Below are 137,238 nucleotides of genomic sequence, written 5' to 3' on the forward strand. Positions count from 1 at the left end.
TAGACATCTTCAGGTGCAGACATTTCTTTGGCCTGTGACAGAGAATTGAAAGCTTACAGGATAGTGGACCCTAATGTGGAATTTAGTATCTGGTTAAATATTTTAGTTTGATCCATCTTTCACAGGAAACTTGGACCCATTTGTTTGTATCAGTGGGGATAGAAATTAGACAAGTTGTCCATATCGGGTCGCAATTTGAGCTATAGGAGGGTTAAAGAGATGTGGAGCTACTTTAAATCCCTTGTTGGTTTCCTTTCAACCTAGTTTCCAGTTCTCTCTGGTATTCCCAAAGTCTAGTTTTAAGCTACTTCCGCATCACTTTCAGCCCGACCTGCCACAAGCCCACTTCGTAGGCACCCTTAAACTTCCTCCGAGTCTATTTTCATGTTACCCTCAATCTAAACCGATATTGGACCTACTTCAAGCGCAACTCCAAAGGTGTCAAACTTCTCGTTAAGAGTAACAGAAATTACAGCGGTACTTCCTCTAACTTGCTACTGGAAGCAGAACAATTTAATCCGTCATTTCCCTATTCTAAATGTCTTGTTTCTCGAGCTACACCCGTCCATAGATTCTCCCGTTTAATTCTATCAGCCTTCTATCAATCACATCGTATTCACGACGAACTGCGCCAAAACTGTCTCCGTCCAATTTCTAATCTAGCCTTCAAGAGAACCATCCCCCTTGTATACCTAATCTTCCACGATTCAAGCCCGAACCCCGCCCCTCGGCGAACTCTGCAAAAAGACGTCTCCCGACTCGGCGCAGCGTTCTTCGCCCCGGCTTCCCAGGTTCAATTCGTTTTTAATTATCCTCGAGGGGGAAGTCGTCCGTTGCGAGCGTCTTGCGCCTTAATTAATAGTTATACGGCCCGCTGTCGTTTAATAGCTGTTCTCCGACTCCGTCGTAAAGCACACGAACGAACCACCAGGGCCTGAACTTCTTGGTACCTTCTGGAGGGGAACGCTTCCACGATAATTATCGAGCCACCGTTAATCGCCCTTCAATTCTCCCCCCTCACGACCCTTGACTATTCTCTTCCAGGTCGGTGAAAATATCGCGCGGATAACCGCGGAAGACACGCGCACGGCGTCGGCCGTTTCGAAGAGTCGCGCGCGCGACCAGCAAGGCCGCGCCGTGTATTTTTAACTTGAGAACCTTCCGGCAACCCTGGCCGGGATCAATACCTCTGGCCACCCCGTCGTCGTGTACTACTACTGCTGTGAGTAGAAAGGGTGCACCGGTGGTTAACCTACATATCCAGCTCAAACCGTGCGCCCCCGGAAAAGCTCGCGACGCGAAACGATTACGTTTTTCTTTCAGCTACCGGGATCGAGAGGTATCAGGGGTGTTTCTTTATGGGTATTTATGAACGGATCCTCCGAATTGTTTTGTAATTTTACTTGGTCATCTGATAGTGATCGCGTGCTTGTCGCGAGTGGAATTGTTGTTTAGTTTTAATAGTTGAGATTCGAAGGGACAAGATTGCTTAGACTACTTTAACCCCTTAACGATTTTCTTGATGTCTGTAATATCTAGAAGTCACTTTATTTATATACTAGGTTGATCACGAAACGTGATCAGCTTGGATTATTCTACTAAGCAAAGGGAAATTTTTTTCGATCCTTCAGTGGACTTTACATTACTTCCACGACAGGTTGTTATTTATATAGAGTTATATATAACCCCCATTTTATATAATGTACTATGTATTATGCTGTACAGTATAAAACTATGTATATGAATAAATAGTTGTTCGGATAAATTTCAGCCACTCGAAGAAGAGACTTTATTAATTTTATGTCCTTATGCACATACTGCCTCTGAAAAAGATAATTTCAACGTTATATGAATTGCAGTTCGAAAAATCATGAGGGATAGTTCCAATTACTATATACATTGTAAATAGTTATTTATTGATTACGATATGTTGATAACAAGTAAGGTATCTTTAGTTCTTCATGATTCCATATACAGTAGATCCTCGATGAGTGTTCGAAGGCTTCTCGGGGCACTGAACATTAAATATTTCATAAGCTAATAGCCATATGCGGCTGAAATAAATATAACTCACTTGAGAATTCCAAGCTCTATCACTCTGCTAAACCTTATTAAAAAGTCAGCGTTACACCTGGAAACATCTCCTTCTCAGTGCCAAGGAGGTTTCAATAATAGATAAAAAATAATAGATTTATCGAGCATTTACTGAATGTACATTTTAAGACAGAAATCAAAGGTCTCTAAATATAGTAGAAAACATTTTGAAATGAATCCTTATTATTTTAATATTTATCAGTCTTCGTGGAAGTATTAGATATACCAATAAATAATGGTTGCAGTAAGGGTATAGTTGAATTTAAATTCAGAATACTTTTCCAGTTTCACGTTCAGTCAAACCGACATATGTGTGTATTATGTTGATGTCAAATAGCATATACTGTTAAAGTAGCATAAATATTTGATTTTTCCGAGCAAACACTGCAATTTATACAAAATAATAGATTAATTGTCGATATATCTAATACCATATACAATTCTTTTAATAAAGTAACTTGTTTTCAAATTAATACAATATTCTCTCGATCGACCCAACACCCAATAGGATCTTTATACCCTGTCCCAATCTCTCAGTAACTCCTGGATCTAATCCCACGCTGTAGAGATTTCCTCGATCCTCGAATTAGTATATTACCTACAATTTATTCCCGGGACGAGATAACAAGACTCGAAAAATATTTCTCCACGCTGGAACCACAGCCGCGGTGGTGCGAACGAGCCGCAGTCCGGCCGCAAAGGTAGCCCCGGCAGTCGCGTAATTGAAAAATACCCGTGACCGCGTTGTCTGCTGCAGTATTTGGTCGAGAAAAGGGTACGAAGCCGGGAGAGAGAAAACAGGGCGTAGAGAGAAAAAAAAAAGAACACCTTGAGCCGGTATGTCCTCTCGTATCCCGTTACAAAATGGCTGCTGGTCCAGTGAACTCCTCGGAAGCTCAGGCTCGTCTCGGTTTCCCCCTCGTACACCCTTCGTCTCTACCCTTTTCTCGGAAGATCACGGCGAAAAAGGGAGAAACAGGACGGAATTGAGTTCCGGGGAGCCGGTTATACCCAGGGTGCCTCGCTGTGGTCGCCTAGGAACCCTTGACTCGTGAAAAAGAATGGAGGAATCCTTGGACGGTGTGTTAGGGACACTGGGAGTGTCGAGATGAAGAAAGCTGGGGTTTCACGGAGCTAGGATACGAAGGAAAATGGGGAGAAGTGAAGTGGATGTGAAAAGAGAAAAAAAATCGAGAAAACAGCGGGGGGCGAGCAACGTAGCAAGGGGAAAAGTAAAGAAAAGCCTTTCCCTCTCGATGTCATTCGGGGGTTCAGGGAGCAACTTCCGCAGTCGCGACAAGATGCCTTCGTATAAAATGGCCACTCGCCCCACACCGCTACGGCCAATCTATTTTATTGCCGTTCGTTTCACGGTAATCGCGGTAGGCAGCTGAATATTCCTCTCTCGCAGTTACGAGCACTCGCGAAGACGCGTTTTTGAATTGTTCGAACGCTCAACAGAGCACCTTTGACGACGGTTTTCGAGAGTTTTATCCGCTTCATTGGCCGGAAACGAGGACTTCGCGAAAGTTAACCCGTAATGGCGGCTGATTCTGTTCCGATTATGGATTTCTTTGGAGACTCGACGTACGATTCTTTAGAACTTCGTACTCGGTAATTTAAAATCTTTTAACACTAGAACTACCGATGATAAACGTATACTATTTCTATCGGGTGGATAAAAATGAGAAATTTGTTAAAAATATAATTTCTTCACTTTCATATTGCAATAAACGTTGTGAAACATCTGAGAAAACGCATTGTCGTAAGATTTTAATCGCCGTTATAAGAATATACTGACCAGTCATTTTGACTGCTGTGGTAGTTCTAGCGTGAAAACCGATGGCAGAGTCACACGTGACCCGTATTAGACACTATACATACTGTATAAAACTTTCAGTCATTTACAAGAATTTTTCAAGAATTCTACAAAAGAATCATTTATATATACATTTTTGTTCATTCGTTAGATACATCCTCGTTCCTCAAAATATCGCAGCATACTAAATAAATTGCCCAATCATCTTTATATGAGGGTTAGTACCTTTAATTATGTACAGCGGCCATAAGGTAATTCCTCATAAAAAGATCAGAAAAAAATATAGAATAACATTTTTTTATTTAAGTCTTTGTTTACGAGAAAATAAAATTTTCAAAAAATTCTGGATACACGTGCAATTGAATAAGACTTGGCTAGTTCGTCTGTTCATTGCATTCCGTTTTTACTTACTACGATGACGAATACAGGCGTTTCAGATTTATGTTTAAAGTCGATTTTCTCGAAAACAAAATCTTAAATGAATAAATGTTATCCTATATTTTCGACTTATTCTTTCACGTAGAATCACTTTGTGCCCACTTGTACATAACTTATGGAGTTGTCCTGTATTATTTATACAGTTTTTTTTAAGTAAGATCTGAATTTAAGATCAATGTAACGCACATTTAAATATAGTTCAACTTTTATCAACCAATTTTCTGCAATAGTTCAAGAAAAGTCCCGAAATTTCGTGGCGACACTCACACGGGACACGCTGTATATTTTTCAAAATTTTCAATGCAGACTTTTGCAAACCTCAAATAAATTCTGAGAAAACTCGAAACTCGTTATACAGTTGACGATCGAATTATTACAGCCGCCATACAAAAAATATCTTCTTTGTATTCGCATAGAAAAAAAATCGCAGTACCAAGGTTTTTACACAGGATAATTCTTAATTAACAACTGCCCGCTAGAAATACACTAACGAAAATCGACAATGAACGTACATAATTATAAGAAATAAATACAGTTAAAATCGTAAGAACACGAATTTATGCAGGTGACTAAGAATTTGATCGCCCACTGTATACCGTAAAGTGTAAGTCTGCGTATAGATTCGACGCTACCAGGATTTGCGATCTATGCGGTGCATAATCGAGTTTCAAATTATCGGGGAAATAAAACGCGGGTACCCGAAGGTGCGGATAAGAGCTTCCTGTTGAAGAGTGCCGGAAGCCCGAGAAGGCATTATTATACCGTCGCGAATACGTCGAAAACGATTGGCTCCCGTTCGAGTTCTTCGGAAGGGCAACTACCGAAGGCGGAGCACCACTCCCCGAGTAACCAGAAGCGGCGTTCCGTTTCAATGCGGGATCGTGAAAGGAGCCGATAACACTGGCTCCGAATAAAAGTAAATGCTTTTCGAAGACACTCTACGGGCGTCTTTTAATGTGATTCCGCACTCTGTGAGAGAGAGAAGGAGAAAGTGAGAGCCTCTCCGAATAACGATAGGGCGTCTTTGTGTGCGTGATTCGCGGAATTTTTATTCTGACCACCTTTGTCGAACTATTTCTCTTTTCCATGGTAATGACGACGTAAAGTTTATTCAAAATAATAACAATAATAATACACTTGTTGGGTATATTGTAGTACATAATGGGCTGAAGTATGTCGACTAAGTTTATGCAAAATGATATTTGAAATGAGAGCAAGTTTTAAAATTTATTTCAAAAATACATATCGATATCAGTTTGTACTTATTTCTTCTTCCTTTATGTCGTGTTGAAACATTACCTGCCGGCTGCTGTTTAATAGGTTTAGTAGATCCAACGATTAACAGCCAAGAAACTATTATTGAATAGTTAATAATAGAAGAATGTAATAATTTCTTCTTTAACCCTAATCTAAGGGTAAATTAAGGGACTTCTTACCGATAAGCACTGAAACTTAAAAGTCTTAACTTAAAATTACTGCGATTGATGTATTGTTCTTTCTGCATAAGACGTTATTCCATTAATCATATGAAGGATGATTTTGATGTTGAAATGTACAGCGGTACCTATGGTCTAGATAGACCACTTGCTCAATTGGCCTCAAATGTGTTTTGGAACGAATTTCTGAAAGATATACTGGTCTTATGAAGTGCTAATATAAACAAGTATGGTTCAGTTAGTTTCTGTTGGCTGAAATACTATGTAAAGTGTCTGAAATCCTTTGTCAAAATTGTCCCATACTCCACCGTGCAAGGGTCAATTAGTAGGTTTGGTTAGTGGATTGAATCGTTCCATCGAAGAAATTTGACGTACTATTGATTACTCAAAACCGTGTTCACACTTCCGACCAAACAATATATAAGCAACTAATGCAACACAACTGAGCATAAATAACTTATATTCTTTTTATAAACGAACGGTTCATTCTATCGTTAACTGTGACTGGTAGTGTACATATATATGCATATAAACTCTCCAAAACTAGAAAACAAGTCTTCAAATACCGTCATCTAACCAGCAACGTCATCTTCTGTGTTACAGGTTCAGAGATCCGATCGTAAGTTAGCCTGACTCCCGAAAGTCCGAGCTGCTCTGACAGCCAGCTCCTCGGTGTCGCCCACTGGCCATATCCCCCGGACAATCGGGTGCTCGTGGCAAGACGGCCGATCGTGTGAGCGCCCTCGGTGATATTCCGCGGTTGCCACGACCAGCAACAGCCCGAAGATTCTCCCAGCAAAGGGCAAAATGCACATCGAGGTGCAGGTGGCGCTCAACTTCGTGATATCGTACCTCTATAACAAGCTACCTCGCAGACGGGTGAACATCTTCGGCGAGGAGCTCGAGAAGGCGCTCAAGGATAAATTCAAGGGTCACTGGTACCCGGATAAACCGGTGAAGGGATCGGCGTTCAGATGTCTGAAGACCGGCGATCCCGTGGACCCTGTGTTGGAGCGCGCGGCGAAAGAGAGCGGTGTCCCAATTCAGGACATCCTAGAGAACCTTCCGACTGAGCTGGCCGTTTGGGTGGATCCTGGTGAGGTGAGCTACCGGATCGGCGAGATGAACGCGGTGAAAATCCTCTATTCCGAGACCGGAGACCCTCACGACGAGAGCTCGGCGGATCGCGAGGTCACCAAGACCTTTAATCCGGAGGCTCAATGCTTCAGGCCAATAGAGGCCGTGGGCACGTCGCTTGGAGGGCTGAGCCTCAGTCCAAAGTCCACGTCGCCGTTCCCAAGCTCGTTGGGCAGCAACACCAGCAACGGATCCTCGAACAATCAGCAAAGCGGTCACGGTTCCGGCTCCTCGTCAGCGCCATCGCCGACGCCCATCACCAGCTCGTTCAAGGGCTCGCCGAGCCCCGTTCCGGCTTTCATCCCGCGCACCACAGCGCCGCTTACTTTCACCACCGCAACGTTCGCGCAAACCAAGTTCGGCAGCACCAAGCTGAAAACCAGCAGCAAACGAGCCAACAGGTTGGTAACTGATCGACCACGCGGCCTTGCTTTCGTTCGCGATTGCGCAAGGTAGAGTAGTCTGACTCTGGGGTATCGAGTGATCGGTGACGGACGGGTTCCCGGATGGTTGGATTAAAAAATCCGTCGACCGGTTAGGTGTTAGAGTGAATGGTAATGACGTGTTCAGCCGATCGGTTTCTAAATCCTGCATCTGTCTAGGGACGGAAACAATTTGTATATAGAGGTTCTGCTTCATCGTAACTGGACGAGACATGACCTAAATAAAAAGAAAAACAAAATTTTATAAATGTTGATTCGGAAGATGATCATGTTGCTTGTCATCAGTCGTTTCTAACCTCGACACCCAAAAGCAGACTGACGATACGTCCCGAATTACTTTGCTTCCAGAATGTCCCCAACCGAGTTCTCGAACTACATCAAGCAGCGTGCCATGCAGCAACAGATCCACCATCACCATCATCATCAGCAACAGCAACAGCAGCAACAACAGCAGCAACAGCAACAACAACAGGCGGCCACGGGTGGTTTGCCTGTGTCACCGAGCTCTCCGCGCAGCCGCAGCCTGTCACCGGGAAGCATAGTCGCGGGTGGCGGTCAACAGCACACGGATCCGAGCGCGTACTTCTTCCAGCACGGACCAGCCGCGTATCATCCTCAGTTCCCACATCGCAGCATCTTCGAGTCGTCTAGCCACGGTGGCTACCTGTCCGCCGATCTCTACACAGGGGCAAACTTCCCATCCTCTTATCTCGATCCGACGACGGTCGCCGGCCATCAGTTCTACGGAAGCAGCGTGAACGGCACTAGCAGCGCGGCCGGCAGCACCGGGAACACGCAGAGCGCCGCCAACTTGGGCCCTTTTGGTTCCACCGCAACGACCAGCAACGTGAACGCAGCGTCCGCTCAGCAACAGGACAAGACCGCGTTGGCCGACGGTCTGAACAACTTCGGCCTCGGCTCCGTGGCGTCATATCCGGCCAGCCAGTACCAGCATCTTCTCGTGGCCAACTAATACCCCGCGCGTATCGAAGCCGAGAGAGTCTCGCGGCTCAGAGTCGCGACTCGTCCTTGACGCTGCTGTTACTACCGCTTTGCCAGACAGGAGGGAGAGAAGAATCAGAGAGACGAGAACGCTTTTTCCAGTCTCTCCAGCGTGTCGAGACGTCGTCCAGAGACTAGTTTCCGTAACCCAAACCACTCCCCCGACATACCTGATCCGCTTGCACCATCCGATCCGACGGCTTCTCGAGCCCAGTGGAGCCGACTCTCCCGCTGTTCACTCTAGTTCCCCGATCTCCAGCCCAGACTCTGTCTCTCTCCAGAGGTATCCACAAAATCAACGCCACCAGTAGCACTATACCCACATCCCCCCCCCCACAAGGGTGGTCTCGTCGACTACTCGATTACACACTCAGTCGATCGTTTTTAATGATTCTCGCGAAGTCTGATCCGAAAAGGACTACACGCGAAAAGGATACACAGGGACGAGGAGCCGCCTTCGAGCTGAATTTATGGACATCGGTAGCAACGGATGAAGCTAGATAGGAGGGCGACGAAGATGCGAGCGGATTTGTGAGAAAGAGAATGAGTGAAAGATAAAGAGAGAAAGCGTGTGAAAGAGCGTGTACACGGATTCTATATACAGTTCTGTGCGCCTGTGTGCCGAAGCGTGAGTTCGCGCGGACGCGTTTACGGGATGGAGAAGTAGAACGAAGAGGAAAGGACAACTGAGACTCGAGCGAATTTTTGGGAGACCTCGCGGAACACGTGAACACAAGCGATCGACTAACGTACACAGCCCGCGTGTGTTATTAACGTTCATCACCGTGAAAAACTAACGATCACGGACCCGATTGCGATCGCGCCCGCCTCCGTGGTCACCCTAGAGATCAGCCACGATCAGGTCATTTATCGTTCTGGCACATGAGAAATCGAACGACGTGTCACCACACCTGGGGACAACGTTCAAACGCCAAGAGTACATACACGTGACAACCCACACACACACACACACACATATGTATACGCATACATACACAGCCCAGATCCACAACACGCAGAGACAACAAAACACCGTCGCACCCATCTACCTGGCGAAACACACACTATGATACCATATGTACACAGAGACAACCCCACCCCCCGGGGGATGGAGCACACATCGCTGGCCCCCGTGGGACAGGCTGGACACTTTCGGCGCACGACTTTCACCAACACGTACACAGATATTACCAACGTGTAATAATTTATTTTTTCACTGGTATAGTCGAAGAATTGATAATGAATATATCTGTAGAGCCTATGTATTATATTCAAGAATATGCACTCACTTCACGGGTTCTCGCGAAACGGTTCGGAACTACTTGTGATCGAAAGAGACGTTACGACGCGGCGACGACGGTGGCGTTAATTGGGTTGGGGGGAGGTGAGACGACGACTCGTTCCCTTCGGAACCAGGACCAGGACCAGCGGAGACAAAACGAGCACAGGTCTCTCTTGAGCGATCGCGCGAAAAAAAAAAGGGGGACGAGAATCGGTAACATCCCAGCGACACCCCCCCACCCCTCCCCCTTCATCACGAGGGGGATGATCTTCTATGCTCTTGTCGGATCGTGCCGCTGAAACACGCAGTTCCATGCCGTTCGGATAACTCGTCCTCGGTACGATTTTACATTTTATTTTTATAATAAATGCAGTAGAGCGTAGGGAAGGAAACGAGGTGGAGGAGCGTAGAGGGGAATGAGAATTGGCGGTGTGTTCGTAGGAAGAACGATAATGGCTGCGTTGCGACTCCTCTGAACGACCTGGACACTCCAGACCAACTTCAATCCGACAGAGATGGGCAGACTTTTTGCTTTAAATTGAGAGTAGTATATTTACGCGAGTACTGATAACTTTACACAATAATGTACGAGGACATATATTAAATGGCTGTCCAGTTCTTTCGATGGGAGCTAAAGAATGAAATCGAGACTTCATCAGACTCTATTAAACTTTCTATTTCGTTAGCATCTTCCGCGAGTCCATAAAATCTGCAGTTCGCATTAATCTTCAAAATTCTGGGCATCTTCAAAACGAAAGTTGTTTCACAAATGTCGAACTTGTTTAAACAATTTGAACGAGTCACTTTGATTACTGGAGGAGCATAGTAACTGAAAGTCTCCCGTTTGTTCGCCGTATAAATGAGAAACACAAGTAGTAACGATCTTTCTATTAATTTTGCCCGTCTCTTGGCTGTTCGAAGCGGATTTAAGATGGCGGATTCCAAACCCCAGCTCAAAGCTATCGGAGCAACATCCACACGGCTTGTCGAAGTTCCCGTAGTGTCAGCGAAACTTTCCTAATTTCGTGCTATCGAACCGGGCGAGCTTCAATTTCTCGCTGTCCCATCGATCCCCGAGGCTGCCCGTCCGAACTTCCGCGTCGTTTCTTCTAGACACGGTGATTTCCCGGATAGCTCCAACGTTCTTTGGGGGGTGGGGAGTGCGGGGATCATCGTCCGCGCGAGGAATCTGGAGCGTTCGAGGGAAATGTCCGAGTGTGACACGGTTCGCGCGAGGAGGAGCCCGCAATCAGTCTGCGTTCGCGAGATTAATTAGATGATTACGTTATTAATGACCGCCATTGCTTGCCTTGACGGATGGAACGCCGTGGCGTTCAACATCTCTAAATGATTGAAGTTGATCCGGTTTTGGGGATCTATGCGGGGAATGCTGAACGATTCTTTGATTTATATTAATTGTTTTATACGTCAAAAGACTTCGATACACGTGAAAAATTATGTTAGGTGATCTGAAAGAAACGATGCAAAAGTCAAATGTTCAATAGAAATTGGGAACTTGTATTGAAAATTTTAAATCGAATTCAACTTACAGAAGGCAAAAGGAGGGATTTTACAGAAAATTATTGTGATGAAAATCTATTTTATTTTCTATTCTTTTTCTTTGTTATTTTATTCGGTAACATAATAGTTTCGGTTTTTCAAATAATGTCCTGTTTCACAGGATTTTCAACCTCTTTCCAATGAATATTTCTTTTGTTCCTGCTGCAATCTATTACATTCTAGTGATTCGACACTAAATCTGCCAGAATGTTTTATTGCCCACCAACGGATGGTAAAAGTTACATAAAACTGTTCACGTAAGATGCAGACCGAAATCTGAACTTACATCAAAATGCTCCATCGAAATCATAAAAACCCACCAGAATCTCGTTTTCCAATGATCGTTCGAGCAACTCCCCGACATGCACCTCGAGTATATCACGGACGAATGATTTTCCCGAAACTTGAGCTAACTTTCCTAAAAAAATTCTCCTCGATTGATCGTAGAAATTTCACGAATCGAGGATCGATCGAATATCTGTCCGTCGAGGTGGAGGGAACAGAAAGGCTGCAATGGCGGCGGAGGTGCCGTGAGCCGCGGGCCGGGCACTAGGTGCTAAAAGTATTAAAAAGAAAAGGTGTTTATCTTGTCGTCGTGGGACAAAACGTACGGAATAGGCGCGGTCGTGGACCGGTCGACGAGCTCGCAGAATCCGAACCGGTGATTTCCGGCGGTGAACGCAAAACGACGATGGTTTTCCCTTGTGCGTCGATTCGCCAACTTGATCCGTCGCGTTCTCTCTCCTTTAGGACATACTTTCTAACCTTAGCGTGAATTTTTGTATCGTGTATAAGTGCGTAGCATAATTTTTAGGCGTGACCGTTAATCGTTCTTTCGTACGAATTTTTATATAGCCCGTTTTGTATACGATCGACACACAGCAGCCTCCTAAACTGCTGGCACTGCGATCGACGGACGGATCGCGGTCGAAAATGCGCGATGGATCGAGGCTGGTATCGACACGGTCCGGATCCCTGATTCGAGGATCGTTTAATATTTTTTTTTTTTTTTTTTTTTTTTTTCTTTTAGGGTGTCCTCCCGGTGTGTTCAAATCGATTCGGAGCTTCGCGTCATTGGGAAGCTTTCGGACACCCTCGACGAAAAATTCGGTTTGGCAAATGCGTCCCATCGGATCACGTAAGATCCATGTCGATGTATGGATCGGACACTATCGATTAGACAATTTATTAGGCGGGAAATTGAAGAAAGATCGCTCGAACGAGGCCGGTAGGTCAGCCAGTCGACAATGAAAAATGGTCTTCGGCCGCGCGAGGGGTGCTAAACAAGTTTTTAAACTGCGGAACTAATAAGGGTAGAAAGGGGGTAAAGAGATGGTCCGGTAGCAAAGACGAGAGGGGACGAGACAGGAGAAGCAGTACCCTTTAGTAATATCTAAACTTAATTGTAACTATTAACGATACGTACGACTGTGGTAGCTATGCTAGTACCTGCTATTGTTAAAGAAAGAGAGAGAAACAGAACGAGAGAAAAGGTCGATGAAGGGAATGATCGAAAGAAATCGCGACTTTCGCTTGGAAAATGACAGAATCGAAGTCCATCGGTTGGAGTTCCCAAAACCGTGGTTGGATCATTCGTTACACCGCTGTCGTTTTTCGTAAAATAAAAGGCGAATGATTCGATCGATTCTGTCGAGGAGAGACGACTAGTGGACACAGGTTAGGGGGTCGCGATCGCCTCCAGACGACGTGGACTCGACAACCGATTATTTTTCTAATCTTTGTAATCGAACGGGACGAGCTCGAAAATCACCATGAAATCGCTTCGATTCGACCGGGAAAAGATGATTTCTACGTGTGACGGTCTCGACGTCTCGGGGCGTCGCGACGAACGCGCGGGGAGCGGGACAGAGAGGGTTCGACAGGGGACGAGGAGGAGAAAGCGTTGCAATAAGTTGCGAATCAAATGGATCTCGCCTTGAGAGACGAGAGGCTCAGCGAAGAATCAAACACACGATGTATACTCTTATAGAAAAACTAAAAAAAAAAAAGAAAGGGAAAAGAAGAATGGAATAGAGCGAGATTTTTTAATCGACGCACGACGGCTGGAGACAAGAGTGGGAGGGGGAAGAACGAGTCGTGAAAAGAAAGAGAGGGGTTGAAGATGGAAAGAGGGGTTGAAGAGTGGAACGACGGGATATATGTATTGATAGAGCATACATTCAGATACACAAAACAAAAAACATATAGTATTATACGATTACAATACGATTGTAATGAAACACTTTGTAAGCGAGGAAACAAACCAAAAAAAAAAAAAGAATAAGAATTACGCATAGTTTTCCAATAATCTGTAATGGATGTATTCGTTAAAATGGGAGGTAATTGAAGGAAGGGAGGTTAAGGTTAAAACGAGAAACAATTGATCAGACACACGTACACGCTACACACGTCTACATACCATACACACACACAGAGAGAGAACACGCACAGATACAGGCACAGGTAATATACACAGTTAAGTTTCGAAGCGACCCCTCGGGTCGCACGCGACACACCAAGAAGACGTAAACGACAAAAGAACAAAAAAAAAAAATGATGATAAAGAATAAACGATAAGAAACAAATGATAAGTAAACGTGAAGTAACCAATGACGAAGTTAACGAACGGTAAATCTGTCTCTTTAAAGTATCATGTGTCTATAAACTATAGCGATCGATATTGTCTCTTTAACCGTAAATGGCGAAACAAGTAACCGTGGTAACGTAATAATGTCATAGCGATAACCGAACACTGCAATATTAGATATAATATATATTCATACATTTATAGAGGGGAGAGTTGGACAGGAAAGCAAAAACGAACCGGAAATGCGCACAGTCCGAAATAGGAGGAATGGAAACGAAAAAAAAAGAAATGAATAATAACGAAATCGAAAGAATATGCAAGCTGAACGCGACACAAGCGAAAGGAAAAACTCGAGGACTGGAAAAGCGACTGGTTGTTTCGAGTCCACTTTTCCTACGTTTATACAATCGGAACACAAGATCCTGGAAATGGGAAAACAAAAGATACACCGACAGCGGCGACGGCTGTGCGCATGCGTGTCACGAACGAAAGCGGGAACGATCTCCGGGTACACCATTCAAAGAGGAAGCCGTTTCACGATGAGAAAAAAAAGTCGATAATTAGCAAAGAAAATGCAAAACGAAACCGAAATAGAAGAGAACAATATTTATATGCGTTCTGTGTATCGGACACATACTTGAAACCACGTACACACTCACTCTCACACACACACACACACACACACACACACACAGACACATGTACACACACAGAAAACAAAACCTCTTAACACGCGCACACAACACAAAGAAAGACCCAAAAAAAAAACCTATCGATTATTCTACCAAGTAATGAATTAACAAGAGGATGATAATTAGATTTGTAACTAATTACATATATATTTTTCAATACTTTAACTACTTGCTGAATGTAAACTATATACATACAATTATATATTATATATATTATATATGTATATATATATTATATATATATATATATATATACACACACACACGTATCGCGTGGAGCTGTGGAACCTCGGTGACAGCGCGACGATATCTTCGGGTTCGGCTCGTCGATCTCTTCGGGTCCCCAGGAGGAGGGATAAAAGATCGCAGAACCGAGCGTGATATCCGATCCGGCTCGAAAATAACGCCACGACGCCTTCCGGGGACCGGAAGACGACGAATCGCATCAGAATCAAGCGGGGCGGGGGCGGGAGAGGGGCGGAGCTTCCGTGCTCCGCGCCACACCCACCCCCGCAACACCGAGGGGCAGCCGGCCCTACGGCGAGAGAGAAAGAAACCTTTTGTACCCCCCACCCAAGTCACACTCTCGGTGTCGAAAAATTGATAAAAAACCAAAACAAGCAAACTATGTTACTCGTGTGTAAGTGCATCCTAAATGTAAAACTGTTAAACAAAACGAAAAATGCCCCTTCTCCGAAGCCCCACCCCAGGCCCCAGTCTTCATCGTGTTTCGTACGTAGCAAAAGAGGGATTGCAAAACGAAAAAAACAAAAAAGAAGAAGAAAACAGCGGGCAGAGAAAAATGAGAAAGAGTGATTTACACGGCGATAGAGAATATATACATATATGTGTGTTTGTGTATGTGAGTGTATGCGCGCAAGAGATGTGTGTGTATGTGCGTGTACATGGATCATGGGCGGAGAAACGAAATTTCCGTGAGCAAGACCGCGTGAGTTCGATTTGTTGATTCGTAATGACGAGGGGGCGGGGCGGTGAGAAGACACCACCCTCCACTCCCTTTTCTACGTTCCCTGTTAATTCTGTTTGCTGACGATTTTCGCGCATCTACCTTACGTTCAACATACAGTGCGTCTTTTTACATTGTACGTGTACACTTGTTGTTGTTGTCTCGACAGTCTGTGAGAATGAAAGAGGGTACCATGGAGAGCGCAAGAGGGATGCGAGAAACGAGTGCGTGAGAGACAGAAGATGGTGCGTTGAACGCGTGCGAGAAAGAGAGACAAACAGCGAGACACTGTGCCGCGCCTATATATGTATGATCTGTATATAGGTCACAGTTTTTCATCGAGCACCGTTGTTTCCTGTAAATGCTTCTTCTTCTTCTCCATAATTTTTTTTTTTTTATCACTATTATTATTATTATTACCATTATTGTAATCGAGATGTATTTTCTGTTGGCTTTAGATTTTGTTCCTTTATTTTTGTACGAGAACCATTTTACCTAGGACGTGTGCGTATACACTATGAGCGTTTTTTTTTTTTTCTTATCGTCGATCCTGAGGTCTACGCATTGGATCTCGGGAACCCACGATTGGCGCGACAGACGCTGATCCTCATGAAACGGTGTATATTCGACGTCGGTGTGGTCAGCGTCTCGTCGCCTCGCCCCCTGAACCCCCGATTAGCCTTAAGGTGACCCTTTGAAATATTTTTTTTTCCTCTTCATATATATATATATATTTTTTTTTTGATAGTTTGTTATTGTTGTTTTTTTTTGTATGATATTTGATTATATACCAGCGTGCATCGCACCCCAAATAATATATACCGCTATATTATATATATATATACATATACATATATATATTTTTGTTAAATAATACAGTGGTTTGATAACAAACTACAGTGATTGTCCTGTTGTAAATGGATTTGTTTCTATCTCTTATGGTCCGCGAATGCGTAATCGAAAGAAAAAAAGAAATATACATATATATACAAATATATATGTATATATATAAAACCGAACAGAGAAGAAATAGATGACGTGCATATATACAAACTACGAATATATGTATAGACACTATACATACCTATAGAATTATCGATCATATGTATATATACATATATATATATATGTATATATATATGCATATAGATACACACACTGCTACATTATATTTTGTTTAACGAGCAGATAGACAAAACGAAAAACGAAGAGAACGAAGCGGCGGACGGTGATGTAACGAAAGTTGCGAGGGAAACAGTGTCGTGTTTCTCAGCGTTGGCTCGTCGATGACGATGAGAGTGAGTGGAGCAATTTCAAAAAAAAAAAAGGAGAAGTGAGTGAGGAAGAGAAAGAGAGAGAGAGTGAAGAAAAGGCATGAGAAGCGTTTCTTGAAATTTTTCGAGCGTCCGGGCCGTCCCCTCGACCCGAAAATATTAAACAAACGAGAGACGGGGAGAGAGAGAGAGAGAGAGAGAAAGGGAGAAAACAATCGAGATAAAATACCGATTACGGGGAACGAAGCAAACGAAGAAACAAACAAAAAATCGTGTGACAAAAAAAAATATGAAACTCGCGTGTAATATACTTATAATATCATTTTGTAAATTATTTTTTGTATTTTTATATATACATATATATATATATATACATATATATATAAAATATCGAAGCATACGAGACAAAGCGGAGGAACAGTGTTCGTGCGTACGAATCGAAAATGAGGCGATGGTGTCGTAAGTAAAGGGATGGATAGAAAACGCGCGAAAATTCGAATAAACGGAAATGGACGAGGATTTAGCGACGGAAAAAAAAACGTCTGACGAGACAGCGAAAAGATACGGAATGGGTGAAAAGAGCGTGCGTGAGGAAAGATTAAACGAAAAAGTAAAACGTGACGCATCGATGACACTGAACGATACTTAAATCGATCGTTGATTAATCGAAGAAGTGAGAAAATCGTCCTTTCGTTGATCGAGAGCGGCGCCAGAAAGATGCTGTTCAATCTTAGGAAAATTTAAACGTGCGTGTTCGTATGCGGCCCGTTCGTGAGGAATGCAAAATCCTATTACACGTATACAAACACACACACACACACGGACACACAAAATCCCACATACAAAGGACACGTATGTATGCATTGTGATTGATTCGCGACGCAGCAGCCCCCCCCCCCCTTCGGAAAAATGAATATGGATTTTTGTTCCCTATTATTTGTACCTTTGTATTTGTATTCTGCAGCTTGTCAGTGGCTTTGTTTATTATTACTATTACTACTACTACTATTATCATTAATACTATTATCTATTGCTATGAATTTTCAATACTTGTACCGACCTTGTTTTGTTTTTGTACCACTCTATATCTTTTCTTTTTCTCGTTTAGATTGTATTAACCGCGTTTCATCGAGCAGTCATGTTTTTTTCTTCTTTTTTTTTTTTAGAACACGTAGAACTCGCGATCCGCCTCCCAAAGAGAACCGACTGTGAGAAACAGCGGAAAAACCTCGCAAACAAAATCCGACCACGGGTTTAGTCGTATTTAACGGATCAGAACCAGCGTTTGTTGTTATTGTTTTAACCGATAGCCCCTTGGATCGGCGAATTCCCCGCGGGATATAGAGGACGTTGATGGCGTTCGGTCTTTCGTCGAGGGGGTGAACGTGTTTCGTGAGACCGTAAAAAACAGATCTTTTATAATTTTATAGAAAACGAAAGACAGAGTTGATTCTGAGCCGTCGAAGTTTCAGAATAATGAAAAAATATGTATATATATACATTGTATATATACAGTGGACTCTCGCTATATTGCCACTAAACATATTGCCACGCGAGACACTTCCCCTTCACACGTACTCTCGAGCACACAAACTCGCTCTCCCACCACGTTGCGTACGCCGGCGCACCAACACGATTCAGGTTGTACGCAGGCGCTAAGGTCAAGGCTATGACGATAGAACTTAGCATGGAGGGGGCTCTGAACTCATTGCCATTTTACTCCCCTACAGCCACGACCATGGCAATATAGTTAGAGTCCACTGTATATATATATATATATATGTATATATATACCATAGATCACAGGTTCTTTGTTGAGAGCATTGTTCATCGAACGGCGGTGTTTGATCGATAAAAACGCAAACCGGCGACTTTCCTTCCCACCGAGAAACCTTCTAAATCGGGGATCGTCACCTCCTCGACACACGGGAATCGATCGATCGAACGAACGTGCGCAAGATCGAGACCCAAAAACTGTTCGCCGTTCCCGTTGCGTTTCTCGCCTCCATTCTTGAGTCGTCGAATGGTTTTTTCTTAGCTGGCTGCGACGATCCGTCGAGAAGTTTCAAGAAAATTTCGTTTCACGCGTCTAATAAGAGCCGAGCGAATGGACACACCGGAGAGATGACACGAAGAGAATATCAGTTGACAGAGAGAACGAGAGAAAGAACGAAAGAGAGAGAGTGAACGCATGATGTTTCCTGCTTGCTTGGGTGAGTGTGCGTGCGCCAACACAACGGAGGGAACTTTTTCGTTTCACGTGAGGACGTTCTTTCTTATATATAAGTTTCTCATGCAAGTACGGTGGACGAGGGTGGCGCCGATCAATCACGCTTCCTGGATCGAATCCACGGGATCGATCGAACCTCCGTGGCTCTGGGCAGAGTCGAACACTTTGAACGAAATTTCTGCTGGGAAATGGATGATGTATAATCCCCGCGACGATTATCTAATTCGAGATAAGACATGGAATATCTGAAATGTTCGTATTTCCTTTCGTCCGTGTCAGATGGAAAATACCGGCAAGGATTCCAGCGCTGATCAGAGACGATCTCTAACGTCCTATCGCGTGAATATCGTAGAAAGATCGATTGTTTCATTCGAGGGATCGAAAAGAAATACGAGCAATGTTTCTGCCCGATCGATAGACAATTAAATTAATATGAAACGATTATGGTTCGAGGGTCGATATCACGATCGACGCTCCTCGACGATCGATCGGGAGGAGATCCAGAAAGCTGTCGGTGAGGTCAAGGGGAGGGCGCCTGGTATTAGTACACATTAGTTTCGTCGATAGGAGGCGCCCAATTAGTTGTTGGAATTCTGTAGTTTAGGCGATAATTCTCGATATAGTTCAATGTTGTCGAGTTTTTATTAGTTGAGCGAGCGAACGCGCACGATCGTCGTCGGGAACCGGAACTGGTCGTCTGTGCACGCGCCTGGAATAATCCACTTCCGTTCGTGGATTCTCCGCGCATGATCGAACGATCGACGAGCTTCGAATCGATATATAATACTTTTTGTTCTTTTCTTTAGACAATTTCAATATACACGAGCCTCGTCGAATGAAATGAAAATTAATCTTTGAACATTAAATTTAATCATTTAAATTCTATCGGAATGTTAAGAAGTGTTTACCTAGTTCCTCGATATAGATCGAATATTGTCACCGGGGAAAAACAAAGTATTCCTGAATACTCGAGGATCGATCGAAGTTGTAAAAAAAAAACGAATCCTGCCCTCTCGATACGGTCGATTTTCTGACCACGATATATTCTCGTCGAATTGGAAGAGTTGCTGTTCGAGGGTCAGCTTCGCTGGGCGTTTACCAAGCTACGCGAATTAAATTCCACCCCTGCGATGTATCGTCCCTTCTCGTTGATAAGTGCTCTTCGTACTTGAGCTTGCAAAACAAAAGAAACAAAAAAAAAATACGTCTACGTCGTTGCCAGAACAATTATCCAGTATACCAAACACGAATATAGATCGTCGCGAACGTTTCGTCGGGATATAAAAAAAGCAACTTTCATCCCCCTCCCTCCTCTAGATACAAATAAACGAAGATCCTGATATATACTGTACAAAACGTTCGCAACGAAGATCCCAGACGGAGCTACGTAATCGAGCGTGTGTATGCAGCAACTCTTTCTTCTTTTTTTTTTTTTTTTTTTTTTGGGGGGGGGGGGGGACTAATTCTCGCCGATCCGACTTCCGGTTTTCGTCGACACCCGGCGACTCGTCTCCGCGAATCGATATGTGGTTCAGTCGCGACCGATACCGAGAGTCACTAGGTTCCTGCACGGAGTGTCGGAACCGGATCGAGACACTCTACGAATTCTCGAACGATCCTGGACACTTTCGAGCGGGTACCTTGGCTTCCGGCACGCGACCGCCGATCCAGACCCGGAGGACCCGAGGAACTTCCGTTTCCATCCCTCTCCCGAAACCTCTGACCCCTCGATTTTAATAGTCATTGCTGAGGTGTCTACAGAACGTTTCGAGGTAACCAGGATGATCGAAGGGGATGGTTGTTACGGGTCACGGGCTGCCTGATCGGTAGGGGATGAAAGAGAGAGAGAGAGAGAGAGAGTAAGAGAGGCGCGTCTCTGTTGCACGATCGCTATCCACGACGTGTGAACGTTAGATGAAACCTTTATCTATATATTTGCCACGATATTCAATACGTGAACGAGTATATCTATTAAATAATATTGATATAAATACATAGAGACAGAGAGAGAACGTGTCAGGGAGAGTATGCGCGCGCGAACGATAGAGAGAGAGAGAGAGAGAGAAAGTATGGTAATATCATGAAATTATTATTCTTTGTTACTTCTTTATAATTAAAACAATAAAAAAGCTGCTGAATAAAAAGATGCGGAATGTTTGTTTATTTCATTTCGCGTGGAGAGACTTCCGGCCGATACGTTCGACGTACGGTCCTTGGATGTATCCTTCTGGTTCCCATAACTTTCGTGACGGTTGTTACTTGGCTGCTTACGAACGGAACGTATTTGAACCGATGACGACAACTAGTTATAAACGAAATAAATATTCATCGTTTGAAATATGTCCTTTTTAAAAGCAAGTAGGAGACTGGGACTGGTTGCATATAGGGGTAGGTTGATTAATTGTTAATAACTTTGGACCGACGTAAGCTCTACCACGGACAAAACCGTGTTGTAATCTTGGAAGTCGATTTTGTTTATATTAACAAAAAATATATCATCTGTAAATATATGTATAAATCGATCAGAAATAAGTTAAATAACGAAAGTCTAAAGGGATTTAAAAATATTTTGTCGGGATCATACAAAATTTCGAACTCTAACAATTGAGCACCCGGGCAGATTGTAACAAAAAAAAGTTTTCACCATTTTTTCTCGAGTGTTTTCTTCAATCAGAAAATAGTTCGCGTGACTTACTGCTCACATCTTTGGTCAATTCATTGAGTGTAAGTATGCGACAAAATCTTTGATACTTACAAGGGAAGGCACAGAAGTGTCCCCCTCCGATTTTGATGAAACTTCGTATGTCTGTTAAGCAGTCAAAAATAAGGGACACGTATTTTTTTGTATCGGCTGAGATGCGACTTTAAGGGGTGAAACCGCCCCTCGAAATTTCGACTCGAATGTACTATTTCGAAAACCAGAGGAGATACATGAAAACTTCTAATCGACGAGGTTTGCGGTTTTTTATGTAGAATAATATGATGCTAACAAATTTTCCAGAATATAATTTATTTATAAAAAAAAAATGTCGGATCGAAACTTCGAGGGGTGGTATCACCCCTTAAAGTCGCGTCTCAGCCTATAAAAAAAATACGTATCCCTTATTTTTTCGTGCCATCCCTTGTTAGACATCTAAGTTCATCTTAAACAAATCTAAACTTTTGTTACAATGTGCCCCAGCCCGAGGTAAAAAGTAACAACATGTGGGGTAAATTGTAACACGTCAGTTTATTTAGTTAAACACAAATATGAACACACATAAACATTTTCAAAAAATATAAAGGAAAATGCATATCATAATTAAACATTTCATATACATGGGTTAAACAATCATTGCTTATTTACTGCGACAGATACAGGGAATATTTCTGTCTGTGCAGCTTTCATTTCTTCTTTAGAAGTAGAACCTTTTCTTGCTCTTTTCCTGTATGTTCTCATCCTAAAACTAACTAATATTTCAGCAAATAGCAAGTTTGCTTTATCACCATTTAGAGTGAGGTAAGTAGTAACATGTTATATTTTGCCCCAAGCAATTTATTACAATTTACCCCGAGCTTGAATTTTTGCGTTTTGTCTCAGCAAATGAGAAACTAAACATCAAATTACTCAAATGCGTACACGTTATAATAAACCAATGTGTAATGATTCGTTTGCGACAAAGAAGCAAAAGCTCAAACGGTTTCTGATGGCGGTTAATTGAAATAAAAGTGCTAGGACAATATTTACTTACGTGCTCCAAATAATAAAAACCTAACCTGTAACTACAAAACAGACAGTTGATGATCGATTGTTGCAATGAAACCGGCTATATCAATATTTTTAAACCTTTGGCATTCTGCTGCGTTGCCAAAGTCGTTCAGAAAATTTTAATTATATTACAAATTATTATGCTTATTCTCGCAATCACCCGTTATATTTCTCTAGTTAGTTACTTTGTAATGTCTAGTGCTACAAGAATTTAATTATCATTTTGTAGAAGGTAGGTGATTCGATTTTGTCTACTGAAATTAACAGAAATGGGCACTGTGAAACGATCTGAAATTAGTCTAATTTTCTGAAAATTGAAATTTCTTCCGCTTCTGTGGTATCCGTAAAATCAGTCGCGCAATATTGATAACCATCACCGACAGATAGATAATAGACATCGCGCGGAAGTCGAGGTCGTTTATCTGTTTCCGTTTCATCGCGACTGCCTTGCATCGACGTATCGGATGTCGGGATTTTCAATGAAGTCCATGAACAAACGATTCCCCGGGATTCCGCGTTCCCGTCTAAGAATCTTTACGTAACGCGGACACGCGACTTTGAAATTGGAGAACGTAAGAAGCGAGAGTGCAGCCACGGCAGGCAACTCCTCCTCGATCGTCACCTCTATGGTTTCGCGTGTTTACTGCGTTATATAAAGCCGATTCCGTCGCAATTGAATTGCACCGCGACCGGTTCACCGACGCCCTCGAAGTTCAGTAGGATTTTAATCGCATGGTCTTGGATCTTCTTTTATCGATCTTTAATTAACTGCGACCAGATGCAGTTTAAATTCCATTCAGCTGTTCATTCTGTTTTATTAGAGTAACGGTACCGAATATAAGACATGTGTTTAATATGAGACCCCATAATACTGAATTGTTCGGTAAGTAATTTCGTTTTTTCTATGAAAATGAAAGACGATCCTTTTTGTAGGAAGAAATAGTACTATTCAGTTATACTATTCAGTACTATTCAGTATAGGTTGTCACAGAATGGTTGTAAGTCCTTGAAAGGGGCCATTCCTGGGGTGATTTGAAACGACTTTTTCCTTAGCGAAAAAATTCTTCGAAGCTTTGTTAACGAGATATTAAGGAAAAATTAAGGAAAAACCCCGACCGATCAGAACGCGAGTCTTTCGGCTGAGCTTCTATGGTGGCGTTGGCTACGCGCTGCGCTTATGCTACGAGAACTGAATACTATAGAACTGATAGTTTTTTGAAAAAGAACCCATTCCTTAAATTATATTTTATTATGTTTTCAATATACTGTTGCGTGGACGCGGCACCTCATCCCGTCCTTTAACATTATACAATACGTGCTACCTATCGGGTAACACGTAACGATACGTTCAGCGAAGTCAGTAGTGTATAGTTTCAATATTAATTTATCAACCGAAACAATTCACAGATTTCTGTGATTTGTTCTATGACGTTTTTAAGTTCTGGAATTAGTTCCAATTTTCGCCACCAAAGTGGTGAGGGCGCCATTAAATGTCCCATAAATTCCCAAATTTATCCGGCACTTTTCTGAATCCAAGATGACGGAAAAACGTGCACGTTTGTGGCGCCCTGTTGGGGGCCTAGAGACTCCCACAAACTTGCTGGTTTTGCCGCCATCTTGGATTCAGAAAAGTGCCGGAAAAATTTGAGAATTTATGGGACATTTAGTGGCGACCCCACCGCTTTGATGGCGTCTTTGAGAACTATCGAAGAAGTTCTGGAATTAGTTCCAATTTTCGCCACCAAAGTGGTGGGGGCGCCACTAAATGTCCACCACCATCATTTTGATGGTGTCTTTGAGAACTATCGAAGAAGTTCTGGAATTAGTTCCAATTTTCGCCACCAAAGTCGTGAGGGCGCCACTAAATGTCCCATAATTCCCACATTTTTCCGGCACTTTTCTGAATCTAAGATGGCGGAAAAACGATGGGGTCACAGAACCCTCGCAGAAGGTCCTGCACGTTTGTGGCGCCCTCGCCAATTGGTGGCGAAAATTGGAACTCATCCCAGAACTTCTTCCAAAACTTAAAAGTTTTAGAATTAATTATTTTGTTATTATATATTAATAACGCGACTGCCCGCCACATGCCCGTGCGGGCAACATGCCCGAGCGGGCTCGGTTGCCCATCACTGAAGTAAGTGTTGATCAAGCGTACCGTGAAACCCCACTTGCGACACACGCGCTTACGTATCCCACTTGGAAGCCACAGTTCTTGTCGAAGGACAAACCACCGACTCGCAGTTCACGGTGAAGATAACTGTAATTTTTGTATAAGTTAGTTTCCTTTCCCTTCACATTCCTTGGATAACAGAAATTTTGAATGCGTTGCTGGATCTTTTTGACGAACATATATACCAAACGGTAAGCATCGCGTAAACTTTAACAGTCAAACTTACGTAGTTGAATTACAATATTATCCGTATATCGATTGCAAAGGTAGGATTTAAGTTAATAAATTTATAAAAAATCCATTATTTCAATGACACAATAAAATATTTGAAGCAACTTACATATCTTGTATTCGTGCTGGTAGCAAGGGATGGTGAAAAGTTACTACAGTTACTCTACTGAACTAATCTACGATTACGAATTTTCGGTGACTATTAAAAAAAATTTCATATTCTATTTGTCTGACCACGTACACCCAATTCTACTTGCCTGACCACGTGAGGCGTTTATTTCACTTGTCGAAGCACTTATGGGATATAAATTTTTTTTTTACAACAAACAGTCTTGAATTTGGAGAATATATATATTACATATTTCGTCTGACGTCTCTAAAAGATGCATGTCAACAGCAATTATAACAAAGGTAACGTATAGTGACAACCCAGTCAGCCAAACTTGCAAAGCCAAATTTTGTCCAATGCGTTGGCAGCAACATATGCAGCAAATTGGCTTACGCAAATCTTGTTCCGGGTTTGCTCTCAATTTGACATAGGTCCTGTTGCAAGACTTCCTGGAATTTCCTTCACCATTTTGTAAGCTGGCGTTGCTTGCAAAACCCAAGTCAAATGCGGAAACAGATGGCTATGGTTTTTTAGGCAACTTTTGTCATTTAATGCTAGCAATTTCCTCGAAATTTATACACAATTGGTTATCAGGGAATGTGCAAACCTAAGTATGCGAGTCACAGCTAACGTTTATGTCGTAAATTATTTTATTCATGTAGAAGGTAAGAGGATCTTTGTTTTCGTTTCACTATCTTCCGTGCTACCTGATACCTGACTAGCTTCGACCTTTTGTGACAATAACCTTCTCCCCCAAAAGTAAGAATTAAGTGGAGAGGATTTACCCACACCCCGTCTTCTGATTTGCCAACTAGCGAAATACAGTAATGGGGTGTCAGTCGTTTGGTGGCCGTCGAACTGTTAACATGTGTTGGTAAGTCAAGAAGCACTGATGTAAGTACTCAACACCTCTAAACATTTAATCATTTCTAATCGTTGCTGACACTCTGATTTATTTTTTTATACTACGGTGATACACTTTAAACATTATTCGGTAGAAATTCATTCGATTTTTAAGAAATAGTTAATTTGATTTCGTAACTGTTCTCCAATAAGCGTCTACTGGTACACATATATTTAATTCTATTGTATATTAAACTACCATTTCATAATACTTCGATAATCAGTTAATTGTAATGCACCTGTGTTTGTTTTACAAAATTTGTAACAATTTTGTATTTTCTTGTTGGTACAAATCGCTAGATTAAAGTGAGCCAGAAATGATACGCCAGTTAACGGTCACTTGAAACGAAAATGTATGGAGCATTAGAGAAACGCAATTTATTTAATTTATTGCATAATTTAATAATGGCCAGTGACAGGATAAAATATTCTTTCGTTTCGATTTGAATAACTCAATATGACGTCGTTAGAAGGTAACAGAAAATTGGAAGCACTTGTATTTTATTTCATATTTCTGTCGAATTGATTAATATTTCTCATTTATAATTTAATTACTGATCCATTGTTATGGTACTATCAAAATTGCATTTCGATTATCACTTTCAATGCACATCTAAACACATAAGAAGAATACAAGAAGAATTTTATAAAATCTTCACAATTTCTATACTTCCAATATCTTGGATTGATGGTTAGGTACACCATGTGTGTAAGTAATTTTCAATACAATCACAAAACAATCGTTAAGTGTATTGGTATCCAAGCAGGTTGTTCTCTGTAGAAGATTAATTACTATTTAAGTACAGTGCGTACTCAAGTCATTAAAGTGTTTAAGTGTGATTACACATTTATAGTTAATTTTTCACACACATAATTTCGTTAAGACTTAAAGTCTGGAAAGGTCACATAAAGGTCACGTTCGGAAATGTGGTTGAATAATACAACTCATCTTTGCAAATCTTTCACGTAACAAAAACTTGTTCTTCCGTGTCACGCAAAATCGTGTGAAATTTTCTTTAGCAGACGTTACCTGTGATGTGATTAGGGCGGATCTCTACTCGCAGCAATCTCCACATGGTGAGACCTGGGTAATCGATACTATTTACTTTACAATTACAAACTGCATTGTACTTCATTTTTAACCTGCTGGAATCATGAAGAAAATAAATCTATGTTTATACATTATTCTCGAAAATTAATCTATAAAATTTCAAAACTGTATAAACAAACTCAGTCTATTAGTTATTAACAGTTGCACTGGAAATAACGAAAGTGAATTGGCTGTGACCGTTTTCATAAATTCCGTTGCAAAGTTCTAAGTAGGTTACTGCAATTATTCAGCATCGTATCAAACCAAATTTTTAGATATTATGTGCGTTCTTAATTTGAAAATTCAACATATTATTTATTCGTTGTATTTTTAAGGGTATAAGTCTTTGTGAAATATTAACATCTATAAAATCTGTGGTTCATACAGACATAAATTACACGATTAGTCTATCTTATAAAGGGTGTCTTAGCTAATTTGATCACCTCGAATAATAACTTAATATTGTAGTACACTTCATGAAAATTCGGCATCAAGGGTTACATCTTATAAGGTACGTGCCTTTTTTGTGGGTGGAGGCGTCAGAAATTTCAAGGTCATCTTGAATTTTTTAAACAGAATTACCTATTTTTTGTGCCATAGATCGATAGAGTATCAAATTCTGAGTAAAAATGTGTTTGCCTTCATACGTCCTAAACCTAATAGTTAATGAGATACTTATAAAATACTTTTTAATACGTACTTACTATCTGGAAGCTATAGGTGTTCGAACTGATACCCATCAACTTCAATACAGTGATTATTTTGTAAATATCTCGTTAACTATTAGGTTTAGGACGTATGAAGATAAATACATTTTTACTCCGAATTTAATACTCAATCGATCCATGGTACAAAAACTAGGTCATTCCGTTAAAAAAAATCAATGTGACCTTGAACTCTTTGAAATGCCTCCACCCACGAAAAAAGCACGTTCCTTATAAAATGTGCCCCTTGATGCCATTTAACTTCCACGCCTCAAAATGTTCATAAAATGTACCGTTTAGTCATTATTCGAAGTAATCAAGTTAGCTGAGATACCCTGTATTTCCTCTATGTTACTACATTTATACCATTTCCGAAGTTCAGTTGATCTAAAGAAATCCAGGAGTAGCAGTGTCCAATTAAAAATCCTCTGATGATTTATGAAAGTTTTTGATTTATTTGGCTCTGTACAGATTTGCTACAAATTTTTATTATTATTAATAATACCATCGTACATTTGTAATCATCGGTAGGGCTGTTACGCTTGTATGCGTCATTGTTCGACGTACTGCATTACCGGTACACGAATGAAAATATCGCTGTGAACGCAATGAGTTTCGGTGTACGCGGATCTAAACGTGTCCTCTTATTATCGTTACCGGGGGAGGGGGGGAAAGATTTATCTGTCCGTTATCGATATCAGGCAGAAAGAGACTTACGTTTACTTTTGCACCAGTGGAAATTCAAAGACCTGTTGAGCGAGTACGAGGTTCATAGTAGAAACCGGAAATGATCACTGTATTACGTTTCCGGCGATGGTGTTGAAAACACTCGGTTTCGATTAAGCTTTGGAATATTTGTCCTTAGAAGTCGCGATCCCGAAATGTTACCCTAATTTTTTAATGAACTTTAGCACGGTGACTGTGCTTCGAGTACTGAAGATAATAATGCCGACAGTTAATATTACAATTAAAAGTAGGAGACGTTAAAACTTTAAGGTTGGAAATATCTCCTCTGTATATTTAGTATTAATCGTCTAACCTCGTAATTAATGTCGTTAACTTGACTATTCGAAACTCTCTCGGTCATTGTGCGAAAGTTTATTAGAAATAGGAGTACGTCCTCGGGACCAACTTTCCTTGTTAGATAGATAGAATAGCTTCGCAATAATTTAGCACTTGATAGTTTGCTGCGGTAAGCACACGGGTCGACGAGTAATATACATTCATACAAACTTGCACGATACTCAAGCTTTTACAAACCGAACACACCTTCCTCCGTTCCGTCACGTTTACAAAATCCACGGATAAATACTGTGTCGTAGTTGGCGAAGTAGCTAGAGAATTCCTACCGTTCGAATCCTTATAACCTAACGAATTCATACCTCAAATTACTGACTATTATCTTAAAATCATGTAAATGTACACGTGTCGTTGCCGATGAATCGTACACTCAAATGCGAATCCGCCATCTTTCACCATCGTACACCACATTTTATACAAGATAAAACGTCGGCCTCGAACGCCAACGTTAATGAATAATTAAATATAAATTACCACTCGCCCGGTTCGAATCAATCGAACCATCTTCTCGTATTTAAAAGAAATATGCTAATTCGACCAGCCCACTAGTGGGCGGTTGGCCTATCCTTACACTGAGACGACGAAGACGAGACACCCCATTTTCGATTTTTTCTTTCTTTCACGAATTAACCGTTTCAGAAACACGAGGGATGAAACAGATCTCCTTAACATTCCTTGTCACTCGAACACATCAGATTATACAATAATCCTAATGATCTATACATATACCGACAGAGTGTTTGAGAAACTTTTCTGAATAATTTGTTAACACTTTTTGTAGATATCATTTAAATGAAAATATAATAAGTAAATGTGAAATTTATGCATTTATAGCGTATATCATTGTCTACAACTCGGGATAAAGCCCTTAGTGGAGTAAAAAAAATTTCTCTTTGATTCAAATTTCTGTAGAATAAACAAAAATATTATATTCGCATGAACATTCATAATTTAATTATAAGTAATGTCCTATATAAATAAGTGCGATTTTTTGGTTCAGAATAAGTTGAAAACAGATGTGGAGCCTGTTTACTTTTGAAACACTCTACGTAATTGTCCTTCTATAAGAAATACAGACAATGTGTTTATAGAATAACTTTTTAACATACCATTATTGTTTTGGTTGTCATCATAGAATGCATTGACAAAGTTTGTAAAAAGAGTTTCAAACTCTCTGTGTATGTAAGTGTATTTACACAGAATGAGTGGCACATTCCATTAATTATTTGCAAAAAAAAATCAGACAAAACATATAAATTGTTTTACTAACATAAATTAAAATGTATATTTATAAATTCAACATTCTAATGAAATCGTTTTTTCAAATCATAGTTCGTACTTTGTCTTGATACATAATTGCTAAGAATGTAACTAACTGTTTAATAGTTTTATTACATTACCAATGGTTTCCATTAAAATGATCAAATTCACATGACAAAAAAAAGGATCCATATTTGAAACACGTGCATAACAGAAAATCACATACTAATATGTTTTGAAATTAAAAAAGTTTCTATCTATGTATTATATGATTCTAGCTTATTTTCTTAAATCGTTATTTCTTCCCATTCTGTGTACACACATACACGTACATATTTTTATGTTATATGTATACATATATCTTATCAATATTCGTCATACCTCACCAACATCGATGCAAAATAAATCACAATCATTATCCTTTCTGCTTAAAATTGGCAACTGTGATCCTCACCGTAACAGTAGTATAACTCGCTATCATTAAGTTCCCTTCTCTAAACGCTAAAAAATATGAGTCCTCTCACTCGTTTGGTAATTACATTGTCCTTACTTCTAATAAACGGAGTATTTTGGTTTTCGACACTTTGCTGGTAAGAACCCTCGTTCTTCACGCATTGTCTGCGACAATGGAAGATCATTTGGAAACGTAGAAAAGACCGGAATAAACACCTGCCGTTACTCTCGTTGTGTCTACCTAGTCGAGCAAGCATACGAAAAACGTTTAAGGTACAAGTATTTTACAAAACTTATACACGAAGAGGAGAACAAAAATATTAGCTCTGCGATCTGACTAAATTCCGCATACAGTACGCATGTTCACATACAGAGTATATGTACAGAGCACTCGTTTTTAATCAAATATTAGGTGCATGCATATGAAATGTTGTTTTACTCCAGCCTGAATTATACTACAGTTGGAGAGCAAAAAAATAAATGAGATTTAATCCTTCATCTTTTCACATTCCACTATGGAGAAAGGAGAAACTCATTAAGTATATTTAAAGCTAATACAAATTGTACTTCAAGAAAAGTGAATCGTACAATAATGCAGAATTTCATACATTATACGTAACAATCACAATTTTTTTTGTCAACTGGAAGATATACTATATCTGTTGACTTATTTCGGTAATCTTTTCACAGTACATTCTTATTTTCTTTATGCATTTGATGTATATCTTTTATAAAGTTTTTCTAATAAAAAAAGCTACGAGAATTGTAGGAGTCATATAGAAATTGTTCTAGTATGATGTGTAAATTCTAGAAGTATGAAGCTTTATTCACGAAAACTACATTTTATATGCAGCAATCTAATAATTATTATACCTCCGGTCATATGATGTGAGTGGACGACAATAAATTTTTAGTCGCGAGCGTTATGGTTACGAATTTTTGTATTTTCCTTTAAGAATTACTACTGACTTATTTTCATGTTCTTGAATAATAAGAATAGTGTGAGTTTCATTATACACGTTATCTCTATATTTCAAATTACATTTTCCAAAGTTTATTAAGGGTACAGAATAAGTACACGGGAATACTAGTTAATATCAGATCTAATGACATTAAAGATATCTAAAATTGCATTCATTACAGAATTCTACTGGCATTAAATTAAAATTTTCTCATGAACAAAACAACGTTAAAGGCAAGAAAAAATTTATTCAAACAATTTATAATTGTAATTAGACATTAAAATTCCACTTAAACTATTCTATCTAATTAACAGTATTTAGAATATTAGAAATAACTTGTTTTGAAAAATGTAGAAATGCAATCAGTGCCAGTAAAATCAGTGAGTTTACTGTAAATTTAAAGTAAAAAGTCGTCCTTGTAATTATATGACCAGCAGGTAAACCATCAAGTGTCCAAACCAGAGGGTAAGATTCTCGTTCCGCTACACGGTATTAGCATTAGCATGGAATGTGCCGATCAGGAAACACTTCCGCTACAACCGACATCGAGTAATAATAGGAAGTCGACGCCATCTTTAATGTGCGTACCTTCTTCTAACCACCTGTCCTCTACTACTTTATCATCCTCTTTACCTTCGTTGAATTCCGCTTAAAAACCAGAGAATCGGAAAGACATGTAGTTACATATATTCCATAACATTTGTATGCTTTTATTTGCAACAGTGAAACGAATCCGAACTGCCTGTAACAAAGGAAATCTGTATACATGTGTACGTTCCTCAGATGACTCTAAACTCACAAAAACTTAAATGTTCACTATGCTTCGTAGACTTTCTCTTCTTATTTCACGTCTACCATTACTTCTCAATAGCGTATTTCTCAGTTAGACCCTAACGATTGCAATAAATAAAGTATTCCTGACTGACGAATTCCTAGAATCGTCCAGGAAATTCTAAACATTTCTTCGTACTTTTTCAGTTTACGTACATACTATCAAATTGAGCCTGTGGTTAACATAAAAATAACTTCCTCGATACACTTTATACAACAAAAATCATGTTTTTTTTTCTCGTTTAAATATTACTCTCCGTTACGAACAAACGAAAGTAACCCTGTTAAAGGCGACGAAACGGTGTACAACAAAATAATTGTTGTCCTGACAATTACGTTTATGCTTCTAATAATGGTACTACGTCTATGTAACTTTCTGTTACTTTTTCTCTGTACTAACCCAACTTAACGTAAACGTAAACCATCGAGTGTGAATTCGCTGGTTCTGATTCTACTTTCACGTCCGACAAGTCTTTCCCACTTGCTTCCAAACTTCCGACGAATTTCATGTGTCTTAAGCAATAAAGATTGCGATTACGTTGCCAATGAACGAAACGGAAAAGAAAAGAGAAGACAAGAAAAATTCGTCAGCCATTTGGTTTAGGTGGCGGTGGCGGTGGTAGTGGTAGTGGATGACAGCGAAGTTTGTCACGCGAGATTTGTTTCTTGTTCGCCCCATCCCTCGCTGTCGCACTCGCTTTCTGACGCTGAATCACTGTCGCTGAACTCAACGGCGACGCGTCGTGCCAATATGGACGCTACGTCGTTCAACGTATTCCCGCGTTCCACTTCCTTTTGCTCGATCTTCTCCACTTTGCGCAGTTTTATTCCTGAAAAATTATCACTCACAATTATTTTCTCGATAATTAATTTGATATGAAGCCAAACATGATACAGAATTTTTTAAATTATTACTGGTACTTTAAATAGTTTAAAATATGTATATGTATAGAAAATTCCAGTTTCGTACAATAAAAAAACTTAAATTTAACAGCTGAAAGATATGGTGTACATAAGTTTTTAGAAAATACATAATTCCCTTATTTTGCATTCCAATTCGTACTAACAAAATTTGATGTTTTAATATCCGAAAATGACAGAAGAATAATAATAATTATAATAATAGTAGCAGAAGAATAATAATTCAATTTTTAACTGCAAAAGAAGGATTCTAAAATATACTAAGATGCGCATATTGCCTATACACAATAAAATCTGTGCTTGTAAGAGAAAACAACATAAGTTGAGTTTGAAAAACCTCTGGGTTCGAAAACAAGTGACTTAAATCATTTTGCCTTACAATCACAGAGTTATCCCTGACTAAACAGACTGAAACGGTGGGGAGCTGCCGAACGGTAAACTTTATTAAACGAATTAGAGTATAATTACCGTCTCTAATTGCTTTAAGTAGATCGTTTCGTGGATCGACAAGGGGGATGTTCGGATTAACGGGCTTCCTCAATTGCCCGTCCACGTTATTCTTCAGAGGTTTCAGGGGTTTCAGCTTCGGCGGATTGGTCGCTATCATTCTAGCAATGTCGCCGTTGGTTAGGGGTAACGGTGGCGTCGGTCCATTAGTAACAGGTGGCGGTGGAGGCGGTGGAGGCGGCGGGGGCGGGATATTACAGGGCGGAGAAATAGGTCTGGGCGGTGTGGGATCCGGGGTTGGGGGTGGAGGCGGCAAATCTTGGGGCGCTGCTGGATCGGTTTCATCCGCTCCGATTTGCGTTGAATGATTTGGCGGAGTAGGCGTGGAGTGGTGACTTGGTAATGGACTGTTCGAACGACTTCCACTCCTGTTCAATAGGTGCGACGGTATAGAACCTAAAACACGTGAAAATGGGGGTAAGTCGGTGCCGGGAATGTAGCTTTAGTGTACTGACTGCCAAGCAACTTCTTAAAAGCTTCTTTAGGAACCACTTCAACCTTTTTCATATTTCATTCTGTCAAGAAGAAATTCAGAAATTTAGAGGTCCCTACTTGAAACAAAAAAGATAAGTTACAATCTATGGATGTTATTAGGCTTCAACTTTCAGATTTATAGAGTCTAATCGAATATACAGAAGGGAATCCTTGCACTCCTGTTTTAGTCGTAATGTATAATGAATAAATACAGATTCGAGTCAATTCTTTAATGTGAATTTGATTTTGTAAGGCATATTTTAATGGACTAGGGTATAATTTTCAAAGAATATATAATGTAGTAAAAAATGTTGAAACAACTCTAATCATTATCTGTGAATAAAGAAAGACTAAACAAAGAAATCGTGAGTAATAAAGCGTTATGAGACAGAATCTTGAAACTAATAACACTTTAAAATTTCTTCATTTTTTGCTGGCACTATATTTCTAACTCAATTCTTTAACATGGCAGTTAAATTCTTTAATATGGCAGTCAGTGTATTATAGAAATATAAAGGGTGGTTCAAAGAGAAACAAACGCTTAAAATCTCATTAATCAGTAGTCAAGCACAAAGATCAAAATGGAAAAAGATTTGTTAAGTTAAAATTGAATAAAAGGTGCATTAATTTCTTTTATGTATAACTTTTTCATTACGTTTTACACGCTTGAATGGCATAAGTACATAAAACCCATAGTCTAATCGAATTTAAAAAACAAAAAAACCTTCAGTCTCTTAGCCCTAATCATTTTTGTGTTCCAATTTATTTGAGTATAAAATCACTTACTAAGAAAAATTTTGTTTTAAATGAAATTTAGTTCTGTTCGAAACACCCTTTAGACGAAGTGACGTTTTAATATGTTAGAATACCATTCATAGGAGGTGGAGACATAGTTTCACCAGGTGGCGGAGGTGGTGGCGGAAGAGTATCCCTGCTGGTACTCATCGACCTTCCTCGAGTCGGTGTATTATTAGCAGAGGCTACGGTAGGGGTTGAATTGCTAGAAGTATTGCTTGGTGGAGCTGGTGGTGGTTGCGATGGCCGCGATCTACCGCTCCTACTTGGGGTGCTCTGGCCACCAGGACTCTGATACGTCTCGCTACCCGCTTGCCCTTGTCCGGGACCATAGTGTGAGCCGTACAGATTGTCTTCATAGCCCTGAGTTGCGTAATTTGCTGCCCTGTAATTAAAAAGTGTGCATTTCATTATTATTAGTATGGTTTTATTCGTTATGTACTAAACGCATTCATCTAGTTGGTAAACTTCTATTAAGTTCCTATGATCGTAAATTGGACTATAAATATATGATTTTTCAGGAACATCTCGTCGCTCTAGTTCTTAAATGTTTTATCTCCACTACGTCCTAAACTGAGAAAACTGAGTTTAAAGTTTACAAAGTTGATTATTACAGAAGCAGAAAAGTAGTGAAATAATCAAACACACTATAATATTACCTACAGAATATCTATTACGATATTCAACAAAATTGTATCTTACTATAAACATAAATTTTTAATTGTTGTTAGTATTTGGAGATACAACTATTAAAGGAAAAAACTTTCAAAGTTTCTGAGTTAGGACTTTAAAGAATATTTCTTGCTTTCTAGGTTGAATGTTCTTTATACTAAGGTGAACTTGAATTCTTCGGACAAATGAGACGCGCGTAAATTGATTAACTAAATATTTTTCAAAATAAAGTTAGAACAGTTAAGAACTCGGGCGATCATCTGTAGATGTTCATGATACATCATGAAGAGCAATCGACAGAAAAAAAAACTCTGAATATGATTTAGATTCATTTCTTAGTCATCTCAGTCTAGTTATTCGCTGATATTTTACAAACCTATAGTGATCGGAGGAAGGAGGGCTGTACAAATGTTGCTCCTCCGGCGGATAACTTCGTCTAAGTTCGATGCTGTTTGGCCTGGGCGGCCGTGGTTCGGTCATCACCATGCCCAGCAACGATTCGTCGGGTATGTTATGGGGTGCCCTGTATTGGACACCTTGCGTCGGCATAATGTACTCCCCATGCCCGACAGCCAATTGTCTTTGCCTTTCTCTCGTGTTATGTGGCTGCCTTATACGCTTCTTGTGCCTGCCGCCGCCTCCGCCGCCACCCTCGTTCCGAGGCCTATGCGGCTGTGACGTAAAAATAGCTTTTGTTAAATGTTTGTCTTACTTGATTGTCGCGGCAAGAGTGCAAGACAAGCTTAATTTCATCAGTCAAGCATGACTCGGTAGTTGATCCAATATGTTTTATGTATTCTGTATTGAATAGATGCAAGTAGCAAGAAATCTAGAGACTTTTAGGATAAGGCTTTCTGTATTTGCTTTTAAAGCTTTTGGATACCAGCCGTGTCCTTTTAGAAGAAGCATCCCAATGTTTCTCTTATACTGATTTTGTTGGGAAAATAATACAACAGAAAGATCAGTCATAATTGATGCAAGTACTAGTAGAGTATCGGTGAACCGTTTCAATCCTGATGTAGGTAGCCACAAGTAGTAGTGATGAGCAGTTCGAACAGTCCAAGCTATGTTTGATCTTTCAAGGCGTTCAAACGTGTTTAAACCAGGGACTTCTACCGAAACGTAAAATCTAAATCTTCTACCAAAACGTATTATACCGGTATTTTCGGTTGAACCTTCGCCCTATATAACCCTATATACGCCCTACCTTATAGAAACCAAAAAAATACCGGTATTTATTTCGGTTTTCGGTAATATATCGGTTTCAGTATAGCTTTGATGGCATAATACCGGTATCGAAATCATACCGGTTTAAGTCCCTGGTTTAAACACCTAACGAGGAAGTTGAACAGTCCAAGCCAAATCTGATATTTTCGTAGTATTGAAATCGAAAATCACGTTCGAACTTTGTGAACTGTTTGATAAATATTTCAAACGTCAAACTCTCAAGCCACTGCAAACTTATCAAAAAGTTCAAAATGTTTCGTCAAACTCATCGAAAATTCTAAATGCGACTTTGAACGTCACGCCAATATCAAACTCGACTTGGATTGTACAAACTACACGTATTTATAAAAAATCAAACATTTTTGGAACTGTTTGTTCTCGGACCAACCATTAGTTATAGTAATGGGGAACAGTTGGAATACTTCTAACACAGGAACACATCTTATACTCGAAAACTTCAACAGCAGGTATTGTGGATGCTTTGAATCCTTTCGCTGCTGAGTGTTTGGTAAATTGTATGCCACGTGTTGAATTGATAGTAAAACTCTGTAATAGAGACAGATCTGAGATGAAGTTTTCCACTAGCTGTCCACTTGTATTTGGAAAACAAACGTCGAGAACCTTTCTCTCACGTAAATATGTATATATGATTAGACTTAAAAAAGTAAAACTTCATATTACTGATATTTTATATTTGTAAAACTTTATATCATTGATATTTTATATTTTCATCGCTTTCTTAATGTTATGTATAGAAATTGCGATGAATCGATAGGTGAAATTAATCGAGGAAAATTTTAAATATGTATAATCTTACTGTATATTTTTTATTCGACGTATATTATAGCACAAAAGAGCGTTTCGATGTTTGTATAATTAATTTTTTAAATTTGTTCAGTAAATAAACGTGACTGGTTTGTCTATTTATTACACACTGTTTCTACTCGCGCTATGGTGTTATCTATTTTTCGCAATAACTTAAGGCAAACTGATAGATACACGATAGGGAAACTGATAACACATTTGTTAGTATTACAACATGCAGAAGTAACAGGTAATAGATTATGGCATTAGTCAGAGGCGGAGATAATTGCAGTTGTCGTGTAGAAAGTTTTAGACGTGATTTTTCGGAAACAAAGACGTAAAAAAATATTTTATATCGAATTTTCGTTTGATTTTAAACTTTTTTACTAAACAGAAAAATAAAAACTATTTGGTTGACGAAGACCAAAGAATTTGTTTATAATTTCTGAACGTGACAAAAACATACAATATGCAAGAGTTTCAATACCGTTTATCATTTGCATAAAATTTTAATGGTCGGTTGTTCTAAATAAAAATTTACTAAATAATCGAATTAGTTTAAATTGCAGAATTGTTATGGATAGAACAGAAATAAAATCTAGTTACATACGTTGAATCGTAATTTTATACCACAAATTAACTTATCGAACTTATAATAATTTTTATACAGACAAAACAGTCGTGTTAACATATCAATAACGAAAGAACGAATATTTTTCCATAAATTTTCATAATAGATTATTTTAAAATTTCACGAAGCACAGGATCAACTACCGAACATGAACGTTTGTAGGAAATAAAAACATTTCGAAACATTACACAAAGATAGAATATATTATGTAACTCCTCAAAAGATTCAGTGATAAAAAAAACCTTTGCAAGCACTTCGCAGAAGTTTTATTTCCCACGTATGAAACATGACAAATCAGAAACAAAATAATAATCTTGGAATGACTTAAGGTCACGATGTTCCGTTATCGATTGCAAGAGATGACTCGTGAGAATGATGAGATACTTCTATTGAGTACATCCAAAAGTTGCATGAATAGCACAGAACTGCATTACAAGTGATCGATAAAGTGATTATGTAGATAAAACTATTCAATTTAAAAAACGACTCGAGTACACAAGGATTCGAGTCAAGAACGATTTCTGTGTAGATCGAACATCGTATCAAATTTGTACTACACGCCAAATCAAGATGCAATAGTATTTTTAATTCAGATGAAAATCTGAAAACAAACATAAACCCACTACACCATTGCCTCTTTACAATCGTGAGTTGTCAACCTGTTTATAATCACATTGCTACCCCCACCATACTGCTTACCATTGATTATGTCCACTGTTCTCTATAATCGCGTTATTAATTCCGATCTATAAGATAAAGGTTTGGAAGGTTAATCTGAGTAAAAAATTTTACCTGACCATAAATCCATTTTAAATCCAACGTTTTACGATTTATTTCGCGAATGTGCTCGTAAACATTACTCTATTGTTAATTATTTGCCTCGAGAAAAAGGATATCTATATTCGTCGTAAGTGTACATTTACACTAATAATTAAATTGTGTTAACAGCACAATAATATTTTGAAATAACATTTTAAATTCACAGAATAATATTTTCAATTCAACCAAAACGAATAGGTATACATGTCTACTAAATTCACTGTGAAGTATTCACCAAGAACATAACTCAGATCTGTTGACAAGGGGTTAATAGTACCTACTTAAGTGCATTATACATAATACTTTTGACTTTTACTCTTATCATTGCAAAATCTCAGCATTCGTACCAACTACATCAATTATACACGCGTGTCGATCATGTAGGCTTGTAAAGGACTTAAAAGGTATTTCGTATCAAGCTTGTGACTACTATAATAGTATACATACTATACAGGTTGTAAGAAAAGTGTTGTAGGTCCCTGAAATGAGTCACTCGTCAGGTGATTTGGAACAAGTTTTCCTTAGCAAAAATGTTAACAAAGCCTCGGATAACATTTTAGCTAAGGAAAAACTTGTTCCAAATTACCTCACTAGTGACCCATTTCAGGAAGCCGCAACACTTTTGTCACACCCTGTATAGTAGTAATACTGCGGTAGTAATAATAATAGTATAACAGTTGACAGTATATATTGCTATAACTATATAAATATAGGATGTACACCCACGAACAAACTTGGCTTCCACTAGGGGAAAAAGTGGCATAAAAAAAAGTCTCCCACCACTTAATAAATTTATTACAAGTACTGAAATAAATGTTAAACCAAATGTTAATTTGGCATAAATTTCAGTAATTTCCAAAACTAAATGGTAGGAGGCCCTTCGCCTACCTCGCTTTTTCCCCTAGCGGACGCCGAGTTTGCTCGTCGATGTACATGATGTTTCGTACCCAGAATAATCTTCCAAATAATCTGTGAAATTTTTTGCTCGACTGTTCCGTATCACCCTGTATATCGATAAAAATGTCTGTCGGTGGTTTCAATGTAATCGATACAAGGTTCGGTCTACACAACGAGACTCTTCGCCAAGGACGAACATTGAAGAATGCGATGTGTCGTTGGCTAAATCCTAGGCGATTAACTACGATAAAAGTGTCAAGCGAGCATCTAGCGCAATCTCTATCTCAGCGGGAAAAAAGGGGGTTCTGTTAATGTAAAAAAACCACAAAGACGTGAGAGAGCTTGATTATGTATATGAGTGAGTGAGGCTGGCGATCGACAAGAATCATTAAAAAAAAAAAAAAACTGTGTGTGGTAAGGGTAATAAAAAAAAACTACAAAGATCCAAACCATCGACTTGCCTCTCTGAACGGTTCGGCATATTCAGACTCGGTCTATAACCAAGGGGACAGTTTCAATCGTTAGAATCGTGGCATATAAGTTTAGATGTAATTCAGAAAAAAAAAACCTTAAAAAAAAAGAATAATATTTCTTGTGTCGTGGCGTCGTGCACCTCGAGAAATGTACATACATACATATGTATAAAATATTTTATAGACGTACAAGAAAGAAAAAAAGGTACAAAAAATGTTGTTTAACTGTTTCGCGTGTATCAAAGAGCGCAATCGAGGTACACGTTTGGAAACAAGAAAGAAATTGTGTCACGTACCTTCTTTCCCCGATCGTGCAACTTCTTTTCAGTGTCCTTGAGCATCTCCTGACTCCACAAGTCGAAGAAGTAGTTCGGATCTGTGTAGAACTTCAGACCGTCCTTACCGTCCTCCCTGAAAATTAATACATGACGTGAATTTTTAACCTACTTAAAACATTCTGCACTCTTCTATTCAGTGAGAAAAATGGTACTTTGTTTTTCAATGGTTGAATAGTTAGAGATTAGTACGATATTATACATATGTATAGATATTAGACGATCAATAAATAAAGATTGCAGTCAAATAGAAATTTGTTTCTAAGGTTCGACAAAAAACAAAAAACTCAGTAAACTTTCTAGAAATTTAGCTGTAATGAGTTTCAGGCAATTTATATAATAAACGCATAAGATCTGCAGTCTAGAGATTAGTGTAGATAGTTCTGAGATTTATGGGTCGTTTGAATACCTCATGCAATGTAAGAAATTAAAAAATTCTAAATAAGTTTTTCCCTTTGGTAACGTGTAAACAGTGCAGATAACAGAGAAGTAACAGAACTGTAGCTTAAAAATGTCTATTACTAATCAAAATTCACATCTTTGTTAAATTATGCTCTATATTAATTAAGAACCAGAATTGGGAAAAATAAACGATAGTTACTAGGGACAGGGATAAGACAACAAAAAATTGTGAATATTTGAATAATTCTTTGAACAGTTGACTCATCTGAATTTCACAAATAACTTTCTTAATATTTCAATTCTTCAACAAAACTTCTCTATTTCTTGTTTCTAAAAATACTACAATTCCATTCAACTTAGCTGTACGCTGACGTATATGATAATCTCGAAACAAGCAGGAATTCTGCATGACAGAATAATTCCAGCGGAAAATCTATAAGCATAATATTTTTCAGGTACAAAATAACTACCTGTAAACATTAAGTTTGTCGAGAGGCGGTGGTGTGTCACATTGATGATAGGTCTCCAACATCGCCGTGGGCATCGTGTCTCTCGAGACAACTTGTTGGTCGAACACCACTGAACTCTTGAACGCCTTCCTCATGTGTATGTCTTGTAGCGAAACTGCAAACAAACACAGTTCAATGATTAGTTGAAAGTAAGATCACTTTCGATTTATTCGTTGGAAATGCTTAATTGTAAGATGTACAAACTCATTAACACGTTAAGTGCCGAGCTTATGACCTTTCTGAATACGCCACGTGATGCAGCCAACCATGACGACGCGATACTCGCTTAAAAATGTTTGAAAATTTTGCAAAAAATATTAGAAAGAAAATACTAAACGATTTTGGGTAAGAAAGTGCTAGAAATATGTCTACCACCTAAAATTTGAAAAACAAGGTATTATTTTTTATATTTCGTACTAATTAACATGATGAAATTATGAAGTAACAGTAACCGAGGTTAGAGTAACAGATACTACATAGTTCATAGGTCACTGGACACCTCATTGTTTGCAGGGAAATACACATTCTACGACAGGGGCAATTTGCTTAAGCTATCTAATTACTTTCTTTTATATTATACAAGTATTTTTCATGGTCAAATTTTGTACAATGAAATATATAGAATTATTTAAACTAATTAGACAATATCAATAACAATCAATAGCTGAATAATACTAAGTAATAACAATAATAATTGAAGAAGAATAACGATAATGAAAATATGCAATTGGTTGATTTTAATTTTACTGAGAAAATGATACATTAATTGAACAAGAAATTGCCAGGTTCAGTAATTCGATGGTTTCGACAGATCGGTCCACGATGTATTTTGAATCTTCTGAAGCATTAGTGTATTAACTTAGTTAAAAAAATGATGACAGTACACTTTTTCCCAAAAGCAAGACTAATACAAGAAACGATACCTAAAATCCGTATTTATTTAGAGGAGAAATGGTACAAGTGTTTTCTAATGGTAGTACCTACCAGTAGAGTTTTAATGCTTGAAAGCATACAGAGTTTTCTATTAAAGTTCAACTTTCTAGAGATGGCGTGCAAAATCACTAACGGTGATTTATCACAGTGATCGCCGAATCACGATCACGGTTGTGATTTAACTTCATTTTTATCTTGAGTGAATTTGCTCACTGTAATCGTAAATCCTTGATCTTTAAACATAAAACCGTATTCAATGCGATTTTACGATGAATTACATTACTATTTGTGTTTTTAAAAATCAGTAGAAAAAGCAAAAAATTCTAAAAGAATGATTTGCTAGGTGACATGTAGATTATAATTTATAATCATTAATTTATTCATTATTCTTCATTGTTTCTAATTATTCCTTCACTTTATACGATATAACTCAAATTGTTGTTTCGATGTTGTTAATATAAAATATACAGGTTATGTGTCGCGTGTAAAGAACTGTTATGTTTCTCCACTAATCAGAAACGATCACGAAAAATCCACCGTGATTGGGATCAGTTCCACCAGCAGTTCACGCCATCTCTAAACTTTACCCAAATTTTTCACAAATTAAAGATTTTGTTACTTGTACCACTTTTCGTCTGAGACCCTCTCAACTTGTACTACACGCTTCTTCAACAAACCTTCTTCAACATTGCTGTCGAGTTGAGTAACTTTTACAGCCAGCCGGTCTATCCTGGCCTGCAAGGAATTTGCTCTGTCGCTGAGACCATGAGCCTCCCTCGCGAGCTCACCGAACAGATCCTCAGCGTGCCTGGACAGACTGGACAGTTGCCTAATGGTGTTGGCCAATGTGCCATTGGTTACAGCCTCTAATTCCGATGGTAGCGGAAAGTCTTCGGGTATGGTACCACGTGCGACCAGCACCGGTTCCACCAATCGCTTTGGTAGCGGCATCTTCTTGTAAAAGTTTTCTAGGTTTCTTGGGTAGATCACTTACCAATCTCTCGAGATCTGTAACAGTAAACGTACACCATTCGTTAGTATTCATAAATGAGCATATCAACGCGTGAACTTTCATAAATGGCCTCGAATTTAATAATTGCATTAAATATTCATATGCTTGTTGTCAGTGTATGGTCTCTTATGAGAGACCATAGTCACTCACTCGAGCAGAATTATCAAGAAGTTTTGTCTTAGGACGGACGAAAATTATTTCTAGTAGTTATATAATGTTATTTACTTAATATTAGGTTCTTGCGTAATTAGGGTCGTCTTTAAATTACGGAATTTGAACGACTATAATTTATCTGGAAAGAAAAATCTTTAGTCGAAATAAGTTCCATCTAGATCTATGAGTTATAAGCGTATTGATCCCACGTTTAACAATTTGAAGATGGCTGAAATAAAATGTGCTAAGAAGCGAGATTTATTATGCAACAAGTCAATACATATATTATTTGTGTATGTGAGTGTAAAAACCGCGTTATATTGGGTCAAAGTACTAAAAAAAAAGTTTATTTCCAACTGGGCAGGTAGAAGACTGCAACGAATGACGACGACTGGTCCTCATGGGAACATACTGGCAAGATCCATGGTTCTTAACGGGATAAATATTCGATCCATCGAAAGATAATTCTTTTAAGAGGTTACATCAATGCAGAGAGATCAATAAAGAAATCAATAAAGATCACTGGAGACCAATAAACTGATACATGTACTCAATTTTTACGTATTCAATGAGTTTGAAGTTTTCAAAAATCTATGTTTATTAAATAAATGGTCGCCATTTTGTCAGTAAATGTAATATGAAAAACTGGAGATCGTCACGAATTATTATTTTTAATACAGTTTTAAAATTCTATGAACTACCACATATCTGTAATTCTGTAATATTTTTTACCAAAAGTCAAGAAAACACTAAATAATAAATGTATATACATTCTAGATGAAACAAACTGATTGAGTGTCCTTCCGTACACTTTTCGAAAATCATTGCTAAATTTGCGTACTCTTTTCAAATCTCTTCATAAATGTAACCCCGCTTGATCCATGTGCACATAATTCGTCACTATCTTTTCACTTCGTGATATGCTGATAAAACGAGATTAACTTTGTCGCTTCTGTGATGATTCAACCGAAATACTTGACAGTGTAAAATTCCGATTCGGAAGTTCTTAAACCACATCGACCACGATATTTTCGGCCGTAAGTTAAGTCCGAATTGTGAAAAATGGTTGATTCTTTCTGAATATTAGGTGGGTTAAATGCAATTAAGAGTTGAACATTTCCAATCGGTACAAATACTAATAATCACGTGACAGTATCGAGTAGGGATTAATTATGGATAATTCATTTGGCACAAATAAATGTATATACGCATACTGATACAAATTAAATGAAACAAGGCAATTAATCAGGTGCTCTGTAATATATTTTCTTTTATCGCCAACATTTATGGTTGTTTGAAACTTTTTACTGTGTGGAAACATAAAAAAATATGTGAAATCGATATACACGCATTAGATAATTATGTATAAATATTCATGAAAATTGTTTGCTTTGTAACTTTTACCGATAAGTGTAGTTTAAATACTAGACTGTGAATTTTTTGTAGAGTAAAGGACAGTAAAGTGAAAAATGTAAATAACATTCAAGTTGTCAAAATATAATCAAGTAAAATAAAATACCTGGTCTTTGTATAATTATGTTAATATACAAAGTTCAAAGACTTACGTGAATTAAATGTATTTAATAATTCGCCAAAGGATATATTTTAATACATAGCGTCGATCAAGTGATACTATTATTTCATTTTTACAACTATCTAAATATTAATTTTTTCATTAGAAATGTGAAAAAAAATATGTTTGGGGAGTTGGTTACGAATGAACCAACGAGACGTTTATTGTGCTGGATGAGTAATTGTTATTCCAGGAAATCGCTGTGGCTCCCTCTAGTCACAATCTATACTTTATCTTTATGAATCGTATGTCCGTAATTTATTACATATTCTTATTAATTACTTTATTCCACCAATTATTTCAAGGATATTTTATTCATCCATGATTTATTATCATTATGATTTATCACCTTTCAACGTATTATTTACAATGGAACAATTAAAAAGTTTGTACATATAAATTTTGATTAGATACGTAATCAAAAAACAGAACTAATATTATCGTCTACACTATAGACTCTTTATTATCAGAAAATTGAATAATACACACAATTAAAATGTACTGAAAATAATCAGACTAGATCTTCAGTACGTTATTTGTAACATAAAAGGTGCATTAAATTTACAAATTCTTTACAATCCTCTTTAACGGCAATTTATTACGCAGTTTGTGTGTAAATGCAAAAAATAACATGCACTTGGTGTTTCACGGCCTGTATATAATGTGTATTAGTGACCTAACTCTTCGTGTGGCACCTAATTATTCCACTGTCTTCGGTGCAACAATAATTCATTCTGCAAACTCAGACGTTACGTGTTTCCATGGTGCACGAGTTAAAATAAATGTGATGCTCGTAGCGTTAATTGCGTAACTACACCGCGCAAACGATGAAACGCGGATCTTATCAGCATTCTAGTCAACCGCACAATACATATCTAAAATACGACCAGTTCCTTGTTCTGTATGTTTCCGTGTATAATGGACTATAAAATGATGTTCGTACGATTACATTTACAATATTAGTATTTTTGTATTCTACCATTTATTGTTTTATATTTTGGGCCTAGAATTTCTTTACGATGATAGTACAACTTTATTCGTGTTTACTATATCTATATAGATAAATGAGAAATAATCTTCTATTTTTTATTACAACTTCTTGAAAATTACATTCTTCATGTAATTCCAATTCACTTTCTTGTGGGCTAATTTTAAAGAAAATAAAACTTGCATTGAATTTAATTAAAATTTATGTTGGTGTATTTTATTCAGTTGCTACTGTTAGAAATACATCAAATCCACGGTCTAGTTATTAACCTCTTCAGAAACGTTGACACACATATAAATGTTCAGTTTGTAGTTTGTCTTGTTATGGCTCAATAGTTCTTATACACCTGGTCATTCTTTTTCAATGATCATTCAACTACTAGCCTTCTCATTTTCTTTGTTTAATTGCCACAGATTTACCTCATGATTAGTCTGGTATCGATAAAACAGATTCTATACTTCCGCCTATTTTAACAACACTTTTCACAAAGTTATTTCATTTAACTTTTACACCGTCAACAGTCTCGTAATCTAGCAATATTTTTGAATACCTTACCATTCTAACAGACTATCCCAATGTTAGAAAATACAAATAATATCATTCCCCCATCTCTAAAAAAGATCATCCCTGAAGAGGTTAAACTATACACATACTCGTTTCCTCTCATAAAACGAACGTTAACGATCTATTTCCGTTTGTTTAATCATTCATTTGGAATGTCATACGGTAAATTTTCCTGTGAACCGCAACTTTTCGATCTGTACGTTGAAGCCGTTCACAACTCAATCCAATGGTACTACATACAACGTCCACGAAGAAGGAAAAGCGGAATTTGCGATAGCATGCAATCGTTCGTGTTCGAAGTAATCGAGCCAAAGAATTTTTCTAACTGGGCACAAGACGCGTCGGTTTCGTCGATGGTGTATATGTACCTTTCAATCTAAAGAACGAATTCTAACGAGTGCAATGACTGCTGCCCCGCCTTGACTCCTTTCCTTTCCTTACGCTGCCCCCTCCCCCTCCATTGCGATCCCATTGGCCCCGATTAAGTTGCCCCGGTTCTTGCCTCTTATCGTTCATTACGGCTCTCTCAGGGTCAATACGCGACGGTAATTAGCTGCGTAGGATTGGTCGCACGTGAAACGGTGCAGTCGTTGCACGGAAGACGAGGGAAATACAGAAGGGTGTCTCAGCTAACTTGATCACGTCAAATGATGACTTAACTGTACACTTTATGAAAATGTTGAGGCGTGGAACTTAAATGGCAGCAAGGGGCACATCTTATAAGGTACGTGATTTTTTTGTGGGTGGAGGCATTCAGAGATTTCAAGGTACCACAGATCCATGGAGAATCAAATTCTGAGTAAATATTTATGGACTTTCATACGTCCTAAATCTAATAGTTAACGAGATATTTACAAAATAATTTTTAATATGTACCTACTATCTGGAAGCTATAGGTGCTCGAACTGATGCTCCCCAACTTCAATACAGTGATTATTTTGTAAATATGTGTCCCGTTAACTATTAATAAAGGTCGTACAAAGAAAATTTTCTGTCCAATTTTGCGGTAACACTGCGAAGTAACGTTCTGTTTAATCTTCGATATTTTTGAATTCAGCTTCACTTAATTATCAACATTGTTTGTATAATCTTCAATGACCTTGAATTGATTTCTTGGTGGGATAATGTATGACGCTCTTGAGCCTTACTCACTCATACTAGATCATTGTCCCCACTCTCTTCCATAACTGAGGCCCCTGGCGTCGCTCACAGCATCGCTCGTGAGATACGAAGGCCGCTCTTGTTCGCGAAAGCCGAAGTTGGATGTGCGTGTTCTCCACTATGATTCATTTCCTTATGACCGAACAACAAATCAGCTACAACTCTCGGTATCTTTAGTGCCAGTAAACATAATTCACAAAGTATACAGGGTTATAATTGTGATAGGCCATGGACAGAGCCGTGCTTAATTTATAAATAACAAAGTTCTTATAATTTGGACTGCATGAAAACATGTAGAGGTTTAACCTATACCATAAAGGTCACCGATACCATAAATGTTTGTGAAAAAACCCGAGGATCAACTAATGTTACGACAATCACGATTTTTTAAATGTTCAGGAGGCTGATAGAAATACATGTTTAACCTCAAAATCAAAGAAAAACACAGTTCTTTTAACACGGAATTGGTTGAGAGCATTTCGATCTTTAGAATTGCTCCTCCGTAAAAAAAAGAAACATGTGACTTAGCATGTTCTTCCTCTGCGACCCTCGCGTACGTGTGTGTATTAGATTCCTTTTTTTTTTTTAATTTTTAGTACCAAAAGACTTGATCGACGCTCTACTTTTTATATATGAAAAATTTCTTTCATCATTTTTGTGGAGTTGATCACTTGGCAAACGAACGTAAAAGCTGGGATTTAAAGAACATTTCCAATTGTACATACAGGGTGAGTCAATGAGAAATGTTATCTAAAATAACTCGTTACTTGTTTGTTGTATCAAAAAACGTATTAAATGAATAATGTTGCATTCGAAGGGACCCGCCAGGTGGATGCAATTGATTTTTCTGTATCTTATATTTTTTGAGATATCACGGTGACCTTGAGTTTTTCAAGGTTAACGAATTTTTTGTTAGTGCCTATAATAAGGTCTAGGGGAAAAAGATTCATTGACCTTGAAAACACCCAAGGTTACCTTGAGATCTCAGAAAACATAAGATATGAAAAAGTCAAATTGCATCTTTTCGATGAGTCTCTGTAAATACAATATTTAAATGCATTTAAAACGTTTTTTTTTAATCAACCAACAGATAACGAGTTATTTTAGGGAATACACACTCGATTTACGCGGAGTGTTCGTTCCATTTAGTTTTTTTGTATATAATTATTTTTATATCTTATACTGTCCTTTTTCCTTGAGAATTTCTTTTTTCGTACGAGTAAACTCCATTTAGACGGTTTTTATCCGCATAAAGAAGAACCACATGGAGCGAACGCTCCGCATAAATCGAGGGACAGGTGTGGTTCTTTTTGATTCACCCTGTATATTGACAATAATTACGTACACAATATAATTACATGTTACAGAAAATTTCTCGCCCCATTAAGGAAGCACTCACTTCCGAAGCACATAAGCACGTCTGCCGAAATCAGTCAATATTAAAAGGATTAAATGGCCAGTGATGAGACCCGTGCGAGAGGTCCGCTAACTGAGAAAAGTAAGTTTGCCCTCGATACGGGCACAGTTTGAAATGTCTGACAGAGTCAATTATACGACCATGACCAGACGCCGGCTAGCGTCGACGTCAACCACGAGACGGGCGAAAACGACGTCGACTGCCAGGCGTGTGCATATCGCTACTGTGCCACAGACTTCTAATTAACAATTAGTAAACACTAGTCGGCCGATTTATCATCTATATACCGGATGTTGCACCTGCGAGGAAGATCGCGATGGAGCGTAAGCCTAAAAGTAATTTTTTTCATTAACACCAATGAGTAGATGATACACCACGATAATACTATATTTAATATGAGAATATGGACACTTGTACGGTTAAAGGGAAATAGTAAATCTTTAGTAGAAAATCCTGTCAGGAATTCACGTAATTTTCGTGTAATGTGTACTACCAGATATTATAAATGTACGGGAGTTTGGTTGTTAAATAGAAAATTCTTTCAGGATTTATTAGATATTATAAATGTGTAGGAATTTAACCTGAAGAACGTAATCAGTTTTTAATGCATACTATCGTGTAAATTTTTTCCAAACTGTACTATTTGCCGAAATTTTTCGGTTTATACATTTGATAAGTAGTTGAACATCATAAATTCGTAGATCCTCTGCAAGTTTTGAAATTATATTTTAATTGTGAGTAGAAAAGTTTATATACTCTCAGAATGGATAGTTTTTATTAGAGTTTATGATTTATAATGTGTACAGATATGTCACACAATTGTTATAATTAAGAAGAAAAAGATCTTTTCGTTACTGTGAAATTAACGTTCTTATAAACTACCTTACAAAAGGGATAATGGAACAGAAATGTATTTATAACATATTCAAAATTTTAAAGGATAAAAAGAAAGTAAATTATTTCATTGCAGTTTTTATTTTACTGCATTTAACTCATTAAAATTTCTTGCAAATGCTTACATTTATAGTTTACTACATAACAATGTATTGCTATCGTATGATGACATTTTAGGAATATAAAAATAGTAGCTATGTACTACTTTAAAGTAAATGTAAAGCAAAATAACATAATATATCATAAATATTCGTTTTTATTATAATTTCATAATCAAAACAAGATACATTCATTGTATGTACAAGTGTAGAAGATTCACTTGAGAACATTCTTGAGAATTGTTTAAAAATATTGTGTACGTATAATAATTTTATAATATGAGAATCATACCAAAATTTCAAATAGTAAAAGAACCTTCGAAATCGTGATTATTAAATGAAATTCCCCACTTTACTTTTAGTCTCAACGAATGAAAATACAGAAGTTCATATAATTTCTTTAAATTTTCTTCCACGTTCTGTTCTAAAAAATAAAGATTATGTATGCTCAAATTGTTATAAATAACACATCCACCGAACTCCCCGAGGCGTCTAATTACGGTACGTTCTACATCCCCGAAGTAATTTGCAATGAACAAAGTACTTTTAATTAGCGGCGCCGCGGGTAAACTCAGTTTTATTCGTTCCCTCGTTATAGCACCCCCGCCCTTTGTGTCACTTACAAACGTGTAACAGAATAAAAGGATCGTGTGGCACCTGTTAGGGTTGGTTCTTCACGTTTTTCGCTTTATGAGCCCTCTGTTTCCAGAAGTCGTTGCTTGGATACGTCGCACAACGGTTTATAATTACGAAAACGTTGGCAAAAACTTAAAATATTAAAATTTTAAAATTGGTGTTCTTTTGTTGTGGGTCAATAGCTGAATGTATACTTCGATTAGTTATAAAAATTATGATATAATTCATTCAAAATATTACATCTTACACTTCATGCCATGTTTTTATGATTCTCAATTCTTAATGTCTCCTGATTCCTGTCTCTTTTGCATGTTATTTGAATTATGGCGCCTCGCCATTTACAAAACTATTTTATATTATTTAATGAATATGTTATGGTTATGTAAGAAAGACAATAACTGTGGTGATAATAATAATTCACTTTATTGGATACGAAATGTCAGTTATGCTAATAATTGGTACATTTGGTTATGTAACATTTTTTCAATGAACATTATTAACAATGGCCATTGCATGTTAAGTTAGAGATTGTTGTGTACTTTTTACGAGACATTGTGTGTCCTAACAATAAAACTATTTGTGGTTAGGTTGAAGAATATTTCTACAGCGACTGTCGTTCAATTTATGAATGGATAAAGTAGATGGAAATACAAAATCTTGTACAAAAAGATTAGTACAACTCATCGTTCACTTTTGATTTATTGAAACAGTTGTCAGAGAAAGCACTCTCTTTTCTAAATTAGTCCACAAAAATGTGAATTTACATACAATTTTGCGATCAAATAGTAACAATTTAATTTTACTTTTGTATTGTGAGTCAATTTATGTTGTTTTTTGATGATCAGTTAACTGGTTGGTCAAAATATTATTCTTATATTTAATATAAGAACAGTTGTTACTTCTTTTGGTGTACCGCAATGATAAACATTATGTTTTGGAGCTTTTAATATATGGTCCTGTATAACCAATTTTACGTGACAATTAAAGTTCTCCAACACAGTTAAAATTAATGAATTTTATTTTTGAAAGTACAACTGATGGTTACGATATGTAGTTTAATCTCATTAGAAGTAAATATTAAATTTTTAACTAACTTCAACTTTAACGAATACATGGTAACAACTCTCTGACGGGTGGACAAATATTTATGTACACTCCAGTAACTCCAGCAGTGCACAGAAAGTGTCGCGTTTATGTGAATGGGGCGTCGAGAGTATCGTTACTTAGGGTTTATGAAACCATTCGATTAAAGTCGTGTCGACATGTGGGCTGACATTTACGTCGCACAATCGAGTATTATGGTCTCCGGGGAAGTAGAAAGTGTGTTGCGATGATTTCTTGTGATTGTGAGGTCTATCGTTCTCAGACTTAACACGGTTACCGATATCTCGAACAGAAACTTCAACATTTTAGACATCATATTCTATAGTGGCTTCGTATTTATGGAAAAAATTAATTTCATTTTCCAGTTTAACTTCAGATAAGAAGAATATTCAAAATTCTTGCCCTTCAATTCTTAATAACGTATTTCCCACCATGTTTTATCCTTGTTACGCGGATCGATGAGAAAGGTTATTCGTTTCTAAATGTACACGACACAACCGGTGTATTTTTCATTATCCCCGACGCCACGGAGCTCTTCCTTGTGCCTGCCAGCGTTGAATCAGTAAATCCCTACTTGGCGCCAAATGCGTGGGAGCGTGTAGAAAATGCAGATACTACGTATTGTAAGGTCGAAGGGGGCTAGGTGCATGGGTGACTCATATAATACTCGTATAATCTACCAGTTCGTTCCACTTGAATCGCTGCCCTATTGTGTTCTCCATTTTTAGCGTGACCGCTGGTACCGAACTTAGCAGCAAGAATGGGATTAAGGTTTATCGGAATATGCGAGTGCTGGTAAAATGGAAACGTTGAAGTTCAATTAAAATGGAGAAATTGAAATGATACAACACCAGAACTAACAAATACTAAATTACATTGTGTAATATATAATATGCTATAATTTAATATAAAATGTATAATAAATTGCAAGACAACGTAAATTTTGCTATAAAATACTTTCTGTACTTGTCTAATTTTGAAGTATAAACGAAGACTCTATGTTCGGTGATACTGGTGCAGTGTCATTAAAGTAGAAACAGTTTTACTACGTATAGTAAAAGGGTTCCGTTCATTCAGAGTCTATTGAATGGAAGTTTAACTCGATTCTCGGGATCGTCTTGCGCAAGATAAGCAACATTTAAAGGTCACTATTACAAGCTCACTCGAGCTACTACTCTTTACCATTACCTTCCGCATCAATTAGAATACCAGATTAAAGAGAAGTGCACTTTCTTTCTGTCGTATTTAGCAGCGTTTGCAAACAATCGTGTAGGCATGCCTACTACTAGGAGCAATTCAAGTATTATATTTCAAGATAATTTACAAAAAATAGATACTTATGTATATGTACCACTAAAACTGCCGGTTTTATCATCACTTTAGGCATAATACCTCAATATATACAACATATAAAAGATCATACATACGTACAGATCACCAACACGTGGAAAATATCGTTGAATTTAATTTTATTCAATCGACTAATTTTTGTAATTTTACGCTAGAAGTCTCATAAAAATACTTTCCTATTTAAAAAAACATACTTGCCATCTACACAGGATGAACCAGTAAGAATACGCTTGAATATTTCTGGGATTATGGGAGTGAAGGAAAAATGTTCAAATAAATATAGAAATAGCACATAAAGCAACAATTATTTTACAGATAAAGTTGATCACATGGTGTAAAAGTCATTTCTATTACAGTTAAGGGATGTAACTTTTATTGGATCATCCTACATATTTATTTCGTGGAAGAAAACTGTAAAATTCATTTAATTACGGTTTGTCACAAAGTTCGCAGTTGCGCAATATTACACAAGCTTTTACGAAACCGCGGTTGTTCGGATTAACAAAGAAAAAGAAAACATAACGGAAATACAAGATACCAACTTCGGAAGTCTGGCGTAACAGTTTGCGACTTACGAAAATGTTGTCAAACTGGTTTTCCGTTATTAAATCATTCGTTTTAGTTGCAACGGCACGCAAGATGAGTTTGCATGTACCCTATACGGAGACGATTTAATACAGGATCCCATTTTAACCGACACTTGAAATCCCTTGGAACCGATTCAATCTGGTTAAACGTATTTTTTTTTTCGCCGATGAACTCGTGTGAACAGACTGCGAGTAATCGTTTCATCGAATTGCACAGTCGCTCTGTTGCATTCACGTCACCGTGTACGCAACGTTATCACTGATATTAATGGAGTTGATAAGAGCGATTCCCCTCGATCCGAAACAAGTTCCAGAATCCTGTTACAGACAAATTCGAACGCAATCTGATTCAGTTAGTATAAATAGACTGTGGATTTTATGCATTTAGAATATTCACAATTAAATCTCAATAGAGTTCAATAAAGTATTCATTTTACTTGAAATCAAATCGACCCATTAACAGAGTAAACAATGTGTATTTCAGTTCTAGTTTCCATAAATTCGTCCACAAAATATTTTATTTGTGTCTAAATATAAAATTTGCATTATTCTTTTAGCAGCACGAGTAAGATATTTCTTCTTTTCCTTATAATATTGCTAACTTTGCGATCGATAATCAAGGAAGCTTTTATTTTATTTGTAACCATTGTTTAGTCCCTTGGTAGTTGAAATAAATTTTCTGTGGTTTGCATAAAATCGTCCACAACGATATGAATTTATTATTTAACTATTAAGTGTACCAGTAAGTGATCCACTGTTTCTTTTTAATAAACTAGTAACATGGTTTAAATTTAAAACGCCTTTTACCCCTTTCTGTTCCTAAAATGGCGGTAAATATCGAATAATTCAAAGAAACATCGCTGAAACAGCATAAGCTTGTGATTTACTCAAAAATAAGTATTGAATTTGAAAAATACAGTGCATTACTTATTGGTACACCTGGTATTAAATTTTAAAAGCGACACATTTACACGTGAATTACATGCTGAATAAAATATGCTGTAATAATTCTTGCCAAGTATAGCTGGTCGACATACGGCCAACCGGCAAGAATCATTCGAACACTATGAACAATAAACCACAGACGCTATTACAATTTAGTGAACGCGAATTAGCAAGTGGCGATGACTTGGTCGTCGGTTAATCGTGTCTACGCTCGGCTCGATTCATTCTGGCCGGCACATGTGACTATAAAAGCCGAACCTGCACATGCTGTCCATATGGTCATGCGACCCATGCACAAGAGAAATCCATACCATCGACGCAGGAATATCGTTTAACCACGACAAAATCCAACCATACATCTTATATGAGTATATAATTCAGGATAAGAAAATTGAGATTTTAAAAGACATTAAAATTTCCTGATATCTCTAAACAATTCATCGATTAATGCAGATTATGATTTTTTAATTTCATTTTATTAAACTTTCATTATGAGTAAGATTTTCTACGTTTATTTTTATTAGGTGTACCAATTAGGAATCCTCAATATCTAGTTAAATTCGATACTTTCTTCTAAGACATCTATGAAAACTTTAATAACATATACTTGTGCTAGTTCTTCGAAATTCTATACCATTTTTAAAGACGAAGAATCAGAGATGAATATCAACTGTTTAAAAAAACATGTTTCTAATATTTTCCAATATGTTACTCCTATGCAAAATTTCGTCAAAATAGATTATCAATTAAAATACATACATCGAAACATAATTACAACAGTAGAATAATTGACATTGAATACCATTTACATTTTATTCTCATTCGAATAAAACTTTTAATGTCGCCCCCTATGGAATAAAACTTTAATATAGATTCCCATTTAATTTCTTACTTTTATAATATTATCTATAACATTAAATTTGTATGAACATTCGCAAACTACCTATCAGTCCTGTAGTTTCAGAATATATTCCGACAGGATGCATTCCACTCTTTTACCGTTCACGATGGGTCGAAAATGACTCGATATCGAGTATAAATTAAAAGTTAAAATCACCATCGGTTGCATTGTGGATATTTCCCGTAGATCGTTGAAAATGTTAATAACGATGACCTATTAGAGAACCGTTTCTAATTGGTTCCCAGGTTCACAAAGGTTTCGCAAGGTGTTTGCTCAGTCGACTGTATCGTAGATCGACAAATGGCTGCAACGTTGCGACTCAATTGTTCCGAGGAAGAAGGTAACGCGACAGAGGCCTCAGGAATGTCACCACGGGGGAAACGTGGAATTCCAGGAGTGTGTTGCGCGCACGTGCACACCGTCCCACGTCGTAGATTCGATTCGAGGCACGCGTGTCGTCCGACTGATATTGCAAAATCGTTGCACGTCGACTCATTAGCATGAGCTCTTTGTTGGCTGCGACGCCGGTTAAACGGGCGCATCTTTCAGTGCTGAGACCGTATCGCCTCGATTACGACGCGCTGCTTAATTAGTACATTGTGAATAACAGAATTGGTTTTACATATCGTGACCTTAATAAGTAAACTTCGTAAATTCACTTTTGAGCTAATTTTGCATTTTAACGTCACTCTGAGCACTTAAAATGAATACGTTTTCCTAAATAGTTCCGCAACTGCTGTAAATTAAATAAAAATCAAAAAACTTATTTATTTTCTGTAATTTAATAAGTTCAATTAATTCTGAATTGTTTTATTTCTCTCCTGTAAAGTTCCGTCAAATGGAGTTACGAGTTTTACTTATTAAGGTCACGATATTGGTTTTAGCAAAAGAAATTTTACGCCTTCTTTCCTTACACACAGGTACAGTAATTCGGCTGTAATATAACTTGTAAAAAAAAAAAAGACTGAAGTGGACATGTACTAAATGAAAACAGTTGAAAAGCTGTTAATCCTTAACTGGTGGGATTGGATCTGAGAAACTCTATGAATATTTTCTTTTTATTCAAGAGTCACTTAAAGAGATGCTTGTTTATTTCGATGTTCTCTTACATTGAGAATGCAACTGAATCCATCTTAACGATCAGATCGATTCAATCTGGAAAACTGCTGTCAAGAAAAGAATTTCCCGCTATACCTAATAATATCAAAATAGAAATCATCAGTTCGTTGTGTTTCACAATTGCGTAGTCAGGCACCTGAAGGTACCCATTAAGGTCTGAGATAATATCATTATCAACAAAATAGGTCAGACGTTAGGTTGCGTGGCTTCAAAGTGAACATAAAATGGATTGAAATATTTTCGGGTGCAGTGGGGCTTCGTGTATCTATTCTTGTAGCTTGATTGAGAACAATTTTATTAACCCCTTAACTACAAATCGTCACAGGGATGAGTCTATTTCACTATCGTAACCTAGTGGAAAATTTCGAAAGCTCCAGCGTTTAAGTGTTTACAATTGACCTTCAAAGTAAGTGACACACTAGTTCCATAATAGTAACGAAAAATAACGTTTAGTTTGTTATTAATATTGCTGTGAAGTAAACCTACAGTTGTTGTCGGATTACTCGTGTCTCCGACGAGTCGTTTATACAGGGTGTCTCAATTAACTTGATAACTTCGAATAATGACTTAACGGTAAACTTTATGAAAATTTTGAGGTGTGGAACATAAATGGAATCAAGGGGCACATCTTATAAGGTACGTGCTTTTTCTGTGGGTGGAGGCATTTCAGAAATTTCAAGGTCACCTTGATTTTTTTTAACGGAATGACCTACTTTTTGTACCATACAACATATTTTGAGTAAAAATGTGTTGGCCTTCATACGTCCTAAACGTAATAGTTAACGAGATATTTATAAAATACTTTTTAATACGTACTTACTATCTGGAAGCTATAGGTGTTCGAACTGATACCCCTTAACTTCAATACAGTGATTATTTTGTAAATATCTCGTTAACTATTAGATTTAGGACGTATGAAGATAAATACATTTTTACTCCGAATTTAATACTCAATCGATCCATGGTACAAAAACTAGGTCATTCCGTTAAAAAAAATCAATGTGACCTTGAACTCTTTGAAATGCCTCCACCCACGAAAAAAGCACGTTCCTTATAAAATGTGCCCCTCGATGCCATTTAACTTCCACGCCTCAAAATTTTCATAAAGTGTACCGTTAAGTCATTATTCGAGGTGTTCAAGTTAGCTGAGACACCCTGTAGATAAGGGTTAAAATAGGCAAGAAATTCGAGAAATCTCTGGGTTAGGAACGCGGGAGAAGCTTCTAAAGATTTCATGTTTACGAGGAAATCTGATCACGGTAACGAGCCGAACGCCGTTTTGTCGGAACGGCTGGAACTCTCATGGAACATCGCGTCCCGGATTACCTGGCCAAGTAGCACGTATACGTAAGTTGGCACAGCACCACGACCTAAATTTCACGTTCGTTAAATATTTCATGTTGCAGTCGTGACCGACTGCGGAGGCAATAGCCGACGAAAAACAGATACACGCACACATGCCATCTTGGCGCGAACGTGCCGACGATTCCACCTTGTTGGCCGATAAAGGGAACCCAGTCCCGGTCCAGTGCTCGATAAAAGTCTATTTCTGACATTTACAGAAGCCACACTCGACGCGTGACTGATATCTACCAACATTTCGTCGGGTGTATTTATGAGATCGTACGGCAGGTACTGTCGATGTCGGAGTGAATTTGAGCCTGAGACTTTTGGAGTACCGAAACATAGATCATAACTGCAAAACCAGGAAAATTTAAACTGAATGGGATGATATTTCATTTTTGTATGAAGTACATCAGGAAAAGTCACGCTGTGTCCCCAATAAACACTTTTCGAACAGTTTTTTAACGTGCTGAGTAACCAAAGTTTTACTGTCCAGGTATTATTGTGGTAAAATGCATTCTTAAGATTATGCTGTCATCAACGTAAATATTTACGTGTTGTTATTTACACTCCACATTTACATCATTACTTTACTAATAATCGTATATACAAAATTGTAAATGCTACTGTCTCGATATAAAAAGATTTTTCGAATAATGATAATAAAGATTTTTCGAATTTCGAATAAAGGCACCGGTTACCAGTAACCAACGTGAAGCCAACAATAGATATTTTATACCGACTGTGTTCTGACTGGGCGCAGATTTTATGAATATACAGGGTGTTTTTAACAAGTGACAGCCACTTCAGTGGGAATTAGAAAAGGTAAGAACAATGGAAAAAGTTCATGTAACCGTTTTGACCTTGTTTTCGAATTGTAGCCATTTCTGTTTTCTAGTAATATATCAGTTTCGCCTATTTGCACCGTCCAGATCAATTTAACCAAAAATGGAAGTATAATTTTCAATTATACTCTTTTTTTACCTACAGAAATTTATAAATTAATTTGATATCAGCAATTAACGTTGATAAATTAAATGATTTTAAACGTGTGATAAAATAATAGAGTTCCCAAATTTGAAAAGAAGTGACTATCACAATTTCATAATTTTTTACTTTCGTTTTATTTCGACATGCAAAATCAGCCCTTCAAGTTTTGGACACCAGTAGTCGAACACCCTGTATAACAGTCTTGTGAGAATGTCAAAGGCCATAGATCAGACTGTAGATCCATTATTCTGATTATACGATGTCGTATTCTAGTCAATGTTATGAGTGGGTACCAGCGTTTTGACAGGATCATAATGCCATGAAAGAAAGTTTGTTATGACGTGTACCAGATGTGTCTCCGCGTCCCCAATTCGTAACCACGACAGTTCTATAACCGATGCCATTTATGCTTCGAAATTGTGTTCTGTCAAGCGTTAGTCACGCGATGCTCGAGAATCGTCCCTTCTTTTTTTACCCTCTGAAGACATAGATGTGCAACTGTATAATAGCTTTACTAAATTCCCTTACGAAAAGGAAATATATGAATCGTGAAAAGTGTAGAAAAAGTGCAAAATAAATTTTAAAAAAGTTGTAAATTACACTAGGTGATTTACACGATCTTGAATTCCAAATGTTTCTGTCGCTTTAAATGAAACAACAAATATTTTAATATATGTACAATGGAAAAAATATAATTAAATAGTCAAATGAAAACAAAACTAGGTATAAGTATGAATAATAATTTTTCAATAGGGTATAAAAGGAGAAAACAAAATTTTAGGTCGTTTGGACATCAACCAATTTTCAAATTCCATACACCAATGGAAGCCAAGAGGTACTTATGTAAGGGAAAGTGGGTTACGTTAAATTATCCAGTACAGGTGTTTATCTCGACATATTTATTTTAACCACGATTGTTGTACCTATTTATACCGTAACTTGCAATTGTAAGTATAAACTAATTAAACACGTTCTCATTAAGCGATCTTAAGTTAAAGTATTTTTTTCAAAATTTTAATCAGATGTATCTGATTCAATAGATCACCATTAATACCTGGAAATATGCTTATGATAATAAAAAAGAATTTCGTTTCAACTTCTTAAAAACGCGTCTTAAGATTAATTATTTTTAATTTCCTCTATTCTGTACATTAATTTGATTACACTATTTATACCAATACAAACAGTTCTTATTGATTAACATTTTCATTTCCAACAAAATTAGATTTATCGAGGCTATTTATATAAAAAGAGGATTCCAATAAAATTTCATTCTTCCATCGAGTATCCTGAGAAGTAAAAAATAAAATGGAAACATGAGACCATAGTTAAGTTGGTGGTACATGATATGTATTGGTTGAAATTTTCTTCTTTAATTTCTTTTCCTACAAATTTTGCATCCAACTGTTTCTTTAAATGTTTTTCTATTCGCCAATCGGTGTTTTAAATACCTCGTATAGTCTTTAAAAATGATTCCCGAAGGTATCAGATTCTATGCAATCATCGTAGGTGTTTGCGGTGTATTGCAAAATTTATTAATCGATGATGCAATTCAAGCGTGATCGCGTCGCCCGTGTCGATGAACTACGGTGCAGGTAACTCATCTCTCTACCGTATATTTAGGTCACTGATAAAGGAAGGATATGAATCGTTGGAGTTACTAACGACAGGTTGAATAAATTACACCGATAGGTACGCGTTAGCGGAGCAACGGGCGGATTGTTCCATCAAGTATTTATACCCGCGCGTTTCGCTTGCGTTGTCTGTCCGCGTGGAAAAACGACGCAAATCGTATGATTTAGAAGGTTCTTCGCGAACGCATTTTCATTTCTGATTAGCCAACTGTTTTCCAGCTTGTGCATCCGCACACTCGTTACATTCCATACAACAGGGAATCATTTTACGACGAACCGAGTAAAATCCAAAATAATTAATAATTATCATTATACATATGTAGTATATGTATAATGAATAATTAACAGACCGCGAACGTTTATGCAATTTTACATTTTTCCCCTCCTTAAGATGAGTATTGTGTCGAATGTATGCTGAATTAAATTGTATAATACATATATTGATGCCTACAATATACAAGGTGAGTCAGTAAGAACTGATATCTAAAATAACTGATTACTTATTGGTTGTATCAAAAAACGTTTGCAGGCAATTATATTGCATTTAAAGGGACTCATCAGGTGGATGCAATTTGTTCTTTTTATATCTTATATGCATTTTCTGAGATATGAAAGTAACTTTGAGGTTTTTCAAGGTTAATGCGTTTCTTTTAATGCTGCGTTGTAGCCGATGAACAGACGAATTCAACGACCTATAATAACAAGGGGGAAATTCATTGACCTTGAAAAAACTCAAGATTACCTTGATATCTCAGAAAATATAAGATATGAATAAATCAAATTGCAACATAATCTATTTAAAACGATTTTCGATACAACCACCAATAGGTTGCAAGTTATTTTAGATAATAGTTCTTGTTGACTCACCTTGTATAATACAATATTACAGAATATTGTACGATATAAAATGTGTAATAAATGAAAAGTCAACGTAAATTTCAACAAAAACACCTTAAAAAATTAAAAATCCGTCATTTTGACAGGTTTTGTTGTTATAGTGTTAAAGGTACTCCGCCTATTTCTGTTATACTCAATAGTCGGCTAATCAAATTTCGATACCATTATAAATAACGTTTTTTGAAATTTATTAGGATCGTACAAAGGCAACCCCCGTACAACACTGCATACCCATAACACTTTTTAAGAACCCAACCAGCGTGTTATATGGATTTACCTGTAATTACATGTTTAGAATCGTGTTTCGATAATTTATATTCAACTTGTACTATGAATTATGCATTTTTGATGTTCAGTTACAGAAGTGACTTCCTAATCTCTACACTGCAAGTTCATCATCCTGAATTCTTTTGCTTGCCGAAAGTGAAAGTCACTCGCTAAAACATCTGTACTCGGGTTACTGTACGGAGAAGACGTCTGAAGTGTACGGACGGACGCCCTTGAGAACACCCGGTTCTCATTAGCGGTTACTTACAATTACCGAATGAAAACTTCATTAAATTTAACGCTCAAGAAGCTCCTGACCTCTTCGTGTAACCAAGGATCCCCTTAATTTTCTATGGCCCTTCAGACACACGTACAAGTACCTTTCACAATTATTCGAACGATATGACTTTTGGAATTTATAAAAAGTTGTTAGAATAGTTATGTTTAGACTCAGGTATATATTTTGTGACCGTTAGCCGATGGTATGTATTATTTGGGGAACAGGGGCCCATCGTTTTTGTCAGCTGCTTGTCATAAATGCAGAATAAAACCATTCCATGTTTCCATAGGACCATGTCCCTACCGTGAGTCCTATAAGTATGAAACTAACCTTTTTTGTTAAGAAAGTTTCTGTAGTGTGTGTTCGTGGTGAAGGCTATTCGATCGGTGATATTGCAAATAAATTAAAAATATCGAGGAACAGTGTGTGAAATATCAGCAAGAAGGAAGAGACAGCCGGTAGTATAATGAATATGTTTTCCTGAACCAATCCAGGTGTTCGCATACTTTTGAAAGGTACTGTACATATTCTCTTTCATAAGTTTTAGAACACTTGTCACACGTGAAATAAATTTAAAAAGCATATTAGATCGTAACATATGAAATGATCGTTTGAAGTTTGATTAAATTCTTCACATAGATTGTATCAAGAAATATCTATATTTTTTTGCCTGCAGCATAGTTTATGTAAAATTGAATGTCGATCGATACTCTTTTGTTTCGTGTATCCCTTGCTTGAAATAGTGTTTGAAGTCCTTCAGCATTCTCTTTGCAAACTCTTTTAACAAAATTATAAAATATTTATTTTTATAAAATGAAACAAAGATCCCAAAAAAATGAATGGTTTGATTTAAAATATATACATACAAACACTGCATATTAAATTCTTAATTGAATAATATTAAATTAATAAGTGCGACCATATTATTGTACTTTTAATCCAGTGAAATTTTCAAACAAAACATGAAATAAAGCTCGGCTTCCATGTTTGAAAATTAATCTAATAATTTTACATATAATTTTATTTCGCTCATACGTCAATAGGTATGAAAACCATAAAATCTGTAATTCATTTACGAATCAAAATTAAGGAGAGAAACCTTCATTCCAGAATGTTAAGAAAGAAGCCTCTCGGTTGGTGAGTTTCCATAAGAACGAAAATAGGTCTATAGTCGTTATTGTTCACCCCCTCTGGCGAACGTTAAATTGGCAGAAATGTGTATTGGGGTGTAATGCGTCGGTTCTTTCGATAACAGAGCTCGCTACCCCTCGGTGTAATAAAAAGGGGGAGCGAATGACGTCATGCTAGTATTCACGACTGACACGAACGCGATTCCGTTCATCCACACCGTACCTACAAGAAAATCGTTCGAACGTGTTACCCCGGTCTCGTAAACAAAATTGTTTGTCAAGGATGATAAGCATTTTTTTCGACGTAGATACGTGGCAATTAAGTGATTACCGTTTATTAATCGACTAATTAAAGAGGGAATCTTGTACTACACGGCTGGGGAACACAGTAAGCAGGTAATCATGACATTTCATAGTTACGTAAAAAAAAAAAGATTATTAACTGTAGAACATTGTGCTGTTTGGACTGAAAATTTAATAACTTTTTTAGGCCATATTTATTTTCTACTTGTTTTCCTTATCACGAGATATGTTGTTCAATGTTATCGTTTTAGGGCGATTATTTAATATTAGATTATTTTATTTGAATTTTTAGTTTTTTTAAGTTTGATTAATTAAATGTTTGTTCAAACGATGTTCATACGATCGAGATTATATTAGGTATATTATCGAGTAATTCACTATTCCTTTTAAGAGATTAACATTTATAGTTTCGTAATCAGCGTGCTCTGTAGTTTGGTCAATCTTGAGCTCCGATAAATCGTTTTATAGATCATATCGTTAATTGTTCGTCAAGAAGAGTGGTCCATTGGATCATTTTCGTATTCAACGATCAAATTGATCGAAAAATCAAAAACAGATCATAATAAGAACCGTTTAATACTCTTTGGATTAAACAGTGGATTATTAATCACAGGACATTCCAGCTACAATTATTTTTCCCAAAATACAAGATACAATAGCATACAAACTGCAATTATTTATTCCTGTAATACAAAATAAACTGTGAATTCGTTAAATATTGTCGTTCTGAGAATTGAGAATACAAAACCAACCGTTTGGGGATACTAACAGAATAATCGATATCGTACAACCCTATAACCGGCTCTCCTTTTTTTTGTTAGACATTAAATTCTACCTTTGTCGAGCATGGATGTTGACATAATCGATATTCTATACACGTGCGCAGCGAGAAGGGGGAGTTTGGACAGCGGAAAGCATTTCTTAACCGTTTGGTAGTAAGCCCGCATGCAATATCGATCAAGCCGGTTGATAAATTGGACCAAGAACTGGGTGGTCGTGGCTTGGGCAGGCGTGAAGCGGTTTCCCTTCAGATCGTGAGTCACTGTGTGCCAACCAGAACTCGGTTTTATTGCTTGACATAACATCGAGTCGAGTTATCCATGCGCCTTACATTTCGTGACTACTTGCGCTAACTCCGTTATCCGTTCAATCTACGAAACAACGAAAATACGGGCCCTCTTGTTAGGCTGAATTCGGAAAAACACAACGTCATGCATAAATTGACACTAATGATCCATTATGGCCGAATCAGTAACCACAGACGTAGACAAAGGCAGGTAATTACTAAACTGCGGATTTTATACATTTACAGAACTCTGTAAAATATAATAAAAAACAAAACTTTCATCGGATCCAATGATTTTTCTATTTTAGTCTGAACCCAATAAGATACTTAAGAGGAAAAGTAAATTTCTACATTTGCTCCTATATTTATAAATTACTTTAGAAAATGTTATTCTGTATAAAAATCCACAGTCTATTATTTATAGCCTATATATTATGTGTATATAGGGCTCTGTAAAATTCGATAAAGGGAAAAAAAATTTCCTCAAATGCAACGAGTTTTCTATTTTCCTTTGAGCCCAATAAGATACTTAAAGGAACAAAGAAATTCCTACTTTTGTTTTTGTCTTTATGAACAACCTTTTAAAGTGTGATTTTGCATAAAGTCCGCAGTCTAATGATGACCATTTAAGTGAGACGAGGGACAGTTGTCAGTCAATAGTTGGGTTTAGCACACTGATGTTTTGTTCATTTTTTGTTTCTTTCAATTTATCTGAAATTCACATGTACCATTTCAAATATTGTAGATAATGTTAAGTTCTTGTGTATAAACTTTTACGATTTCTCTGATTGGTCTGTTTGACAATAAATTTTCTTTTCAAGGAGTTTTGAATTAGTTAAATATAGTATTCTCTCTGAATAAACACACTAATGGGGGATGGTGTCACGATTATAGGGAATAGTGGACACGATTTTGCGTTCATTTCATTGGTTGCCAGGTTTTGGTTTCTCTCACGCTTATCTCTATCTCTCTAGTTCGATGTCGTTAAGACTGAATTAAACTCCGCCTACTGTCAGCAAACATGATGATATTGTGGGGTTGATAATGTGATTATAAAGAAGTCAACAAAAGGAGATTAAAGAGAGGGAAGGCAGGTAGTTTGTTGGGACAGCTTTTTAAGTAATCTCTCAATGTTTTCTATAATTTCCTTCTTTACTTAAGGCACTCTTTTCTCGTTTACTTATATGATAAATCGATTTTTCGATTGAGTTCGAAACAACAGATTATTCGAATCACATCACACTTTATAATTTCATTTTTAATAAAGTAATTCTTTAAAAAATTATCAGTCGTGGCTTTAATAACTTGCACAGAGTTAAAGAAAAATAAAATTGTATGGCTATAGCTAATAAGTAAAAGTAGATAGCTTAGTAACTTGCGCAGAGCTAATGGAAAATAATAAAATTCTTTAACCCATAATTACAGCTGTCATCAATAAACTACAAAGAAGAAGCATTCCCGTATAGTATTATCAACAGTAAAAGTAACGGTAGTGATATAGACAATAACTCCAATAGTGTTGATAATGATAAGAAAACTATTTATTATTTACTATCCCTACTCAATATCTTCATTAGTTTCACTTATTAACCTATTTTTTGCGTTTGTACGGCCAGTTTCCTAAATATATTCCCGTAGTTAAATAGTTTATAAATACGTCGCGGATTTAGTAACTTGCGCAGTGCTAAAGGGAGATAACGAAATAAAAAAGATAGATGAAAGAATTATGTCTGCATGACTATTCATATTTTCTCGTATAAAGTCTTGTGACATAAATTATGAATAATAGTGCAACCTATTAATCATGCTATCATTCCATTATTCAAAGTGTTCTGTACGGTACCCTAAATTATCCGGAAACATTTCTAATTGTACCGAGCAGTATCGCTGTCACGAATTGATTTATGCACCGTTCATCGATAGCTCGGGGGGAACAAAGGGGCTGGAATGACAATAGGATAGTGAACATTCGGTCTCCCTGCTCGATATGCTCCGTTATTTAGGTTAACATCCATTTTACGCGCCCGACTGACTCAAGCTATCTACGTAGGCTGGGCCCATTAGTTAGGTCCATACACGAGACTCACTACGAGCAGCATTTCCCTAGCAAGACATTGAGTAGGTTAATTAAATATTCAGATGAGGATACGACAAACATTTTGTAACGGCCTCGGCAGGATAATACCCACGGTATAACGACGATCCGTTTAGCCAAAAAATTATAGCGTAAGGTTGTATCTGCAATTCAAATGAACTGCCTCTAAATGATTCTTAATTCCCTTTTAATTCGTACCTTGTTACACGTACATTCCCAGTGCAACAATTTCCTGTGTAGCTTCAGTGATAACAGATCGTTTTAACATGAAACATTAAACAAAATGGCTCCTTAGAAAGTGACTGGTATATACATATAGCACTTGTAATTAACTCCTATGGGCTGCTGTTAGAATTTAATAGCTGAGGCTATTGCTATATTCTTTCCAGTTATATGTAAATTTAATATATGAACTTGAAGATACACATCAAATTTTATGCATAATTCCCTGTTCAAACCTACATACAATGAACATTCTACTATGTGTCAAAACGACCCTGCATTCGTCTGCCGTGTCCGTGTCACACCATCAACCTCCCGAGGGTTAACGCTCTGATTGGTCGGGGTTTTTCACTAATACCTCGTTAACAAAGCCTCGAATAACATTTTCGGTAAAGAAAAACTTGTTTCAAATCACCTCACGAGTGGACCATTTCAGGGACCCACAACACTTTTGTTACACCCCGTATATGTACACCCACGAACAAACTCTGCTTCCGCTGGGGGAAAAAGTGGCGAAGGGGAAGGGCCTCCTACCGCTTAGACTTGGGAGTTACTAAAATGTATGCCAAATTAACATTCGGTTTAACATTCATTTCAGTACTTGAAATAAATTTACTAAGTGGTAGGAAACTTTTCTTCTACGCCACTTTTTCCCCTAGTGAAATGTATATGGATACGGGATGGGGTATATTGGGTTGCTGCATTTTCAAGATACGCCATCTTTGAGAATAAACCGCCTTCGCCGCCTACATAGATTAACGGTAACTAACGCTTTCCATTCACATGTATACCTATTCACGCGCATACGTTAAAACTATACATATTGTTTATGAACTGTACTAATTAATAAATCATCTATAATATGTGTACCACAAATTTATTTTTTCTTTAACATACTTATCTATACACATAGAATGTATACATATATTATATACTATCAATACTTATCTCAACTAAATTTCTGACTGATTTATCGTTCACGCCTGTTTACGCCTTATGTTCTTTATATGCAACAAATAAGTACATACTTTGTATTACTCTGCAAATTATACGAGGAAGCATACATGTGAATGGATAGCATTAGTTAACGCTAATCTATCTAGGCGGCGAAGGTGGTTTCTTCTCAAAGATGGCGTACCTTCAAAATGCAGCAACCCATGCTATGCTTAAAAGACTCAGCTGCGTAAGACACTCCATATATTGTACCAAACGGTCGCTTGTAAAGCGTTCCAAACATTCGGATGTGCTCTGAAGAGGGATCTACACGAGCGTGGCGACTGGTCAATCGAACGTAGGCAGAAAATTGACCGTGGCACGACGGACATTCGAGTGCTTAAGTACCCAGCTCTCGTACATAGGGTTCGGGCTCGACTCTCGACCCCTACGGGATCGCGCGCGGGGTCCGTCCACCTTTACCGTATAATCCCCGGCTTAAGCGGATCTACCACATTCGTGGACGTTTCCGGTTAGTCTCACGTAACGTAATATCGAGCGTACAACGCGAATGAACGTGGCGGTTCTCGCAGAAAATCCCCAGATAACACGGACGTGGTCAATGGGGTAGCTGCACTCTGTCCAAATCGACGCGGTTAATCGAGGGAATCGAATGTCACGAACCGGTTACAGGTCGGTTAACCTTGCCAGTCTCTCTTGGTGAACACCGAAAGAAACATGTACGACTACGGTCCACCGAGATAGTGCGGTTTAGGATCACGCTACCGTCCCCCGAGTAACACTATATGAAAAATCGTTTTGTTTTTTGTTTGGTTCCGAAATATTGTGCACGATCGATGGGACTTGTACCCTCACGAGCAAACTCGGAGTCTGTTAGAAGAAAAAGTGTCGTAAGGGTAGGGCTTTCTACTACTTGGTCTCGGAAGATACTGAAATTTAGGAAAAATTAATATTCGGTTTACCTTTATTTTAGTACTTCAAATAAATTTACCAAATGGTCGGAGGCCCTTCTCTTACGCCACTTTGTCCCCCCTAGCGGAAGCCGAGTATGCTCGTGAAGGTAGATACACTGACGTGCAAGCTCGGTTTCCGTTAGGGAAAACAGTAGCGTAGGAAAAGGGCTTCCTACCACTTGGTTTTGAAAGTTTCTGAAATTTATGCCAAATTAAAATTCATTTTAACATATATTTCAGTACTTGAATTAAATTTACCAAGTGGTAGGAGGCCTTTTCACATTTGTTTAAATTTGAGTTTTCGTTACACTTTTTTTTTTTCTATGAAATTTACATCAACCGAAAGCTTAATTAATAGAGTGTACATTCCCATCGATAAGAATTTTAAAATGTATAAAATGTTTAAAACTTCTGTGCTTAATTGTAAATAAGATATTTGTTGACACAGTAGCTGCTTAACACGTTCAACACCGAGCTCAGAGCCTGTAACAGGATACCCCTATCTGTGAATATGGGGCGTATGCCGAAATTCAGGGATGGACGAAATGTGACCGTGATTGATTACTACTTTCCGAGGCAGTTGAGTCGCCAGTGACGTCAGCGTCATGGGGGTTGAACGTGTTAAATTATATTTTAATTGCGTATGTTAATAACATATACGAATACTATTTCCGACTGCAACAAATGGCAGAAATTTCCAAAACTGGTATTTTAGTTTTAAGACTGCTTGGAAAAATAACATAAGTGAAAGTTTCAGCAATTATTAAGGATGTGAATTTGTTGTTATTACGAAGCATGATTAATTTAGTATTCTCTGATCTAGTTACCGGAAATAACACCATTTGCATACGATCTTTCTTTTTATTATTGTACTATATTTTTTTATATCATTCCCTATTTGAAATATAGTTACGAATTGTTTAAGATGTGAAATTCCTTAAAATATTGACAAAGCTGTTCACATTACTGCAAAACAACGAAAATGTAGAGGACTGGTAATCGTAACACGGTTCAGAATAAACATTGTTAAGATGAACTCGTACTGAGTTCGAAAATATCGAACGGATAAACAGTAAGTCAAGTATAATCGACCGGTTTCCCAGCAAAATAACATAAAAGTACAACCGACCTACGAGTATATTTAACTTGCTCGCTAAGCAAACACTCTGCCCCCCTTTCGATCTTGTCAGGTAACCTGTCGTCACTGAATCACTACTATCGTATTGCTCCAATAAAGGATGGATCGTTAAATTTACTAGAAACGATCGATAAATATACCTTTGGAAACAAAAGTTTCAAAATGATCTAGATCTATTGGAACAAATTTTTGAATAAAACATTCACCATTCAACGTAGAGCAACATTGTCGTCGTATCATTTTAATTTAACATGCTTTAAGAAAAATAATATTAAAAAGAATGCTCGTTTAAATAAAAAAAAAGGATTACAGCTGAGACAGGGAATTTAACTTTTACAATCCGATTTACTTACATGTGGATGAACAAACAAACTGGAAGTGCGGGGGAATAATTGTCAAGCAGTGTTATCTTACAGAATTATTACCATTGTAATAATAGTAGGTTATAGGTCAATTATGCTTATGCCTTTTAGACCTGAAATATTTCAGAATCGTATGCTTGAATAATAAAAGATCAATATACAATATGTATCAGGCAAAAGTAGAAAGTAAAATAAAATTCTGTTAAACTTTTCGTTTTTAAGCAAATTGATTCGAGAATGCACTGATACGCATACACTTCTACAGATTGTTTGACTACTGCAGTGATGTCAGACTCCTGTGGAGGGATTGCGAAGCAGGACACATCACGAATCACGAGTCGTGATTCACGACATATTTGTGTGTGAAGAAAATGATAGATACGTGCTCTCATTCACACAATTCACCCACCACTGCCATATGCCCGCATGCTGCACGGTGTTGCCCGCTAGTGAGTTTGGCGGGCGCTGAGTTGCCCATCACTGAACTACTGGTATCAAAACCATTAAGTAGTGATCCTAGATGCCAAAGTAAGAAAAAAATCAAAAAAGTTCAAGAACACCATGGTATACCATTTCACTCGGTTCTTCGATCATCACAGACTACTTCTACTTAATATCTCCAAAACGTTAACAGTGCTATCTTATTATTATGTTTTTACAATAATCTTTTAAAACTCCATCTACGATTCACCGGGACACCCTGTATATCCGTACAGTGGCGAATTGAATTCGTAACGAGACTTGTCTCTCCGCTCACATCTTCTCTGATCGCTTAAGCTTAGAGGAAGAAAGGGGGAAAAAAAGGAACTGGAATCGGGTGCTGGAGGCAGTCAGAAACGACGGGACTGGAAACTCGCGGACGCTTCAGTACGTCAAAGGGGACAAAAGTCCTGTCCCCTCCACACGGTACGATACCGTTGAAAGAGTTCAAAGGTAGACGAACAAAACCGGGGATGGAATCCGCGGACGTCGCGGCGACGCAAGGTATCGGGTAACGTTCGTCATGCTGAATGCGAAGACGTCGACCTCGTGGATACGTTGCCCGGGACTAGTCCTACGCATCAGGGACCACCGGCGACATGTACACGGACAGTATAACAAGTCCACGACAAATTTAATCTCGCGAGCAGCTGGCCGCCACACACACGGCTGGAAAATCACGCGAACTTGGCTGGAAACCATTTCTTGTTACTTTTATTTATTTCTGCTTTTAAGAGAACTATCTTTACTTCTTCTGCCCATTGCCTCTTTTAAAAGGATTGTCTATTCTTTTGACCTATTTCTTCTTTCAGAAGAATTATCTGTTTCGTCTATTTCTTCTTTTACAAGAATTAGCTATTTCTTCTTTGGAAAGTATTATCGGCTTCGTCTATTTCTGTTCTTAGATTTTATTTTCTCTAGAGGAATTATGTATTTCTTTTATCTGTTTCTTCTGTTACAGGAATCTTTTACCTGCTCCTTGTTTTAGAAGGATTATCTGTTTCTTCTATATATTTCTTGCTTGGAAAAATTATCTACTTCTTCTAGGTTCCCTTTTAGAAGAATTGTCTATATGCATAAGACTTCGCTTCCAAGAATTCAGTTTTTTAATAATAATAGTACGATGATACGTGTGTCTCATTGGAAAACATAGATGTGAATAGATAATGAGAACGTAATTAATTTATTTTCAAACCAACAGATAGAACCACTGATAAGGAAAATCAGTTTCCGTTGATTTCCAAACAGGTAAACAAAGTCATCTCGAAACATCTTATTTTTCATGTGTTTAATAATGAATTATTATCAGCAACCATGTTATTCGTTAATCGCAGATTTTCTATCTCGTTGTGGTCCAAAATATTCCGAGTCTTCTACTCAGGCTCTTGCACAACTAGATTTTAAAACTTAAATTGCCTAATATATTCGTAACATTTAAGAAGTTTCAAGATAATATTTATAAACGTTGCTCCTGTAAAATTTTAAAGAAATATATCGAAGATAATTAAAATATAAAGCCATTGCAATAATATCGACCATCGAGTCTACGTCGACACAGGACCCCAAAGGGTTAATTGTCTTCAACCGTCTCTGCAATTCGAAAATTTCAGTCTCTATGCGTCAGGTTCGCTCTACCGCGACGGGACGTTACCAAAGAGCAAAGAGCTCGTCATTTCCGCCACGAGATTCGTGGCCGGTCGTTGGCCGATGCAAAAACATCATCAACGAGAGAGAGAAAGAGAGAGAAAGAGAAAGAGAGACGAGCCATCGTGGCCAAGCCAAGTTGGACGGGGGAAAAAACGGAACCCGAAGGGATGACGGGAACTCGTCATCCCGCAATAATATCAGCCTCCCGCCGTTTTATTGCAGCGGGAGTCACTACTGGAGCATTGATCGACGGATGCGGAAAAAACCCGCAATTAGTAGATCGAGGTGATTAGCGAAGGTGTCGGTGTGAAAGAAAGCTGAGCACACTTGTGGTAGAATGTTGATACACTCTTTGGTGAGACTTAAGTTGCGTCGACACTATATGACAAAACAGTGTTATATAATAAATTGTTATATAACCTTGCTATACAACATGTTTTTATAACTTCTTAGAAGACTATACCTTTCAGACAAGTCTTTAACAAGTAATAATGGCGTCACACGAGATGGATAACCTATAACTTTGCTATATAACATGTTATGTTATACATATAGTGTAGACGCAGCTTTAGAGTCTAATGATTATGTAGATTACGGATCTTTGTACATTTATACTGGGTGATAAGAAAAAAGGATTCGTAACTAATATATGATGAACAAAGTTCTAATAAGCATGGGTCGAAAAATTAATATTTTCAAAGTTATAAACAATTTTTTGTTTCGGTTAAAACGACCGATTTTCTTGCTTCATGAGCTTTCGTACCGTATGGAAACAATAGAATACATTTCGTCTTTTCCTGATTACAGAAAATTCATTTTTCTCTATTCCGACAGATAATCCATTGTTTCCATACAATAGGATAACTCAAAACATTGTGAATAATTTTGGAAATATTAATTTTTCGACCCTTGTTTATTAAGACTTGTTTCCATCATTTGGAAATTACTATCTACCATAGAAGTTAAGAACCCTTTTTTCATCATCCTGTAGTATGTATCGGAAAGTCAGTATCGGTGAGAAATATAATCTACAAAAAAACCCATAATTAAACTCAAAATAGCAAGATAAATAATTTTCTGTTGGGTTCCAGTATCTGTCAATTAACTAATAAAAATCTATATTTGCATAATGATACACGAAAGAATTTGAGAAATTCAGCTATAAATGGAAACAATGTTTTGCCATGATCGTTTGTTGTCGTGGGTCCGCTATGATAGGAAATACACTACCGCTTGAAAGTATTAGGACACCTGGTCTGTGTGAAGAAAATTGGACGTTTCGTCTAAATTATTATATTTTATGCCACGTTTATTACTTCATAATAACATAAGTGTTGTGATAACTTGTAACATTTACTATTTAACATCTTCTATGTTTTACATATATGAAGTTTTACGGTCACCGGTAATTGTCACAATTTAAAAATAACTGGAGTATCCTTACAAGCTGCATGAAAATTTCATATTACTTTTTAAAGCTACCTAACATTCAATAACATAAATAACGTTGCCGAATAAAATTCCTGTAAAATCGCTCAGATCAAATCTCGCTAGAAAAAAAAAATTCAAAATTTGGCATGCTCCAGCCTAATAATAAGAACGTCGTGAATCCGCCACAATATGTAGCAAGGTGCACCGTGCAATGGGGAACTGCACAAGGTCAACGACTCTAGCTTGCTACCAAAATTAACCGTCCGCGCGCGAGATTTGCCACGACCGCAGGCTCAGAGCTTTTATAATTGTGGATTTTTCGATTTTCCACATTATCCGTGTGGTCAGTTTTCATTGGAAATTACGAGTGCCGGAAAACTGGAACCCGATCAACGTCAAGGTGTCCACCCACGTCCGGGGCAGTCTACGACCAGTCTGACCACTTATCGACATACGTCTGTATACATGTAACCCGCGCCGCGAACGGGACTCTGGCGACGACTTTATCCCAAAGCAATGGGCTGATTCACCGTGTCGTTTATCAATAAATTAACGTCCCGTAAAGCCGACGAGTTATCGTCCCACCGCCTCCCTTTACCGAAATTGGTGAACCGTGGGATGGTCGCGTTGCTGGCGACCGATAACGATAAACGCGTTCTCAATCGCGGCAATGACGCGTGGTTTCGGCGACTCTGCCCACGGACTGTCGTGAAAAATCGTGAGGATTCTTTCGATTTTATACGGAAGTTAAATGTGTCCCTCGTCGTACACCAAACATGGTTTTGAACCGACGTTTTTTTTTTTTTCATTTTTCGATTTATATTGCTGTTAAAACTGGTCGGAATGGCGCTTAAAGTATTGGCTTTTTGAAAGTATTCGAGAGGAAATTTTATACTATTTATACCGTACGAACTGTTAGGATTGAAGAGATATCTTTATTGACCTGTTTTGAAGGTTAACGAGTAGCATTACGATGCAACGGTAGATTGACTATTTTTACGAAACCTGTTCCTTCTGGCTATATTTTCGATTTTAAATTACTGACGATTTTTGTCGTCGTGTTGTGTCAAAAAGGAGAAGATATATAAGTTTCTAATGCAAGCTGAAAATATATTTATTGCATAGTCAACTCTCGCCTAGGGAATACAGATCATTTTAACCCATCCAGTCCCAAATTATATAAAAATTACCGAAAAAACATTTTGTTGTATTTTTATGTACGTTACATGACATATAAATGATTCACATGACATATAAATGATTCACATGAACATTTTAACATGTCAAACCGTTTAACACAATTTTTCATTCCTTGCCCTTTGGCAACCGTTTTACTTTTATCACAGTTATACATACATAATAATTCCCATTGTAATATTATTATACATACTGAAACCGAATATTTCTTACGCTTTTAAATGCACCTTCAAATCTGTGCTACAGAAACTATGCAAGACTGAAAGAAACTATTATGTACTCATAAATATGAAAAGATGATGTATTGACACTAAAAACATAAAAAAAGAAAAATTCATTTCTCCAGGCCATGGGGTCGGAAAAACAATTACGACCAGTCTCGAATGTGTTAAGGTGCAACCCTACAAAGCAATGCTCGTTACTAAATAAATACCACGCTAGAAGACTTTATTAATGCAAACATGTGCCATGCAATTCAGCGCCACGGAAAAATTCTCGAACATTGTCTGCCGCGGTTATATCCGTGTAATATGATTTATGGGTTCATGGAAGAAAACAATTTTCCTCCCCTCTCTCTCTCTTGTCGTGTCATAGGCCGATAAGCTGACCGATATTGGAAACCTATAATATATTGTTACCCGGCCACGTTCGAACGCGGTATCCACCATTGTTATGCGTAAAAATTGTGTGAATCCCGCGTTATATGCATCGAGCCCAGGGCAATACTATTTTGATTTGACGTTCAATTGAAAACATAGGTTATTGATTCCTCAGTTTGAAAATCTAATACAGTATTCCTCAGTTTTTGTAATTTTTCTTGTCACTGTGGGTACTCCCGTAGTGCTGTCTAATGACAGATAGAAAATTGGTGTGGAAAACACTTATCGTTACGAAGAAATCGCAGATGATACCACTCGAAGGTATCTTCGTGTAAGACGAAGCTATTAGTATGTATATTGTATTAGTATGTATATTATCGATACAGTATATATTTCTAGCAAGCAGAGATGAGTGAAAGTTTACTCGAATGAAACATAAGGATTGAAGATAAAGTAAAGAAGAAACCTCTTGTTGCTTTGTGCAATTATTTGAACACCTATGCTGCTGTGTCATAGTCGTTACATAACAACTTTTAAAACCCTTAGAAAGGCAAGAATTTTACCTATATGTACTATCAAGTACAACAAAAACCCTGACCAATGATATGTTTCGTTCGATTCCATATAAGAAAAAGTCGTTTCGGCCTACATTAATTTACAAAAATAATTTTACAAAACCTTTCCACGAACAATACAACCAGGAGAATCAAGCACCTAGGTACACTTTTTCACAACAAAAATTACATTCGAATCTCGTGTACAAACCGTTGAAGAAACTTATTGTACCAAGAAATACCAACGTGTTGGAAAAGCAATTTTCATTCTTGCGTGAATCGACTGTGTTCACGTTTCTATTAATTGTGCGCGCTGTTAAACGCCAGCAGGTATGAAAGCCTGTTTCGCTCGCAATCCTCGGTTGCCTGGCCCTGGATTCGCTCACAATCTATTCAACGCCGCGGATAGATGCTTTCAACGGCGTATTTATCCTAAACGATTCGAAACGGAATATCCCGTCCATTAACGCGTCGCTGTGAAAAGTGTGTTTCTCGCATAATGATATATCGATTCCTCGACTTGTTGGAGACTACCTCTAACGCGATGCATTAGTCAAATTAATGGAAAAACTCGAGCAACCAGTGGGATCTCGTAGGATTGATATACCGAGTGTTAAAAATAAAGGTAAACTAAAGCCAACATTTCATTTGGTGCAACGATCTCAAGGGTATGGAGGGAGGAAAAATGAAGAGCAAAGAAACGCGGAAAATGGATTGAAGGGGGGAGCGTGAAGGGTGGGCGAGAGTAATAAGGGAGAAAAATGAATCGGCGACTGGGAAAGGCGTTGGACATTGCTGTTTTCACTTGGAACATTATGGGTTTCTTCTGTTCTGTAGATTCAAGTTGTAGAAAACAAACATCTCTTTGGTTACTTTCGGGCAAAAATATCGTATACGATGTAGATATTTGCTGCTGCTATTTTCAACATAACGTACCAGTATTGATAACTAGACTGCAAATATTTACGTGAATGTAGATTGTTATAGATTGATTTTTAAAAACTAACATCATATGGAAATTTGTTTATCCCATGAAAACATCTATTGAGCTTCAAATCAAATAAAAAAACTTAACAAACCTTATGAAACATTTAATTATACTGAATTTAAAAAAAATCACATTTTCTTGAAGACTAGGGTTAAATAGTTCATTCTCTCAAGGATTTTAATAAATTAAAATTGAAGTGTAAACATTATTAAATTTATTACCATTAACACTGAAAGAAATTGCATAAAAAAGTACCTTGACACATTTAGCTACAAACTTATATTTCACTTTGTTTTGCACAGAGCTTTTATGATAGAACTGTTTTATAATTGTGTTCATAATAAACAGTTGGCAAAAATAGATACACAGATATACACTATATTAATTTAAAATATTCTTTATATGTCCATCATCTGTATGAATAACTTGAAATAAACATGTAAGAAAATTGTTTGCTGTAACGCGTGGCATATTTTACAAATTTTTATAGTTGCAAACTTACAAAACTGTTTCACAATAAATACTCACTGTTCTACACTCTATGATGCCATTTTTCAAACTAATGCCGACATATGAAGCTCCAACAATGATCGTTCACAGTATACAGCAAACACAAATATACATATTTATACAGCAATAGAAACAAGAGAACTGTAAATTCTCTTACTGTACAATAAATCCTCGATGAGTGTTCGAAGGCTCTTAAGCAGAGTTGGGCAAAATGTAATCTAATCACAGAATCTAAATTGCCATTACAATGTAATTGCAATGTATGTAATTGCGGGACAATTACACTTACAATGACATTGTAATTTGTATCATAAATTTAGTATAGTTAATTACAATGTAATTATAATTGTAATTGTCCCGCAAATGTGATTTAGATTTTGTAATTAGATTACATTTTGCCCAACTCTGCTCTTCGGCACTGACAAGGAGCGGTCTCCAGGTGTAACACTAACTTCAGTGCAGTGATAGAGCTTGGAATTCTGAAGCCAATGATACAGTAAAACCTGTTTTTATGCGGTAGATAGGGACCGCATAAAAGAAACCGCACAAAAAAATATTCGGAAATTTCATAAATACTACATATAATAAACAACTTTGTACGACATACTACAGAAATTTTTTTTTATGCGGCGGAGAGGGACCGCATAAAAAAAGTCGCACTTAGAAAATACGTCAATTATTTACGAAATACATGAGAAAGTGCTTCCAAACAAAATAAATAATTAAATTACACATTATAAAAACATTTAATTTTTCATTGTAGACATGGAGAAGTTTTCAAAATGCACATTACATAATTCACTGCTAGTCGTCGTAATCCTTAACGCGCATCTTCTTGTGATGAATTGGTTCACCATCTGCTAGTCTATTTAATATTAGATTTTTTGTTTCTAATGGAATTGTCTTTCTTTTCACTTTTTTTTGGCTACAATTATTCATTTTAAGGGAGTACATATGTTTAAAAATAAAATGAAAATCATAAAAACTATATACAAATAAAAACAAAAGTAATTAATTTATTTACCTTTAATCTCACTATAAAATGAATCCTTAATCACGTGAGTCGTGGATAAAACTCGGAATACAAAGCGTATGCTGCTAGCGCGTCGAGCGAAAATAATTGAATGTACATTGTCGGGAAACTGTTTAAACCAAATGAACAGAGCGTCTTGAAGTGCATATTTATATGTACACTGATAGAAAACATTACAGTAATGCCAACGCCGTTGAAATTCATATAACGCATAAAAAAAAATCGCACAAAAAAAATCGCACAAAAATAAAATCGCACAAAACAAATCGCATAAAAATAAAATCGCATAAAAAAGGACCGCACAAAAACAGGTTTTACTGTATTTGTTTCATCCGCATATGGCCATTAGTTTATGAAATATTTAATGTTCAGTGCCGAGGAATCTTCGAACGCTCATCGAGGATTTACTATATTTTCTTTGAATAAAAGATGTCACATCCAGCATGGATTACAACTGACACAGTGCTGACTCTCTAGATATCTTCTACACCGTTTTTAAACCGCTTCAAAAACTGTCATAAAGTGTATAATTTGTGAACCCGGTGAATGAAATTTCAAAGTAGGGCTCGACACAAAGCACAGTACGAATGTTAAATCGCGCCGAATAGTCGTCCGGACAATACAGTCTATTGAATTGTTGCCCAGGACGCAGCGAAGTGGCAAAGAAAAGGTGAGGAAAGGAACTGGCTGCAGGCCAGGTCAACGTGAAAGTGCTACGCAACAGTCGATAGACGTTTCTGCTATTGAGCTGTGCATGACTGCAGCTGCATCGTCGAACCGCTGGCTGATCATAGGAGCTGATGTCAGTGCTGCGATTGCAGTAATACATATGTTGGAAAAATAGCCAACATATGCGCAAGGATTGACCGGTGCAATCCAGGTCACTGATGGTATCATATTAAACTGCATCACTCGCCAGATAATTGCTGATTTGGAAACGAGCATGAGAGTGCGGATAGTTGCACTGCTCGAAATAATTAGAGGATCATGTACCTATTACAATTGCTGTGCTCGTCAGTATAATCTCTAAAAAGTTTTTTTTATAAAAATATAACTATACGTGTTAGTATTGAACGGAAAAGATATCAATTTATCAAACATATAACAATTGTTTTGCTTCTTTCACTTAGTGATCCTCTAATTCCTTTGAGCAGTACATTTAGCTCTTCAGGAGATTTTTTCGAAGTTCTCACGTTGTAACCTGACAGAGTGCAGATATTTATACGAAATCACACTTTCAAAAATGATACAACAAATGTTTCCTAATAATAGAATCTACAGTAATGTGTTCTAATGTTTGGAAGCACACAGATATTTTTATGAAAATTTAACTTTACCCACAATTTTTGCAAATTAAATGTTTTGTCACTTCTACTATTTTTTCTCCGAGTCCCCAAATTGTAAGTCAATGTATCCCGTTCTTCGAACATTTTTACATAGAAAAAGCCTGACTGTACTTTCAATTAACATTTCTCAATTATAGGTTTAAATGTGTTAAATGGTCAAAATTGCGATTTGGCAGTTAATATTTCATGCAGAAGACAGTATCCGAATAAAAAACTGAAAATACAGTGAGGCTACGTAGACAGTTTGCAAAACAAATGATAGTGACCAACGTGTTAATAAATTGATATAATTTCTATCGTAACTTGATACAATAATGAAATAATCCCCGGTTAATCGTCGACATTCGCTGTCAATTAAAGCTTAGCTGTTATTAGTGATGCTGGCGATTTATAGTTCGACGGTTTACTAAACCCACCGGTATCGGTGAATCAATCGGTCACGCCACTTTAGAGCTTAAACCTAAAGCAACAGCGGCACGATACCCAAGCTGGATTAATCCTTCTCGCGTATAATTAACGCCGAGTTTCTAGTCGCAGTCCAGTCGAGTACCAATAAGAATTGAAAGGGAGGACGGTTGCTGCATCTTAAACTGCTTCTTGCCTCGCGAGGGTCTAACTTTTCATCGCTGCGGCTCGGACGCAGCTGCCCGGTTGTTGATTAGACGGGACACAGATTAGCCGAACGTCGGAGCTGAGCATGCAATATGCATGTGGATAAACGGATCTCGTTATGGACCTCGATCGTTTAGAACTCGAGTGAAGAATGTCGTATGGCGATCTATCGTTAAAAATCCGCGTACCACGCTAATTGTTAACGAATAAAAACATTACATTGCAAAAATAACTTTACGTTTAAAGCAAAAAATTAGTTAAAAAGAACGATTCTTTACGACTGAAATGAAAAAAGAAATGAAGTTCGTATCTTTAATAATTGCGGAGATAAAAATTCTTGTGTGAACGTAGTTTTCGTAAAAATTATGACACATGTCAAACTTTGTGACACATATTGTTAGGTGTACGAATAAGTAATCCACTATCTTTTGTTAAATTCTACATTCATTTTCTAAGAAATTGCAAGCAATTATGTACTTTCGAAGTAACTGCAATGGAAAAATATGTGAATTATTAGACCAAATTTCGAGACCAAAATATCTCGAGAACCGCTGCACCGAACTGATGGATGGGGTGGACTCATTCTATACATAAAAATGTAGTGCCTGATCGTGAATTTTTGTATTTCATTGCGTATCATCTTGGGTGGACTCATTCTATACATAAAAATGTAGTGCCTGATCGTGAATTTTTGTATTTCATTGCGTAGTTTTTATTTTATAGATCAGAAATAAACGATTTTTTTTGCGAAAATCGATACTCCAACTTTGAGCAGCCGCCATTTTGTCGTAAATTAATTTTTCAGGAAAATTAACAATTTAGCACTAGATAATGTAATATATTAACCAAATTTGCTCGAATTTTTTATTTCAGATAAACGAAATCGAAGTTAAAGTGGTCCCCTATATATTTCCCCTATTTATTCATATTGTGCATTGAAGAAATTACTATAAGCACTTTAAAATGTACACTTTCGAATACAATGACGTATGTTTAAAAAAAGTCTTCAAGTTTTTTAAAAATAAATTCCGAAAATACATGTCTTTTTTCGAGCTCGCAGGTAGGCATAACCCCTTAAAGACACTTGTACGTCATCAGCTACAAAACTGTCGATATGGGTAACAGAGCTTCTACTGTATCAGTTTAAAATGATTAACGACGAGCGATCTCACGATACCGCCTCGTACAGGGAAATCAAAGTGTAATTTTCCTCCGTGCCGTGAGGCAATTGCCTTGATATCAAAATTGGTTTCAATGCCACTCGGACAAGGCTCGACGATGGGATAAAGTGACGGGCAATTTACTGGCACTTTTCACTTTCGAGAAATGACGACGAGTAAACGGTTCGGTTCGCTTAGCTATTGGCTCTCGTTCGACACTAACCGTTCGAAATTCTCGATCTCCTCGTATAGACGATTCTCTATTCGATCCTCCAATGGAATCGATTCTTACGCAGCAATATTTACTGCGGAAGTGCTGTTGAAATAGGCAGGATTTTATTGACGACTCTTTTCAAGACCTTCACCGTATAAAACCTGATCTTTCGAAGCAGTAAAACTGACATTTTTATGACTCAGTCTTCGAAACTCTTCTAATTATGGTGAAGGTAATAATAATTCTTTTACATTATATTTTAATTATTATCTAAAGAATATAAGAAGGTTCAATACGTGAAAGCATGAAATGTTATTCCAAAAATTGGTTTAAATGACTATTCATTTGGAATAGTTGTAGTTGATACTGAAGAAATGTCTACGGCCAGTTTGTTTAGAATTGGAAAGAACGTTTTTCGCAGATTCTACTAAGTGATCGTTGTCTTCGGATTCTTGTGATGCATTACCATATTTATAAGCTAATTTCATTAGAATTATTTATTGCTCTTTTTTATAAATACATATTAACCAATACAGAAAAAAAAATAATTATGAATATGGCATTGAAACAGAATTCGAATTAAATTAACCACAGATTACAGAGTCCACAGTGGATCTTTAAATCGGATCGCAACGTTGCGACCCAATTTCTTGGATGCCGAACGACCGAAAAACGCGGTCAGGTATTATTCTGCGTAGGAATATTGTGTAACTCGTGCGTAATAGTGTCTCCTGCTAATTTAACGCGGGACAAAGACACCGTGGCGAAGACGGATCCGTTTGTTTCCTACGTATACAATACACTATCGTTCAGAAGTTTAAAGGCAGTTAAATAAAACCCTAAAAAGTCAAGTTATAGATTGTTTATTACAATATATGTACATATTGTATGTACGACAAACCCAACTTAAAGTAACAAAAACAACTTGTCTATATCAAATTTGTTCGCCCTCAAAATGACCACCTTTATTCTTAATAATTTCCAAACAAATTTTATGCGTTCTATTGATTAAACATAACAATAAAATCAATTAAGTTAAATATTGAAGTCAATTAAGGTAGAGGATCAATCTCGATTAAATTCGGCCATCTCCGTACATTATGGATACTAAAGCCAAATTCACAAATGAACTTTACAAAGATGAAACACTACTTAACGATTACTACGTGCAGCGAAAAGATGGCAGTTAAAAGGGTCTTCGAAGAGTCAGTTACAAATTGAGTACCTATAATAATTGTTTAACGACTGTAACACAAAAGTAACACTTGTATTTCAATACAATAATGCGTATAGACTCGGTATTTAATCTTATTTTGCCTAATGAAATTCGTATAATATTCGATCTAATATCGGTAATAAAACAGCCGTTTCATGTGCAACAACCAAATGTAAAACGTGTGGGTACAATACATGAAATCAGCGCTCCGCTTGCGAGCCAAAAGCAGAAACTGGATTGACTGGGCGAACGGACGGACACTCGAAAATTGTCGTTCCAGAAGGAAAAAGTAGTCCGGCTGGTGTTGACACTGGATCGCCGCGAAGAAATTCAACCGCGCGCCGCGGTATTGAACACGAAAGAGGAACTGGAGGAAAGGCGGGACGCAAAGAAGCAACAAGACCGGGGCAAAGAAGCAACAAGAGCGGAGCAGAGTGACCGAGGCGAGGCTGAACGCTTGGGTAACTCGCTAATTAACAATTATATCGAACGGGGCAGTAGCGGTAAACAGTACAGATCGATAGTTTGCCATTTCCATTCGCCGTTGATATCCGTTGGGAGCATTGGAACGGGATAAAGATTTTTCTCTGTTATTATTATTATTATAACTGGTCTGCCGGATATTTTCATGAACCGTTATCGAACTAATAGAATTTCAAGTATGTTAATACACTTGATACGATGAAGAATCCTATAATTTTTTATCGTAAACCAATTTATCTCTATTCACAAATTCTGCATATGTACTTTTTGATCTACTTATTTTAAGATATACAGGGTGAGTTAATATAACCTACATACTAATCTAAAATAACTCGTTACTTATTGGCTGCATCATAAAACGTTTTAATAAAACGTCTAGCATTTTAAGGGATATATCCGTTGGATACAATTTGGTTTCTTTATATCTTATTTTTTTGAGATATCAAGGTGGCCTTGAGCTTTTTCAAGGTCAATGCATGTTCTTTTTAATATCATCGTGCTATAGGTCGCTAAGTTCGTCCTTCCATCAACAATAACGTGGTATTAAAAAAAAATTGGCGATTTTTTTTTTCAAATAATTTCTTTGTTTATGATATATTAAGGTGACTTTGCATTCTTTCAATGGTATACGTACCTGGTTGTAAAGTTAACAGGTTGAATGCCACGCCAATTTTACCGGGATTGTCCGTGGCGCCACGATGAACTTTCTATTTAGCGATACATATAATGTTGAAATATTATCTACAATAGATAATTTACAACGTATAAACATGATTGGCATGTTAATTTCGGCGGGGGTCACCGGTGACCCCCGTGGCGCTGGAGTACGATTTCGCGCGATTGTCATTTATCTCAAATTGTGTCTTCGCATTGTTCAGTAATACTGTTACGATTTTATTATTTTTGAGACTGTTAACAATCAGTCGTGATCATGAAGCTGAAGTTTCCATTTCTCCACATGAAAGGTTGCTGAAAAAACCACGACATGAATTAAAAGCAATGCCGGGAAAAGCTCGAACGGCGCGAAGATTTTGCAAAATTTGTTATCAAAAAAATTCAAAGAAGCTAGGAAGAATAATTGCAAAAAACTGTACCAAAAAAGTCGTGACATATTGTAAAGACTGTGCTGGTTCACCCTTCCTTTGTTTAGAATGTTTTAATACGACACATCGTAACGTGCGCGCATAATAAAACTATATTAAATGTATAAATAAAACTATTTTCAAATGTTTTATACTGCATTCATTTCTTCAGACCACTACATCAACGATGATAATAATAAGAAATTATAAGTGTTGTCTTTTGTCTACCTTTCTTATTTTTTTTTTCAATCCGGGCACGTCGGTCACCGGTGGCCCCCGTGGCGTCACAGCCAAGTTAAGTGCCGGTCACCGGTGACCCCCGTGGCATTCAACCTGTTAAAAGAACAGAAAATTTTCTACAAAAAAGTATTAAGCTTTATTTGTCCTAAATCTAATAATTAACGAGACATTTCCAGAAACGTCATCACTCTGAGCACGTACAACGTACAGTAACCAAAGTAAATAGTAAGACCATGAATAATGTGTATTTTCTCCAAATATCTCGCTATTTATTAGGTTTAGGACAAAAATAAAACTTAAATACTTTCCCACAGAAAATTCACTGCTCTTTTAAATTTGGATACAAAAAAACAAGATCACCTTGATATCTCGTAAACAAACAGATTATTTAAATACATTCCTTTCGATACCGTGCTATTTTTATATAAAACTCTTTTCTGTAGAACTCGTACTTCAGACATTAATTCGGGTGGACGAATTGTGTGAATTACTGTACAATACTAAAAAAGTTAATTTTGATACTAGATCATTCGGTGTGTTACTGTATTCGTGTTGAACGGATAACAATAATTTGTTCAAACCAACGATAATTCAGAGCAGGTATGTTAAAAGTCTTGCACTACAAAAGCAACATTATCTGAGGATAATATACGCGGTGGGCGTCAATGACCCGTGCAACTCGTATTTCAATGTTATTTACGAGCAGATTTCTCTGAAATGCACACGCTTTTCCTGCGATCTATCGTCTGTCAATGTACTTTTAAGTGCAATCATGGGAAAAATCGATTTTTGTTAACCGTTGAAATGTAATCCCGTTTTGACTGATTTCCATTGTCAATCCTGAATAATGCGATTTGATAGTTGCCACGTGAAGTTTTATTAAGACAAAATTAACATTTTTAACTGTTCAAAATTTCATTTTAAACATTTCAAACTTTTGTTCTCCTTCAGCGTAAAAAATTTAAATATTTTTCAGTAATGAAGGAAGCAAGTAAATAAGTAAAATATAAATAAAGGCATCTTCTACTTGGATAATCGAATATTGGAATAGTAGAGTATTTGGATAATCAAGTATTCAACTAACAGGAATCCGTATGCTAATGAGGGTATTATAGTGAAAATAATATAAGTCGATAAATAATAAAAGTCACTCATGTACGAATACTTTCTTCGCCCACGGTACATTCAGAAAAACAGGTACCATAATTAAAATAATCGTAAATATTACGTGAGTTTCAGAAACGAACGTTTACGTGTAAAATAATATAACAATAAAATAAACATATTAATATTGTCAACATCGTCGTCAGACTCTTTCGAGCGAGCAGTTTGCGTCTTATAACGAAGAACAAGATGATGGCCACTGTCAATAGGTTAAAATGACCCTGCATCCGCCGGGCGAGGGCTAAACTAATTTATCCCCAGTTCTGATGGATTAACCCCTTAAGGTCCACCTCCGCAATATTACGTTCGACAAAAATACAACATTCCCTTTTGTACCATTCACGTATTATTACGTACTGGGAAATACGTAACAGTAAAACAAAACAGAACAAACAGTCTCTGATATTTTCCCGGGTTCTCGGTCTGGCCACGGACACTTTCTTGCGGAAATAGGTCTTTTTCAATATGTATATCGCTTAGATATCTGGTATCTAATTTTATCCAATAAAAAATTATAAGAATACAAGTATTCAGTAACTGACACACAGTAATTGAATTTTCATATGCATAACTGACACACAGTAACTGATTCAAAAAATGATTTTTCTATTTTCATTACTATAGTACATTAATGATAATATACTTAATTAAAAAAAAATCCTACTTATATAAGAGACATCAAAATATAATTAAAAAATGTTCCAAAGAGCAAAATATAAAAAACAGATGTTTAATTGACCGAAAACTTTTAACTTCGTCTTAATGGGCACAGCATCTGACACACTTACCCTATGTAACATTTCTATATTCAGTTGAAGATGTGGTATATTTTTCTTACGACGTTAAGAGTGCAGCGGAAAATGTTACAGGACGTAAAAAAAACAACAATTACACGCCTCAGAAATCCCGTTCTTTAATATTTAATAATACTGATCGCTATTACACTCCATTCGCCCCCAATAAAAGAAAAAAAATAGTGTTTCATTCTGACGTATTTTCCGAAAATTTAGTAAGCCCTTAAATCGACCCTCTTCGCGCCATTTCCAAGCAACGGACCACCGAATCGCGATTCAAACGCGTCGAATCGTGCGATACGACGCGTCGATGGTCGATTACAGTCGTGACTACAACGGTTAACGAGCGACTTGTCCCCGTTTCTGCTCCCGCATTCCAGTATTCGGCAAAAACCCGCGCGATCGTCGCATCCGATGTCGTGACCTCGACAACACTACAGAACGACAAAAAAAAATACAATAGAAAATAGAGAGAAAGAAAAAAAGAAACAGAGAAAGAGAGAGATAGATGACCGCCGGGTCGCGAGCACACCGGATTCCGCGGCCAATCGCTCAACCGTACCCTTCAACAACTATTCTTGTACCATTTTCCCGTGCACCGTTATGTCGTAAACAGCCCGCGAAGGGTCAACATTCGCAACGCGCGCGGCGCGCACCTGTTCCACTCTTGTTTCACGTCGTACGAAATTCCGAGCCACCGAGATTCACCAACTGGATCTCGAGTAAGTGTGTACCTACTATGCAGAGATCGTAAGTTGTCGACGAATCAAATTAACTGGACCATCTCTCGATTTCTCGAGTGTTTCTAGTTCACTTCTTATTTCTCACACGAATTGTTATTATTTTCAGGGGCGTAGCCTGTTTATCTGTGTGTGTGTGGAGGGGGGGAGTACAGAATCCAATTTTTTTCCACTTTACAGTAGGGAAAAAGCCACTTTTTTACCCCTGAGGGTGGAGGACAAGCCCCATCCCCTACACTTTGCTACCCCCTGGCTACGCCCATGATTATTCGCTAAGTCGATCACGAAGGAAACACATCGAGATACAGTAAATCCTTGATGAGTGTTCGACGACTCCTCCGCATTGACAATGAGATGTCACCAGGTGTAAGGCTGACTTTTTAATGATGTTTAACACAGTGATAGAGCTTGGAATTCTGAAGCCAATGATATTTGTTTCAGAGGCATATGGCCATTAGTTTACAAAATATTCAATGCTCAGTGCTGAGGAGCCTTCGAACATTCATCGAGGATTTCCTGTAGAGCGAGATAGAGCAATAATGCGAGCCGTTCAGTTTGTAGGTCTGGTCAGGTCTTAGAAACTTACGATCTCTGCACATTTCTTGCGGTCATTAGCATCGTGAATAGTGGACGATCAGATCAGCAACGAATAATATTGGAAACCCTATTTTTTATCGATAGAGTCTTACTAGGAAAATTACCCAGGGGGTAAATTAGTTTGGAAAAAATTGATGGTTGGAAGTTATGGGTCTGGATCTCCTAAGAATCGAAATAGGTGTCATTCGTCCGGACAATTCATTATCGGGCAGAAAAATGGCGTCAAAGTCAGAAACAGTTCGGAAAATAGATATTTGGTTTTCCACGTTTTTTTTTTTGGATAGATACAATGACTCGAAATGGTCGAATCCTACATATAAGTATGGACTAATAACAACGATGGAATATTTATAAATTAGTTTAACGCAGTAAATAAATAATTTATAACTCACATATTAATCAATATTGTTTGATTACAGTGAAGTCGCGCAGACACAAAAATAAACTTAGCTTTGGATATGGGCTCGGTGTACCAGTCGAAGCGAAAGGTTAATCGTTTCTAGCTACAAACCGTAAGTATGTTGAATCGCATCGCGATGGATCATCTCCCCGAATGGTAGAAAGTAAGAGTTATGTCATCGCGCGAATACCAATCGCAGCGATGAAATTCTTTATCGTGTTCTTAAAGGCTAAATATCAGAAGAATTCAAAGCGAATCGAATTTTAAAATATTTTAGATAGATCGAATAAACATTCTGGAATATTTAGAATAATCTGACTCGAACCACCGGAACATGTCGAATATCTTCAAAAATAGTTCTTTAATATTTCGCATATTTAGATTAATTTTAAATTTTTCCGTAAAAAAGTATCCATTAAAAATTAATCGAAAATATATACAACTTACCTATAATAAAATGACTAACTACAATTTTTCGAATTTAGATAAAACATCTTAAGATTCTGAAAATTATAAGGAACCTGAAGTTCTTCTGAATTTCGAACAAACAAGTTATTCGAAATTTTTATACTTCAACAATTCGGTTACGTCAGTTTCATGGAATGAAACGGTATTTCGAGTTGAATTTCAAGTTCGAATGCCTTTAATGGTTCGCTCAACTTCAATGAAACTCAATTTCGCCTTAATAAAACTAATCGATTTCAGTGTTGCAGAATCATTTCATCGCAGTCAGTTTCATCTTTTCTACCTTTATTTTTCTCCTGGCTTGAATGGGGATATAAATTTTTAGAAAAACAACGACATTCATCATTTTCTTTGCTTTGACGAAATCTAGTTGCGGGGGCTAATTTCACATTTTTTTACAGCAGCTTTCCTTTCCTTCAAAAACCAGTCACTTTAAAAGCAATTACGGTTCTTGTTGCTCTGTTTCTCTTTGCTACAAAGAGAAACCAGCGCAGAGACGCTACTAAAATTCCTACTAGAGCAATTTACACGTTGATAGAAGGAAAAAGAAAAATGTTAAGTACTAGTTAACACATTAGTGTGAAAGTTAACATAAATTTCTATTTGCATACCTATTTCACACAACGTACTATCGAAGAAAAATTTATATGATTAATTAAAGAATCTATTAAACTGAAAATGAAAAACAAAGTACATAATATTTAGTAAAATTCTCTTTTTAAATGAATAAAAACGGCAGGTTACTAATTACTTAAGAAATATCAAGAGTGTGGATTTTTTGGTAAACCAAATCCATTCTTTAATCTTTCTCAGGTATAGAATTAGTAAATACCAACATATATGTTTGTAATTTAAACTTTTTTCACTCCAGTTACCCTTCGTTTCAAAAATAAATTAATTAAAAACAGGCTGTATTTCATCTTATTAGAAAAGAAAAACTCCCAACTGCACACATCTTTTCTGAGTTGTACACCGAACAATTTTGTGTTCGTTTAATATCGCTGTATGTAAGCCTCTTGATTCATCGTACACTCCGATACATAAGTATTGGATCGTCTGGTAAGTCTGCAGAAGTATTCAGTGAAGATTCAGCATTCTTACAGCATTCTAAATTACCTCATAGCCAGACAAGTACAATCTGACGTGCACTGATACACCCAGAAAAATATTAATTATCTTCAATAATTTGTTAATACTTTTTTTTACGTTTACTTCAGATTCGATACTTATTTCGGTACTCATGAACAGGAGTGTATGTGAATCACCGAAGGACAGGATAGTCTTTATTATTCGGTTACCATGTTACGTGCCGTAAATCATTGGTTAATTTGAACTTATGACGTAGTGCTACATTGCTGGCTTAATGTGCCACGCACCAAATCGGTATAATAGACTTTCGAGTGTGTGAAAGCGAATCGAGAACTGAACCGAGTGAAAGAGGGTGTCGGAGCTGCGAAAACAACGAGACCGCGATGAGATTTTTTGCAGTACATACGGAACAACGAAAAAAATTCAGTCAGGTTATAACTCTATTTTCAGAGAACGTGTACAAAATTATTACACCACGGTAGGCTCTAGCTTTATTTTGTTTTATTCTGGTCTATCACGGAGACATCTTCATGTAATCATATTTTTATAAAAAACGCATTCATGCGCCTGCCACCCGAAATAATTTCCTTGAAAGTATGTATGTTATGGACTAAATGATTAACCCTTTGCACTCTGATGTCTATATCTAGATGAAATCTATGTAGAAGCAACTTTGTATTTTTATACATTTAAAAATTAAAATATTCTTCACCTTTCCATGGGGGCCTCTACTGTTACATTGCATGTATAATTGTGTGTTAAAATTAAATAGTCAAAATGACTCGGAGTTGCTGGTAGGTCATATTAAAAATTGCTCGGAGTGCAAAGGGTTAATAGGTAATTATTTATAATTCCCGATCATTACGAATAATGGCTCAAAAAAATAATGATAAATATTGATTGATTTATTAAATTAACCAGACATTATGAATAATGCTACATTCCTTCTGGGAAATTTGATAAATCTCTGGATTATTTTCTTTCTTGAACTGTCCCTAAGCAACTCCGAAATAGGTATGCATGTAAACACATTAAAATAACGTTGTCTAACCAATTCTGAATACCTTTTTTTCTTAAACTGTCTCTAACAAACTCCGATCAGTATAATGCTTCAGAGTTGATTAGAGATAGTTAAAAAAAATGTCATTCAGAGCTGCTCAGACACAGTTATTATTATAACTCTGCAATATAAAAACGACATTTATTACGTAACCACCTAATATTTAATTGCATGGTCCTTAATGGTTTAAACAAATAACACATTCCCTCTAAAATTACGTAAAAACGTTATTTGTATGCAGGTACGTATTTCGAGGCCCGTAACGAGGAATTTTTATCGAAACGCCACGCCACGTGTTATCAATCTCTTAAATCTTTATCGTTTCACCGATAAAACAAACGGCTCCGTGAAGGGAAACTGTGTTTCACGGCGTGCATAAATGCATCCCGGTAAATATTCAATTTCTCATTGCAACGTATTTGAATACACGCGCGCGCGAAAAAACATACTCTTCGTCTAGAACGCTTTCCAAGCCGCGACGATTTCAAAGGATTAATACGCGTCGCGTAGCCTCGTCGTTTGCACTCATGAATAAAGAAATATCTCGACGGGTACTCCACCCATAAAACCGCTCACGGTTATTTTAAATTCGTTCTCCCGCACGGGTCGCGTGCCCGAACACGTGTTCTCTTGTGTACACGATTTCGGTACGGTTCGGATGCTACGGTAGAACCTCCACTATCGGAACACCGTTTGTCCCAGAGATGGACAAAGTATATTACCTCGAATAACATCCGATACTAAAAACATTCGTGCTGTAAGAACATAAATATCAGTTTTATTAACCCTTATAGTACGATGACCGGGTACGTTTGGACCCGAATGTTTGAAAACTGTATTTAACTCCATTGATTTGTAAATACAATTTAAGCTAGGAGTTGTTCATATTTAGTCATATAAAAAAAATCAGATGTTTTTTTAATGGTTGAAGTTTGAAAGTCCAGTAATGTCTCGAAGAGTGCAAAAAACTCGGGTCCACTTCGAAGCAAGGCGGAAGATGCGGTGAAGTTACTATTGTTAATTTATGTGATTGATTGAGGTTCCAAGAAAGAATGGAATCTTAATAGATATTTGTTAGAGATTTCAATTGTTTGATTTCTATGTAGGTCGTCATAATACGATTTTGGAATGATTGTGTGCCTTGTTATGGATGAATATGTTTACATTCTGAACAGTGGCACAGAAAAAACTATTGGAAACAATGGCAAGACAGCACAATAGTGAGAAAAACTGACTTCGCGGAACTCTAGTTTCCTGCAAGAGAAGTAGCCTGTATATGCGTGGAATAATTAGTTCACGAACGTATTTTAATTAACCTTATTTACACCTTGTTATCAATTCTGTTCTAGAATTTGTTTCATTATTTAATTAGTATATATTTTTAAGCTTACAAGTGTTACGTTTAAATCTCATTAATTTATCAAATTAATCATAATGAAAAGTATCCGGTTAACAAACTAACTAATCACCATTAACGATAATTACTACCACTGTAATAATTGTCACCATACTTGACGTTCAGACATCAGTCTACCGATTAAACCATTGTGATCACCATCGGTATAATGAGGATTGTGAACCAAGTGACTGCTATCAGATTTCTTAACGACTCCAACCATCACCATTATAATGAGCACTGATCGTAAATAGTATCATCACGATCTTTTTAACAAAATGACTATCATAATAGTGATTAATAGTTTTAAGGATTACCATTGTAATAACCATACAGATTCTAATAAACGTCAGCAAAATGATTATTCATCACAATAACTGGCGCACCAATGATTAATGGTCGTCTGACCTCGATAACGTTATCAAAAAGGTTATTAACCTTATAATATTTTATCGTGACAATTGCCCAAACAATGACACTGACCTCGACTACTAATGTTACAACAATTACCAATCTTAATAACCGCATAATTACTGACTTCGATCATTTCCATCCGATTATTCTAGTCCATTGTTACCACTATCATTACACAGACTGCAATGATCGCAACGATCCTAATGATTGTCAACGCCGGGACCATTGATTCTCATGACAGTCATTGCCTCCTCCTTTTAACTATCGCGAACCATCACCACAATGATTACAAAGTACTCGATAATCATAATAATTAATCATTAATTCGATTACATTTCCTCGATCAACTATCTAACTTAATCTCTTGCTCCCTAAGATACTAACTTAGAATTGAGCCATTCATTTCTCAAAGTGACTAACCACATAATAGATAAAAATATAAAAAGTTAAGCACCATTCAAGTGCTTTGGCGCTAAAATTTGAAAAGACTTCAATAATGACGTTAGCCACTTTGACCTCTGAACGGCTCAATTCTCAGTCCTACCTGTATCCATCGACACCGCTTATTAAATATAGTATCAACGCTAATTGGATATCATAAATTTGATCGAAATAGACGAATTATTACGAGTGGCATCGTACGTATGCGCGAAATGGGATTGATTGGCGGCACTATAGAAACGAACGACACGGCACGAGGAAGACCTAACGGAAAAAAGATGATCCGAGATTAGCGGGGACGACCGGTGAAGCACGGTCGAAGTCGGCTATCGGATTTCTCGGGAAGGGAGGAAAACGTTTAAAATGTGAACAAGGTCGAGACGCGGGAGCAAGTTAATTGGCGCATGAATGTCACGGAGGATTTTTATCACCAGGCGCCGCATAGCACGAGATCACGAAAGACGCGGTGTGATTCGATAAGATTTAGGGTAAAGTTCGTGTCAATGATAACAACTTCAAAGGACACGATAATATTCGTCACGAAGTCCCTGCACTACGCCCACGCATTGCCATTACGCATAGTTTTAATGTCACGGCGGTATAACATTCGGGCTCACGTACAAAATGACCGGTTTTTGATATCGCTTAAAACGTATGAGAATAAAAGAAAAATGTCATATGTAAATTATGAACTTTATGCATTTGTAGCGTACACGATTACCCAGGATATTACCAGATATGGAGAGACTCTTATCTGAACAATACACTGTGAAAGGAAACAATATGCAACAGTATCATACTGACGATTCAAGTTTATTTGCTCGAAAAGAAACATTTTATAATTATGATGTACTAAATACTGTGTTCGAATTGTTCGAACTTTGCAGTAGAAAACTGTACGAACTATTCCCAGTACGACACATTACTTTTAAGACTGAAATTTTCTAGTTTATTCGATCAGAAATGTGCATTTTTACCCTAAATCTTATCATATTTCGCTATCGTTTCAAAAGTGTTCATCCAGATAACGAATTTACCCATATCTGTTTCAGATATAATGTACCAAATAATGGAGTAAACAGATCTTTATTTCCTTCGAGTTTACGTAAATTAGTCGACAAAAGGCTACGCTTGTAGGCAGACCTATAGTCCAGTTATAACAGATTGTATTGTTTCCGAAAGCCACAGCAATAAAGTAAAAAAGAAAGAAAGACAAGGTTCGAATGTGTCAACAGTCGTCGATCGATAATGCTGACGCATACACGTTCCGTACGATCTAACGGTCCATTGATAAATCATTGAAGGTCAAACCAGCCGACCAGTTAACATAATTACAAAATTTCCAATTCTTCGCCGACCCCACCCCACCCCCCACCCTCTGCGCAAAAAAAAAAACACAAAAGCAACAACTTACGTTACTCGTCAGGCCCAGTTCCACAGCACAAAGATCGCGGGTATCTTCCCGGGGATTGTCGGCGATCACACTGTCGTCCCTCCGTCCGATCTTTACGTGCGCGAACTACAAGATCGCTAACACACGAGAGGACACGCGTGACTCGCGATAGGCTGATTTACTCCGGCGGCTTCTTTCCGCTTGGATAAGGAGATCCAGACATATAACCGAGTTACTTCTCTTTACCACTGTCACTGTGAACTTGTTACTCGAACCCTGATCCGGGCCACCGATCGTACGCAATTCCGATCAAGGGACACACACGTAAGCCGCGGAACACCCGCGACCGTGGAGAAAACGGTGGATTTTCGGTCAGTGCGAGCTAGCCGTTGGGAAAACCACCCCCTGCAGAACCGCCGGCGCCCCAACAGCCATGTGCCGCCCTAAACCTCCGCCCATTGGCCCGAACGAGAGAACTGTTCTTACGATCCCCGGTTTCACGGGGGGAAACCCTTTTAATTCCACGTGAATCGTGCACCACCCGCGAAAGACGAGCTCGAAACTGTGTTACGGTTCTGGTCGGTTGTCGTCCGGTCTCTCCGTTACGTTATCATGAACGACGACAACTCTGCACGAGCCATCCCTGCGGGAGCTCACACACCGAGATGGGGGAATGGGAAAAGGCCGACTGACAAGACGTCACGTCTCCCGGGAGCGCTTCGATCTCGCAGAACTCACCATATCCACCGCACAGCTGCCCGCGTGTCCACGCATAACATCGAGGAACGCGTTCCGGGCCGCGGACAGTCACCGATTTTCGTCGTCGTGCGGCAGAAACGTGGGGCAAAAGGGTCGGCAAAACGATTCACGCAACCCGTACACCGACTTCACCCGCGAATCGAGAAAATGGCGATGTACACTCCCTCGCGGTCGCTCGGCTCTAGCAATACCTCACAAGCTACGCTGATTTCCATCGTTGCTCGTGAGCGCCGGTTACTCGATACGGTTCAACGGTGAACTAACGCGCGGGAGAATTTAAACGGCCTTTTCAGGGAATAAATATCTTGAACGAACGTCGCTAAAATACGGCCCGTTGGCGTGAACCTGCTTTTTTAACTTCGTTTTCTCCGGTCGCCATTTTTGAAACTGTTTTTGATACAATCTTATTCTCCGGAAGCTCGTGGATCCTTGATCTTCCTGATGTGATAAATACCAATAGCTTGTGTTTTGGTATAATGTCTGGTTGAGAGTAAAGTATGAATATAAATACATTTTACAGCATACAACTACTATAAGAAAAAGTATAAAGTCAATCGAAGCAACGACAAGAGGGTTTTGATTGTCATATCGTGTAATCAGTCATGCATTATCAAGCATGTGTTTTTTAAATGGAAAATGCTTATAAAAGTCAATTCTTTTGAATGAAAGAGATCCTATAATGTTTCGCTTGACAATTCACTTTTATTATTATTTAAAAAAGCATATGACCTTGGGGAGCCTAAGAGAAAGTAAATGTGTAGTGTAATTTAAAAATAAAAATACTCTTTTTTGGAATAGTATTAGCATTGATCCTTAGGGACTTTTTCTTAATAACGAATGATTGTAAAATGATGTAAATTTTATAGTGTAAACAATGTATTTTCCTGTGAAACTCATTTGTGGCGCCACTTGCCAAGTTGTTCTGTGAAAAACGATAAAATGGTGTCTTGCCGGTGCATCCGAATAATGCCGCGCAAAATTTTATTTGCGTGACAGATAAATGTAGTATTTACAGTCATATAAAGTAGTAATCACATAATTAGGGATTTAGCGATAAGTTGCAAATAATTTTATAAACAGGAAATACTTAATTACATCATGGCTGATGAAACAGAACAGGTAAGTGTTGTTGATTTGTTATTGTGAACTTAAATTTAACCTATTACAACCTAACCTGTATTTTTATTCTATTTAGGTTCCAGCGATAAATGTTAAGGAACCTTTAGACTTGATAAGATTGAGTCTCGATGAACGTATATATGTTAAAATGAGAAATGAGAGAGAACTACGCGGACGGTTACATGTAAATATTTTACTACATAATGTAATTATCTGTATTTTTGTGTTACTGTTATCTCTACTGTATGTGCAAAAACATTAATTACAGGCTTACGATCAACATTTAAATATGGTACTGGGAGAAGCAGAAGAAACGGTAACCACAGTAGAGATTGATGAAGAAACATACGAAGAAGTTTATCGTACTACAAAAAGAAATATATCCATGTTGTTTGTCCGTGGTGATGGTGTAATTTTGGTCTCTCCACCTAGCATGAGGGCACCAATGTAAAATGCCAGTTTTTTCGTGATGTTTGTAAATGTTACAAACCAATAACATAGAGATAAATTTAATATTAATATGATATTACCACCTTTTGTACTAGCACTCAACGAAGTTGTGATATGAGAATCAAGAAAATAACAGATAAAATACTAGGAGTTAATTTATAACAAAGTTATAAATATAAGAAAAGAAAATAAATTCCAGTATATTGTATTAAGACAAGTACAGTAATTAAATGTTTGGAACAATACACATTTTTGGAGTAAAGTGGTTGAAATGTTTTTGCTGTATCATTTTAAGTAGCACGAATGTACATGATTTATTATAATTTGGTTCGTTGTTTTGTGATTAAAGTATTTGTAACATTTAAATTACCAGATCTTGATGTAGTAGAATAATCTGCAGGTTTTAGTATTTGTGAAGAGAGATCTGCAATCCTTTGGTCTTTAAACTTCATCAAAGATTCAAGATGTGTCACTTTTTGTTTAAGCAAACTAATAGCATCATTCTTTTCTTCTAATTCTTGTTTTAATCGAACAAATACGTGACGTGGAACAGTTTTGTTTGCTATTTCTTCTGGATTGAGCACGGACTTCACAGTTTCTTTTCAAGGGAGTAACATTTAAATACAAAAATTTGTTATAGTGCACATTTTTGTATATTTTACGTACCTCCTTTCTCACTACCGTTAAATTCAGAATATAGATTATCTCTGTCTGCATTACAATCCCTTAAAATTTTTATCCTCAAATCGGTTAAAATTTTCTCAATAGCCCCCGGTTGCGAATTTGCTAATTGATTGATTTCATCTTTTCTCAATTTCATATTCAGTTTAGAAAGTACCTTGCGGTTGAGAGTGCACCAATTTTCTACCTTTTTGGCGACGCTGTTCCCGGGTATATAATTATGTACATCAACGTGTCTAGGGTAATATCGTTTTAACAATTCGGCCATAAAAACTAAAATTTATCGTGGATTGTTTTAATACGTATGAGTCATTGAAAAGTAATATTGTTTAGTCAAAATATTTCTTTTTATACCGGCGTCTGAGAAATCTCGAGCAAGATTTTTCTTCGGCTTGGAAAATGTCATTTGCTCGATCCAAGCGTAAATTTCTTCGTGATTATCGGTGGTTTCTGATATCACGCTCATGATTCAATTTTATTATTAATAGAAAAACCTAAAAATGACTTCTTTATAGTACATCGAAATTTATAAATGACCGTCATATTTTTGTCACATTCTGTCAATCTTCGAATCACTGGATTTTAATATGTGACACAGAAAATGTAGTATTTTTACTGTGTACGAGTGTAACTTCACGTTGATCCGGTATTTTGAACAATTTGTGTTTTAAGTATCACTTGTGTCTTGCATCAGACGGAGTAACGGTAACCGAGATGACAATGAACTTGCACGTATTACATGGGACATTCAGGTTTAACTCATAACTTATATTTTTTACTTAATTATTATTTACAATGATTTAAATGTTTTTTTTTTAACTCAAATCTCTTATGCAAAGAAGTAACTGCATTTCGAATTTATCTAATTAATGAAAAATAAAGAAGTTGGTCAAATACAGTTCAAGAAGCAAAAAAATGAATTAAAAAATTAACGAATTAATATTATTGTTATAGTACCCAATTTTTAGCAACATTTTTATTGAATGTTTAAATCATTTGATATATTAGAGCCTTTGTAATGTTAAAGTCCAAATGAATGTATGTATAACATTTCGCACATTTTTTGAAATTTTTATTTAAATAAATGTTATTTTATACACTCCTTGGCAAAAGTAGTTTTTTATTTTAATTTGTGTAACAACAATCTTGACTTACTAAAGAAGATCGGATTTACCGTTTTATAAATGAATTTTGTATAATACATATATCATAAGTTGGTCTTTCTTTCATAAGATGAATAATTCTAGTACAATCAATAATTATTGGATTTAAGTAATTTTCCCATTTTTATGACTGAAGTACAACCGCAGACAAATACGCTTTCCCTATCGTGTTCAAAACTAGTTTCTAAGCTTTCTACGTGGGGTATTTTTTACTTTGTTTACACAACGGCTGGTTGACGACAGAATTCATCACAAAGTTAAAGAACTTCTGTCATTCTGCCTTATTGGGTAATCATTAGACGCGAGTAAAATTAAAAATAAGTTACATCTGTGTCGGTAAACTTAAAAGTATGGTCTCGTCTCTGGCACCTGACCTGAATTTAAGTATTCGAATATATTATAAAATGATTTGTTACAACATACGCCTTAAAGACGCCTTCTTTACGGCTATTTTATGTCTAAGGCGACTTTAAGCCGTCTTCAAGGCGTTATATGCTATCTGGGTGGAGACTTATATTATTTCCAAATTTAATTTGAATCATGATGGAGAACAACAAAAATTTAGATTAAATATGGTATGACCTTCTATATATAGAAGTTGTTCTGACCCACAAAATACAGATATGTTTCTACTTTTAGCGATAAAAATTAATAAAAAAAGATGGCGTCCGGAAAGATACATATGATATTTATATTGATATAAAAAAAATCTATATGGTATAAAAACTGAATTTCTTGTTTCTAAAAACGGAAAATCAGAGTAGCATAATATCTGTGTACTAAAAACGGTAAATATAATATTGAAAACTTTCTCTACATACAGTAAAATTATTGTTATATATTGCGGTTATACATATATGCAAATTCAAATTTTAGTGAATTACTTTCCAAACGTAGGAATTAAATAGAAATATATTTTCTATATTCGAAGTTTTATCACATTACAAACAATCAGACTATGGATGTTTAACAAAATGTTTAACAAAACAATTCATCAATTTTCACCCGGAAGGAACTATTGATAATGAAAATTAATTTGTACATTCTTTTCATTTTCGAAAATTGACCTGTAAGTATTTAAATTGGCACAAACACCCACAATCTAAAAATAAGATTAACAGACTCCTAAATTTCATTAATTCACCATTCTCTGCGTGTTTACACGTGCTATAAATAAACTTCAGATCTTCACACAAAACCACATTCTCCATAATTACTTTAAAGAAATTTATTTTTTTCTTCAAAATTCTATCAACTGACAAATTAATTATGAATTCAATTTAAAGTTTGGCTGAAATATTATTAGTTTTACTACATTTTACGTACTCATATATTGGTAATAAATTCTGATAATGATTATAGTCTGCCAATGTTTACAAATCATATAGCAAAGAATGCTAAAATAGCACGTTTAAATTTGTTGCTTGATCAATACTAACTTCTCCTGCAAAAATTCTTCGAATCGTGGATGCAGTTAAGCGTACGTCATAGGTTCCGAAGGTGGTGTAATACATACGGGGAATTCGAGTCTGCGTTCACGCGAGATACGGCAATTTATAGAAAAGGCGCACGCCCGGTATTCCTCCGAAAGGTTCGGAGGACATGAAGCGGCTCGCTCGACCTCAGTAACACGTTGTACGCACGCGGAACCGAAACAGAAAGTCGGGATAGAGGTCCGAAATACAATGATCGCGATCGATCCTTAATCGGTTAAGCTTTTAAACGATTTAACAGTTAAAACGTGTTCATAAAATCTTATCAATGAATCCAATCTACATAAAATGTAAATCGACAAGTGGTTGATAAAAGATCATAAATTATTACTGTAGCTAATTAAATTGTGAAATTAATTCGGAAACTCTTCTGTGAGAACACCATTTCGATTTTGTATAACTAGTCGGTGCCAGCCATTTATTCGAGGTAGCCATGCCTGGAAAAAGTAATTCTAAGGGTGAGTGAATACATCATTAAATCTTTAATATTGTTTTGTTATTGTGTTTATGCGAGTGACATTTTACAAATATGAAAAATGGGTAATATTTCTTTTCTTTTTGTACTCATGGTTTCATCGATTTTTACTAAACTTGTTCTCAATGGACATCCCAGTGACCTTCAAGCGTCCTCTACTCCAGATGTTTACATAGTGCCGTGATATCGATCTCTTTTACTGAAATATTGGAATTAATTCTCGTCTTAGAATCATCAAAAAATTGTTCACTCCCGTATTGTGTAGAATGAACATCCTTCAATTTAAGACACACGAGTAATTCAAATTTCACTCAAACACCTGCTACAAATGATCGTGTTACGTCTAGTAATGAAAATACAAAGTAAGTACTAAATTTACAGAAAATTTCTCATAGAATGAAAAAATAAATTAGATACTTTTTCACTTATAACGAATCGATTTACATTAAAATATATTACATCAAGTGCACAATACACGTGGCCGTATGCAACAGGTCATACAATTTTAACGGATTTCAAATGAAAATAACAATTATGTACTATAAACGAATGTTATTTATAAAAATGTTCGTAAACTTCATATATTATACATAAATATTAATAGCATAATATTTCTGTAAATATATTGTCATTAACATCTATACACACGCGTAATATTCTAATAAAAATTATAATTGATAATATGTATAAGAGTATATAGTTCCTTTTGTTTCCACATTTTTACTGCATGAATACTTTCATCACTTACGAAATAAATTAATTTAACCGCTCGAAAAATAATATGTATGATGTCATTGAATAACATTTAATGTTTCAAATTGTCCTAATCGTAGATCGAGATAACTGATTTGAAAATTAAATGTATGATGTAACTTAAAACCGCGCTCATGTCAGTATTCGGTTGATGCAACTTCATCGCAACTGGAATTAGTGATTCGTCCGTATTCTTATTACACTTGTACGCTGTTACCACTCTCTAACATTTACTGTAATTGATACTTGCTACAACATGAACTTGAAATACCTACTAACAATAATTTATATTTTCATACAAGTTAAACCAATAGTTTATTTCAAATGTACTAATTTACCGGCTAAATAATATTGATTTATTGATTATTAATAATAATAAATCATAAATTTATTAACAATAATGATCTATTGATTATTAATTCTATTTCGGTTGCTGTGATCATTTTTTTTTCCATTGTATTATATTTAACAAGTATGTACAGAGGATATACTGGGACTTCATTTTATGAATCCGTTGACCTAAATGTCGAATGGAAATAAACGCTCATAACAAACAACGATACTTTGATGCTAAACTAATAAAAAAGGCGCCAGCTCATCGCGTTAAGTGCCCGAAATTGAAGTTGCCAATCGTTCGATGGATTTACAAATATTTATCTGCCAATAATCAAAAAAGTCTGTTGAACAATATGAACGATAGTCATTAGATTAATTTAGAAAGATAGGAAATTATACATAAATATCATTGAGTCATAAGTAATAGCCGCCATAGACATTGAAAAATGATAATTTACTAACAACAATGATAAAAATATTTAAAGTTATTTATTCTTCAACTTAGTAATTTAGCGTAATTAGAAATGAGGACTCTTTTAGGATGAGTGAAATCACTTGTTCAAACAGGAAATGGAAAAACCTTACGGAAAACTAATTTAAATTATCATATATTTTATCTGATATGGGCCAATGTTTATCTTTCAAGGTAATATCATCAAGCACAAATATTAAATTAAACGCATTTTATTTGATACGTGATATCATTCGATCTAGTGTACTTATAATCATATTCACATGAAACAGCGGCTGAGCTTTTTGTTATGTGGGTTACGTTCGTTTTTATTAATCGATTCAGAGAAATACACGCGTAATCCTTCGCCTCGCCCGCAGGAACGATTGATGTCGAAGACCTGAGGGCACATTCACCTGCACCTCGTGCAGTACGTCACGTTCTCTGTTTGAACGTCACGGCTATACCAAAAATACCACGCTTCCTGTGGGAGTGAGTTACACTGTGTAATTTTCGAATGCGTATTTTTACCGGAGACGTGATACTTTCGGACAATATTATAGTTTAAAAAATTATTTGAATAATTATTCTTTTTTTGTTATGCATTTATAGCATACGAAAGTGCTCAAGACATAATAAAATAGAAAAAGTGATGAAATTTAAGGAGGTTTTAAATTTATTCTTATTGTAATAAAACGTTTAACAATGAATATAAATTTCTACATAATATTATTTTTTGGAAATACAATGTATGCAAATATGACTAAATAGTCACTACTTATAGCTAGACTACAAATTTTATGAATCGCATAAACACAATAAAATAAAATGTTTGACAAGGATTGATATTATTTTTTATATGATAAAACGCTTAATTATTGATGAAATTTAATTTTCTTTCATTGTTACGAAATGCTCTATGTTAATGACAATTTACATAAATATTTACAGCTTATTTATAAGCGTTGTACACATTCCTAGAATAGTTTCGAACGCGATTGCATTTAAAAGTTTTTGTACAGTAAAACCTGTTTTTATGCGGTAGATAGGGACCGCATAAAAGAAACCGCACAAAAAAATATTCGGAAATTTCATAAATACTACATATAATAAACAACTTTGTACGACATACTACAGAAATTTTTTTTTATGCGGCGGAGAGGGACCGCATAAAAAAAGTCGCACTTAGAAAATACGTCAATTATTTACGAAATACATGAGAAAGTGCTTCCAAACAAAATAAATAATTAAATTACACATTATAAAAGCATTTAATTTTTCATTGTATACATGGAGAAGTTTTCAAAATGCACATTACATAATTCACTGCTAGTCGTCGTAATCCTTAACGCGCATCTTCTTGTGATGAATTGGTTCACCATCTGCTAGTCTATTTAATATTAGATTTTTTGTTTCTAATGGAATTGTCTTTCTTTTCACTTTTTTTTGGCTACAATTATTCATTTTAAGGGAGTACATATGTTTAAAAATAAAATGAAAATCATAAAAACTATATACAAATAGGAACAAAAGTAATTAATTTATTTACCTTTAATCTCACTATAAAATGAATCCTTAATCACGTGAGTCGTGGATAAAACTCGGAATACGAAGCGTATGCTGCTAGCGCGTCGAGCGAAAATAATTGAATGTACATTGTCGGGAAACTGTTTAAACCAAATGAACAGAGCGTCTTGAAGTGTATATTTATATGTACACTGATAGAAAACATTACAGTAATGCCAACGCCGTTGAAATTCATATACCGCATAAAAAAAAATCGCACAAAAAAAATCGCACAAAACAAATCGCATAAAAATAAAATCGCATAAAAAAGGACCGCACAAAAACAGGTTTTACTGTACTTACATTTGGAACGCGTGAATACTTTCGATTTCAAGATTTATGAGTTCAATCCGCATCACCACTGGCATCTTCTGATTCTTTCTATTTTTATATATTATCGACCCATTTTTACTTATTTTTTATATTTTCTTCTTTTTCACCTATCTTTCATCATTTGTTAATTTCTTATGATTAAGTATAATATATTTACTTCTATGCATACATAAATTTTCACATTCAGAAGCAATGTAAATATCATTTTTTGACGTATTTGCAGAAAGGAGAGGTATCATGTTTCCTACACGGTACCTGATGGCATTAATGGGTTCTGTTGGGCTCGCTATCATTTATGGGTTCAAGGTAAACGTAAGCGTAGCGATAGTGGCTATGGTGAACCATACTGCCGTGAGGCTATCTTCGCTTCACAAAATTGAATCCGATAATGCAACTGCAATTACCGTAGAGGAGTGTCAACATGATGGTTTGTCCCCTAATATAACGAAAACTGTCGTCGAGGTAAATAAATTTTGAATAAAATATATTAGTACCAAATATTTACTAAATGTAAGAATTTAAACGATGAAATTTAAAAATATTTTTTAATACTGGAAATGTAGTGTTAACAATAATTGTTTATACTAAACCTAAGATGTATATGGAGTCTAAAATAAGAAGGACATTTTTTTCCTATCATTATTAGAAAGATTCAATTATAAAATTAAAAACAACATATTATTTCCAACAAATGAAAAAATTATTCAGGCAATTATCCACGAAGTGATTACAAAGTTGTTATATATTTTTGGAATCAATTATTGAAACTCCAGTTTCTTCCTAATTTAATGATGATGATATATCGCTTGTGTAGGATGGACCATTTGAATGGAACGAACCACTGCAAGGTCTCATTTTATCGGCATATTTCTGGGGGTACATGGTGTCCTTATTGCCAGGTGGTAGAATGGCAGAACTGTTGTCGGCGAAATGGGTGATGAATGGATCCGTACTTTTAAACTTAATGGCGTCTATACTGTCACCACTTGCTGCAAACCTCCATTACTCACTTTTTATCGTGATGAGGTTTATTCAGGGAATTGGTGGAGTTAGTATTAAAACATTATTTAACATTTCGAAATTGTTATTACAGTAACGCATAAAGCAATATTTATATTTCTAGGGTGTAACATTTCCTGCTATGCATGTTATGATTGCTAAATGGGCTCCACCAAACGAAAGGAGCGTCCTTGCTTCGGTTGTTTATGCAGGTAAATTAATATTTTTGCTATATTAATTTTTATTCAATACGTATTTTTAGAATAATATATTTTGTTGCGAAGATCAATTTTGATCCCTTAAATATTATTATTATTTTCTGTACCTTCGAGCTTTCCTTTTTAAACCACTACTTTTATATAAATTTCTATTGTTTTTATTTTATTATTTTTCACTCAAGTTTATACATTTCGTACAAAAGTACAAATTAATATTCTCTGTTTAAAATAGGAACCGCCCTTGGTACCGTGATTTCCATTCTCCTAACGGGAATATTAGCCGCGAATTTCGAATGGGTATGGATATTCTATATAGAAGGCGCCCTTTGCTTGATCTGGTGTACTGCCTGGTGGATAATGATCGAGGACAGCCCGGAAGAACAAAAGAGATTTATTAGCCAAGAGGAAAAAGAGTACATCATGCAATCTTTAGGACACACTAAAAATGACAGTGAATCAAAAAAGGTTCGGCAAATATCAAGAGTCATGATTTTTTAACACTTAAACCCTGCATATACACTTAATTACTTTAAATCATTTTTATCTTTCAGAAGTTACCAGTTCCATGGGGAGAAGTATTAAAATCGAAACCATTTATCGCCATTTTAATTGCCCATTTCTGCAGCAATTTCGGCTGGTACATGTTACTTATTGAACTGCCCACATTTATGAATCAGATTTTGAAATTCGACATGAGTTCAGTAAGTAATGCTGTCTAAATTTTTCTTTTCAAAGTTTAAGAGTAATTACTATACAAATTAAATATTTGTATCTGCAGAATGCTGGCCTTTCTTCCATGCCATTTTTATGTATGTGGATTTTTACTATGGCTCTCAGCAAGGCTCTAGCCACTATGCAAGAAAATAACTTAATCACGGTTACAGTATCAAGAAAAATTGGAACATTGTTTTGTAAATTTTTTATTTATGTAATTTTACATACGTCAGAAACGTAATATGGATTTAATTGTATATAATTTAAAATATTTCTCACAGCATCTGTTATCCCTATGGTCTGCTTATTGGGAGTTTCATATGTTGGTTGTAATAGGACATTAGCTGTTACATTGATGACTATCGGAGTCACTTGTATTGGTGGGATGTATAGTGGATTCCTATCAAACCACATTGACATTGCTCCCAATTTTGCTGGTACGCTTGTCGCTATCACAAACTGTGTTGCCACTATACCTGGTTTTGTAGTGCCTATATTTGTGGGAAAATTGACACACGGAAATGTAAGCAATTATATTTAAAACTTTAACAAGTAGCATATTCAATTATAACAAACATCTTGTACTGATGTAAACATAAGCCCTAGACTTATTTAACAAACATTTTACTTTATAGTCGGTTTAATCCTTTTCTGCCTACAGCAAACTATAGGAGCCTGGAGGACTATATTTTTCATAACTGTAGGTTTGTATATAGTCGAAATGTTAGTTTATACTATTCTGGGAAGTGGCGAGGAGCAACCTTGGAATAAAATGAAACCAACTGATGAAGAAACAAGCGATCAGACATTACCACTAAAAGAAGATATTAAAAAATAGCTTTCTTTTAGGAACAAATAACTACTTATTCATTCGCAACACATTTATTCATAGTATTACTTTTTCCGCCTCCATATTTACATATATTTTAATTCATTATCATGTAAAAATTGAAAAATTGTGTAAACAATTAGTCCAAAAATCATGTCATCTGTAATGTACAAAAACTTATTGACTCTTCTCATATGAACGTAATTTAATTTTTACATGAAAATAATATTATATTAAATGTAATAATGTTAATTACATAATTACAATAATATTTACATTTTACATACACATACCACCCTATGTTACACAATTATTACTTACAATTATTGTACTCTCTGTATCTTACAAAAATACATAGGACCCCAATTATTGTTACGGGTAGGAACAACAATGTGACCATACTTCAGTCCAATGTTTGCAAAGTCGTACAAATATTCGAGAGGCGATAAAGCTTCTGACATATCCCTAAAAAAAATATATGACTTATAAAGACTATATACAAACAACAAAAATGACGAAATTATTTACTGAAATATACATATAATGTACATACTTTACAACCATAATAGACTTAGTCATTTCCCATGCCTTTTTCAATGCTACATGTACAACACCATCATTTTGTATAGGACTGAGAGAACACGTCGCATAAACGACTGTACCACCTGGTCTCACCAACTTCAGTGCGTTTCTATTAAATCAATTTTATCAGATATCATTATATAAAATATATGGAAACAATTACATCAAGGTTGGTAAAAAGTATATAATATCTAACACTTTGTATACTGACGTTAAAATTTCTGATTGAACTTCTGGAAGCCGTAGTCTTTCTTTAATTCTGGTATGCTTAAAAATATTGTTTTCATCAGAATGTATGACATGTCTATCCGTTGTACATGGTACATCAACTAGAATCTGAAGAATATTAATACATATAGATTTTACTATATTTGCTATTCAAAAAAAATATTACACATTGAATAAATGATAATACTTTGTTATATATATCATGCTCTTCAATTTGTCGAGCATCTCCTTGAGTTAGATGTATCATGCATTCTGTTTCACAAACATTCGAGACATATTGCTGCATAACGTTCGTTATTCTGTTCACTCTAGATTCCGTAATATCATTAGCAACCACTATACGAGGCATAAGTGTCTGAAGAATAGTTAACGTTTTACCTCCAGGTGCAGCACACATATCAAGTACAACATCACCTAATTGAATGTCAAGAGCTAGTACAGGTAATATTGATCCACCGTCATACAAATAGTAATCTTGAAAATAATAAAGTTTATATTAATAGTATTTCTGTGTATGTCTCTATTAATAGACAATTTAATTAAAATTAAGAGATATAAACCTAGAACACCAGTGGATCCATTTTTAGGAGATGGGAATTTAGAAAAATTTCCTTTTTCAAAAGTATACACATGCAAATGTTCAGGAAATTGTAACATAGATTCTTTGACAATGTTTACATTGAAATCAGCTGCTTTATTATAAAATCCATAATGTTCAGATTCAAGCACATATCCATCCAAACCTGTAAAATATATTCACATAAGTATAGAATGAAATCCTACTCATACTGTAATACAAATATTAATTAAACCAACCCTTTATTTGTGTAGCAGGTACATACTCATAAAGCATAGTCAAATCTAAGGAAGACTCTATAAAGCGATTAGTGTCTATATTGACATCATTTAAATTTCCTTCTATAGATTGTAATTTTACAGGTTCTAATGCATAATCTGTTTTAGTGGGAACTTCATCATTTTCTTCTAATGTCAGCGATTGTGAAGAATGCACATTATTAGCAGGATAAATTGATTTCACTTCTGACAATTGAATATTCTCTATAATAGTATCCATTGGATTTTGTACATCATTCTTATGTATATTTTTCTTATTATTCTTCTTGTTTTCTTTCATAACATTATATAATGATTTTAAATGCACTGCACCTAATAACTAAAACAATATTAATTATATAACTCCTTCTATTTCTTTTCATAAATTTCAATAGGTACATACTTGTAACTCTGTTTTTATCCTTTCTGTATCACTGAAATTATTAACCACAGCTACATATTTACTTTGTTCTTGTAATAACGAAGCTCGAATGTCTTCCCACTTATTTCCATAAACTGATCCATAAAATTCATCAAAGTGTTCCAGTGCTTTATCTTTAACAGTTTTCTTTTTCTTTATCACAGACTGTAAGAAACATTTTAAAAAATTATAAATCAAGGATTAAATCTGTCAATTTTAACTAATGAAATACAATAATTATTTATAATATTTTTATATGTAGGTATCTATATATTCTCTGATTAATTTTATTTCTGTCACACAATTTTCAACTGCTTAATTCCCTTGGAAAAATTTTCTTGATACATAGAATACATAGTCTTACTTACTTCTTCCTTTAAGAAAATATTTAAGAGTATAATGCATCATAATTATTTTATTGATTGTAAATTATTCAAATATAATCATTTTTATAAATCCACACAAGCAGTACATTAAGCGATATCTAGGTAGTTGTTAGCCACAAAGTATTATTTTATCATTGACAATCCATTTGTTATCAATAAAACTTCAACTAATGTATCTGAGTTGGGTACCATAATATTATCTTTTATTCTAATTGTTCTTTTACCTGGATTGTCTCAAATAAATCAACCCAAATTAGATTGGTATCTTATACTTGAGAGCTCTATCATTCAGCACCTCATAATATTTTATTAAGTCCCTGTTCTTATATCACCAAATATTACATAGTAGCCCGAAAATTCTACATAGTGTCAAATATTTTGTTTTTAAAAGAGAGAGTTCTGTTTTTAGAACAAAATGTTTCTTTGGTAATAAAGTTCACAGTACAAAAATTAAACAGCTGAGACTGTACGAATAGATAAACACCGAATAAAAATATTAAAAATTTTCACATTCGCTCTGTGTGTTTACAGTCGGGTGAAAGGTGTACACAAACTTTTTCATTAAAAATTATAAGATACAAACCCAATGATGCGGTGGATTCTTATATCTAACCGAAACCTTCACTACCTCTCTGAATTTCAATTTATTAAATAAAAACGCCATTTTTTGGTAACAGGGTGAAATAATCATACATAACTTGTTCAGGTTACACTGTGCTTTTCTTGCAAACTGAAAACAGAAACAAATGGCGGCAATGCTCGTTACAAGATCTCGTCACCCGATGGCGTTACCAGTGCATTCGTACTTCTTTCGGACAGAAGAAGTGGTCGACGTCGATTAACCGTTAGTGAGAACGGTGTAAAAGAAGGGCGTGAACCGGCGTGAACTGCAGACACAGGTGAAGCAGGACAACCGATGAATCCACCCGTTACGGTACTACCGGTACTACTTGACTTTAACACTGGATATCGCGTCTTTTCTCTCTCCCTCTCTCTCTTTCTACTTAAACGCTTATTTCTGAGTAGACCTTTCTTTTCTTATATCGCCAACTTTCTTTATCACGGAGCCGGGGTTACTCGGCGGAGAAAACAAATCGAACAGGTATATGCATATACGTAAACACAATACGTATCGAGCTACATCATTATCAGATATGAGGGACGAGGAAGCGACGTATTTGTCGTGACATCGAGATGAGAAACGTGCCAAGCAAGATGGAGCGAATGGGGATGGTGGGGATTGGGACGGACACATCTTTGCGCTCCCCTCTTGCGAAGGCGCTGGTGCGCTATGAAACGTGGCTGTTTCGAAAGTTCCAAGTCGAACAGCCTATTTTAGATGCTATAAAACGTTTCGACTTGTAAATTGTTTTGGACGTTGTACAGGTCTCTGTACCTGAACAATGGGACACCGGAATGAATCCCGGGAACCTCCGAGTTTTTCCGGTGATTTACGATACACTTAACAACGGAGTCCCCCATTCCCCGTGGTTTAACCGGCGATACATAGATTTCGTTACAGAATCTTCCCCAGAATCGTAATTGCTTAATCGCGTAACGTGACGTAATAATGATTAACAAAAATAATTTCGTACAAATTACGTTTCGTGTCAACAATGTGAGCCGAGAGTGGAGTGAGGCCGAAGCCGACGCCGATAATCTTGTTACCCTCGAAACGCGTACACACAGACACATACATACATACATATATACATACATATATATATGTGTGCCGGTGAAAGTCTCCACTGTACGGTAGACGGGAGTTCAGTGTTCTCGAGGGGAACGAAAGGAGAACGTCACGCAGGAGATCAGCTCTTTTTTCCTCGTAGAGATCAGGCTAGTCCATGGGGTGCGGTAAAACCCTATTGGCCCCCGCACACATGTACCCGAACGCGGTCGTATGTGTGTATGTGTGTGTGTTCATTGTCACGACGCATACAGAAAACTCTTCCTCTCGATGAATCTCGACGACCCGAATCGCTCGACGGCGAGGCTGGTTTCGTGGATCTCTTCATGAGAGGCACGTCGTACGCGATTTGTCGGGGCACGGGGTGTGACGGGGACTCGAGGCATCGTAAAGGCAATGCACTGTAAGGAGCTCACGACGACTATACCGTCCTTCCCCCTCGCGTCGCCGCCCTCCCTCTCGATCTTTTGCCACCGTCCCTTTCTCTCCCTTCTTTCTTCGCTCCCTCTCTACCCCACCCTCTCTCTCTTTCTTTCCCTCGTTCCGTCTCTTTCTCTCTGTCGCTCTTATCAGAGCCTCGACTGCACGACCTCACTCATACTCTCTCATTGTATTGCTCGCTCGGCTGATCTCTCGAGGAGGGCGCGTTAGGGCGCTCCGCCAGCTACTCTGCGCATCTTCTAAGCGTTTCTTGATTCGGTGCGTACCGAAATTTCGTTCGACGATTCGAACCCCACGCTGCACTTCCCCCTCCTTCTGTCTCTCTCTCTCTCTCTCGCTTTCTTGTTCCTCACCTACCCCGTATATCGAAATGGTGTCTTCGAGTGAACACGGCTCGCGATATCAAAGAAAAACAGAGAGGGCAAAGGACTCGGAAGTTGTGACATCCGGCACACAATACCGCCGTTTCCTGCCTCCCGTGACCCTTGATCCGCTGCCTCTAGCCCACGTGACCCCCGTTTTACTTAATGTAATTTCAATTGAACGCACGTGCGGATACCGAAGACCACAGGCCAGTCTGCTCAGGTCGCGTTAAACATTCTATTTCGTGGAAACGCCCTTTAAAATTTGTTCCCTTTTAAAGTTTATTAGGGGCGTGAGAAATGCCCCCGAGTTTCGTGTACGTTCGAGCCCAGGGAGCGTGTATCATTGATCGTAACAGAGATTCCTTTACAATAGGTGGTTGATTCCTTTCTAAATCTTCGAATTTCCTCGCTGATGGACGGAACCGCGGCGCGATACATTCACCGGCGTCGGCAGCGATTGTTCGGCAGTGAACACGTGGCGCCTCCGTTGAAAAAAAAAAAAGAAAGGGAAAAATGCTAGGATCAAAGGAGAGAAATCACACTCCTCCTGATCCCTTACTTCTTTCTCGTTGTCACCGTCCTACGCTTCGTTCCCGCGGCATCATGCCTACCGTCACGTGCATGCGTGCGTGCATGCGTACACCGCGGGCGAGCGGCGCGAGTGCGTATACATGCGGGGTCGTTGAACGAGCAGGGGGTACCGAGGACAACAGTAACGACTGCACCAACCCACTTGCGTCGACCCTATACAAGTCACGTGCACATACGCTGCCGCTCGGCAATAATGGTCCCCAGAGGGTGTGACCTATTCTATATGCTGGATTCTCGCGCGCGATCAGCCTACTTGCTGGTACCAACATGCATTGGTACCAACGTCTCCCGTGGTGAACTTCGAATTCACGTGTGTATGCACGTACACACGGCGGTTATTAATTGGAAACCTCCATCATTGTTGCTTTCTGGGACTTTTGTATGTGTTCCAGCTGCAACCGCGAATTAAAAACAACCCGTTTTTAATCGTCATGGAACGTGAGTTCCAGCTTAAAATATTATCAGTGGAGAATATAGTAAATACACTTTTAGCGCGAAGTCATACTTAAATTATGATTTTTGAATTTTTATATACAAATCTAAGTTTATAGTTTGACTTAAGGTATTAGTTAAAATAACTCATTTTGTAAGGATTAAATCCGAAAGTTGTAAAGGAAATGTTTCGGAAAGCGTACATTAATAGTTTCTGGATTTTTTTATTTAATCTTTCTTGATGTCTAATTGGTATCCTAAATTGATTATTGTTTACAAAATTTAAACAAGTGGAGATCAATGGAAATGATAAATAAGTGAACCAGTATCATGGGGTTTGATGGGATCGTAAATTAATCTTTACGAAGATAACACCAGACAATTTTCAAACAAATGTTAGTTTACCCCCTATACATTATTTCAATTAATATAGCCCGATAATAAATAATTTTTCGTATTACCTTATTACTTTATCTACAGCTGAATTGCGTTATCATTCTGTATTTCTGTAAGCGCCAGATGTTTCCAAATTTTCCTACCCCTATGCAATCCTACTTTCACCAGAAATGTTACAAATTATCCAAGATACGTGTTACCCTCCGGTAAGTAACAAATTCTAGCAACCGAAACATGTCAAGATAGTGGTAAATACGGGTGCTTAAATAAAGGGAAAAACGGTACCAAATATTTACGAGCTCGTTTGACGTCGACACATTGTCGCTAATGCCTCTATCCACCGACAGTTTCTGGACGAATTTAGCGTGGTGTGGCCCGACTCGTACAAATATTTCGAGCCCCTGACACCGAGATATTCTCTCTCCTCGGAGATTGCGAAATACGCGGCTCGGACGGTGCCGGACGATGTACGAGGACGAAAGTAGGTAGGTAGGTAGGTAGGTGGGCAGACGGAAGTCAGTTTAACGGTATCACCCGAGAGCTCACAGTCAGGTTTCGATCCTTTGCGCGTGGAATGGGGTTTAACGAAATTCGTAGCTTTCTTTAAGCGGGATCTTCCTCTCGTGGCGGGCTCGGAATTCTTTCTTTTTTTACGATCGACGCCCACTGGCAAAAACTTCGGTGAAAGACCAGAGAATTTTTCGAGGTGCTTCACGGAGCCACCACTGTGACACCGCTCTCAACACTTTACGCCCACCGATAGAACGAAATTAGAAAAATCGAACGTGATCCTTACTTTCTTCGAGAGAAATGCATACCGTGATAGATACGCTTAATTTATCAGAGGTAGCCTACTTTATATTATTCTGGTCTTCTTCTTGAATGGATTCGGTCTTCAAAAACAGTCTACTTGGATAAAGGAAACGTTGATCAGTCTGATAATCGCGGTACAACCTTTTTCTTTGCGTGTGGTAAACGCACTTGTCAATTAGTTAATGGACAGACGGAAGAATTGGATAATTTCGATTACTGCCAGTACCCGTTATCTCGGTAACTGATGTCGATTCCTCGTTCTTCAACTTCTCTATTCGCTAGAGATGTTCGATCCTCGTAGACGTAATTAAACCTCCACGCTGGAACGACGTTAAGACCTTAAACGTTTTATGGGGTGAAGCTTTTCCCAGGAATGGGTCCGGGTATCTTTCACGGGGTAGCTGGGGAACGGTGGTCGTCAAGGATGAGGGCATTGACCCCCACCAGTGCCATGCCGCTCCCACACTGCATTACGTCAGGCTACGTCCACTGCATCCTGCTCATCTTCTCGAGGTTTTATGGGAGGTTTGCTACCCGCGTTTGTGGCAACGGCGTGGGGTTGTGCTCACCGTGTGGATCCTTTTCCATGTTCCCCGAAGTTATCATCCTGGGCTCGGTCTAAAAACCTGAGCAAATAAGAAATGTCGGTCGGTCGGCGGTTTCTTCGAAATGGCCATTACTCTTGTTACCAGTTTACGGGATCGAGCTGATCAAACAGTGCAAGATACAGCGGAATATATACACGTGTTCGGTAAGGCTAAGGCAATGCCCTTCCGAATGGGTGATAATGAAAGATAGAGAGATATTTCCGTTATCGTTGTATCGTGCGCTCGTTCGTGCGCTCGCGCGTCACACGATTACGTCCTTGCTGTTTTGGTATTTCGGATTTTCACGCTCGATTCGCCGAAAGGGGTAATAGGAATATATTAATTTCGAATGGTATGCGGTACCTACCTTGATCACCTTCGACTTCGGCCCTCTAGAGAAAGTATCTGAATAATTACGCGGACCCTCCGAAATGTCGTTCCTAAAGGATTCCCCCGCTAGTCGGGTTATTTGGTGAACCCAACAGGGAGCCGCGGTTACGGGTAATGGTGCTGCTACAGCAACAACCTGTTGCAACCACCCCGACACGCCATAGCCAGCGGGAGACGTTCAACTGGTCCGAAGTAAACCCGAGAAGCTACATAGGGCACTGGCAGCCAAGTTTCTCGTTCACGTCGGCACACTTTAGATATGGTGGAAACGTAACGAACCGACATTTTTACGAATCACTCGAATAATATAGAACCGACGAACTAACTTTCGAATCCTTTCGTAGATATTTCACCATAAACTGTATGAAACTGTAAATGGTGAAAAGTATCGAGAACAAAGTTCATTCAGTATTTCTTTTCTCGTACTATCGCTTACAAAAAAGGTGTATATTCTATGGTAGGGAAACAGGTGAAAAGATGTCATACCCACATTTGAACACCGTCAGGGGATCCCGCTATATACGTATAATCCTCAACTCACCCAGAGTGTACCCTCACCCGTAACAATGCGGGTTTAGTTCTTTTTGAATCGAATTGAAATTGACTTTGCCTCTGCTACCTGTCTACCTGCTTACCTGTCGGCTCTTAGGGTGGAAAGAGGGACGGGAAATAAAGGGAAACGGTGGAGACGGTGAGGCAGCGACGGACAAAGGGCGTATTCACGCGTCAGAAGTCACCACACCGTAACGATAGGGTGGTCCACTGGAGGGACCTGTAGGACCTACTTTGGTATTTCTGCGGCATAGCACTTGTCGCGCGGTTTATTCTTCTCGCTCCGCAGGACCGTAACTATGGGTCCACGTTCCCGTTTCCGTTGGAAGTAAACCGCATTCCTTAAAATTTTCATACAGACTAATAATAATCCTATTATAATACAAAAATTATTTTTCTAACACGTACAAAACAAGATACAAACATTTCAATGTCTCTAAAATTAAAGGAAATACAGAAACTTCATAGCCATATATCCAAAAGGTTGATGAATAAAAAATTTCAATTTTCAGTTTTAGTTAATTAAAAAAATTGTGCAGTGTTCTACGAATATCTTAGAGAATTGTACGGAATGATGTATCAGAGAGCCAAAAAGATAGGGCTGAAAAGGACGGGACGAAAAAGTCAAGTCTTTAGTAGGTCAACGGCGATGTTGTTCCTTCCCTTCGAAGATTACGTCACCGCGGCTCCCAACTCACGTCCCCGCGTAGCCAACGGCACACACACGTATCACGCTGCCACGGTTGGTTGTGTGCGTAAAGATATGCCGTACACGTGTACCAGCTCCGTTCTTATGTGTGCGCCTGGCCACCCACCCATCCACCCACTTAGAGAACTACGGGCTGTGTTTTAACATACCAGGTATCAGTCATGTTTGGATAAGAGTTCAGGCTCCACGGTAAAAGAGTAAACAATGCATTTAGTCGCGGTTACGATTTTTCCAATCGTGCGAAAAATCGTTTTCCTACGCTTGTGCTTTCATTCATGAAACCTGTAAGTGTCGTGTTAGCGCGCGTGGTGTAAATATCGAACCGTTTCTCGCGATGGCGGCTCGCGGCGCCGTTCTTCCTTCCTGCTTTTTCAAAAGAGGTACATAGATACACCGCCTTTCGTTGGCGTGTACTACCACGAGATCGATGGGTCTCGCGTGGGTTTTACGAACATTTCTATGCGCGTGACTACTGAAAAGACACACAACAGGGAGGAACCGGGGCGAAGGGGAGAAAAGAGAGGTATGCGGGTCGGGGTCGAGTCATGCATATCGATGACGGCTCATATGAATTTTTCATACTCTCCTACAATTTGAAAAGCGATGCTCGCGCGATCGTTTATGATTCTATAAACCCAGTGACCCCTGCGAAGGATTCGTTTTGTAGACGACGACAGCGCGTTCGTTGTTGTCGTCCCGCTAACTGTTCCCAGAGCCGTACATTGTCGCGGTCGAGTGTACAACGGGATGAAATAAGATTTCACGGGCGTCGTCGAAACCCGCTTCGTGTATACCGCCGGCTATGGACGTAACAAATCGCCATTGACGGTCGTGGATAGAGAGAAAAAGAAGAAGATATAATGAAAGAAAGATGACCATTCGGCGCCGTGTAGAACGAAAGAAAACGGAAAGGGAAAATGAAAGGTGACGGTGTGACGGTTACAGAGGGGAACGCAGGGCGGGAGGGAGGGGTATTCGCGTGGTGGGGGTAAGGGAAGATGGTTGGGGTGCAAGAAGAGTCGGGGGGGAAAAAGAGAAGCGAGGAGTGAAAGATATTGGTAATCGAGGAATCCGGGAACCCAGAACCGTTCGAACGGTTGGCTGCCGCAGACGCAAGGTCGTTGTCCTTGGGGGATCAACGACCCCTCGATGAGGGATGCCGTGGTGGGGATATATATACACCTCCCCATCCATGACGCCCGCCGTCTGGGTATAAGGGCGCCTTCAGGTTGGGTTAGACCTGGGGTTAGATTTAGAAGTCAAGAATAGGGATGCAGATAGTCACGTATGTGCATGGATAGATAGCACGGGTAGGTGGGTAGGAGGACGAAGAGGATGACTGGTGGAAGCAGAACGGGGAGGGGGGAGAAGGGAACCGGGCAGAGGGAAAAAAGCTGAAAGGCAGCCCGGGGATAGTAAGTCCGTGCTGGGTGGAAAGGCGGGAGGGCGCCATAGAAAGTTTTATCTTCAAGACGATGAGCCGACCGTCGTAACCACCTGTTGGGGTGGCGAGTCCGCTACGAAAGACAGTCAAGATGTGTTCTACGAGCCCTTTATTTTAAGCGCCGAGTTAATTTCGAATATCCGACAGCCTCGTGGCGACTTGATAGCGTGTATTGGTGCTTCTCGAATGACACAGATAGCGAAAGAGAGAGAGAGAGAGAGAGAGATAGACAGTTGGAAAATATATGCGTATATATAGATGACAGAGATATAACGATGGGGGAGATTGCTGTTTCAAATAGACACCGGGAACTTTTGAATTTAGCTCCGATGATTAAGAAATCCCTATTGACAAAAAAGTTGCCGTTTCAGTGATCGAAGTAAATCATGGTATTGACGGTGTTATTCAAGTCGGCTCCTAAACGGTCGCTTTCTCTCGTCCGTTTCGTTTTTTCATGCTTTCTTCCGGCGGCAACTAAACAGGAAGTCTTGTCCGTGCAAAGGTACCTGTCGCCGGAAGGACCCAAACTCGAGGTGTCACGGTCGGTAAGGGCCGTGAGAGTGCAGGACGATAGGTGGATCCTTTCTGGACACAGCGGAGCAGAGCAGAGCAGGCAAGGCCAGGGAGCAATGTCCCTTCGAGTCATCCCCTTCCTAACGTATATGTAAGGTATGCACGCCGTTACTCGCCTCCACGGTTGTCGACTCTTTTTATCGAACGACGGAATCTTCTACGATTCCTTTCCAACTTCCCCCGTGGAATGTTAACCCTCTTTTCTACGTTCACCTCGTTTCTGCCCCCCCCCCCTCCTCAACCCCTCCCCTGAAGAAAGATGCCGTCGGTTTTCGACGGATTCGAGGAATCGGCCACAGGATCAGGTCGGCGCAACAGTCGAGCAACAATAGTACCGTTATTCATTAGTTACAGTTTAGGTATTCTCTGCTTACTAATCGGATAGTTCGCGCGAGTATCCAAGTAAGACGAAGTGAAATAACGACTGAAATGGAGGGGAAGGAACAACGGAACGTCGTTTCCTTCTGCCCCGTCGTTTCTTGCGGTCGTCAATGGATAAGGATATCTGCTTCAAACTCTAAACAGCCGTCCAGTTGAGTCAGGCAACACACACGAGGCCACGATTAAGCTCTCCCGTCGACGAAGGGCCGCGGACTTCGTATCTCGCCCTTTCTATTTGCGTTGACCTTAAAAACTTCGAAGTTAACCTTAGAAGGGTCCGATGCTCGATCAATATAGGGAACCACTGTACTTTCCGGAGCAAATAGGAAAAATATCGTGTATACGCCTCTCAGGGTGTAGCTGGCTTGATAAGATAGCCACTGCTGTCGCAGCGCGTGTATGTATACTTGATATTAAGGAAAGGAGATAGAGAAAGGCATGGTCTCGTTCTCTGCTCTGTATACCTATCGCATAGTTTTTCCACACCACCGTTCGTTCAGCCCATCGACTTTCCGGAGGTCGTCGTCACGGGCTGTACAAACTTTCTGAAAGGGGAGAAAAAAATATTATTGTCCTCGAGGGCCGCGTGTCGCTATCGAATGACGAAATAAAAAAGAAAAGGGACGGGGGGACCGCCCCGCATACATCTTCGTCTGTCTTTCCTCCTTCTCAATGGTCCTAATTAGGTACATACAGTGTACACATAAGGCCGTATTGCGACATACCCAGTACCGTTCCAACTGGAAACCATACGCTACGGGGGGTTAAGTGTCGTTTTAACCTCCAATCGGAATTTCGATTCCTAAAACGACTCTGATATTCGCCCGAACATCTTCTGTTTATTCGTAATAAAATGAATATTAATTTACATATTTTCGAAATTCAACAGCGTAGCCGCGTGTAAACGTTTACGACGCTGATTCCGATTCACGAATAAAGATCGATGGTTGCTCGTTAAACTGTTTGCACTGTTCGTTTCGCTATAAATCATGATTTTTCTTGCGAAACTATTCGAATGTGTCGCAACCGTGCCGTAATTATGCCATAACCTGGTCACCCTTGACCATGTGACTAGCTTTGTACTCCACCTTCAACGCGGATGAGAATAATGCGTGCCCGCCAGCGTAAATTGTAATGCAAATTTACGTAAGCTTAATATAAATAATCGAACGATCGATCGTCAAATTTCCGCGATGCCCGTGTCGAGCGACCCACATATGAAAATGCTGCGATTGACGATTCCTCGCTCCGAAAAATATACGGACGTCGCGTATGCCGACATTTATCGTCAGTATGGTGTTACCTTACACATTTCTTTAATTTTTAGAGCATACTATACAAAATTACATAAATAACATTACACTTCTACAGTTAAATTAGACAATGTGTACACTAAGATTGTAGCTTTCTGCAATATATATTGTATTGTTACTAGAGTTAGTTTTAATGTATCTGTTTATTTATTATGTGATTACCGGTACATATAATTCAAGGTTAATAAATTGCTAGCACATAATATTCGCACGATAACCACCCCAGTAAAAGCATAACTGATCGCAACGCAATGTGCAATTATGCGTTTTCTTTTTTGTCAATGTCGTAGAAATTATGTGCTCATTCGATAAGATTCATTGCCCGTATGTGTGTATGCCGTATATAAACATCGAGGGCATATCTCTGATCTTAATTATAACATTGTGGTCATAGTGGTGGCGGGCGAAGAACCGCACAAGTGGCTTTTCGAGTATGAAAGGATCGTTGTGCCACACATATAACGGGGAGCCACGAGGCTTAAAGGCAAGGCAAGGCAAGGCAAGGGCTTGGCTTTAGCTAAGAAGTCGGTTGGCCGTCGAACGACGTTGCTAGCCGTTTCTCAACCCTTTCGTGGTTACGTCACGTTAAAAAAGCTATTTGGGGTCAACACCCCGCTGCAGCGACACGTGTAGTACTCCTCGACTCTGTCTCTCCGTCCTCCCTCGACCCTCTCCGCCCGTCCTCTTTTCCCTGGTATATGAGGCAGCCCTCTCCTCGCTGCCTACTCTTCGCGACTCGGAACGCCATTGCTGCCACCTCCTCCCGATAGTATCCCTTCTCTACTCGCCTTAGTTTCCACTGGATTTCTAAGTTCCCTAGATACTAGCCAGGCCCTGTTCTAGCCGCCGCGGCCGAGGGAACAACGTTCCAGAGGCGTTTCACAGATTGAATGTCGCGGCTAGTAACGGGCGAGCGGCCACCAACGATTTAAGCGACCACACTTCGTCACCCTGCTTATTCGTGTACCGCTCCGGCGATTATCCTACATTATAATCCCATTAATAACCGACAAACTACTTTTTCAATCACAACTCGATACTTCCATTAATGTGTACACAAATATTTATATATATGTATATACACTTACGTCGTGTTGGAAATTCAGAAAAATCCGTAAGCCCCGATAAGATAAGCTATGTCGGCGCAGAGTAAATCTTGAGAAACTATCGCGATACATTTCATTCATATGTTGTGTTGCGTGTTCTCTGTTGTAAAAATAGTGATCGAAGGCGATCGTGTGTCTCTGAAACACATCTCTCGGACGAAAGTCGTAGAACGGGATGATAGTAGGAAGGTCATGAGATTAGAATGAACGGCACAGCCCCAAGCGATACAGCCCTGGCCGTGGGCGTTCAAGCGGTAGGAAAGCCAACAGAGTTTCTCCGAAGGCGCGAGTCGACGTGGAACTAGCGTGCTAGTCTTGCTAGAGCGAAACCAAGGACACCGGAGGAACACACAGCAGAAGCAGCAACAGCGGTGGCCGTTGACGGTGGTGGTGACGATAGCGGTAGCGGTGGCGGCACCGAGCAGAGGAATCGAATCATCGCGTGGCGTTGGCGGCGGGTATCGAGCAGAGTCAAATCATCGTGGCTGCGTCGGCGACGGCGGCGGTGGCGGTGACGGCGGCGATAGCTCCCCTTCACCCCGACCCCACGTTTGTCTACGTGTGTATGTCTCTCTACCTCTTTACCCCGTCGCCGGTATCGTCCCCGCCGTGCCAGCCGCCCCCACCCCGGCACACCGCCACCGACAGACGATCCCTCCGTTCTCCCCTGCCCGACTCTGAGACTCTCCGAAGCTTCCCCTTCCAGCGACTTTTTTTTGTCCGTATACGCCTCGTCCATCGCGACAAGGCAGCTTCCAAGCCTTTTTATCAGTCGACCGAAAAGATCCGTGGGGATCCTTCCGCGACAGCGCCCCGCGCATCGCTTCAAAACCTACCCTCGTGTTGGAAACCCGTGTTGCCTCGTGTATACATATCTCTTTTTTTTGTTTCGAGTAACCAACCGAATTTTCTTCATTCATGTTTGAGTCGAAACCTATATACATATATATATATATATATATATAGTACACTTACATACATGCAAACATTTGTTACCTTAAGGGAGTACGAATAACAAATAAAAGCGCGGGAAAACAATCGGTGGCTCGACTTTTTACTCTATCTGATCGCCGAATCGGTTCATATCGATAGATAATGATCAATGTGTAATAAGAGCGCCGATAATGAAGTCGTTTCGACATTATTGCAATGGTGTAGAACACGCGTCTCGGGGTAAACGTGTCAAGGTGCCGTCAGCGTAGCGCAACGATTCCGGTGACGACACGCACTAACACGTACACATACATTGACTCAACGAGGAAATCAGACGAAGGTGCGTTTATTTCCATGGCAACGTGACGACGCACGGATTCTCACCACGGATACGCAACGAGACTCGGGGAGCGAAGCGGAAGCTGAAGCAGCGACAAACTACTACCAGGATACGCAAATGTGGTTGGTACTTGTGCATTTGCAGCTCAGAAGTTGAGAAACGGCCTCGTGGCGGAGAGCGGCTGTCTCGCTCTATCTTGCGCCGCTGCTTGGCGAGTCCGTGCAGGAAAAAGTGCGCAGACGCAAATCGCGGTTGCGTGTATAACCCGCAACGCACCTCCTCCACGGGCGTCTCAACACGTTCGTGAATTTCTTCTACTTTCTTTCTCACCCTTCGTATGTACATATTTTTCTGGTCGGTCATCCCCAAACGCATCCTATCGTTTCTAATCCCTACTCATACAAAAAAAACGTATCGTGTTTCAACCCTTTTTCCATCTTTGTATTAAGTATGTTAAACTTTTGAAAACACTCGATGGAATAATCATTCGACAAAAAAAACGAAAATACGGGCGCAAAAGATTAAAGGATAAACGAGGCGAGTATCTCGTTCGCGGGTAACGTAATCCGGTCGACTCTATTTTAAAAACTTTAACGGGAGACTCCGGTGCCCCTTTAACCCGCATTTTCCTTTATCAAAATAATACGAGAGGCGATAAGCGACCGTCGCGACCGCTGAAACCGCGCATGACGTCGTCGGTGGGTAACAACTTTGCGAGTAGTTACACGAGCTCTCGTAGCGACTTTGCCGGAACGAGTGCGCAGTAACACGACGTAAGAAGTAGCTAGGAGGTAGGAGAGGGAGAGGGTGTGTTCGAGAAAGAAGCCTGAGGAACAAGGCGTACTGGCCAGGGGGAGGTGGCAGGTTTTAAGGAAAGGTCTTTTTAGAGAGACGGAGAACTTGGTACAAGCGTGAGAACAAAGGGGCGAAAATAAGTGCCCTTTTTGAAGGGTGATCGAGGGTGAGGAGCAAGAAAGAAGGAGACGAATCGAGGGAACGCGCTTGTGTGTGTGTAGGTCTCGAAAAAGATAAAAAGAGAAGATGGTCGGGTTGGTAGGAAAGAGAGAGAAGTTAGGCGATTCGTTCCTTGCGGGCTATAGAGAGAGTGGGAGAATCGGTGCCAGAGAGAGAAAGATGGAATGCGAGCGATGAAAAAGGATAGAGACGCGGTGTAGTTGAGAAGTGTGAGTGTAGAGAGGGGAAAACGAGAAGGACGAAACGCGCAGGATGGCGTGAGGGAGTACAGGGTGTTGCGGAGCGAGGGAAGGGAGGTGTGCGTGACGAGAGGGTGAGAAGGTGGGGGATACAAGGAGAGGGTGCAGAGTGTAGTGGGGGCTGGTGGGTAGGTGGCGGTGGTAGGATTGCGGGAGGTTGTGCGCCGCTTGGCTTCGGTGGTTCGGTTGAACGAGGGCGCGCAAACGGGCGGGTGTCGCGAGCGTTGCAAAGCGGTGAAGGGTACCACGAACGGAAAGCACGGTTGTGGCGCTAGGCGGGCGTAGGCGAAGCGCGATTTGCCCCGAGTCCGCGCCTCGACTTGATGACATGGCGTCCTAGTGCTGCACGGGCAAAGTCGCACGTCCTCGGTGGAGTGGCTCTCACCCCGTCGTCGAAACAGCCGCATCCGAGGATGCCAAGGTAAGTCGACGTGGTGTATAGTGGAAATTTTGAAACGTACTGTGTATCGGAGCGCGTCGGGTTGTTCCGTATTTCGGGTGTCATCGGGAAATACCGGGCGGTGTCGATAAGGCTGAAAAATGTACGGTGCGCTTCGAGCTCGTTTCGTCAAACCAGGTAGGGTCGTTGCCATCGTGCCTACCCTTCGAATCGATATTACCAGTGCGGAGGAGAGGACGCTTCTTTCTCTCTCACACTTTCTCACCGCTTTCTCCCTCTTTATTTCTATACCTATCTTTTACCTACCGTTCTCGCTCCATTCGCCCCCTTGTTATCCTGGTTTCACTGTTCGTCGTTTGCGTTATGCGCTCGCTTTCGTCCGTCGTCCGTCGTGTGGCATCTGTGCGGTGTGTATTCGTGACTGTTTATATATTTATGCGCAAGTGATTTTCTGTGGGTACGTGTCCTGTGTGTTTGTGTGTGTGTGCGTATGTGTATGAATGCGACGGTGCGATACTGTGTATGTGTATATGGCTGTGTAGGAAGGGTTAACTCGCGGGAATAGGAGGGAGGGGATATTTCGTGGGGTAAAAGCAGTGAGAGGTTAGTTTCATAGTTTCCTGGAAAAAGATGGAGAAAAAGTGAGTCGCGTGCAAAGAGGATACTACGTGGCTTATCGGCGCATCGACGACAGCATGCCTCTCGACGTGGATTTTCGCTCGGCGAGAGAGGGTTGCGTAAATCTTCTCTCCCTCCTCAGTCCCTCGTCTCTTGGAATCACTCTGTCTTCCTCGTGTATTTCGTCTCTCTCCTCCCCCTCCTCTCTTTATCTCTTTCTCTCTCTCAATCGTGTGTCGCGGTCGGGTATGGCGCTGCCCATAGGCGCCGATACGCCCCGGGGTGTCGAGGCTGACTCGACTCGAGTCGAGTCGTTCGTTCGTCCATCCGCCGACCATCCTCCCCCTTGTATTCATTGAGCCGCTTGTTCCCCAGTATGCCTCTGCAGTTCCTTCCCTCGTGAGGGAGCGTCATTGTTGCTGCCGATCGTGCTCACTTCCTCTTTGTGATTTTCCCTCGTCTGACTATCGCATTTTCGTATTCAGTTAATGTAGCCTTCGAATCGTATTGTAATCGTTACCACGTACCATAACAGGTGAGTTGTGTATACATACCTTACTCATCTTTGCAAACCGCGCGAGATCGGATGAGTGCTACAGCCTCGAGCTCGAGCACGTGTCAGAACGTGCCTTTCGGTCGCCCAGTGTCACCACGCGCGCGTTAATTAGTCTCGTTGTTACTACAGTATAGTGGAAAATTATGTAATCTGTGCCGTATTTGGGTAAACATGCTTTTGAAAAGCAGTGATCAACCTGCGTGTTATGTTTGAAATTGAAAACGCGGTATATGGTGCATGAGGAGATACCTGGATAGTGGAGCAACAGTGATATAAGTCGTGTGTACCACAGATGCATCGTATGTAATTCTGATGCATTATCTTTACATTTTATATTTTATGTCTATGTATTTGAATTTTTTATTTTGTTTTCTTAAAGTAATTTTTAACTCTCGTGTAAATTGCTGCGTAGATAGACTTCTACATTATCTTACAAGGAAGATTTCATTTTTTTTTTTGTATCGTATTTCTTAAAGTACACCCCTATAGCAAACCCTTATTGTTATTTGTTTAAGTGAATTTGATTGATTTCGTTTTAACAACAATTTTTGAATATTTTACTCTGAAAACTCAAAGTGCAGATTTACCGTTAGTCGGTGGGTCTAGTTATCTCAAACGGGGATTCGTTGTTATCTTCGAGATATAGACATACTTGAACAGAGATTGGACTTAGCTTGTAATATTGTACGTCGTAGAATTACTAGGCGTTTTTCCTTACAGTCTTATTCCCTCATATGTACATCTTCCGTGACACGTAATCCCAGGTGATGAAATAATATTTCGTGTTCTCGTTTGATAAAAAAAACGCGTTCATCTATCGACCTCCCGCCAAGTAAAATAACCTAACAACCACGTGGCTTGAACACGTGGTGCCTTTGCTGGCTTATACTACTCCATTTTGAAAAATGTTGTGGTTGCTACGTTTCAATAGATTCTTTTCCTTTTATAAAGTTTTCTGTTCAAAATTTCATTCCAAACAGAATTTTATTCACTACAAATTGGTTTGTTATAAATCATAATATCATTTATGTACATTAAAAATCAGACTTTTGTTTCCACATATATATCGATACTTCTTACGTGTTCTCTATAGTTTGTTTACAATTATGTTTTATCCGTAGAGGAAGTTTTGGGTACTCGAATATAATTTATAATTTGAAATATTTGAATATTAAGGCAGATACGTAATTAAAAAAATTTATGTAAACAATTGATTTCATTTACGGAATTGTGACGAATTACAAATGTGTTTGGGAAAAAGGATATAACCTGCGTGTAAGCGACAAGTGTCGGCTTGTGCACTGAAGCTCGACATATCCGTACCCACGTGTATTTCGATGTGAACTTACATGGGACTTCCTGCGGGTTCCAGATTAAAGTAGCGTGTCGATTTTATCATGGTACCCGCGCAGGGGTTGAAACGCCGATTATAGTGGTGATGATGGTGGTCATGCACACGACGTGGGGAGGGTTCGATTTAAATAGCTTTATTCGTAGGGTCTGTCTTTTGTGATGGTAATAATGTGCTAATTTATAAGTGCGACAAGCATCATTTGTTGATTCATCGTAGTTGACGCGTGAATCCTATTTCACCCCGTTTCAAATTTCCCGCGCTTTTAGATGGTGGTCGATAATGCAGGTCTCTTCCATTGTTCTTCACTATCTCGTTGACATTAGATCAGCGTTTTTATTTGTGACAAAAAGCAAAGAAAAGAGTATATACTTTATAAAACAAAGGCCATATTTCTCGAATAATTCATTCTTTTAATATCATAATTTTAATATCGTAAATAAATTGCGACTGAAGTTTCATGGTAATCTGTTAATTTCTATCTGTAATCGGTTGAGTTGTCCTCACGAAAACAGAAGTGTGACAGATAACTGAAATCTCATGACACATTTCTTACGTCATATCTTTGAATGTTCTAGTAAATGTGAAATTATATTCGTGCTCGTGTCGTTTATAAGGGTAACTTTCGAGTAGACATCACCAGTAACCGATTTCTATTTTATGGGCAAAAAGCGTATACGCGATCACAAGTACCGCGCGCTTGCGCATTCGTGTAACGGTGATGACTGTGCAACGTGCTGCCTCTCCCTGTACTCTCCATCCGTTGTTCCTTTTATTACGTGTGTGGATTACGACTGCGTGGTCGTCAGGATATATCCATTACAAGAATGTCGGGCTCCGACAGCAGTTTGCACTTTTGCCAACTCGTTGCAGTTTTGATTTTCAGACAGATATACGGTGACGCGTTTTTCACGGATTCGTCGGTTTCGTCGAATACCGTAAACTTCTTTGGAAGGACGTATCAGAAACAAAGCGAAAAAAATCGCTTTCTCGGTAAGGTTTCAATAACGCCTTTTTAAGCCAAGCAATTTTTCTCACACGTATTACTCATCGTATTCAGTCAGCCGATAGGAAACTGGCTAGTAACGCGAGGTATATGTATACAAGTGGACGAAATTTTCATTCTTTTCATTGTTACCCAACGTTGAGTGGCGATGACATCATTTCAGAGTGAGGCATAATTTCACTGTGCAATGATTGTCCCACCCTCCGCATGTTCCAATTATCAGACGTTACACGTCATGCTGTTTCGAGGGGTGTCGATTACTCAACAATACCTTTGCACAATGGATTCCGGGGGTAATGTTTCCGAGGATTTATTCCGGTCGGTCATTCCTTTGTCCGTGGGCTCTTTTATCCCCGAAATGAATCATCGGGGTTGGCGCATCGGTAACCAGACCGGACCGGTCGGTCGGTTTAAAAGTGGTCGGTCGCGAAACAAGAATCGGACCTAACTGCACCTGTTTTCATAACACCGTGCAACTATATCGCGAAATGGGTGTTCAGCTTCGCGCCCTAGTTACACCTGCGTCTAGTATCATGGAGGCACGTAATACGTTTGCACGACAGTGCACGTCAACCGAGGTTGCCACGTTTCTCCTGGCTCTGTTGCTTGAAAAACTGAGGTCGCCGTTGGATAACGTGTTACAGGCAAATTATTGGTCTATCCTTTAAACTCCCGGGGATTTCCGATCGATTCAAGAGACGATTTTTCATTCTCACGGTTATTAGGAAACGCTGCACTACACGCGAGGTCTGAATTAAACAGTGTTATCTATTTTTAGATGGCCTTATTAAAATGAAAAATAAGAAAGCAAAATTAATTATTAATCTATCGTCATTCCGGGATTATAATTCATTACGAGAGGCTCTGATGTAATTGCAATTGCCGTCCTTAATTATATATTGATTAATAATTTTGTCGAGGTTTTTTGCATTCATACTGCCTTGAACGGTCATTGTTCGCCGTAAACTGTGTATCTTTCGGAATTGTGTAAAATGATCGTTCGTGCCAGAAAATCGGGGAGAAAAATTCACTGAAAAACAGAGGGGTGATCGTAGTGGCAATGCGCGTCGAGGGGCGATCGTGTTTAACGGAGGGTCGGCAACGGTGCATAGATTTAATCGCTCTATGGGAACGGAACATTGCGTAGGAAATCGCTGAAAAGCCACGGCGGGCGCCGAGCCTGGATGGACTGGCTTTTTCTACAATGAAAAAAAAAGTCTTCTTTTTGCTCCTCGTACTACACACGCTGCTCGTTTATTCAAGCGAAATAATACCGAAATACGGTGTTTAATATTGTATCCCGAAATCCTGAATTCCGGCTGCGTTTCAGCTCTCCGCGCGCTCGGCGGTTGTTCTAAACGGGCAGCCGTGCGCGCGCGCCTGGGTTCCCCTTTGTCGGTCGTAAATTTTTATTTTTCCTGTCGTAAACTGTCCGGTAATTTTTGCGTCGTTGGCGATATTTTTACAACAATCTCCGCGAGGACCTTCGAAATACGCAGATGATCCGGTTAGGAAAGTTTTTTCACGATCAAGAATATTCCGGGGGACTGTGAAAAAAAATGTAGGGTGAGCGCCAATGCGCGCAGCCGAGGTCGACCGTCGTCGTCGGCGGCGGAAGGGTGGTGGTCGGCGAGGGCGAGGAGCATCAGAGAGGGGTAGGTACGAGGTTGAGGAGGTGTAGGAGGGGTAGGGTGCAGGCTAACTGAAAGAAAGATGGCCGACCTGTCTGTGAGTGCATGCGTGAGTGCGTGAGAGGAGGCTCAGAGACTCGTCTCCTCACTGTGCTGCTCTGTGTGTGTAGGATCGTGTTCGTGGTGGTAGTGGTGGTGGTGGTGGTCACATGTCTGAGAGGGGCAAAAGAGCAAGTTCTTCAGAGCTGAGATTCAACGTCTCGGAATCCTGTGACGGAGTACGATATATTCTTTTAGGGTTGTTGATATTAGCCAGTCAATTGAAATTAAAAAATCTCGTTAATCGCGTTATTAAAAATATTTTAATAGAATCCTATGCTCTGGTTCAACCCTTTCGCGGTTCAAATTATATTCAGCCTGTCGTAAAATTTACTTACACTTTTTTAAATGACCATGTTTCTTTTTCTTTTCTACATGCCTACTAGGTGTACTGATAAGTAATGATGCATTATATTTTAATAAATTCAATACTTATCTTTAGGGAAATGAACAGATTCTGCTGTTTCAATAATATTCGCTTTTGTGCTCTAACAATATCCGTCATTTTTAAAAGAGAAAAGGGCGGGAAGATGTATTTAATTTAAACTACGTTACCAGTATATTAAAAAAAAAGAACGATTTACTTCTTGGTACACCTAAAATTACCAAAAAAGAAACTTTGTAGACAAATATTCAACGAATTATTTTAAAAATTTCAAAATTATGTATACGTTGTTTAGCAAATTCTCAATATGTGTACGAAAAGTTCAATACTTAACCGAACACTAAATAACCATCGCACTCTGTTCAGGTCAGTCTAACCCAAATGGGATATTTTTTAATAGGTGTGGACTTTTAAGTACATTGTACATCGTTACTTTTTATATATCTTGCAACGTAGGTACAGATTAACGCATTTCTCCGATTTGTTTTTTTATTCTACAATTTCACAGAAAAGGTATAAATGAAGCCAACGCATGAATACAATACGAGGGTTAAATGTCCACCAGCGCATTTACAAACCATTAATATTAATATTACATTTACATATGATGCAACCAGGGACGACGAAGGGTTTAATAATAAATTTCGAGAGGCGGCTCCCTGTTCGGAATATTCCCAAAATGTGTCCGAGATTCCGTTCGCCTGTTAATCAGTCCCGTATTATTCATCAGTCGCATTATCATTACGAATTTCGAATCCTGTCGGCTCTACGCAATGCTGCACGACCGATAACTTTCCATTCAGCGTGCGCGCGGAACAAACCAAAAACTGCTTGTTCCTCTCGGTGTGCGTCTCCTCATTCTGTCGTCGAGCGAACGAATCAGAAATGCTGCGAGTATATTTCTCCACGAAGGCTCTAAAATGTGGGACACGCTCCTCGGTAGCCAATCCCTCTTCCCCTTTGCCGCAAAATTCTCCGTTAACTTCGTACCTGGTGCTTCCACTACACCTAACGGAATGAGCCGTACCTGTGCCCGATGCCACCGCCACCGCCGACAGACTATCACATACACAAACGTGCGCGCGAGCGCGTACATGCGTGGCTCATGCACGCGCTTATACATGTTACGGCCCCGGGAATGTGTGAACTGCGAGAGCGCGTTCATCGTTCCAAGCACATCCTGGCACTCCCCCAGTGGGAGGAGGTGCGACAAGGGACAGATATCCGAGCACGCTGGTTCGGCTCACTCGATTTGAAACACTCCCGAATTATATCACCACCACACGAGGAGAAAAGCTTGGTCGCCTGGCGGTGGCTACCCCAAATCGCTCTCTTTGGTATTACATACATGTATACAGCCGGTTCAGCCGTAGCGTTTATTTCGTGGGTGGGCAACGATATTGATTATCGTGAACCCAACCTATCCTCTCGCGATTTTCTTTCTTCGTTCTTCTTCCACCACCCCCCGCACATCGGTACCCAGACGAGGGGGATGCACACAGAGAGATGACTTTGTTTTACTGATTATCGGATATCATCGAATTCTCTATGTAACTCTGTCGAACACACCTCGCCAATCCTCGTATTGGTTTTCCTTTTCCTCTAGCCTGAATCGATCCTTTTATCCGTTTAGCTGCCTCTCGCTCGTTTGTTGCACACTCCGTTGCTTTCGACCTCGATGCACCGTTAAAATTCGGTCGATCGATTAAGCAACCCTTATTCTAGTCTGATCGGTGCCCACGGACGTTCCTAATCGTTCCTCCCTTTACATTCGTTCTCTCTCGCTCCCTCTTCTTTCTTCGTTCCGCTCTGTTTTACCCTCCTCGAGTTTGTAACTCTCACGCTGTTACCTGTTACCGTGGAAATTCGGTCGAAAGTTTCCCAATGTCTGACGATTCAGGGGACGGTGTTTGCGGTTCAGTCGCGACGCGATTATCACGGGACACGGGGGAAAAACGGAAAAATATTAGCCGCGCGCGGCGACGGTGGCGTGTTGTCACGCCGGTGCACCGTGACGGGGCCGCGCAGAATTCCTGCAGAAACGATTTTGTCGACCGACACGTACATCCTTGAGCGATGACTCAGCGGGAACGTTTCTCTATCGATACGTATCTCTCGGACTGGCCGGCGCGGTAAGAATAATCCTAGGATAAAAACTAGCGTGTTGAGGGGCGCTATTAATGGATCCCCGGAGTTATACCTAGGCACCTTTAGAGAGCCGCCGTGCATGCGAGGTACGTACCCGTATCCTCTATACGCGGAAGCGGTTGAAACAGTAAAAGGTGGGAGGAGGTGGCAGACGAAGGAGGGCGGGAGGGAGGGAGGTAGGGGCGTGGAGGTGGTAAGAGGGTACAAGGAGAGAAACAAAAAGAGAAGGAGAACGAGAATAAGAGCGGGTTGAACAGAGGAAGAGGTAGAGACTCCGAGAAACGGAGACAGAGAGGGATGAGAGGGAGAGAGGGAGGGAGGACGAACGAGGATTTCAGGCTCTCGAAACGCAGCGGTATTTGCCGCGCTTTGTCGTTCGTTTTGTACCTCGGTGTGACTCTGCCGCTGGTGCTGATTACGCAATGCGTGGCCATGAGAGGAGCGAGTCGCGTAGACGCACGTACGAGGAACGCACACACACGCGTATCCTCGCTTTAAGGACGTGTGCGCGTCACGACGAGAATTTAGCGCACGCGTGTGCGTGCCACGCATACAGAGACGGACATACGCACGTGCGTGAGCAACAGGCGTATGGTACACTCTTGTACAGGGCGTTCCGCAATCAGCGACGCAGACGAAACGCCGTTAATTCTATAGTACTTTTGCAGGTACATTGACAGGCGTAGAATCGGTACTCCCTTTTGCCGGACTACGTTTCAAAAGGAATTATGTATTTCGATGACGCCTGCGGCGACCGCGATGTATTTATCATTTATGGTGGGAGTGGGGGTGGGTAGGTAGACTCCATATTGAATTTTATTATAGTCATTGTATGCTTTACTGATATTAGGATAAACCTAAATACGAGTACTTTATGAACGTGTTGGTACACTAATTGAAACACGTGTCAACTGTATAATACCGAGGACTAGCTAGATGACAAAAAGGTCTTAAAAACGTGTCTATCCCGTTTGCACATGCTATCTAAGAATTAATTGGCCTGAAATACTATTTTCCTTGTAACTGCCGTACAAATGTGGCACAGGTGTTTCGTGAGTTCTAAACTGTGCAGGTTCAATTGCCGAACACCACGTGGTTCGTTCGCACGCATAAACTTTTATCGAGAAATAAAACACGGAGAAAGTTTTATTTTATTGTTTTCGATTTGTTGGGACACTTTGGTTATATCATACCTTTCGGGACACCGTGTATATACTTAAGTGCGCGCCAGTGAGTGAATCGCTCAATGCGCGGCGCATCTCGGTGTCATCGCCGATGGCCCACATCACACATCTCGTTATGTTTACAACACAAATTTCGATCGGAGCACGCGCACCAAAGTGTCCCGGGCCCGCAGTCAAAATCTATCCTAGCGTCCACGCGGTTTTTTCTCTGCTGATCGTGGGCCAGACCGACGCGCGCGCGCGCGCATTCTCTATTCATCGGGGGAAAACCTCGTCGTGTTGTTTTCGGGGTCAGCCGCGTTAAATGTGTGCACGTGAGCCGACAGTGGCGGGTTTTTTGTGTGCATCGTAGGTCGTCTTGTGGACGCGATGAATATACAAGGTGGTTTGGAACTCCGTGACATAAATTTAGGGTGTTGCATAGCAGACCGATAGTGAAGCATGTTTTCTCAATACTATACTATAATATTTTGTCGCATGGTGTTATGTTATGAAAATACTTACTGTCGAAAATTAGGTTTCTGAGTGACGAGTTAAGGGTCATCTGCCATTCTTTCGATGTATTTATTGTGATTTGATAATTTATTTAAAAGAGAGTTTGGAGTATTTGTTAAAGCTTGAGCAGTTTGGAGGATATAGATAAAGAACTGATCGAAAAACTCTTGACATCTTTGTAGCATAGATTTCTTCTATATGGACATAATAAGGTAGAATATCGACAGCCATCGTTTCGAATTGACAAATGATTTAAAATTGTTTTGCGTGTATTCTGTTCTACTTTTGTGACTGAGGACTCGGAATGTAAATAGAAACACAGTGTCATGTGTTTCGATTGGCTATCGACGGGCGTTAGGAAATCTAATCTACAAAAACATAAAATTTTACTACTACAGTTACGGTAGCCACCTACGACTGACGCCACTTAAATTATCGGGAAAAGCTTCCGATTTCAAAGGGCAACACGTATATACACTAACAACCCAAATAACGTACACAAAAGACAACATGTAAAAATATACATCCCCATATTCTGTCATAACATGCACGATTATTTGAAACTATATGGTAAGAAGTGTAACAAAGACTAATGAGACCTTCACTTTATTTAAAACTTTAAAGAACCTTTAATAATGATAACAAATTCTTCTTGGATTCCAATTTCCGTAAATTAGTCCACAAAAATCTTTAATCGTATAAAATTCCGCAGTCTAGTCATAACCTATTCGAACATACTTGTTGCTCCAATAGTAAAATTTTGGTTAGTTAAGGTGTTAAAATGGTATCACGAAAGAATGCATTCTGCCTGTACACTATTTTTCCCACAATATCTTGAATTTTGGATCAACCTGTACATAGGCGTGTAGCCTAGGAACAATGGGGTCGGTTACGACGACGATGATGATGTCGGACGGCGAGGAGCTCGGGTGGCGATGATGCCCGATGGTAATGGTGGTGGCCGTGATGGTTAAGTTAAGGGAATGTAACGGGACGAAGTTCGTACGAGCGGCGTTACACTGGGCGAATCGAGTCGTCCGCTCCAGCCGGGGCTTGTTGCTCGCATTTATCGCGTCCGCCATTCTGTTTGTTTCGGAATCGTTAAACGAAAATATCGTTATCTATTCAATTAAAAAAGTTTTCACGGGGTCTCTCTGTATCTGCTCGTTACACAGCTCGTATAATTTCGATTCGACGAGTGAAGTCGTAAATATGGATTAATCGAGTTTTATCGCTCGGTCTCGCGGTCGCACGCGTGATCGAACGAATACGTACTGGTCGTTAGATCCCCATCGATTCGCTTTCGTGCTTCTTTAACCAATTTCACGATTTCCCGTTATTAGAGCGAAACGATTCGTTAATCGGCGTTAGAGGCCGCTTCCCGTCTACAAACGCCACGATATGCCCTCCTTAATTAGGAGAAACGATACGGGATCGTAGGAAATAATTCGGCTCTCAGTTCTGTCGTGTTCACACTTTATCGTTTGTGCTTCGATGTAACAAATGTTTTCAAATTGCCCCCTCCCCCCTCTAAATTTCACTAACATTCAGCCAAAATATTAACGATAAAATATTGCATGAACGTAATTTAATAAAAATGGAAGTTCTGCAGAATACTTCGGTGTTTCTTAACATTTAGATTGCAAGTTGTTGAGCTGCTGACGATATGTAAGAAGTATTAGTTCGCCTATACATTAAGGAAAATAATTAAACTCTTTTAAATTGTCATGAGAATCTTTAACATTTTCTGATCAATACTTATTGCTGATAGAAATGGTAAATTATGCTCAGTTTTTAGGATATTGATTACGCTTAACCTATTCAACGAGAAAGACCAGTCAACGTATTATTTGTGTAGGTACATGTGTGTCTTCTTGCGATTTTTTATCTTGTTCATAAATGTATAAATTCCCACAAGTTATTGCGTTACGACACTTGTATTAGTGTAACTTTTATTCGCGTTTACCGAGGAACTAAATACGTCAGATATGTAATAATTACTCGCGTAACAGGTTAAGCGATATCCTTACCCTTATAGTTTCTTCTCACTTGCAACAGTATAAGCAAATAAGTAAAAACAGATTCATTCGTGAAGATACGTTTATATGACATTTATTAATTGCATATGAACAAATAGCATTTCGGGACTATTTGTCCTGTTAACTATGTAACATTATATGCATTTGAAACATATTTGTAATAATTACAGAATGCTTGAAACGCATACTTTGTGTATGACATGCGACGAATACATTTCGTTCACTTACACCCTATCAATTTAATATACTTACCGTATCTAGCTATACTTCCATATTAATCAATCTACTGTAATGTATATTTAACGATATTCCTGAAAAGAAAAATATATACACTGTGATTAAATGCAAGTACTCGTACAACATGTTTAAGCATCAGTGTCGTAACAAAATTTTTATAATTTCTCTACATATTCTTTAATTTTCTCTCAAATTTGCATTTAGTGCATGTTTGCTAATAAATTCAGTTTTCATCGTTCTAAAAAA

The 137,238-nt window shown here is 38.2% G+C and overlaps 6 protein-coding genes across 7 annotated transcripts; 3 read left to right on the plus strand and 3 right to left on the minus strand.

Moving 5' to 3' along the window:
- The first annotated feature begins 6,578 nt into the window (after positions 1-6,578).
- On the plus strand, positions 6,579-8,698 carry LOC107190118 (protein Tob1-like). The gene is made up of 2 exons (XM_015578861.1): positions 6,579-7,325; positions 7,716-8,698. The coding sequence occupies exons 1-2, from the start codon at positions 6,595-6,597 to the stop codon at positions 8,338-8,340; spliced, it is 1,356 nt and encodes a 451-aa protein (XP_015434347.1). The 5' UTR covers positions 6,579-6,594; the 3' UTR covers positions 8,341-8,698.
- A 24,057-nt stretch (positions 8,699-32,755) lies between these two features.
- On the minus strand, positions 32,756-96,455 carry LOC107190136 (wiskott-Aldrich syndrome protein family member 3). Of its 2 annotated transcripts, XM_015578890.1 has the most exons (8): positions 95,805-96,455; positions 43,896-43,909; positions 41,930-42,083; positions 41,019-41,133; positions 36,248-36,543; positions 35,274-35,584; positions 33,892-34,326; positions 32,756-33,332 (listed from the first exon to the last, which is right to left on the minus strand). In XM_015578890.1, exons 3-8 carry the CDS (start codon positions 42,061-42,063, stop codon positions 33,151-33,153), a joined length of 1,473 nt encoding a protein of 490 aa, XP_015434376.1. In that variant the 5' UTR covers positions 42,064-42,083; positions 43,896-43,909; positions 95,805-96,455; the 3' UTR covers positions 32,756-33,150. The 2 variants fall into 2 exon arrangements, with proteins under 2 accessions (XP_015434376.1, XP_015434375.1); XM_015578889.1 differs by lacking the exons at positions 43,896-43,909; positions 95,805-96,455 and adding an exon at positions 43,579-43,857.
- Positions 96,456-97,543: 1,088 nt separating this feature from the next.
- Positions 97,544-98,286, plus strand: LOC107190101 (U6 snRNA-associated Sm-like protein LSm3). Its single transcript, XM_015578835.1, has 3 exons — positions 97,544-97,661; positions 97,738-97,845; positions 97,930-98,286. The coding sequence occupies exons 1-3, from the start codon at positions 97,641-97,643 to the stop codon at positions 98,110-98,112; spliced, it is 312 nt and encodes a 103-aa protein (XP_015434321.1). The 5' UTR covers positions 97,544-97,640; the 3' UTR covers positions 98,113-98,286.
- Positions 98,287-98,428: 142 nt separating this feature from the next.
- LOC107190038 (sperm flagellar protein 1-like) lies at positions 98,429-99,258 on the minus strand. Its single transcript, XM_015578754.1, has 3 exons — positions 99,147-99,258; positions 98,778-99,065; positions 98,429-98,709 (listed from the first exon to the last, which is right to left on the minus strand). The coding sequence occupies exons 1-3, from the start codon at positions 99,256-99,258 to the stop codon at positions 98,429-98,431; spliced, it is 681 nt and encodes a 226-aa protein (XP_015434240.1).
- A 2,623-nt stretch (positions 99,259-101,881) lies between these two features.
- On the plus strand, positions 101,882-108,290 carry LOC107190039 (putative inorganic phosphate cotransporter). The gene is made up of 9 exons (XM_015578755.1): positions 101,882-101,906; positions 105,586-105,824; positions 106,177-106,410; positions 106,486-106,573; positions 106,812-107,044; positions 107,134-107,280; positions 107,358-107,490; positions 107,575-107,816; positions 107,955-108,290. The coding sequence occupies exons 1-9, from the start codon at positions 101,882-101,884 to the stop codon at positions 108,129-108,131; spliced, it is 1,518 nt and encodes a 505-aa protein (XP_015434241.1). The 3' UTR covers positions 108,132-108,290.
- Positions 107,773-111,274, minus strand: LOC107190087 (5-methylcytosine rRNA methyltransferase NSUN4). Its single transcript, XM_015578819.1, has 9 exons — positions 111,157-111,274; positions 110,170-110,352; positions 109,749-110,106; positions 109,493-109,675; positions 109,120-109,406; positions 108,916-109,040; positions 108,676-108,813; positions 108,444-108,587; positions 107,773-107,784 (listed from the first exon to the last, which is right to left on the minus strand). The coding sequence occupies exons 1-8, from the start codon at positions 111,262-111,264 to the stop codon at positions 108,446-108,448; spliced, it is 1,524 nt and encodes a 507-aa protein (XP_015434305.1). The 5' UTR covers positions 111,265-111,274; the 3' UTR covers positions 107,773-107,784; positions 108,444-108,445.
- Between the last annotated feature and the right edge of the window lie 25,964 nt (positions 111,275-137,238).

Source organism: Dufourea novaeangliae, unplaced genomic scaffold (assembly GCF_001272555.1).
Source record: "Dufourea novaeangliae isolate 0120121106 unplaced genomic scaffold, ASM127255v1 scaffold172, whole genome shotgun sequence".
In the NCBI taxonomy this organism is placed as follows: Eukaryota; Metazoa; Arthropoda; class Insecta; order Hymenoptera; family Halictidae; genus Dufourea; species Dufourea novaeangliae.

Coding starts and splice junctions, on each gene's coding strand:
- LOC107190118 (XM_015578861.1), top strand. CDS start 6,595: ATGCACATCGAGGTGCAGGTGGCGCTCAACTTCGTGATATCGTACCTC. Junction 7,326..7,715: donor AGCAGCAAACGAGCCAACAG/GTTGGTAACTGA, acceptor CTTTGCTTCCAG/AATGTCCCCAACCGAGTTCT.
- LOC107190136 (XM_015578889.1), bottom strand. CDS start 43,852: ATGCCGCTACCAAAGCGATTGGTGGAACCGGTGCTGGTCGCACGTGGT. Junction 42,084..43,578: donor CGACAGCAATGTTGAAGAAG/GTTTGTTGAAGA, acceptor GTTTGTTTGCAG/TTTCGCTACAAGACATACAC. Junction 35,585..36,247: donor CCTTCCTCCGATCACTATAG/GTTTGTAAAATA, acceptor TTTTAATTACAG/GGCAGCAAATTACGCAACTC.
- LOC107190101 (XM_015578835.1), top strand. CDS start 97,641: ATGGCTGATGAAACAGAACAG. Junction 97,662..97,737: donor TGGCTGATGAAACAGAACAG/GTAAGTGTTGTT, acceptor TATTCTATTTAG/GTTCCAGCGATAAATGTTAA. Junction 97,846..97,929: donor AACTACGCGGACGGTTACAT/GTAAATATTTTA, acceptor CATTAATTACAG/GCTTACGATCAACATTTAAA.
- LOC107190038 (XM_015578754.1), bottom strand. CDS start 99,258: ATGAGCGTGATATCAGAAACCACCGATAATCACGAAGAAATTTACGCT. Junction 99,066..99,146: donor TCGAGATTTCTCAGACGCCG/GTATAAAAAGAA, acceptor GATAAATTTTAG/TTTTTATGGCCGAATTGTTA. Junction 98,710..98,777: donor TAACGGTAGTGAGAAAGGAG/GTACGTAAAATA, acceptor TCCCTTGAAAAG/AAACTGTGAAGTCCGTGCTC.
- LOC107190039 (XM_015578755.1), top strand. CDS start 101,882: ATGCCTGGAAAAAGTAATTCTAAGG. Junction 101,907..105,585: donor TGGAAAAAGTAATTCTAAGG/GTGAGTGAATAC, acceptor ACGTATTTGCAG/AAAGGAGAGGTATCATGTTT. Junction 107,045..107,133: donor ATGACAGTGAATCAAAAAAG/GTTCGGCAAATA, acceptor ATCTTTCAGAAG/TTACCAGTTCCATGGGGAGA.
- LOC107190087 (XM_015578819.1), bottom strand. CDS start 111,264: ATGATTATTTCACCCTGTTACCAAAAAATGGCGTTTTTATTTAATAAA. Junction 110,107..110,169: donor GGATAAAAACAGAGTTACAA/GTATGTACCTAT, acceptor ATATTGTTTTAG/TTATTAGGTGCAGTGCATTT. Junction 108,814..108,915: donor GTTCAATCAGAAATTTTAAC/GTCAGTATACAA, acceptor TTGATTTAATAG/AAACGCACTGAAGTTGGTGA.